The sequence below is a fragment of the Sminthopsis crassicaudata genome, chromosome 3, assembly GCF_048593235.1.
Source record: "Sminthopsis crassicaudata isolate SCR6 chromosome 3, ASM4859323v1, whole genome shotgun sequence".
Classification (NCBI taxonomy): Eukaryota; Metazoa; Chordata; class Mammalia; order Dasyuromorphia; family Dasyuridae; genus Sminthopsis; species Sminthopsis crassicaudata.
In genome coordinates, this window is record NC_133619.1 from 502,947,856 (window position 1) to 503,092,034 (window position 144,179).

The 144,179-nt window shown below is 32.4% G+C and overlaps 3 protein-coding genes and 3 pseudogenes across 3 annotated transcripts; 5 read left to right on the forward strand and 1 right to left on the reverse strand.

Moving 5' to 3' along the window:
• Positions 1-229: 229 nt before the first annotated feature.
• On the reverse strand, positions 230-86,342 carry LOC141562253 (olfactory receptor 8B3-like; annotated as a pseudogene).
• On the forward strand, positions 954-12,208 carry LOC141559697 (olfactory receptor 8B3-like; annotated as a pseudogene).
• Positions 44,311-45,282, forward strand: LOC141563197 (olfactory receptor 8B3-like). Its single transcript, XM_074303948.1, has one exon. The coding sequence runs from the start codon at positions 44,326-44,328 to the stop codon at positions 45,280-45,282; it is 957 nt and encodes a 318-aa protein (XP_074160049.1). The 5' UTR covers positions 44,311-44,325.
• On the forward strand, positions 69,404-70,360 carry LOC141563195 (olfactory receptor 8B8-like). The gene has a single exon (XM_074303947.1). The coding sequence runs from the start codon at positions 69,404-69,406 to the stop codon at positions 70,358-70,360; it is 957 nt and encodes a 318-aa protein (XP_074160048.1).
• Positions 86,343-120,804: 34,462 nt separating the features above from the next.
• LOC141559745 (olfactory receptor 8B3-like) lies at positions 120,805-121,752 on the forward strand. The gene has a single exon (XM_074297455.1). The coding sequence runs from the start codon at positions 120,805-120,807 to the stop codon at positions 121,750-121,752; it is 948 nt and encodes a 315-aa protein (XP_074153556.1).
• A 4,188-nt stretch (positions 121,753-125,940) lies between these two features.
• Positions 125,941-131,762, forward strand: LOC141562256 (olfactory receptor 8B3-like; annotated as a pseudogene).
• Positions 131,763-144,179: the final 12,417 nt, after the last annotated feature.

Genomic DNA, 144,179 nt, shown 5'->3' on the forward strand with positions numbered 1-144,179 from the left:
GTTTGGGGGGGCTCCTGCAAAGAGTGGACTTCCAGGGTTCCTCTTTTTATAATCTAGAAGCTGGGTGAAATCACAGGTTCCTGGCTGGTTTCAGCTAGGGTTAGCATTGAATAGAATTCAATGGGTTTTTAGATAAGGAAGAAGATGTTTGTGGGGGTTGGGGAAACCTGAGCAGATAGTGAGAGACTGGGAAAGCCCAAGCTAGCTTTGTACCCTTGAATTCAAAATTTCAACATGAAATCCCTGCTCCTATTCTGGAAAACATTCTTCTTAAGGTTTTCCTCATGGCAACTTGAACATCTTTATTCCTCAGACTATAAATGAGGGGATTTAGCATAGGTCCCACATTTGTGTAAAACACTGAAGATACTTTGCTGTGATCTATTGGACCCTATTGAGGATGGCTTGAAATACATGAATGAAGCTGACCCAAAGAAAAGAGCAACAGCAATTATGTGGGAGCTGCAGGTGCTAAAGGCTTTGGATCTGCCTTCAGGGGAGCTCATGCTCATGATACTTAACAGAATAAGAGCATAAGATGTAAGGATGGTGACACTAGGTACTATAATGTTAATGCCCACAACAATGAAAACTACCAGCTCATTGACATGGATGCTGGTGAAGGAGAGGTGGAGGAGGGGGAGGATGTCACACATGTAATGGTTTATGATGTGAGCATCACAGAAGACTGAAAATATTTGAACAGCAACAATCACCTCTGGATTGGACAGGACTTGTTTCTGGCACTTGGACCAGGGAAAGAAAAGGCCCTTGTTCAGGTCATCTCCTAACTCCACTCCAATAAATAAGGCTATTTTGGATACTTGCTGTTTTAGCATCAAGGAAGGTCACAAACAGGGCAGAAGTTACAATACCAATAGGGTCAGAGAGAAGAATTATAGAAAAAGTGGAGTTGCTTTTGTTTTTTCAGCTACTCACAAATTAGTAGTGCAATGGAAAGTATGCTGGATTTGGAGTAAGAGGATTAGTGTTTTAATCATGGATTTTCAATCTGTGTAACCAAGGCAAGTCATTCAACTTGTCTGACCCCATTTTCTCATTTATAAAAACATGAGATGTTTGGACTTGAGAACTGCTAATATCCCTAACAGTTATAAATTTATGATCTATGCTCCCTCTGTGAAAATGCAAGTATCTTATAAAATTATATGAAAAGTCATGTAAAAAGTTAAGTGCAATGACTCATTCAACTTCTACCCACTGTCACTGATCAGCAATTCAGGAAAACAATGAATATAGAGGAGATTGTCTGGAAAATGGTAATAAATATCCTGATAATGTAACTTCCCTTCCACTCTGCTGGGCAAAATAACATATACTTTTCTGATGTTTATTTTTTCCCCACATAGATATTGTGCCTAGATAAAAATAGGTAAAAGGCACAAAGTATCATGTTCTTTTATTCCTATTCCTATTCCTATCAAAACTTCCTTATTTGTGGGATTAGCTGCTTTTATTGGAAGGTAATATAGATGTTTGCTGGCTCCCAAAATAGACATTCCAGGACTGGTCTGGCTTTTATAATGACAATTAAACATTTCTAGTGTATTATAAAGTGAAGTCATTTGCAATTGGAAAATGATGAGAATGGACAACTAAGAGACTCCAATTTTGAAGAAACATTTTCATTTTCTAAAAAAAAATTGCTTTTAGGAACAGTTTTTTTGTACTTGCTATACTATATTTGAGAGATTGAGACAAATTGATTTGCTGAGGGAAATTTCCATTCCTTTGTCTAATTAGCTGAATAATCAGAATGGATGAGACATTTTTATTGTGCTGTATTGTCTCATAAAAGAACTGTAGCACTATATTACTTGTTATCAGAAGTTAATTGGAAGGGAAGGAAGAGATTGAGATATAAAGAGATGTTTGTTTGGCATTTAAAGCTTTTCACATCATTATTTCTTTCTACTTTTTCATCCTACTTACTTTCCTTCACTCACCTTGCACTTAACCATAATGGCTTACTTGCTCCAATTTTGATGCATTTGTACTAACTGCCTTTGATGACTGGAATAAACTTCCTCCTTACTTGAGACTGTTGGTACCCTCAGTTTGCCTTAATTTAGTTTTAATATCAGTCTATATGAATCCTTTCCTGATTCTCCTTGCTGTTGATGTCTTTCCTTCTCAAACTCCTTATATACACACATACATACATACATATATGGTTTTCTCCTCACATATCTATGCAAATGTATTTTGTTTCCCACATTAGAACACAAATTTTGAGAAGGCAAGGACTCTTTACCTTTTATGTTGGTATTCGCATTATTAAATATAATGTCTGATATATGCCCTTAATAAATACTTATTGATTGATAATTAGTCTCCTTCATGTACATACCTATTGCCTGAACTAATGTTCATTTTGTTAAACAATGATTATTGACTTGTCTCTAAATATGCTTAATTTAACCAATTTGTCTTGTTTCTATTCTATAATTTTATACTTTTTGTTATCAAAGATAGATTTATGAAAATGTTGATTGTTGAATAAAGTGAGTGAAGACATGAGACACCGCCTAAATTAAATGACCTTGAATTAATGAAACTTTAGGAATCTGTACAAAATAAGTATTTATTCATGTGTTTTTCTAGTGGTCAGTATAGTTAATGTATTATGTATAATGTAATGTACTAAGTATTAACTTACAACAAAGTTTATATAAACTGATGTTTTATTTGAAATTTTCAACCATCATTTGATCTTATGCCCTTTTTTGATTTTGTTATAGGATATGTGTGAAAACTAGACTTCTTTGCAACAGAAAAGTATTGATGAGAATAATAATCATTTGAACTCAGTTACTGAGAGTTAGATAAATCTTAGAGTATAAATTGCCTAGAAAAGAACCTGATTTGATAATTATTAGTAGGAAATATGGATATTTGTCTATTAGAAATTGGGTTTAAACTAACATCTTATGCCATATCATATATTTTCATATCATAGAAGTTCATAAGTTCTTATAACATATCTTAATAAGTCCAAATTGGATACACGACCTGAATAGTAAAAATCATAACATTTGGAAAAAGCAAGCCAGAAGGCAATCAGATAAAGTACTTTTAAAAATTATTATTAGAGGCAGAATTATTTACCAAACGTAAAGAAAATTACAAGAGATAAAATAGATAATTTCAATTCTATAAAATTTAAAAACTTTTCCTTGAATAAAAAGTAATACATATAGAATAAAACCTAAAGTGGCCAACTGAGAAAAAAAAAACAACTTTTCTCTCAAATATATTTGATAAGACTTTGATATCCAAGATATGTAGACATACAACATATGTACATATATATATGTATATATATATTATCTGGGAAAAAAGAACTTTGGGATTATACATATCACATACATGTATATATGTATATACCTTCTTTTCTCAGCATATATATGTTCAGAAAATATGAACAGTTTGTATCTTATTCTTGTTCTCCCCTTTTTCCCCACCACCTCACTTGAGGGCTACAATTGAATGCAGATATGTTTATATGACATATATATATATCGATAGATATCTATAATCATACAAATATGCATTCATATACATGTACACCTATATGTTTGTATTATGCTTGTTTATCTTCTGTTTCTCTGAAGGTGGATAATCATTTCCTATGTTAGAGAAATAGTCTAACCTTATACTATCTAGTTAAATATTCTAAAATAATATTTATTAATATTGTTGACCTAGAATGTCTCTTTTGATTAATTCTGCCTGACATCATTAATTACTACCCCTGCTTTTTTCTAGTAAATTCTATTTCTGATCATCATTATTATTATGTTTGTGTATATCTTATTTCCTATCCCTACTCCTTTACTTTACTCCTATCCTCTACTTTGCCTGGTTATTATTTAACCTACTCACCTCCAAGGATTCCTCCCTCCTTTTCTCCTTTTTACTCACTCTTTATCTGATTTCTATTAATCTATACATCTATACACTGGAGTCCAGCTCCATTGAATACTGAGAGTATGAATGAATATCCATGGCCGGGGAGGAAGATATGCTCTACAATCTCCATTTATTAATCTGAGTACTAGGATTTATATACTCTTTAACCTAGCGTTACATTATCAACTACTTCCAAGTGATGTTATATACCTCCTAGGATTAATGCATAGACTATACTTTGACATTTCAATTCACTTTAACTAGCAATAACAAGATATCTATTGTAACAGAGTGGTCGATTACAGAAATTATGAGTAGCAAAGGTATTTGTTAAAACAGAGTTGTAAATAACAGAAATTATCAATAGCAAAAGTATTTGTCAAAATCAAGTTGTAAATAACATAGTTGTGATGCCTTGTTCCTGTTACATTAGACACAATAAGTTCCTTCTCTGGATATGGACAGGATTTTTCATTGTGAGTCCTTCAGTAGGCATGGGTCATTGTATTGCTGAGAATAACAAAGTTACTTATAGCTGACTATTCCAGAATATTGCTATTACTTTGTATACAGTACATTGCATTTTGCTTTAGTTTATGGAAGACTTTACAAGTTTTTCTGAGTAAATCCTGCTCATCATTTCTCTTAGGACAATAATATTCTATCATAAACATACAGCACAATTTATTGAGCCATTCCCCAATTGATGGGCATCCCCTCAATTTCCATTTTTTTTTGCCTTAAATTTTTTTTTGTAATCTAGGTCATTTTCTTTTTTGCCCTGAATATCTTTTGGTATTCATGCCAAGCAGTGGTATTTTTAATTCAAAGGATATGCATGAATTTATAGCCTTCTGGGCACAGATCACATTTTTTGATCATTTATCATTTGGGACATGGCTCTTAATTTTTTAAAATTTGACTTAGTCCTCTCTGAGAAATGAGGCCTTATCAGAGAAACTTGCTTCAAAATTCTTTTTACAATCACTATTGCTAAATGAATTTCCCCCATAATTCTATTCTTTTTCTCCTTTTACTCTATTCTTCTTCAAAAATGATTTGCTACTGACCACTCCCTCCTACTCCCTCTCTATTTTTTTCACTTTCTTCTCTTCCTGTATCTTATTTTCTCTGACTTTCTTTCAAGGCAAGAGGGATTTCTATGCCCATATTGAGTATTTATATTATTTCTTTTTGAGCTAATTCTGATGAGAGTAAGTTTCATTCATTAAGTCCCTTGTTAGGGGAAAACAAATGTCAAAAGCAACAGAGGAGACAATGAATTGATTGGGCTGGATGTAATTTAATAAAGGTTTATAAGAAGAGACATATCTCCAGAGTAGATGTGTATAGGTAGTGTACAAAAAAATTCTAAGAGACTGCTAGTGATAGTACTCTCTGTGTATATGTACCAGAATAGCACTATACAATCCCCAGAACAAATAGGCTTAATGTTGCAATTGATGTGCCTTATTAGTCCATTGTATTTAGTTCTGATCAGTCTGAGATTTGGAAGAACAATTCATTTTGTTCTATTTTAAATTTAATTATATCTGTCAGTCTTTGTGAAATGTCAAGCAACTACATGCTAGGGTTCCATATATAATATTTAACCCTTTGGAACTCCTTTTTTTGATGATAATTTATAGTCTTATACAGAGTATTCAAATCTTCTCAAGAGCCATATTGACTAGCAATTATACAATTCTTGGGTATTTGTATAATCAAAATGTTTAGAATGGCACTATAACCAACAAAATTGATAGTAGTACGAATCAGAAAATTTTAGAACAGATTTGTTTTCAGGGAGTATGCTTTAAACAATGTATTTCCCTAAAAACACAATGCAATTCAAATGCTGTATAATACTAAGGGCTTATACAAACACATGTGTGCAGCATTCTTTTAATTAACATTTACTCAATGAGTTTCTTATCTGTTGTCTTTGATTTAGCCATCTGCTTCACGATATTCTAGAAAATATTTTCACTTGGAAATTCTTTATCAAAAAGATCTATCCTTGATCTCTGTCCATAAATTGTCTAGTTTGTTTGACTATAACTATGATTATATATATATATATATATATATATATATATATATATATATATATATATATATATATATATATGTATGTATGTATATATGTATTCCTAAATCAGCATCTTGGTATATAGAGGTGCCAGTTGATACTAGTATCTGGGCAGATATTAAAAGGTTTCTTCCAATTGATTCATTTTTTTCATATTCCAAAACACTTTAATGATGCTTAAATCTGTTAGTGCTATAATTTAATATGATTTTGTAGGGCCTTACAAAACTTACAGTGATCTTCCAAATAATTAGTTCATGGGATGAGAATCAGTTCAATTATGGAGTTAATCTTATAAACATTAAAGCTATAGAAAGAACAAATTAAGCCACTTGAATTCAGCTGAAAATGGAATCTTAAGTATCCATATATGACTTGTTCTTTTTAATATTTATTTGAACCTTGTACTTGGTATGGATTATGCTACTGATAGACTAGAGGAAGAATCTTAAAACAAGAATCCCTGAGGATTTGATTTTGCAAAATAATTCCTATATTTTTGACTTGTTCTTCCAGATGAATTTTGGTATTTTTTTTGTTTTATACTGTAATATTTTGGCAATTTGATTGGTATGTCATTAAATAAGTAAATTAATTTAGGTAATTTAAAAAAAAATTGTGTACACAATTGATTAAACTTCTCTTTTTTCTTTTGTTGACAAAGTATTACCCAGAGATAAATATTTTCCCTCACGGAATACTTTGTCTCCCCCAAAAGTTGGTATGTGGTCTCATTGTTATCATTATCTTTGATGAAATGACCATTTCTATAATTTATTTTCTGACCCCACCAATTCTTTACTATTAAGTTATTTAGTTTCCATTTGTTTTTAATCTTTTCTCCAATGGTACTTTATTTAATATAATTTTTATTACATTTTGGTCATAAATGATGTGACTTATTACTCCATTCTGGGATTGAGAACAAGGGTTCTAATTCACTGTAATAATTGAAATGCATGGACAGATTAAGAAAAAAGCAAGTAATAACATATTCCTCACAAGAAGCAGAAATTAACTGTATACTTCAAAGAGAGGGAGACAACATAATGATACTATGTGAACTATATCTGTCTATATTCTGGTCTGCAAAGTACACCTTAATCTTGAAGAATTTTGCTATTTATGATATGTTTTAATATTATTTAAGTCTGTATAAGATTCTATTGCAATATTTCTAACGTGCAATATGCCTAAATTCACAGATGGCTTTATGCATTCTAACACCCTTGTTTAACAGGTGAGAGAACTGATGCACAGAAGGACTATGTGAAAATCATAGAGATAACTGGTGGAAGAATTGGAACCATAATCCCAAGTCTTTTGCTTCTGGGGGCACTGATATTTTTATTGTACCATTAACTCTCTTATGAGAAAGGAACAAGATGAATTTGGGCTTCTTTCAAAGTCCTTCAATACTTGAGTTTGCATGTTCTCAGGAAAGAATTATGAGTCCTTCAGGAAGCCCTATGTAAGATAACCCCTAGGAAATATGAGAACATACAGTGATATAAGGGAGAGCCAGTGGGCCATACTCTGTGTCAGGATAGAGCATAAAAGTGATAATTTTCTTTTCCTGTTCCTTTCACTAATTTTCAATTTACTTTTTCTTTTCTATTGCTAAGACAAGTATCTAAGGAGTAATGGTGGATAATAGACATCCTTGCTTTACCCCTAGTCTTATTGTAAAAGTCTCTATTCTAGTTTATATAAGATTAGATAAAGTTGGCTTTAGATAGTGATTACTTTCCATATTAAGGAAAAGTTTATTATTTTGTATTATGGTGCTTTGTAAACAAAAAGTATTACATTTTATCAAAAGTGCTTTCATCATTGACTGCTAGTATATAATTTTGTAGTTTTCATTAATAATGATATTTTATGTCCATATTTTTTCTTAGTGTTTGAACCAACTTTCATTTCTGATATAAATTCCATATATATATTTAATATATAAATTCCAGGTGGTAATAACACATAATCTTTTTTATATGCTACTATAGATTTCCTTTCCTTTTTCATATTATACATTAAAGATATTGGTCTATTATTTTTCTTTTGTTTTATCTTTCTGATTTGAATATGATCATATTTTCATTGTAGGGACTGTTAGGTTCTTACTAAGTACTAATGAGATAATGAGATATTAGGTTCTTACTAAGTGCTAAATTGGTACTTAACACTTCTCTAGTTCTGGTCTTTACTAAGAGTTTAACCCCCTTTGAACTCCTGGGGAGGAGCTTGCATGCTCAGGAGGGGCAAGTTCATTGGTTGAAGTAATTTTTCCCAGAAGCCCTTGCGTTATCCCACGCCCATTCTCTGGGAGGATATAAGAGGATGGCGCTCCAGAGATAGAGAGTCTCTTGTCTGGGCCAGACTTGAGGCGGCTCTCCGGAGGAAGAAGAAGTCACTACTCTGGACCAGAGTTGGCGGCAACTGTCTGGAGACAAGGGCTCCCTACAGGAAGAAGAATCTGTCTGAGAGATTTGAGTTAACACAGCAGATCTCCTCCCAGAGAGCAATCGGCAGTCTCTGGAGATAACAGAACTTTACAAGGGACAATTTAGATTCTTTCCTCCCTATTTTCTAAAATATTTGTATAATGTTAGAATTAATTATTTTTTGAATTTGTGAGGTAATTCAACTATAGACCTAGTTCTGAAGCTTTTCTTTCAGAATTAATTTATGTCACCTTCAATTTATTTTTCTGATTCTGGGTTATTTAAATTCTTCATTATTTCATTGATTTGAGCATTTTATATTTTAAAAGCTTTTATCCATGTCATTTAAATTTTCAGTTTTCTTGGCATATAGTTAGACTCAATAATTTCTAATTCCCTTAATTCATTTTTAATTTGTTTTGATTTCCCTCTTCTTATTTTCGATACTGATAATTGGATTTTCTTTCTTTTTTTAAAAAAATAGACACTGGTTTATTTTTTTTTTCTTCTGGAGTTCTTAGTCACTTATTAATTCCATTTTTAACTTAGTTTTTGATAATCTTTTATTCCCCTTCCCCCTCCCCTGCCCCAAGATTTTTTTATTTATTTATTTAATTGGGATCAAATAAGTGTTTTAAAAGTGTTCTTTAGAAACCATTATGGAGTGTATAGTAGGATAAATAGCTTCACAATATGAGAATAATTGCCATCCTACTCTTACCAAAAAGCACAATTAACTAGTATCTCAAATTTTAACTCCTTCCTTTATTCAAAAAGCAAAACAAGATTAATTTTCAAGGAATTTAAAATTTGGGTGGATCTATGCAATATATATATATATATATATATATATATATATATATATATATATATATATATATATATATATATATATATATATATATATATATATATACCAAGAGAAGCAATTCCAATGTGTGTGTGTGTGTGTGTGTGTGTGTGTGTGTGTATGTGTGTAGCTAACATAAACTCTCATGAATTCAATTGGTGCACAAGGGTAGACTTTATAACTTTTGAAAAACTTTAATGAGCCTGGCTTTAGAATTGCACATGGTGGAGAGAATATTTTCCTCTGAACAAAAGTAGAACAAGTTTATTTTAAGTACCCTGATTTCATGCTGACAGGAACATATAGATTCCTCAAGCTTCCATGTATGCTCTTAAGAGCTCAGTTAGGATTCTTTATCCTTTGATTGTATACTCTTCCTTCATTCTTTGAGTCATGAAGAAGAGTCTGAGAGGTGACGTTTGCTTAAGATATTGTTAGAGAAAGAAATTCTCAGAACTAAGGGTAGGAAAAAATGGGGAAGGAAACAGAGAAGTCTGGAAATCAACAGTCCCTTGTGTGAATAGAAGATTAAATCCCTGAAGAGAAAAAAAATAAGCTCTATGGTATAGTCAAGTGTGTAAAGATGGACTTTGTAATTCCTTCTTTGTGAGGAGTCTCCTCAGGGAGAATACTCACTAGTTCCTTTCCCAATTGGGTCCATGAGATTTTCATATCTAGAATAAAACCTACAGTGTACTGTTACCTGTTGTCTCTGGTAATATCTGTAAGTGTTATTTCCTCCCCTGTAGTTAGAGCAGATTCTCCAGATGAAGTCAGAGTAACATTTGTAATCTTTATAGCTCAAAATATCTCTTAGTCAGTTCAGAGGCTAAGATGTCTTATTTTGATTGCCTTAGTAGAAAAATCAATATCAGTGTCTCAGATAGAGAATTTCTGATCATCCTTATCAGAGACATTTCTCCTTCAGGAAGGAAAACCATTAAGTACCAACAGTGAAGTGTCTAGGCAGGAGAAGAGTGAGTATATAGCATATTTTGATTTTAATGCTATTTTATCCTCTCTCTTGCCTACCAGGTGATGCCAAGATTCCATAAAATCATGTCCCTAATCTGTGTCACTGACCCATATGTGATTTTTTTGGTATAGACTAAGTGAGAAAAGAGAATATATAAGAAAAGGGGCCCTTGTTACTATTAGTCCCTTACCTCCTTAAAGGGACCCTATAATCAGGAAGAGAGATGCTGGATTCAATCTGTAGAAAGTTGGGGGACACAGTAAATAGAACACTGGGATTTGAGTCAGAACCAGAGTTTAGATCCAGTTTAGGCATTTATTAGCTGTGTGGCCATGAGTAATGTCATTTAATATCTATTTATCTAAATTTCCTCAACTATAATAATATCTACTTTCAAGTGTTGTGAGGATCAAATTATTAAATATTTGGAAAAGATTTGGGACAATGTCTGATACATAATTAGTGCTGTGTCAATGCTAGTATTATTTTTATTAGTAATAACATTAGAAATGATATTTCTAATGATTAACATAACTAAGAAAATAATAATATAGGCATTTGTTGACCATAAGTATTTGTGGAACCTCTTTGAAGTATTATTTCAACTATTAAATGAGCATAGTAGTTAAAGTTTTTACGTGAAGTGACAAGCAAAGGGAATGTTGTTCAGGATGGAAGAACCAAATGGCATTTTCCTGATTTCTTTTTTCTTTGGAGTATGAGAAATTTCAACTGTTCATATGCAGGGAACGTTAGCAACGGTTTTCTTAGTCCAGTCAAAATTCTTAGTTATCTTGGAGATGACAGAGACAGAGCCCAGAGGAAATCATGATGATGATTTCCAGACACTTCTAAAATTGCTTCTTTTTCATAGTTGAGGAGAAGGTTCATTGAGTTTGTTTGTTTGTTTGTTTGTTTTTTGTTTCTGGTATAATTTTTCTCTTCTCATAGATCTCTCAAGAGGAAAGTGGTTTTGGAAAATGCCTCTTCAGTCACTGAGTTCATCCTTGCAGGCTTAACAAATCAACCAGAGCTCCAGTTACCCCTATTTTTCCTGTTTTGGTGAATCTATGTAATCACGATAATGGGAAGTTTGGTATTGATCATATAATCACAATGAATTCTTAGCTTCACACTCCTATGTACTATTTCCTCTTAACTTATCTTTCATAGATCTCTGCTACTCCTCTGTCTTTACTCTCAAAATGTTGATGAATTTTGTCCTAAAGAAAAACACCATCTCTTATTCAGGATGTATGGCTCAGCTCTATTTCTACTCTTTTTTTGTTATTTCTGAATGCTATGTATTGACAATAATGGCTTATGATTGCTATATTGCTATCTGTAATTCACTGCTGTATAATGCCACTATGTCCAATCAGATCTGCTCTTAGCTATTGGGTGGAGCATATGCTATGGGGTTTACTGGTGCCATGGCCCACACTGGATGCATACTGAGACTGTCCTTATGTGATGCTCACATCAAAAACCATTACATGTGTGATGTGCTCCCTCTTCTCCAGCTCTCCTGCACCAGCACCTATGTCAATGAGCTGGTAGTTTTCGTTGTTGTGGGCACTAACATTATAGTGCCTAGTATCACTATCTTTACATCTTATGCTATTACTCTGTCCAGTATCCTGATCATGAGCTCCACTGAAGGCAGGTCCAAAGCCTTCAGCACCTGCAGCTCCCACATAATTGCAATTACTCTTTTCTTTGGGTCAGCTTCATTTATGTATCTCCAACCCTCTTCATCAGGGTCTGTGGACCAGGGCAATTCAATCTTTTACACAAATGCGGGGCCCATGCTAAATCCTCTCATTTATAGTTTGAGGAATAAAGATGTTCATGCTGCCATGAGGAAAACCTTGAGGAAAAGAAAGTTTTCCAGAACAGGAGCAATATTTTCATAATATGATTTAAATTCAATGGCATTTTTTTGCTTTAATTAATTGCAATTATCTAAGGAAGGAATCTTTACCCAAATTCTTTTTTCACTGTCCTCTATTGCTCAACCTTCTACCAGTAGGATTTACTTCCTTGGGATTAAAGATGAAGTGGAAAGAGTAACAGTTTAGAGTAAGAAGATTAAATTTTTAATCCTGGATATTCTTTCTCCATGATCTTGGTCAAGGCTATTAACATTTGTGTACTTTAGATTTTTCATTTGTAAACATAGAGGCAACACATGAAATTAGGATTCCAGGAAAATAGTAATAAAATGTCCAAATGATGTAGATATTATACATCTCTCTCTTTCTCTCTTCCTTAGCAAATCAAGTAGGAAAAAAATACGAAAAGTTCTTATAAAAATTATAATATGTAAGAGATTGAAGAAAGTTGATTTGACTTATTTACCTTTTCTGAAGGAGATATCCTTTCCTTGTCAAAATGACAGAACTCCCAGAATAGAAAAGACATTTAATTAATAGTATGAGAAGCTAATTGGAAGGTTGGAAGGCACAAAGTTTTGAAAATATATTTGTCATTTAAGACTCCTTCCACTCTGGTCCCTTTTTTGGTTTCCAGTTTATTTAAATGTTGCACCTCTTTCCACACTATGAATTAATCAAAATGACCACTTGCCTTTCATAAATGGCATTTCATTTTCATCTTGATGATTTGCATTACCTAGTTAAGCTTACTGGAATGCATTCTATGTTCATCCCAAACTCTCGTAATCCTTGGTTTCCTTCAACTCATTTTGAGTGTCACTTTCTACATGAATCCTTTCCTAATTTTCCTAGTAATTTGTGGCTTCCCTCACAAAAGCATCCTCTATTCATTTTGTACATGTGCTGTATATGAACATCTCTCTCTACATATATTTATTTATGTGGATATGCAATTTGTTTCTTTCATTTTTGTAGAAGTTTTTCACCTAAACTTCCTTTTTAGATGATTTCTTTAGTCTTGTCAGATAACTTATTCTGATCATAAATGACTTATTTTAATTCCTTTTTCTGTATGATAAATGTGATAGAGTAAATTTCCATTTCTTAGAAAGTAAATAATTTTACTTTTTCTCTGTTCTCTTCAGCCATCATAGGTAATGGAAATTTGGATGAGAAACATTTCTACAGAAATGAAAGAAAAAAATGCATATATATAAAATTTTATATGTACATATTCATATACAACATACATACAAAATGAATATAGAATGCTTTTGTGAGGAATGTACAAAATTTTAGGAAAATTAGGAAAGGATCCATTTATAGGGTAGTACAACTAGGTGGCATAAACAGATTCTCCAGGCCTGGAGTTAATAAGACTAAAGTTGAAATCTAGCCTCAGACACTTCCTAGCTATGTGATCCTGGTCAAATCACTTAGTTTTACTGCTTCCTGATTTGTAAAATGAGCTGGAGAAGGAAATGGCAAACCACTCCAGTATTTTGCGAACAAAATTCCAAATGGGGTCAAGAAGAGTTGACATGACTGAACAATAGCATATGTAATTAAACAACATATTGGAAATGTAAATTCAAAAGTTTTTACTGTTATCAAGGTTCAAGAACAAAAAGTTGGAGACGATACTTTTTAAAAATGAGATCATAAATTTGGAAATAGAAGGAACTTTAGATTTCATTTAGATCAACATTTTCATTTTATTGAGAAGTTAAGTATTTGCCCAAAGTAATATAGATAGTATGAAGAAGAATCAATTTTTGAAGAGTTAAATGTTATTTGAGGAATAGTTTAGTTTTTAAGGTTTTTGTTGTTTAAAAGGAGCATAATATAATAGAAAGAGTGCTGGTATTTCATCACAAATCCTATCTCTGATATCTAGTAACTAATCAACATTGGCAAACAACTTTTCATAGCCTAAGTTTCTTTATCAGCAAAATAAGAAAAAATAAAAGATTCAAAAGATTGTCTGGGGATCAACTGATGAAACACATGAAAACATATTGACAAACTTTAAATCTCACTATAAATACCAGTAATGTTATTTGGCTATTCGTTTATTAATTTCCTGTCCAATTTTTTGTCTTTTGGACTCCATACAACAGTATTGGAACAAGTTGTTGTACTGCTGTATTTTGATCTTTAATGTTTTATATACTCAAGCTCCGGTGGCTAAAATTATTTCTTTTCAAAGAATGTAAGCTCATTCTCTGCAGGAATGCTGAAAGTATGCTCAATACAACTTCAATAACAGAGAAAACAATTGTGATATTATGAACTTCTTTTTTAGTCTCATCAGAGATCTGTGTTTTTAAGACTTTCTTTTCATATAGTTTGGTGATTATGTGAGTCTAATGGAGCAACACATATTATAAAAGCAACATATATTGAGCTTTTTTTTGTCTGTGCAGCAGTAAAAATTCAATCTATGAAATGATTCAGTTCTGATACAGTTTATAGGTTATTGATATTTTGAGATCTTTATTCATAGCATGGGAATGCCATTTTTCAATTATAGCCACCAAATCATGTGTTGGTAGATATTTTATAAATGCTAAACTTTTATATCTTGCAATGGTGTTTTCACAGATTTTATCATTTATTTTCTTTCTTTGAAAATTTTTATATTTTTAATTACGTGTGAAAACATGGTTTAAATTCATTAAAAAATGAGTTCCAAATTCTCTCTGTCCCTCCTTTGTCATTACCTTTTTCAAGAAAGCAAGCAATTTGATATAGATCATACATTTACAATCATGGAAATGTATTTCTAAATTTGCCACATTGCAAAAGAAAACAGGGAAGACTCAACAAGAAAAATAAAGAAAATAAAGAAAAATATCCTTCCATCTATATTCAGGGCCCATCAGTTCTTTTTCTGAAGATTCTAAAATCTTCTTCATAAATTTCTTGGAACTATCTTGGATCATTGTTACTAAAAATAGCTAGGTCACTCACTGTTGGTCATTACACAGCATTGCTGTTACTGTGTACATTGTTGTTTTGATTCTATTTATTCCACTTAGCATTAGCTTATACAGGTTTGCCTAGGTTTTTCTGAAAGCATCCTGTTAATCATTTCTTATAGCACAGAAGTATTTCATCACAATCATATGCCACAACTCATTTAACCATTCTCAACTGATGGAAATCTTCTCAATTTCCAACTCTTTACCATCACAAAAAGAACTATTATAAATATTTTTGTACACATAAATTTCTTCTTTATTTTTAAAAATCTCCTTGTGATAAAGACCTAGTAGTGGTATTTCAAGTCAAAAGTTTGTTGTACACTGTTGGGCACAGTTCTATCTAATCGCTCTCCAGATTGGTTGGATCAGTTAACAGCTCTCATTATTGTTACAATTTTCTGACATCCCTTCCAACTTCTGTCTTTTTCCTTTTTTGTAATATTAATGGCTGAAATGATTTTTTGGAGTGTGGCCTTTGTGCATGCTACAACTTCTTGGAGCAATCCACAAGTAAGAGTTAGGTGGATTAGGTGGACACCAAACGTGAAAAGAAGCCCTGGAAAGGGTTGGATAGTGTTTACCCCAGAGGTTCTAGTTTTTCCTGAAGACACCTTCCACTCCAATGTGGCTTCAGAAGGACCAAGGAGCAGTGAATGTAGTATGAACTGCCTGATAACTCCTGGAGAAATGCCAGGAGCAGAAGAGAGGTCTGTCCATAGCATTTGTAGATTTTACCAAGGCCCTTCAAACTGTCAGTCATGAGGGCTTGTGCAAAATTGTGTCAAAATTTGGTTGCCTGGAGAAGTTCATCAATATAGTACGGTCATTTCATGATGGCACACTTGCTCCAGTTCTGAACAATGGTCAGTGCTCTTGAACTTTCTCCATCACCAGTGTGGTGAAACAATCTCTGTCCTTGCTCCTATGCTTTTTAGCATCATGTTTTCACCATGTTGTCAAACACCTTCAGTGAAGACCAACATGCCATCCAAGTCAGTTGTGGCATGATTGTAAATTTTCCCACTAAAGTGAAAGAAGTGTTGGTGCATGATTTTTTGTTTGCAGATGACGGTGCACTCGATGCAGCCTCTGATGTTGAGATGCAACAAAGCATGGATCACTTCTCTGATACTTGTGCTAATTTTGGCCCAAAAATTAGCATCAAGAAAACACAGGTGCTCCATCAGCCAGCACACCATACATATGTGGAATCATCAGTTACAGTGTATGGAGAAATTTTGAATGCTGTGGATAGGTTCACTTACTTTGGTAGTACACTTTCTAGGAATGTCCATATTGATAATGAGCAGGCTCAGTGTTTGGGAAGCTCTGGAGGAAAGTGTGGGAGAGGAGAGAGATTAGACTGACTATCAAACTGAAGGTCTACAGAGCCATTGGGCTGATCTCATACCTGTGAAACCTGGGCAGTATACCAGTGCCATGTCAGGATACTGAACTGCTTCCATTTGAATTGTCTTAGCAAGATTCTGAAGATCACCTGGAAGAAGGTACCAGACACTAAGCTCCTTTCTCGAACTAAATTGCAAAACAGTCCAACTCTCCTGCAGAGAGTGCAACTCCATTGGACTGTCCATGGTTAGAATGCCAAATGTACTATTTTGTGGAGAACTCACAGAGGGCAAGTGCTCATAACGTGGTTAGAAAAAGCAATACAAGGACACTGTCCAGGTCTCTCTTAAAAACTTTGGAATTGATATTATGATATGGAGGACACTGAGAAAGGACTGCCCAGTATAGTGTGCCCTTTCCAGAGAAGTTGCTATGCTGTAGGAGCAAAGTATAACTGAATTAGCTCAGAAGAAATCAATATGTGTAAAGTTAGAAAACCCACACCTAATATTCATAAGAACTATTTGTCTCTAACTTGTAGCAGAGCTTTCTGAGCTTGTATTAGCCACAGAGGGACACACTAACTTGACTTTAACATAGTAATGCCATTTTGGTTTTCTTCCAGAACAAAGGACAACATAGTAACTAATCTCATAAGTATGAAGTGGTATCTCACACTGGGTTTAATTTACATTTCTGTAATCAATAATGATTCAGAGCATTTTTTCTTTGGATGAAAACTGTTTATATCTTCTTGCTTTTTTTAAATTGGAGAATGACTTGTATTTTTATAAATTTGACTCATTTCTCTAAATATTTGAGAAATTAGACCTTTATTAGAAAAATGAATTGTAAAATTTCGTGCTTTTCCTCTAATCTTATATACATTGCTTTTGTTCATTATTTTTTAACTTAATATAATCAAAACTATCCCTTTTCTAGTCCATAATGCTCTCTGTCTTTTCTCTGGTTATAAATTTTTATGTTAAATCTGATACATAAAATATTCAATCTCTAATGTCATTATGATAACATCTTTTATGTCTAAATCATTTATCCATTTTTCCTTATTTTATTGTGAGATCTTTGTATCTAGTTTTGGCCAACTCCTTTTGATTTTTCACAAAAATATTGGTCAACTGATGAGTTTTTGTTTGGAAGTTTGGATTTCTGTGTATGTTACTATGGCCATTTACATCTATCATTCTATTTCTTAATCATTACCAGATTGTTATTACCACTTTATAATATAGTTTGAGATCTGGTAATGCTAGGCCATCTTCCTTCACTTTTAAAAATTGAATCCCTTAATATTCTTGACCTTTTTTTCTTCCAGATGAATTTTATTATTTTTAGGTCAACAAAATATATATTTTAATAGTTTAGTTGTGATAGAACTTAATAAGTAAATTAGTTTAGGTAGAATTGTCATTTGTATTATGCTGACTTGGCCTACCCATGAGTAACTAATATTTCTTCAATTGTTTAGATCTAACTTTTTTTATGTAAAAAGTGTTTTGGAATTGGGTTACTAGGTTTTTATTGGCAGATGGACTCCAAAGCATGTTATATTGTCAAAAATTATTTCAAATGGAATTTCTCTTTATACCACTTCCTGCTGCACTTAGTTGGTAATGTATAGAAGTACTGATGATTTGTGTGGGTTTATTTTATATCATATAAATTTGCTGAATTTAATGATTTCAAATAGCTTTTTAACTGATTCTCTAAGATTCTCTAAATATACTAATGAGATTTAGATTTGGGGTACCCAAATAAAATTAGGGTTTCTGGTGGTCAGGGAGTTAAATGAGGTCTCAGTGGCAGGATTGGGGTTCAGGGAGTCAAATGGAACTCCCTGCAATGGATTTGGCACAAAGAGTAGAGAGTTTTGGGGAATTCCTTTCTGGCAGTGCAAGATCCTCGGTAAAGAAATTTACAGACCCGAAAACCTAGATTGAAAAAGAGGTTTATTATGGGGATTGGAAGTAAGGTTAAAGTCTAGTTAAAGAAATAGATGAGGGTAAAGAGAAGAGGGCACTGGAAAGAGTATTCCAGTGGGCAGAAGCTCCTTGGGGTACCAAGCATGGGGCTAGCATGTTTGGAACCTCTGCAAAGAGAGGATTTTAGTTTGGCTCTTTTTATAAGGAGAGATTTAGCTAAGGGGGCCCTTGGGTGAAGTCCCAAGTTGGCTCAGATCTGATGGGGGCTGTGAGAGCCCAAGTTGGCTCAGATCTGGTTGGGACTGGGACAAGCCCGGATCTCCATTTGTAATTCAAAGGGATGCTTTTGGCCAGGATTTGTGAATCAAAGGTTCAGGCTTCCTGAACTGATAATGCATCGGCTAGGAGGGGTTGGGAATCAGAAGGAATAATCACAAATGTAGTTTCTTAAAGGGATCACAACCTGCTTCAATACCACCATATCATCTATAAAGAATGACAGTTTTGTTTAAACATATAAATGTACCTGATTAATAGAAGAGAAAAATATAATACCTAAATAATTCTATCTTAGAAAAAAAATTGAACAAGTTCCAAATATCTCCATTAGGAAATATTTCCCAAAGCAGAAGCATTCACCAATGAATTCTATCAAACAGTTAAAGAATAATTAATTACAATATTAAAGCATATAAACTTTTTGGAAAAAAAAGTCAAAGAAGTCCTATCAAATTACTTTCATTACACAAATATAGTTCTGTTACTGAAACAAGAAAGCAAAAACAAAAAAAGCAAACTATAGACTAATTTTCAGCATCTTAAATAAAATAAAAATGCTAGCTATGTACCACAAAAGTCATACACTATGACTAGGTGGAATTCTTATCAGAAATGAAGGGCTGACTCAGTATTAGGAAGATTATCAACATAATTGGCCATATCAATAACAAGAAAAACCATATGATTATATCACTAGATATAGAAAAAGGTTTTGACAATATACAGCAGTCAATCCTATTTTTTTATTATAGCTTTTTCTTTACAAGATATATGCATGGGTAATTTTACAGCATTGGCAATTGCCAAGCCTTTTGTTCCAATTTTTCCCCTCCTTCTCTCCATCCCCTCCCTCAGATAGCAGGTTGATCAAAACATGTTAAATATGTTAAAGTATAAATTAAATACAATATATGTATATGTGTCCAAATAGTTATTTTGCTGTACAAAAAGAATCGGGCTTTGAAATAGTGTACAATTAACCTGTGAAGGAAATAAAACATGTAGGCTGACAAAAATAAGGGGATTGGGAATTCTATGTAGTGGTTCATAGTCATCTTCCAGAGTTCTTTTGCTGGGTGTAGCTGGTTCAATTTATTACTGCTCTATTGGAACTGATTTGGTTCATCTCATTGTTGAAGATGGCCACGTCCATCAGAATTGATCATCATATAGTATTGTTGTTGAAGTATATAATGATCTCCTGGTCCTGCTCATTTCACCCAGCATCAGTTCATGTAAGTCTCTCCAGAGCTTTCTGAAATCATCCTGTTGGTCATTTCTTACAAGTCAATCCTATTGTTTAAAAAATGAAAACATAGGAATAACTGTAACTTTTCTTAAAACAATACATTTGTTTAAAATCATCAGCAAGCATCATAATTAAAATGGACAAGATAGAAGTCTTTCCAATAAGAGCAGGGGTCAAGCAATGAAGGCCCAAGACAGGAGTCTGTTGAGACTAATTTGGCTCAAGATGTTATATATACATCTATCTATACAGATATGTGTGTATTTCTATAATTATATTATATCAGGTATAGCTTTCTAATTTTCATAAGCATAAAATAATAATCACATAAATAACTTCTACAGTATAAACAGAGTTTTAAAATCTAATCTCCCTCACTCTTTGTTTTATAAGGACAGAAGAGGGGGGTCATATATTCATAAAAACATTTCATAAAAATCATTTTTATATGCAGAAAATTCTTTCACAGGGCTGATAAAATGCTATGATCTTGCTCAAACAGATGGTATCAAGAAACTTGACAAGTTTACAAATAAGAGGATTTTTTAAAAGATCTTTTTCTCTTTCTTTTTTATAAAGTAAAAATTTGTTATCCTTCCCTTTCAAAATATATCTAGTTTATATACATGATAGATTTTAACATCATGACTATAACATCTAAATAATTCCATAATATCTGAATCAGAAGGAATGAAATTTTGCAATTGGTTCTAAGTTATATATATATATTTCAATTGTATTTGACTATCACAATTATATTTACTTCAATAAATTCTTAAAAATTTTAAAATACATTATTATTAAGCAAAACAAATGACTTACTAAAGACCTTTATTCTTAAGTTATATGTATCTAATGATGCCCACAAAGCTATAAAACTTTGCATACTTTTGGACCCAGAAATAGGAAAGGGACCTATATATGTGTATACAAATATTAATAACATTCTTTTAGTGATGGCAAAGAATTGGAAATTGAGGTAATGTCCATCAACCAGTGAATGGCTGAACAAGTTGTGCTATATGATTGTAAAATAATGTTGTTTGTTGTACTCGAATATTCTCAGAAAAACTTGGACTTATGTGAACTGATGTAAAGGGAAAATGAACAGAACCAGGAGGACATAGTAACAGCAGTATTGTATAATGATAAACTGTGAATGACATAGCTATTCTCAGCAATACAATAATTCAAGATAATTCTGAAGAAGATAACATGATAAATGCTATCCATCTCCAGAGAAAAAAAATTTAGGCAGTCTGAATGCAGACTGAATGCCTTTTAAAATTTTATTTTTCTTTTTGGTCTGTGTTTTCTTCACAACATGACTAATATAATAATATTTTTGCACATGTATCGGCTATATCGAATTGCTTGTCTTCTCAAAGACAGGATAGAGGAATTAAAATTTTTTTTTCTATTAATTTTGGCATCCAAAATCACTAATTTTTTGTTCCGATTCTCCAGTAAATCAAGAATCTCATTTAAAATCACTCACTACATTGAGCTTTACATTCACATGGTATCAATACAAATGGTCTCCAACTCTCTTTAACTTTTGTGGATGTTTTTTCCTCTTATCATAGTTTATTCACACTTTCTTTTTCTCCCCCTGTCCAATGTGACTAAAGTCCGGAGAACTTCAAAACTGCATCTCTCTTTCCACACTCCAATGGTCCTTTATTTAATATAATTTTTATTACATTTATTACATTTGGTCACAAATTATGAGTTTATTATTGCTCCTTTTCTGGGACTGAAAATAGAGATTACAATTCATTGTAATAACTGTGGAACATATGGATAGATAAAGAAAAAATCATTCAAAAGCTCATTGCAGAGTAGCAATATATTCCTACAAGAAGCAGAACTTAACTGTGTGCAACAAAAAGAGTCAAACCACTTAATGATACTGTGTGGACTATATCCATCTGGATTCTGGCTTGTAAAGTACATAGTGACTTTGAAGAATTTGTTCAATATGAGATGTTTTAATATTATTAAAGTCTGTGAAATATATTGTTGCAATATTTCCAATTTGTATAATATGCTTAAATTCACAGATAGCCATATATGTGTATATATATCATAGCCTAAGTAGTCAAATACTCATATTTAACTTGATACCTAAAAGGACAAGATGAAGGTTATACAGATATCTGGTGGAAAAATTGGAGCCATAGCCCCAGGTCTTTTGCTTCTGAGGGCATTGCTCTTTTTATTGTACTATCTTATGAGAAAGGAATAAGATGGGCTTCTTTTAAAATTTCTTAGATATATGAGTTTGTATGGTCCTCGGAAAGAATTATGAACTCTATCTGGCAGCCCCATGGGAAATAGTCCTTTTCCTTTAGGCTATGAGTTCTTTGAGAATAGGAATTGTTTCAAAAATAGGAATTGTTTTTTGCTTTTCTTTATTCCTCAGGATTTGGCACAGTGCCTGGTATTTAATAGAGTATAAATGTTAGTTGATTGACTAATAAGTGGGCTGTTATTTAAAATAACTCCCCGGATATAGTTATATGATATATGATGGTTCAATAAGAACAATATATATGGTTCGCTGCTTATGGTGCTGAAATTGTGTTATGGTGTTATTTAATGGCTGACAGATGCAGAGATGTTCAAAGATGTGAGAAAGATCATAATTACATAGTGAGAGCTTGGAGTCATTCTGTTGTTTGAGTTGTATTAGTAGTTGTTTAATATTTAAGATCCTTTTAAATCTAACTCCAACTTGTCTTTCTATGACTAGTTCTTGAGATAGAGTCTGTGAGATTTTTTTGGACAATTTTATTTTAAAATAATTTTTATTCTTTGTAATTTTATGCAATTAAAATGTTATTTCAAGATAGGGACCACTGGCATCACAACGATGCCAAACCATGACCTCCTGCCATGACTCAAAAAAGAAATCCTGTCTAAACTACTTTCCATAATTCCATTTCATTCAGCTTGTTTGCTCTGCTTTATAGGTGACATTCCATCTGCCATTTCTGAGCCCTTTGTATGGACCATATACCATGCTTATACTACTTTTCATTTTATTTTCCACTTTATGAAACCTCTAGCTCTTTTTAAGATTCAGCTCAAAAAGTAGATAACAGAAGATAATGATTTATAGATCAAAGAACAGATGGCAAAGGAAAGTTTTTTTTTTTTTTTTTTTTGGCAAAAAAAGAAATTAGCTGGTTAACCCAGATCTGTGATTGCTATCTCAAGCTTGAATGTACAGATTCTATATAACTGTATGAAATGCTTATCTTAAATAAATAGTGGAAGAAAGTTGTCAGAAATTTTCTTATCATTATGTATATATCCATATGGATTCCTCTCAGAATTATATCTTCCTTGACATTTCAGACTTGGATAACTGTTGTATAGAAAATGTACATGCTCTATCGAATAGGCAAGTATTAGTGACACATAACTAAAATGAGAAAATGTTGAAATAAGATTAGTTATATTAATGGATACCACACAACAGTATGATTATAGATATATGATAGAATACAATTTCTCCTCATCAAATTCAGCAAGCTATTTACCATTCCTGAAAGAGAAGTGGAAAAAGAAATGGAAGATATTATGGGCTAGACCTCTGTACTTAAAACAAGGATTCTTATAAAGTATTAAGTCAGTGGAATTGAGAGACAAGGGTTATCTAGTTTAACATGGTGATTAATAATTCTCTAAATTCAGTATGATTGATTTAATCTTACAACAAATAATGGTTACCTAGTGATATAATGATTGGCTTATACTCAGTATGATGAATGGATTTAACTTTAATAGAGCATATAAACTGGGGCAAGCTCAGCCAGGGTGGGACGCAGAGATACATTCATTCCACTGTCCACCTTTGTGATGGCTGGAGGCTGAAGCACAAGCCCTCCCACTCCGAGAGATTCATTCACTTCATCTCACACCTTCTGGCCTTCTACACTTACCCCGCTGAGACCAAGGTGGATTTGAAGGGCTCTCCAGAAAGCTTCTCAGCTTTCTGGAGGCAATAAAGAATTTGGACTTTAGACTTTAACACCTGGCTATTCTTGTGGTTCTTACTGAACTGAAAGGAAGACTGGTTCAGAGACTTCCAGAAAACCAACAAGAACATTACAGGAAAAGGAGGAGAGGAGAAGAGCAAGTTAAGAAAAAGGAGAAAGAATAAAGGAAAAGGAGAAGGGAAAGCAAGGTATGGGAGAAAATGAGGGAGAAGGAAATAGAGAATGGAAGGAAGAAATAAAGAGAAAAAGATGGGGGGAGATAAAGAAAGGGACTAAGGAACCAAAGGAAAAGAAGAAAATGGAAGAACACTTTGAGGTGAAATTTATTTTTTCTATAATAGCCACAAATTTGTTAGTTTGTTAAATGTTTACTCAGATTTTTAAAATAATCATATATTTACATATATATGTAAATAAATATACATATATTATATGTATTGTGTCACATTCTAATGCTACCTATATATGCTTTCATATATTGTATGAAATTATAATTGCACAAGAACAAAATTACTTTTGAAATCATATGTCTTGCTAACTTAATCATTGTTTGGATGTAACTGTTTTCATTTCATAATAGTACCCAAGAGGGTACTGAGAGTTTTCATGTGACAATCACTTTTCTGAAGGAACACCCTAGAGGGTTCAGATAGATATCTACTGAGTGACTTTCTTCACGGAGAATCACCCCACATCCTCATGAACTTCATCCAGACTGAGACCTCAGAGGAGATAAAAAGACATCAAAACAAGTCTTCTATATGAGATCATTTTATTGATCTTCCTAGTTTTCTCTAGAATTATTTTTTTTTTTTTTGATGAGGCATTTGGGGTTAAGTGACTTGCCCAAGGTCACACAGCTAGGAAGTGTTAAGTATCTGAGACCAGCTGTGAACTGAGGTTCTCCTGAATCAGGCGGGTGCTCTATCTACTGCACCACCTAGCTACCCCCTCACACTACTTTCACATATATTTATCTGTGGACATATTTCCACATAATAGAATGCAAGCTCCTCAAAGAAAGGGAATATTTCATTTTTCTTTTTGAATCCTTAACATCTATCTAGCCCAGTTATGATATGTAGCTGATGATCACTAAATGCTTGAATTGAATCAAGAGAATATATGGTTGAGTAATGGATTTGAAAACAGCTTCCTAGGAATTTGGGAATTTACATTGTGGGCAATGTAAAATCAGTGTGAGAAGACACAAAAGTGACCATCTCCATTTGTGATCCAAGAAGTTCAGAAAAGAAGCAGATCCTTCCAGTCACATGAAAATTTTTGACAGTGTTTCTCTCCTTGATGAAGTTATTTAGCAGTTAGGGGTGATTTAAATAAATTTTTTAAATGAAGTTTTTAAAAATAATCATGGGATTAGAATACCATAAATGATTTTCTGTCCCATTCATCTAACTGATGAAGGACTTCAAATAAGCCTTTTTAAATTCAGGAGAGCTTCTTAGACAAGATAAAAGAAATAAACTAAAAAGGAACGTTAGATGAAAATTTCTGAGGAAATGTAGAAATTCAAAACTGGTGTCATGAAGTTGGTGAATTAAAGGATATGAGAAAGGAAAGGAATATAAGAGAATGTTAGTCCTAGAAGAAGAGAATATAAAGATCAATTAGTTCATTCAACAGTTGCAAAAACTGAGGAAGATGGAGTTGTGACTTATACAAAGTCAGAAAATTACTAGTGACGGTCATTATTCTTGTGTTATTTTTTAATGTTAGCATTACAGTTTATGATAATTCTTTCAAACCAAAGATAGAACAAGGACTACTTACTCCACTCATGTGGTCTCTGCTATAATATAAACAGAGTGCTTGATCATTCAAGGAACCTCTATAGCAACTTACAAATGCTGATTCTACAAAATTTTTTTTGAAAATAGATTTTTCTTGCTATCTTTTGTTTTTATGTTATGTTTTTACCTGTTCATCTCCCAACCCCATTTAGAGTCATTCCTTATGAGAAAATGATACTAACTGGCTTTATTTTTTTATTATTAGACATCTTTTATTGAAATAAAAAATGAACACATATTCATTTTCTCTTGCTCTATTTCCAATTAAGGAAGAAAAAAAACCAAACCCTTGGCAACAAATATTCATAGCAAAGCAAAACAAATTTCACTTTGGTTATGTTCAAATTGTATGTCTAATTATGCATCATGAGTCATTTAATTCTCTGTCATGGAGTGGGTAGAATTTTTTTTTTTATTATTATTTGCCTCCTGAAATTATGGTTAATTGTGGTAAGGACCAGAGTTCTTAAGTTTTTGAAAATTCTTTATTTTTCCACATAGTTTCAAATTGTTCTCCATCTTCTGCTCATTCCACTAATCAGTTGATACAAATAATTCCCAGTTTTTGGCATTGTCATTTTTTATAGCACAGCATTTTTCCATTATATTTTAATACTATATTTTGTTCAATTAGTCAACTGTTGGAAATTTCCTCGGTTTTCATTACTTGGCTATCACAAAAAGGTTGTTCTAAATTTATATTTATAGATCATTTTGTTCTTTCTTTGATCTCTTTTTAGGGTATGCCTAGTACAAATATTTCTGGGTTAAAAAGTACTAACAGTTTAGTAATATTTGGAAATTATTTCACATTGTTTCCCAGAATGGTTAGTTCAGTTACAACCTTATCATTAATGCATAAGTGTGTCTGCTGTTTCACAGTCCCTTCAGTATTTGTCATTTTCTCATTTTGTCAATTTAGCCAATCTGATAGTCTGATTAGTACTGTTTTAAACTGTATTTTCCCAATTTTTTGAAACTTTTGGCTATTGATTGTAAGAATTACAGAAACATCACATTCCTATCTTTTGGTTTTATCAATTGTGGGTTGTCTATTATTCTTACAAATTTTAATTAGTTTTTTACATATCTTGGAAATTTAGATCTCTATCAGATCTATTAAGTGCAATTTTTTTTTCCCAGTTTACTATCTGCATTGGTTTTATCTTAGGTGCATTGGTTTTATTTGTGCAATATCTTTTGAATTTTATGTAATTAAATTGCCCATTTTATCTTCTTAGATCTTCTCTATCCTTTAATCACAAATTCTTCTTCTATCCAGACATGCAAAATATTAATTTCTCTTTGATCCTGTAACTTTCTGATGAAATGATCTTTTTAAAGTCACATCCATTTGGAGTTTATCTATTTTAGAACAAGAGCTATTGGATTCAAGCTTATTTCTGTCAAATTGTTTTCCAGCTTTCCTGCAAATTTTGTTGTAAATCCTTACCTATTTAGTTGAGGTCTTTGGATTTATCAAAAAAAAATACATTATTTATTATAGTATTTGTTTTCTTCTGCATGCTGAATAACTAATCTGTTCCACTGATCAGCCAGTTCAAAACCATATTGATAATTACTGCTTTTGACTGAGATCTGGTTTAGCCCAATCTTTTTTTTATACCTCCCTTTAATGATTTCTTCATTATTATAGAATGGCTATAATTTGGCATAATTTGTTCATGAATAGTTGCTTGGATTATTATTTATTTCTGTCAAGAGTGTTTCTTGTTGCTTTTATATCTTGTGCATAGAGGAGGGAGAAAGTAGACTCAATTATTTTATAAATTCTATATTGATTTTAAATGGAATTTTTCTTTTTATCCCTTCCTGATGAAATTTTTTTGTAATACAAAATTTTTGATAATTTATTTTGTATTTTTGCACTTTGTTAAAATTATTGCTATGCTTAATTTTTTAGTTGACTCTAAATAATTCATTATATTATCTATAAAAATGATATTTTTCCTCTGCCTTCTGCTAATCCTATTTTTTTCTTTTTCTAAGCTTTTTTCCCCCTAAGGCTAATATTTCTGTATTAAAGAGTAGTGGTGAATACTTAACATTTTTGCTTTATGCTGATTTTATTGTAAAAGTCTCTAGCTTATTCCTGTGTTATATGCAATTATATATCTTGATGTTAGATAGAAATTATTTACCATATTAAAGAAAAGTCCTTTCATGTGCTTTTAAAAATAGAAATGGGGAGTTGCATTTTGTTAAAAATGTTTTCTTCATTCAACGATAGAATGTAATTTTTTTTGTTATTGTGATCTTTTATAGTTATTGTTTTCCAAATGTTGAATCAGCCTTCACTTTTGGTATAAAGTCCAGTTTATGATCTTTCATATATTGCTATAGTTCTCGTCACTAATATTTTCTTTAAATTTTTATATCAATGTTCATTAAAGATATTGGTTTATTAAATCCTCTTTTTGTTTTAAGTATCCCTGATTTAGCTACCATGACCATATTTGATCCATAGGAGCAGCTAAATTCTTTTTAGGACTAAGTGCCTTTCTTCTTACTCTAATTCTGGTTTATCTGCTAAACTCCTATATGGATTTAACCTGACAACTAGTGGCTAAATCACCTTACAAAATATTTCCTTACTTCTGGTGTTGAGTTCCTCTGGGGATCTTGTCTTTTTCCTTGCTGATTATATGCTTTCCCAACTTTATTTTGTATTTGCTATTTCTGGTGCCTATTTTTACCTGTTATAGTTTGCCTTTAACCTTTTCCCCTCAATAAACCTGCCTTATTAAAAAAAAGAATCATAGGGGCAATTAGGTAGAATCTTATTTTTCCTATTTTGTAAACAGTTTGTAGTAAATTTGAATAATTTATTATTTAAATGATTAATAGAATTGAATTGTAAATCCATCTTGTCCTAGAGTTTTTTCTCCTTGTGTTCATTCATGACTCATTCAATTTCTATTTTTGTTATCAGATTATTTACATTTTCCATCATTTCATTGATTTGAGCATCTTATATTTTAAAATTATCCATCCATTTTAAGTTTAAGTTTTCAGTTTCATTGGCAAATAGTTAGACCCAATAATTTCTAATAATTTCATTTCTTTCTTTATATTTTCCTTTTTGATACTAGTAATTGAGTTTTCTTGCTTTTAAATATATCGCTTTATCTCTTTATTTTTCATCACACTTAGTCATTTATTAATTAAATGAGCTTTTTTTGTCTTATTTTTGGTACTTTCTTCTTTGATTTTTCAGAATTTGCTTTTATTCTTTAATTGTGATTAAATAGTTTTAAAAGTTTTCTTTAGGGGCCAAGATGGAATGTATATAAGACAAAGTAGCATCAAAACATGGGGAGCATTCCCATTCTATTCTTTAACTCCTTCCTTCATTTTATGTTTTCCTTTATTTATTAAAAAAGCAATACAAGAGATATTATGAAGGAATTTGCAATTTGTTGAGGTTTGGTGGTGGATGGATGCAATTTATACTTGGAGATTTAAGTGTGTGTGTGTGTGTGTGTGTGTGTGTGTGTGTGTGTGTGTGTGTGTGTGCATATGCATTCCCACATATGCAAAACTATATCAGGATAGAATGCCTAACTTGAAAACTTCAGTGAGCCTGGCTTCTGTATCATGGTGGAGAGAACATGTTCCTTGGGATAAAAGCAGAACATTTTTCTCTAACTTTATTCTATGTTGATAGAAACTTACAGACTGTTCTTGAGAGCTTTGATTTCATGTCTTCCCACTATTCTCTGGATCATGTAAAAAAGCCTTAGATATGAAAACTGCATAATGTAATGTTCTCGGTTTGTTTTCTTGAGGTCTTAGGAGCAGCCTTCGTTTCAGTTCAGTAATCACTACGAGAATAGTCACGTGTTAAAGTCCAAATCCTTTATTATCTCCTTCACAATTTATTTTCTTTGCCTTGGGCCTGGACTAGCTTTCTTAGAGGCTTTCTGGAGTGCTGGTTTCAGTGGAGAAGCTAAGGAGGAGAGCCTGCCACCAAGGTGGTGTGAAATGAGATGAATGAATCTGAGTCCAAGGACTTGTGCTTCAGCCTCCAGCCACCACAAAGGTGGATGAAGGAATGGATCTGTCTCTCTTTGTCTTTAGGAGCTTGAGCTCCCGTCTCCATCCACTTGTCTTTTCTGCATCTGAGACTCTGGCTGAGTTTATCGTAGCTTTATATGCTTTCTTATAATTACATCATTGAAGGTGTGAATCTTGTACAACTATATTAAATACTAAGTACATGTACTGAATTAGAGAACTATTAATCACCACGCTAAACTAACCATTGTCTTTATCAATTCCACTGACTTAACTCCTTGTAAGAATCCTTATTTCAGAGTTCTGACCCAAAACAGCATAAGATATTGTTCAAAAGAGAAATTTTCTTATAGAACCAAGATTAGAAAAAAAATTGGAAAGTAAAAAAGACTAGAATAAATAATCCCTTGCGTAAAGTTAAGGGTTGAGTAGAGGATTGAATCCCTTGAGAGAAAAAATAATCTCCTTTATTGAGTGTGTAAACATGGGCCCTTTAATTCTTTCAGTTCTTTCTGAAATGACTATTCACACAGGGAGAGAACTTGCTGTTCCCTCCCTATTTCAAATTGGATCCATGAAAATTTCATACCTACAATAAAACCTTCAGTTTCCTATCATCTGTTGACTCTGGAGACATTTCTAGGCGCTGTTTTACTTTCCTATAGGTGGAGCAGACTTTCCAGGTCAGGTCACAGCAAGAACCTACAATTTTTCTGTCTCAAAACACACACCACATAATTTCAGATGCTGAGGTGTGTACTCTAATTGCCTCATGGAAAAGGGAGCCTTACTGTCTCAGAGATTGAATTTCTGATCATCCTTATCAGAATTATCTCTATTCAGGAGAAATTAGTAAGGACAAACACTCAAGTGCTCGGGCAGAAGAAGGGTTAGTATAAAACACAACTTTTAAAAAAAGTTTTGCTAGATCCAGAAGATCATTATACACTTCAACAATGATACTGTATGAGGATGTATGCTGATGGAAGTGGATATCTTCAACATAGAGAAGAGCTAATCCAATTCCAATGGATTAATGATGGACAGAATCAGCTACATCCAGAAAAGGAACACTGGGAAATGAGTGTAAACTGTTATTTTTACCTTCTGAATCCAATTCTTCCTGTGCAACAAAAAATTCGGTTCTACACACATATATTGTATCTAGAATATATTGTAATATATTTAACATGTATAAGACTGCCTGCCATCTGGGGGAGGGGGTTGGGAGAGGAAGGGAAAAAATCTGAATAGAAGTAAGTGCAAGGGATAATGTTGTAAAAAATGACCCATGCATATGTACTGTCAAAAAAAGTTATAATTATAAAATAAAATAAAAATTAAATTATTAAAAAAAGAAATTATTCTATAAAAAAAGTTTTGCTACTATTTTCTCTTCCTTATCTTGCCAACCTGGAGATATAAGAGCCTATAAAATACCTGAAGTCTGTCACTCTCTCATACACAAGTCTTTTGGTATAGTCTTGGTATAGATAACAATGAAAGGTAGGTGATATCATAGAGTTAAGAATATCATGATTGGTTACATAGATGAGATTGGAAGTTAGAAATGAAGGACTAGTAATAGCAACCCCTCTTTCCCTCTTGTGACTAAGAAAAGTTTTTTCCAACTCTACCTGCAAGGTTGAAAGAGAGTGAATAGTGGATCAGACTTTTTGTATAGCAAACTAGACATCCCTGAAAGATAGTTTGATGGTGTAAAAATACTAGACTAGCCTCTTTTGTATTTCCCCCATTATCCTATGAGGTAAGAAGAGAGCATTGATAAGAAAGAGAACTGGATTTCTAAGGTAAAGCCATTAAAGATCAGCTGAATTTCTGCCCTAAATTCAGAGACCAAAAAACCCAAAACAAAACAAAATAAAAAAAACCAAAAAATATCATTTATGCCATTATAGGACAAAATCCATTAATTGTAAATAGGATCAATAAAAACATACAGAATCAATATAATCTTACCTTTTGTGGAATGTAATTTTTATTTCATTATGATTTGAAAAAAAATCATTGAATATTTCTGATTCTTTGCATTTAGTTGTGAAGTTTCTGCCTATTATATATTTTTGTAGATATTATATACAACTGTGAAGATATATATTCCTTCCTATTTCCATTCAGCTTTTTCTAGAGGTCTATCATTTAATTTTTAAAAAATTTCTATTTATTTCCTTAACTCCTTTCCTGTTCACTTTTGTTTTGTTAGATTAATCAAGTTTGCAGAGGGGAAAGTTGACATGCCACCCCCAGTACAATTTTACCACCTATTTACCCTTCTAACTACTTTTATTTTTTCTTCAAGAATTTGATGCTATATATTCAGTGCATTTATATTTAGTATTGATATTACTTTATTGCCTATGATACCTTTGATCAAAATGTAGTTTCTTTTAATATTTCCTTTAATTATATCTATTTTTGCTTTTGCTTTGTCTGAGAACATGATGCTATCCCTGGATTTTTAAAAATTTTTGCTGCAGTATAATAGATTCTGCTGTAGGCCCATCCTCTTCCTCCTCCTCCTCCTCCTCTTTCTTCTTCTTCTTCTTCTCTTCTCTTCTTCTTCTTCTTCTTCTTCTTCTTCTTCTTCTTCTTCTTCTTCTTCTTCTTCTCTTCTCTTCTTCTTCTTCTTCTTCTTCTTCTTCTTCTTCTTCTTCTTCTTCTTCTTCTTCTTCTTCTTCTTCTTCTTCTTCTCTTCTCTTCTTCTTCTTCTTCTTCTTTTGACTATGTTTCTGCTTCAAGTATGTTTCTTGTAGTCACTATATTATCAGAGTCTGTTTTTTAATCCACTCTGCTATCTGCTTCCATTTTGGGGTGAGTTCATCACATTCACACTCACAACTTTAATTGTGAACTGTTTTTTCCCCTCCATCCTACTTCATCCTGTTTCTTTCTTCTACTTTGTCCCTCCTAAAAAGTGTATTTTTCTTTTGACTATTACTTCTCCCAATCTATCTTCTTTTATATCAGTCCCTGCATTCTCTTATTTAGCATTGTCTCCTAATTTCTTCTAGGGCCAGACAATATCTATACCCAACTTTTTTTGGCCAATTCCAATTACAGAAAAAGTCAAATGTTGTCATTGTCTCCTGCCTTATATTCCTTTACACCGTAAAAGTTCTTCCTTTCATGTCTCTCCCTTTTTCCTTTGTCTTAATGAATCCTCTTTCATGCCCCTTAATTTTATTTTTGAATTCATCCCATCATACTCAACTCACACACCTCTGCTCTTCTATGTATAATCATAACTCCTCTAGTAATATTTATGTAGGAATGAAAATAGTTTTACTTTATTGAATCCCTTATTGATTACTCTTTCTTGTATAATTTTAAAAGTTTCTTTAAAGTCCTGAAATTATGTGAAAGTCAAGTTTTTTATACTACCCTGTCTTTTCATTAGAAATGTGTGAAAGTCCTCTATTTCACCAAATATCTATTTCCTCCCTGCATGATTATATTCAGTTTTTCTGGATACTTTATTATTGGGTGTAATTCTAACTCTTTTGCCCTCCAGATATAGTTGGATATCCTTTTTTATGAATGACTTATCCAAGTCTAATTTTTAAGGAATTATTTTCTGCGGTGAATTTTTGATTGTCTTTTTCATTTGACCAGTTCTACTTTTTAATATGTTCTTTTCTTCTTCTTCTTTCTGTGATTCTCTTATTATTTGGCCAATTTTGTTTTTAGATGTGTTATTTTCTTTATTTTTTGTGCTCTTTTTTCAAGCAATTGATTCTATTTTCATAATATTCTCACACTATTGTTTTTGAACGCTTCCAAACTTTATTTTTGGGCCTATGACAAATTTATATTTTTCTTTGATTTTTTTGCATGTAACTGTTTTGATTTTGTTATCTTTTTCTGTTTTTATGTATTGATCTTTTGTTATGATATTTAACTTTCTATGGTCATCCTCTTTTTTGTTGTTGTTTGCTTCCCTTTTCCTCAGCTAATTTCTTGACTTTTAACTTTATGTTTAAGAAAGACATGAATTCCTTACAAACCTCTTACACTTATTAATTGGCACTAACTGCCACTATCTGTGTGACTTTGGATAAGTCACTTAACTTTGTTTTGTTTAGCTTCTTCATCTGCAAAATTAGCTGGAAATGGAAATGTATCCAGTATCTTTGCCATGAAAGCTCCAAATGAAATCACGAAGAATTAGACACAATCTTTCTTGTAGACTTTAGATATAGGAGCCTTGATGTCTTTTGCTCTTCCTTGTCACCATATTAACTTTTTGTGATCATAATCTTTTTCTGTCGTTTGTTCATTTCCCCAGTCTTTAATTTTTAACTCTTTGTTAAAGTAGGGCTTTGTCCCAGGCTCCAGAGTTTTTGTGTAGCTGTTTTCTAAGATCCTTTTAGGGACCTATACGTTTTCAGTTCTTCCAAGATGGAATAATTCAAGTAGAATTGTGTTTACTATCATTCTAGTTTGTTCTCTTGTCTGTGAGCAAATACAAGTTCTCTCTTCTGCTATAGAAATCTAAGTTGGGTCCTGCTCCATTTTGACTTTAAGTTCTAATGCACCAGTGCTCCTCCTTGTTCTTGGACTGTGAGTCAGGACTGTATCCTGACGGTCCTCATAATCTAGGACAAAGTGAAAGAATCCTGCCACAGTGCTAGCAGAGAGATCTCCTTCTGACCAGCTGGTCAACCTCTTTTCCATCTGTGGAGTGAGACTCTGGAAGCCATGGCTGTTGCTACTACTGTTACTGTCACTGCTTGCTGCAAATTCAGTGGCTCTTAAGGCCTATTCCTGGTTTATAATGACTGTGCTACTCTCTTATAAATCTTTCCGGCCAACTTTCTAAATCATGTTTTGTGTCTGTGTACTGTGAGGTCTGAATGCCAGCACTACTGTCACTGATTCAGAGGTCTCCAAAGACTTATCCTGATTTGATGGGCTAAGAGTCTGGCTGGCATGGCCTGCACCAGTATTATTTTCATCTATATGAAATAGACCCTTCCTGCGGACCTTCTAAGTTGTCTTCCACTAGAAAATTGTTTTTAATCTATCTTTCTTTTGTGAATTCTCATGCTCTAGAATTTGTTTACTGTCATTATTTATAGGGACATGGGGGAGAGCTCAGGTGAGTCCTTACCTTTAATATGCCTCTTGCTTTTGTCTATGTTTTATACATTTTCAAACTAACCTAAATAGTCATCTCTTTTTCAGAATATATTTACAGGTAAAATTGTGAATTAAAAGTGTTTTTCTTAAAACAGTATAGGAATAATTCAAAGATGTATTTGTAGTGCAAAGTATGATAAGATGTAATTTTGAAGAACTTTAGGATGAGAATTGAACATTTGTAAATCACTAGAACAGAGTCAGTATCTTGCTATATTCTCAGAACTAACAGCATATAGAACAGCTTTATTATTTTTTTTACTACCTATGTTAGCACATATGCAATGTAGTTTATTCTATATTTTGTAATCGAGTTTCTTAGCTATAATATTTTATAGTAAATATAACATAGTTTATGTATTTTATTTTATAGTGTAATTTCTAATAAAACTATAAATTTGAAAGGTCAGCTTTATTCTTTTTATTGCACTTCTCTAATTTTGATATTAATCTCTTCTTAGGATACATAACATTCCCTTACAGTCATGTATCATAATTTGTTCAAGTACTTTCTACTTTTACAAATTAATCGACAATCACTTAATAACATATAGAGTAATTATTTCTTAGTTGACCTACCAAAAATGTCAAAATACTTGCATAGAAATTTAAAAAAAAGTTATTTAAAACTTACATACAAAATAAAAAAAACAACAACCGTGTCACATGTACAACAGAGAAGACATGTGAGACATTAAATTTCCATTTCAAGAACGACTATGTAATAAAAAGTATACTTTGTGTTGAGAGCTGTATAACTTTGCTTCTTGTATTTTTTCTTCTGTTCTTTCTTTTGTACATCTTATTCTATTCTTTTTTTCCTCTTTCCTATCTCTTCAAATGCTCCAAGAAGTCTATAGTTAAAACTTAGATATATTTATATACACATATATACATATGTACAATGCATAAACACATATGAATAGACATCTATATTCATACACCTATATACATAACGTATAACATGCTATATTTATATATATGAGGGTGCACTACATTTGTTTGTCTCTTTCTCTTAAGATGAATAATACTTATAAGTCTATATGTGAAAAAGTGAGGAAACTTCTGCTGATAAGGAATGCCAGCCCCAACAATATTGTCTAAATGTAGCTCTAGGCAAGAAGAAAGCAGCACACTCCTGGTGAGTGAGCAATCAATGGGGGCAGGAACACTGCTGCCTACAGGCTCTTGAAGAAGGATGGAATTCTTGATTTCAAGTTCCAGTATAGAGTGGAGAAGTGAGGGAGAGGACTTGAACCCAGAGGCATCATTATCCTACCCCAGAGGAAGAGGTAATTAAAATAGCAAACATTTATTATAAAAAATGAGAATGAGGCAAAGAAGAAAGAAAGCAATAATAAAAAGGAAATAGTGAAGAATGGGGTTCATTTCAGAGAAGGATAATAAAACAAAAACCTCACCTACCCTGAACAGAAATATCAAATAGTCACCTGCCCAAAGAGAATTCATGGAGCTCAAAAGTCTCTAAAACTCAAATAAGAGATATTGAGGAAAAAATTTAAAAATAAGAATAATCCAAGGAAAAGAAGAATATTGAGAAAAGAAAGTCAATTAGAAAAGCAAATATTAAGGAAGAAAATGATTCTTTATAAATTAGAATTGGAAACCAGCAGAGTTATGAGAATAAAAAAGCAAAGCAAAATAAAGAGAATGAAAACTTAGAAGAAAATGTGAAACAACTCATAAAAAAACTGATCTGGAGAACAAATCAAAAGGAGAAAAAATAAGAGTAATTGAACTACTTGAAAGTTACAAGCAAAAAAAGAATCTTGAAGCAGTATTACAAAAATAATTAAAGAATATTGCCCTGAAGTGTCAGAACAAGAGAGAAAAATTGAAATACCAAAAAATCCAGTGATAATCACCTGAAAGAGATCCTATTAGGGAAACTATAAGAAAAAAAATCAAAGCCAACTTCCAAAATCCCCAGGTAAAGGAGAAACATTATAAACAATAAAAAGAGGGAAACTCAAATATAGTAGTGCCATAATTAGAATCATACAAGACATAGCAGAGCCTACACTAAAATACCACAATTCTTGGAACACTATATAATAAAGAATGAAAGCACTGGGATTGTAACAAAATAGCCTACTCTTCAAAGTTAAGCATAATTCAGAATGATAAGAATGGATATTCAATGAATTGTCAGACTTTCAGGATTTTATTGCAAAAAATAGAAATTTTGACATATAAGATACAAGAAACATAGGATGTAAACACCAAAAACTCATTACAGGGGGACATAATAACGACAAATTCTTTGTGTTTTATTTGTGGAAATGTAATCCATATATCTAAGATAGTTATTAGTAATTGGATAGTTTGAGAGAAAGGGTTAGAGCTGAATATGATGTAATTTCTAAAAAGCAAAACTGTGGAAGGAAAGCCATAAAGAATGATTATCCTATATAAATGAGGTACAAGAGGAAGAACTGACACAGAGGAATTAGAACGGGAAGGAGGGCATTAATTCTGGAACCCTACATTTCTAGAAGTGTATAAAATAATTCTAAATTCAGAAAGAAATAAAATAAGGGGATATGGAGAGGAAGGAGGAAAAGGAAGGTATTTTTAGGGGGAATATTCCATATCAGATATGGGTTAAAGAGAAAAGAATGTATACATTTAGAAGGGAAACAAAATTATACATTTAGAAAGAAACAAAGAAACAAAGGTATGGGAATGATACAAAAGGGCTCCTATAGAAGGTTGGGTGGGGTGTATAGATTAATGAAAATAGGATAAAGTGGGAACAACACAAATATTTGGAAGACTAAAAAGGTCTTCTAAATGCCAATAGAAACATTAGGGCAGGGGTATTGGGTGGAGGGACACTATAAGGGAAGTATTCCTGGAGAGCAAAGGTTAAGTAACAAGAGGGCAAAATAGTGGGCGGAAATAAAACAGAGGAGGCAGGAGGGAAAGCAAATGAGATATACACAAACATGTTAATAAAAATAAGGAGTAGAATGTATTAGGTTAAAAAGGGTAGTGGTATTGGGATTTCAAAATTAAAATTAAAATAGATTTAATTAAAAGAGAAAATGTTGGGAAAGTTATATTAGCCATATTAATCCATGTTGTTTTAGAGTATTTAAAATAACTAGACAGTGTAAGGTTGGAACAGTCCTGTGATGTGGGAAATGGAGAGTTGGTAGATATAGAAAAATATGGAAAGACTTGGACTTATGGAAGACGTTTTGTACCTTCAGAGGACACAAGTATAGTATGGTCTTACATACATATATATATATATATAGATATATATATCTATATATATATATATGTATATATGTGTGTGTGTATAATTGTAACTATCTGTTTATATGTCTTTGTATGTATCTACATATGTATCTATCTACTTCTATACATCTCTATATAAACATATCTGCCCTTAATTATAGCTGAATGCTTGTTGAACTGAACCAAGACAATAAAGATAGCTGTGAAGAGAGCTGAGAGTTGGACTTGAAAACAGCTTCCCAGGAGTCTGGGAGTAACTTGGAACCTAGAATCAATACTTTAAGAAGGTGTGGTTCATTCATGGTGGCAGTGGGAAACAGCAATTAGCCCAAGAAAACAAAAATGAGAATGTCTCTACTTCTTATCCAGGAAGTTCAGAAAACAAGAAGATCCTTCCAGTGACACAAACATTTTTGGTGATTTTTCTCTTGATTAAGTCACTTAGAAGCTAGGGATGAGCCAATTTTTTTTTTTGAGAAATGAGATGAAATTATGGTGGTATTAGAGTACCACAGGACAATTTTCTGTTCCCATTCATTTATATGATAAAGGATTTCATATAAGCTTTTATATTCTTTGTAGAGGTTCCTAAACAAAATAAAAGAAATAAACCAAAAAGGAACTTTAGATGAAAAACATTTCTGAGGAAATATAGGAAAATCAAAATTGCTGCCAATAGATTCATGAGAAAGGGAAGGAACACTATAGCATATTAGTCTTTGAAGTGGTTTTGGAGAAAATATAGATCAATGAATTCATTTAATAGTGCAGAAAACTGAGGAAGATGGTTTTGTGACTTACACAAAGCTAGATGATTACTAGTGGCAATCATTATTCTTGGGTTATTTTTCCATGTTACCATTTCAGAGAATAATAATTTTTCCATTTAAAGACAGACCAAGCATTACCCATTCCACTTACATGGTTTCTATTGCAGTATAAACAAAGCATTTGAACATTTGAGGAACCTCTGTAGCAACCTACAAGTGCAGATTCATTTGTAGTTTTTTGAAAATAGATTTTTCTTGTTTTTTTTTTTGTCATCAGTTTTTTCCTTTGTCCTGCCAAGCTGATTCAGGGTTATTCCTTATGAGAGAACAGATATAAAATGACTTCATTTTTTCATCACTAAGCTTTCATTAAAATTTTTTTAAAATGAAAAACCATTAATTTCCCTTTTCTCTTTCATTGCTCCATCTTCAAATCAGAAAAAAAAAAAGAAAACAAAGTTTTGTTAACAAATATACATAGCCAAGCAAAACAAATTTCACATTGGCTATATCCAAAATGCATGTCTAATTAGGCTACATGAGTCAGTCATTTCTCTTTCAAGTATTAGGTAGTGTTATTTTTATTGTCAGTCACCTAAACTTATTATTAATCATTGCAAGGATCAGAGTTGTTAAATCTTTGAAAGGTGTTTATTTTCAAATTGTTATCCTTGTACAAATTGTACTCTAGGTATTGCTCATTCCACACATCAATTGATACAAATCATTTCCAGTTTCTTTGACATCATCCCTCTCATAATTTCTTATAGTACTATATTATTCCATTGCATTTTAAAATTTTATTTTGTTTAATCATTAGTCAGCCAATGGGAAAACCTTCAGTTTTCATTATTTTACTGTCTCACAAATGGCTACTTAAATACTTTTATACTTATGGATCATATTTTTCTTTCTTTGATCTCTTTTCAGGAAATGTCTGGTGCAGGGATTGCTGGATCAAAAATATTCACAGTTTAATAATATTTGGAAATTATTTCAAATTATTTCTCAGAATTGTTAGTCTAATTCACAACTCTACAATTAGTGCTTAAGCATGTCAGGTCTTTCACAGTTCTTTTATATTAGTCATTTTCCCATTTTGTCAATTTATACAATCTGATAGATTGGTTAGAGATATTTTAATTGGAATTTCCCTAATTCTTAGTGTTTTGAAGCATTTGGACATTGGTAAGCATGAATTTTTGAAATACCTATGCTTTGCTTTTATCAATTGTAGATTGTTTCTCATTCTTACAAATCTGAATCAAATCTTTACATATCTTGGAAATTTAGATCTCTATCAGAACTCATTCCTGTAATTTTTTCCCATTTAACTATTTATATTTCCATATTTGCTTCATTGGTTTTATTTGAATGAGTCTTTTGAAATTTCATGTAATTAAATTGTCCATTTAATCTTCTTAGATCCTCTCTATCCTTTGATCACAAATTCTTCCTTTATCCACAGATCCAAAATACTAATTTCTTCTTTCATCCTGTAATTTTCTGAGGAAGTTATCTTTTCTAAGATACATTCATTTGGAGTTTATCTATTTTGCAACATGAGGTATTGGATTCATTTTTTTTCAACTTGCTTTCCTGCTTTCCAGGAATTTTTGTGGTAAATTCTTACTCCTTTGATCTTTGGATTTATCAATAACTATGCTGCTCTTTATTATACATTTTGTTTCCTTCTATATGCTGAATAACTAACGTGTTCCACTGTTCAACTAGTCTAAAACCATGATAATCATTACTGTTGTTTAGATTGAGATCTGGTTGGGCCAAATTATTTTTTATATTCTCCTTTTATGATTACCTTTGAAATTATTTATTTTTTTCTTTCCCTAATGAATTTTGTTACTAAAGTAATCCTTTGGTAGTTTCATTGATATGACTCAATAAAAGAAAGGGAATAATATAGCATAATGTACTCATAAATAATTACTACTTCTTCAGTTCTTTGTACCACTATTTTTTTTTATCAAGAGAATTATTGTATTTATATAGTTTTTGTATATAGAGCAGATGGAAAAAAGATCCCCAAATATTTTTTAAATTCCGTATTCATTTTAATTGGAATTTTCCCTTCTAGCTCTTCCATTTGGCAATTCAAACATTTTAATCATTTAGTTTGTCTTGTACTTTACTGAAATAATTGCTATAATTAATTTTTAATTGACTCTCAGTGATTCTCTAAATAAAACATTATATCATCTATAACTTACACTTTTTATGCCTTTGCTAATCACCATTTTTTTTTCATTTTCTAGGGCTAAGGTTAATATTTGTTTATTAAAAATAGTGGTAAATAATGGACATCTTTATACTGATCTTATTGTAAAAGTAACTACTTTATTTCAATTTTATATATAATTGTACCTCTTAATGTTAACTAGAAATTACTTATTATATTAAGGAAAAGTCCTTTTATTATTGTATTTCATAGTGCTTAAAAACAGTTGTTGTATTTTGTCAAAAGTGTTTTCTTTATTAAACAAAATAATTTTGTCCTTATTATTATGATCTTTTATATTTATAGTTTTTTAAATGTTGAAATAACCTTCATTTTTGGTATAAATCCCAGTTTCTTTTTTTATAAATCCCAGATCTTTCCCATGTTGTTGTAGCCTTCCTTGTCACTAACCATTTTATTCAGATTTTTATATCAATGTTCATTAATGCTAATATTGGTTTATTAAATTCACTTTTTGTTTTGAGTCTCCCTGATTTAGGTACCATGACCATGACACAGGCAATTAGATAGGATACTATTTTTCCTATTTTGTAAACAGTTTGTAGAAAATTTGAATTAATTATTTTTTAAATGATTAATAGAGTTAAGTTGCAAATCCATCTTGTCCTGGAGCTTTTTCTCCTGGTGTTAATTTGTGGCTCATTCAATTCCCATTTTTGTTATTGGATTATTTAAATTTTTTTTTATCATTTAATTGATTTGAACATTTTATAGTTTAAAATTATTCATTCATTTTGTTTAAGTTTTCAGTTTGATTGGCAGTTAGACCCAATAATTTCTAATGATTTCCTTTCTTTCCTTTTCATTTGCTTTGTTATCTTCCTTCTTTTTGATGCTGGTAACTGAGTTTTCTTTGTTTTAAATATATTGATTAATCTCTTTATCTTTCAACACATCTTATTCCTTTATTAATTTATTAAGTTTTGTTTTACTTTTGATAATCTTTTTTGATTTCTCAGGATTTTCTTTTGGTCTTTAATTGGTATTAAATAAGTAGTTTTTAAAAGTTTTGTTTAGGGACCATGATGGAATGTACATAAGAAAAAATAGCATTACCACATGGGGAGTACTGCCATCCTACTCTTATCAAAGAGCCCAATTCTTTCATTCATGTATTTTTTATTTATTAAAAAAACAAAACACGACACATCATCAAGGAAGTTACTATTTTTTGGCTTTGCTGGTGGATGGATACAATAAATACTTGGAGATTTAAGTAGTGTGTGCATGTGTGTGTGTGTGTGTGTGTGTGTGTGTGTGTGTGTGTGTGTAGGGATAATTAATATTATCTCCTATTATAATTAATTATCTCCTATATATCCAAAATGGGCCTCTTGAAAATCTTAATGAATCTGGCTTTTGTATTATACATCGTAGAGGGTATAGTTTCCCCTGGATAGTACTCGAACAATTTTCTCTAACTATCCTGATTCCATGTTGACAGAAGCTTATAAATAGATATTGATAGTTAAGTTCCATTCTGTAAGTCATGTAAAAAAAGCCTTAGATGTAACAACTGAATAAGACATTGTTCAAGAGAGAGATTCTAAGATGGAACTAAGTTAGAAAAAAATTTGGGAAGAGAGTGAAAAAAGTCTGGCAATCAACAATCCCTTGTGTGAAGTTAAGGATTAAGTTGTGGATTAATCCCTTGAGAGACAAAAATAAGCTGTATGATAACAGTGTGTAAACTTTGGCTTTATAATTTCTTCTCCCTAAAGTATCTGTTCCCAGGGTGAGAACTTGTTGGTTGCTCCTTGTTTACAATTGGGTCTTGGAATTTTCATACTTTGAATAAAACCTTCAGTTTCTTATCACCTGTTCACTTTGGAGACACCTCTAGGCACTATTTTCTCCCTTGTGAATGGAGCAGATTTTGCAGGTGAAATCACAGTAAGATTCTGCAATTTTTATATCTCATTTAGTGCTTGCTCTGATTACCTCAGAAAAGGGAACATCACTGTCTCAGAAGGTGAATTTCTGTTCATCCTTATCAGAATTATTTCTCCTTCATGAGAACTCAAATGTCCAGATGGAGTCAGGGTGAATGTGAAACATCACCTTTTTCAAAAATTTTTACTACTATTTTCTCCTCCCTGTCTTACCAACTTGAATATATGAGATTCTATAAAATACCATATTCCTGAACTCTTTCACTGGCTCATATATAGGTCTTCTGGTAAAATGTAAGTAAGAGTATGGAAGAGAACATTCAAAAATAATAGGCTAGTCCCCTACCTCCCTAGGACTCCATACTCAGAAAAAAAAGGAACTCGTTACCCAGATTTCAGAGAAGTAGATGGTTCAATGGATGGAATTGGAGTTAGAAACTTGAATTCAAATCTAAGTTACTGTGTGACCGTGACCTTGGGCATTGAATTCCCTTAATTTGTTTTTCTCAATTTCCTCAAGTATAAATTGAGGATAATAATAGCATCTGTTTCTTGGGATTGTGAAATTCAAATGATATATTTGGAAGGGGTTTAGGGCAATACCTGACACATAATATGTGCTATGTAAATACTTGCCATTATTATTTTTATTACTAATAATATTATTGTTAAGATTGTTAATAATAAATATAACTAATGTTAGCTATAATACTTTGACTATAGTATTTTGCAGAACTCTTTGAGATACTACTTCATCACCTCTCAAATGAGGACAGTAGTTAAAATATTTATTCAAGGTGACTAGCACAGGAAGAGCTGTGGAGGAGAGTGAAAAATCATTGTCATTTTCCTGATTTCTTTTTGCTTTGGAATGTGAGGAATATTAGCTGTTACTCTACAGAGTTACCTAGGAAAAACTTCTATGTTCATCAAGTACATGGAGACTGTTACTCAGCCAGTCAAAATCCCTTAATATTTTGGGGTTGATAGCATGGCATTGTGATGATTCTTTACAAAAAATTTCAAAATTGCTTTTTTTTCATAACTGGGGAAAGGGTTCATTTAATTTTTTTCCATTAGCAGTACAATTTTTCTCTTCTCCTCATAGATACCTCAAAAAAAAGCATGGCTTTGGAAAATGCCTCTTCAGTCACTGAGTTCATCCTTGCAGGCTTAACAGATCAACCAGAGCTCCAGCTACCCCTATTCTTCCTATTTATGGGGATGTATGTGATCACTATAATGGGAAACTTTGGATTGATCATTTTAATCAGGATGAATTCTCAGCTTCACACTCCTATGTACTATTTCCTCTTTAACTTATCTTTCATAGATCTCTGCTACTCCTCTGTCTTTACGCCCAAAATGTTGATGAATTTTTTCCTAAAGAAAAACATTATCTCTTATTCAGGATGTATGGCTCAGCTCTATTTCTTCTGTTTTTTTGTTATTTCTGAATGCTATGTGTTGACAATAATGGCTTATGATCGTTATGTTGCCATCTGTAATCCATTGCTGTATAATGTCACTATGTCTGATCAAGTCTGTTCTTGGCTATTGGTTGGAGCATATGTAATGGGGTTTGCTGGTGCCATGGCTCACACTGGATGCATGCTGAGACTTGTCTTCTGTGATGCTCACATCATAAACCACTACATGTGTGACATCCTCCCCCTCCTCCAGCTCTCCTGCACCAGCACCCATGTCAATGAGCTGGTAGTTTTCATTGTTGTGGGCATTAATATTATAGTACCTAGTGTCACCATCTTTACTTCTTATGCTCTTATACTGTCCAGTATCCTGAGCATGAGCTCCACTGAGGGAAGGTCCAAAGCCTTCAGCACCTGTAGCTCCCACATAATTGCTGTTGCTCTTTTCTTTGGGTCAGCTTCATTCATGTACCTCCAACCGTCCTCCTCAGGATCTGTGGATCAGGGCAAAATATCTTCAATCTTTTACACAAATGTGGGACCTATGCTAAATCCTCTCATTTATAGTCTGAGGAATAAAGATGTTCAGTTTGCCATGAAGAAAACTTTGAAGAGTAGAAGGTTTACAAGAACCACAACAGGACTTTCATAATGTGATTTGAACCTAATTGCCAAGATTTTTTTTGCATTGATTAATTACAATTAACTCCAGAAGGAATCCTTATCCTTATCCAAATTATTTTCTCCCTGTTCTTGATTACTAACTTTCTCAGTAGGACTTACTTCCTTTGTTATAATATTGAAGTGGAAAGAAAAAGAGGATTATAGCATTAGTCTTGGAAGTTGCTTCTCCATGATCTTAATTAAGGCTCTTAGCCTTTTGGATTTCATCTTTTTAATTTGTAAACTTGTAGACATTTGGATTATGTGGCTTTTAAAATTTTTTATCTTCATAAATTTTTGATCTATGTCTCTCTAGGAAAATGCAATTTCCTTATTATATCTTTGAATAAATTATAGCTTAATCTTTTTTTCTTTATTCATTTTTACTGATTTGTAATTCAGGAAGAAAACACCTGAAAGCAGTATTTTGGGTAAATATTAATAATTTGTCCAAATTAGGGAGATATAAAACAACCTTCTCTCCCTTCTAGCAAATCTATCATAATTAATCTTACTGCCCTTTTTTGTATTGTATTTTTATTATTTTTCCTCTCAAAATTGTTATAAAAATTGGATAGGTATGGAAAATAGAATTTGTTCCTAACATCAAAATTCAAATTATTGTCCTTTCATATACCCTGACCCAATCCCTTGTGATATATAGAGATAGCTGCCTATTGGATTTTGAAACAGATGTTTTCTAACTCACACAATAAACATATAATAGGACTCATCTGGCTCAGAACAATAATTCAACATCTTAGTGTTTTGTAAATGGAATCTATTTACAACTAGACAATGCTGAGAAATGGATAACTAAAGCAACTTTAAGGAAAAATGTTTTCATTTTCTGAAAAAATTGGTAATAGTAAATATTCTTAGAATAGGCATAACATGTGAGAGATTAGAACAAGTTGATATAACTTATACATCTCTCTTGAGGTAAATTTCTGTTCCCTGGTCAAGTTGAGTGAACCTCTACTCTAGGATGAAAAAGGAATTTTTATTTTTGTTTCCTAACAGTTATTATCAGAAGCTAAGTGGAAGTTTGGGAAGACACCAAATTGTGAAAATATGTTTGCCATATAGTCCAACATTTTCATTTTATAGAGAGCTAAATACTCGCCCAAGTTGACATAGGTAGTGAGAAGAGTCTATATATGAAGAATTGAACATTTTTTGAGGAACAGTGTAGAGGTCACAGTTCTTGTAGTAGAAATGAAGTACAGTAAAATATAAAGAGTGCTGAGATATTATTTCAGATTCTCTCTAGTGTATCTAGTAACTAATTGACATTGACCAACTACTTTAAGCAACAGCTTATGCTTTTCCATATCAACAAAACAGAAATAACAACACTAGTTCAAAAAGTTGTCTTGAAAATCATTTGATAAAATACAGGAAAAATTTTGGGCAAATCTGAATAAGAATAGTTTCTAAATGCCAGTTATTTTTGCTATGTATCATTTTCTATTCTCATGTGTTTTTAATTTCCTGTCTTAAGCAGCAATATTTTAAAGTTTTTCATTCAATGTACATTGGAGATTATATGGATTTGATAGAGTAACATATTAATTTTTTTGTTTCTATGGCTCAAAAATCATATCTGAGCAGTTCTAACATTTCAGTCTCTGATAGTCATCCAGATCTGAAACAATTTGTTAGTCATATTTTTCTGATTATTTGAGATATTTATTTGTAGTATGGGCATCTGTCATTTTCCTTTTTTTCCTTTTTATTTTTTTTAATTATAGCTTTTTATTTACAAGATATATGCATGGGTAATTTTTCAGCACTGATCCTTGCAAAACCTTCTGTTTCAACTTTTCCCCTCTTCCCTCCCCCGTTCCCTCAGTGGCAGGTAGACCAATACATGTTGAATATGTTAAAGTATATGTTAAATACAATATATGTACACATATCCATACAGTTATTTACCTGCACAAGAAGAATCGGACTTTGTAATAAGGTAAAATTAACCTGAGAAGGAAAGAAAAAATGCAAGTGGACAAAAAGAGAGGGATTGGAAATGCTATGTAATGGTTCACACTCATTTCCCAGCATTCTTTCGCTGGGTGTAGCTAGTTCTATTCATTATTGAACAAATGGAACTGATTTGGTTCATCTCATTGTTAAAGAGAGCTACGTCCTTCAGAATTGATCATCATATTGTATTGTTGTTGAAGTGTATAATGATCTCCTGGTCCTGTTCATTTCACTCAGCATCAGTTCATGTAAGTCTCTCCAGGTCTTTTTGAAACCTTCCTGCTGTTTATGTCTTACAGAACAATAATATTCCATAACATTCATATACCACAATTTATTCAGCCATTTTCCAATTGATGGGCATCCATTCAATTTTCAGTTTCTGGACACTACAGATGGCTGCTGCAAACATTTTTGCACATACAAATCCCTTTCCCTTCTTTAAGATCTTTTTGGGATGTAAGCCCAATAGTAACACTACTGTATGCAAAATTTGATAACTTTTTGAGCATAGTTCCAAATTGCTCTCCAAAATGGCTGGATGTATTCACAATTCCACCAACAATGTATCAGTGTCCCAGTTTTGCCACATCCTCTCCAACATTCAGAATTATCTTTTCCTGTCATCCTAGCCAATCTGAGAAGTGAATAGTGGTATCTCAGAGTTGTTTTAATTTGCATTTCTCTGATTAATAATGACTTGCAGTGTTAGGATTCTTACAAGGTATATATACACTTAGTTCACATCTTTAAAGGAGTTCAAACCTTTAAAGGAGTTTACATCTTTAAAGGAGTTCGCTCATTGGTCTACACATGAAATTCACAGCTTTAAGAGAGCATAATTTTAAGGAACTCCCACAAGTCCATTCCCTGGGAGCATATAAGGATTCAGGATTCAGTGGGGAGAGTCAGAGTCTGGATGGAGTCAAGAAGAGGACTTCCCAGGAGAACTTCAGGGAAGCTCAAGGAGATTCAGAGAGCCAAGATTTCAGTGGAGAGATTCACAAGTCCAGGAGATTCACAAGTCTAAAAGAAAAGTCTGCTCATGGACTTCCAAGAGATTCAAGGCCAAAGAGGACTTTGGGAGATTCACAATTAGGATTGAATTCTGGGAAACCCACAATCCCACATTCTTGGAGGCAGAGTCTGATTCATTCCCACATCTACCTTCATGCTGGCTGGAGGCTTTGGATTCAGAGGGAGCTAAAGACTGAAGCTGGCTGGAGACATTCTGACAAGAGGTCATGGGCGAACCAAGGAGAGAGATAGGCCTCACTAAAGCCAACCAGGCCCCAGGAAAAGATTTAGGATTTTGAAGGACACAATAGAGGATCTGGACTTTAACTCCTGGGTGCATTTTGGGATTATTGAACTGGAACTAAAGCCAAGGCTACCTCCAGAAGCTCCCCAAGGGACCTGCTCCCAAGACAACGATTGCAACTTAGAGAAAAAGAACATTACATTGGAGCATCTTTTCATATGGTTATAAATAAAATTTTTAATCGCTAAAATGTAATGCTTCTCATGTCTAATTATAGTCATCAGGTCATATCTTCTTGGTATTCCATAGATGCTAAATTTTTAAATCTTTTAATAATGCATTTTACAGATTTCTAATTTTCTTTCTTTTTTCAAAAAATTATATTTTATTTTTATTTAATTTTATATTTAATTTTTTCCAATTGCAGGTAAAAAATATTCTCTTTAAAAATTCTCTTTCCCTCTGTTCTCTCCTTTCTTGAGAAGACAAGCAGTTTTCTCAAGAAAATTTTCTTCTAACAATATAATAGTTTATTATCAGATCATAAACCTATTGGTAAAGGGATCAATGGCTTGTCTCAATTTTTGCCAAAACTCCCAAGATGAATTTTTAAAGTTTATAACAGACAGCAGAGCAAGGTAGGTGATATCATAGGGTTAAGGATATTATGATTGGTCACAAAAATGAGACTGGAAGTTAGAAAATGAAGAACTAACAATAGCAACCCCTCTTTCCTTCTTGTGACTTAGAAAAGGTTTTTTCAACTCTACCTGCAAGGCTGAAAGAGAGTGAATAGTGGATCAGACTTTTTGTATATCAAACCAGACATCTTTGAAGGATATTGTTATTTCTCCCAGTATCCTTTAAAGAGAATATGATTCTGTGAGACAAGAAGAGAAATTGATAAGCAAGAGAACTGGATTTTTACATTAAAGTCATTATAGATCAACTGAATGTCTGCCTAAATTCAGAGACAAACAACCATGACTTGTGCTATTTCAGCACAAAATCAATTAATTGTCAATATGATCAATAAAAAGATATAAAACCAAAATTAATGCAATCTTATCTTTTGTGGAATGTAATTTTATTTCATTATGATTTGAAAAATAATTTAATATTTCTGCTCTTTTTGCATTTGTCTAATACATTTTTTTTGTAGATGGTATATACAACTGTGAAAATGCATATTCTTGTATATTCCCATTCAGCTTTCTCTAGAGGTCTAGAATCTAATTTAAAAATTCTATTTATCTCCTTAACTTTTTTCTTATTCATTTTTTGTAAGCTTGATTAAGTTTACAGAGGGTAAAGTTGAGATCCCACCCCCCAGTATAGTTTTACTGCCTATTTACCTTTCTAACAACTTTTATTTTTTCTTTAAGAATTTAATGCTAGGGGAGGGGGGTGGGGGGAAGGAGGGGAAAAATTGGAACTAAAGGCTTGACAATTGTCAGTTTTGTAAAATTATCCATGCATATTTCTTGTAAATAAAAAGCTATAATTTAAAAAAAAAAGAGCTAAATACTGGAGTTGGAGTATCTGGCAGTCAGTATGAAATCAATATCAATCAATTGGAGCTTGCGTATAATGTTTTCATCTGTTATACAAAAAGTAGAAGTAGGAAATAGCTCCAACCATCTTAACTAGAAATAAGATCAATGACAACAAAAAAGGGATACTCTGTCAATGTCTATGAATATTTTCAATGAGTTCAAGAGAGAGTGAAAATTGTGAGGCAGAATTTTGTTTCACATTCTTTGATAATAAATGACATCTAATAAAAAATAAATTCTGAAGATGAAATGGCAAAAAAAAAAGAATTTTATGCTATGAATTCAGTGCATTTATATTTAGTATTGATATTCCTTCATTGCCTATGGAATCTTAGATCAAATTTTTTATTTTCTCCTTTAATTAAACTTATTTTTGCTTTTGCTTTGTCTGAGAACATCATGCTATCCCTGTTTTTTTTCCCCCCCAATTTCTGCTGCAGCATAATAGATTCTGCTATAGGTCCATTTTCTTCTTTTGATTGTCTCTGCTTCAAGTATGTTTCTTTTAAGAAATATATTATTAGAATCTTTTTAAAAATCTACTCTTCTATCTGCTTCCATTTTATGGGTGAATTCATCATTCACCATTGACATTCACCATTGTACTTATGAACTGTGTTTTTTTTTTCCCTTTTCATCCTATTTTATCCTGTTTATCTCTTCTTCCACTCTGTCTCTTCTAAAAAGTGTATTTTTCTTTTAACCATTACCTCCTTTAATCTATCTTTTCTTCTACCAGTCCTTGCCTTCTCTTATTTCGCCTTGTCTCCTAATTTCTTGTAGGGCAAGACAATATCTGTAGCCAACGTTTTAGCTTATTCCAACTAGAGAAAATATCAAATGGTATTGTCACTGTCTCCTGCCTTATATTCCTTTCTACTGTAAAAGTTCTTCCTTTTATGTCTCACCCTTCCTTCTTTGTCTTAATGAATCCCTCTTTCACACCCCTTAATTTTATTTTTGAAATCATAACATCATACTTTACCCATATACTTTTGCTCTTCTATGTATAATCCTGACTCCCCTAGCTATATTCTTATATAGAAATCAAAATAGTTTTAATTTATTGAATCCCTTATTGATTACTCTTTCTTGTGTACTTTTAAAAGATTCTGTAGAGCCCTGAAATTTTGTGAAAGTCAAATATTCTGTTCTGCTTTGGTCTTTTTAATAAGAATATTTGAAAGTCCTCTATTTCATCATATATACATTTCCCCCCCTGTAGGGTTATATTCGATTTTTGTGGGTCACTTATTATTGTGTGTAAATCTAAATCCTTTGCTCTCCAGGTACAATCAGTTGGATATTCTTTTTTTTTTTTAATGAATGACTTACGCAAGTCTAATTTTTAAGGATTTATTTTCTGCAGTGGATTTTTGTCTTTTCCATTTGGTCAGTTCTACTTTTTAACATGTTCTTTTCTTCTGTTTTTTTTTGTGATTCTCTTGTGATTTAGCCAATTTTGTTATTTTCCTTAATTTTTGTGCCTCCTTTTTCAAGCTGTTGATTCTATTTTCATAATTTTCTCACATCATTCTCATTTTTCTTAATTTTTCTACATCTATTATTTGATATTTAAAATTGTTTTTGCATCCTTCTAAGCTTTATTTTTCAGCCTATGACCAATTTAAATTCTTCTTTGATTTTTTTGCATGTAACTGTTTTGCTTTTGTTGTCTTTTGTTGTTTTTATGAATTGATCTTTCTTGTTATATATTCTATGATCATGTTCTTTTTTGTTGTTGTTTGCATCCCTTTTCCTCAGCCAACTTCTTGACTTTTAATTTTATGCTCAAGTTTGACTCTTAGTAGTAAGATTGTATACTGCATAGAGGTCCATGCCTAAAATTAGGAAGACATGAATTCCTTTCAAACCTCTTGACACTTATTAGTTGTCACTAGCTGACAAGTCACTTAACTCTGTTTCCTTTAGTTTCCTCATCTGCAAAATAAGCTGGAAATGGAAATGACAAACTGTTCCAGTATTTTTGTCAAGAAATCCCATAATGAAGCCATGAAGAATTAGATTAGGGGACTTTGGATATAGGAGCTTTGACTTTTAAAAAATTATCTTCTGACTATGTCTTTTGCTCTTCCTTTTCACCATATTAACTTTCTGTGGTCATAATCTTTTTCTGTTGTTTGCTTTCTCCAGTCCTTTTTTTTTTTTTTTTTTTTTTAAATTTTTAACTCTGTTAAAGTAGGGCTGTTTCCAGGATTGAGAATGCAATGTCCTAAGCTTCAGAACATTTGTAGCTGTTTTCTAAGATCCTTCAAGGGACCTGTAAATTTTCAGTTCTTTCAAGATGGAATAATCCAAGTAGAAGTGAGTTTACTATCATTCTAGCTTGTTCTCTTGTCTGTGAACAAACAAAGCACTCTCTTCTGTTCTGGAACTGTGAGGAGAGTCCTGCTCCATTGTTTTAAGTTCTAGTGTACCAGTGCTCCTTCTTGTTCTCGGACTGTGAGTCAGGACTGTATTCTGGAGGTCCTCATAATCTCGGACAAAGTGAAAGAGTCCTGCCACAGTACTAGCAAAGAGACCTCCTTCTGACCAGCGAGCCAACCTCTTTTCCATCTGTGGATTGATACTCTGGAAGCCATGGCTACTGCTGCTTCTGTTACTATCACTGCTTGCTGCTAATTCAGTGGCTCCTAAGACCTGCTCCTAGTATACTGTGACTGTGCTCCTCTCTTAAATCTTTTCTGCCAGACTTCTAAGTCTGTGTCTGTGGACTGTGAGATCTGAATACCAGTCACTGATTCAGAGGTCTCCAAGGACTTCTCCTGGTTTGGTGGGCCAAGAATCTTGCTGGCATGGCCTGTATCAGTACTATTTTCACCTAGATGAAATAGACATTTCCTGCTGACCTAAGTTGTGTTTCACTAGAAATTGTTTTAATCTATCTTTTCTTTGTGAGTTCTCATACTCTAGAATTTGTTTATTGTCATTATTTAAAGGTTTTTGGAGAGGCTTAGGGGAGAACTCAGGTGAGTCCATACCTTTAATTTGCCCTCTTGATTCTGTCTATGTTTTATACATTTTCAAATAACTTAAATAGTCAGTTCTGTTTCAGAATTTAATTACCTGCAAAGTTGTGAAACAAAACAAATTGTTTTTCTTAAAAATATAATTTGTAATATAAATTATAATTTGTACAAATTTTGTTATGTAATGTAAAGAATGATAAGACATAACATGATTTTAAGGACTTTAGGATGAGAATTGAACATTTGTAAATCACTAAAACAGAGTCAGTATCTTTCTGCATTCTCAACCAAAAGTGTACAGAACAGCTTTGTTATTTTCTCTATTACCTATGTGGCACATATGGAATGTAGTTTAATCTATATTTTGTAATCTAGTTTCTTAGCTATAATATTTCATAGTAAATATAACAGTTTATGTATTTTATTTTATAGTGTAATTTCTAATAAAACTATAAATTTGAAAGGCCAGTTTTATTCTTTTCATTACATTTTTCTAATTTTGATATTAATATCTTCTTAGAGTATCATAACATTCCCTTACAGTCATGTACAGTCATAATTTGTTCAAGTACTCTCTATTTTGGAAAATTACAGATCCCTTCATAATATGATTATTCTTAGTTGACTTGCCAAAATATATCAAAATATTATCAGAGAAATTTTTTTAAAAATTTATTTAAAACTTACATACAAAATAGAAGAAACCATGTGCACAACAAAACATAAGAGAAGACATGTGAGACATTAAATTTCCATTTCTAGAAAGCCTATATAATGAAAACTACAATTTGTGTTGAGAACTGTATGTCTTTGTTTCTTGTATGTTTTCTTTTGTTCTTTTCTCCTCTTTCCTACTCCCCACATGCTCCAAGAAGGATATAATTATTCTCAAATCTATTTATACATAGACACAAATGTAAATAGATATCTATAATCATATACCTATACATATAACATATATGTTATATTTACATATGTGTGAGGGTGCAGTACATTTGTTTGTTATCTTTCTCTGAAGATGTATAACATTTATAAGTATGATGTAGGGAAAAGTGAGGAAATTTCTGCTCATAAGGAATGCCAGTTCCAACAACACTGCCCAAATGTGGCCCTAAGCAAGAAGAAACCAGCACACTCCTGGTGAGTGTGGAATCAATGGGGCAGGAACACAGCTGGCTATAGGCTGTTTTAGAAGGATGGGATTCTTGATTTCAGGTTCCAAGAACTGAAGGAGGGGCTGAACCCAGAGGCATCATTACATCATCCCAGAAGAAGAGATAATTACACTAGACAGCTGTTATTAAAAAACTAGAATGAGGAAAAGAAGAAAGAATCCAATAATAGAAAGCTACTAAGTGAATAGAGAAAACTGGGATTCATCTTCAGAGAAGGATAATAAAACAAAACCGCCTCACCTACCCTGAACAGAAACATCAACTAGTCACCTGCCCAAAGAAAATTCATAGAACTCAAAAAAATCTCTGAAAATCAAATGAGATATTGAGAAAAAATTTTAAAATAAGAATAATCTAAGAAAAAAGTATTGAGAAAAGAAAGACAACCAATTAGAAAAGCAGATCAAAATCTTAAGAAAATGATACTTTATAAATTAGAATTGGGCAAGGGGAACCCAGAAAAGTTATGGGAACAAGAAATAGCAAAGGAAAATAAAGAGAATGAAAACTTAGGAGAAAATGTGAAACAACTCATAAAAAACTGATCTGGAGATCATCTCACATTATTTTTGTTAGTTTGGTTATTGATATAGTCAATTATGCTAATAGTTTTCTTAACATTGAACCAGCCCTTCATTCCTCCTATAAATCCTACTTGATCATAGTATATTATCCTGGGGATGACTTTCTGTAATCTCTTTGCTAATATTTTATGTAAGATTTGGGAACATATCAAAAAAAAGAAAAAAAGTAAGAATAATTGAACTACCTAAAAGCTATAAACAAAAAAGAATCTTGAAACAAAAATACAATAAAAAATAATACAAAAAAGTTAGAACAAGAGAGAAAAATTGAAATAGAAAACCCACTGATCACCAACTGAAAGAGATCCTAGTAGAGAAAATGACAAAATATAAAGCCAACTTCCAAACTTCCCAGATTTAGGAGAAAACATTATAAACAACAAAAAAGGAGCAACTCAGGATGATGGTACCACAATTAGAATCCTAAAAGACTTAGCAGAGACCACACTAAAAACTACAGGTCTTGGAATAGTATATAACAAAGAGTAAAAGAACTGAGATTGTGACTGAAAATATCGTACCAGCAAAGTTAAGCATAATTCTGAATGAAAAAAGGATATTCAATGAATTGTCAGAATTTCAGGATTTTATTGCAAAAAAGTAGGAAATTTGACATATAGGAAACAGGATGTAAACACAAAAAACTCATTATTAGGGACCCAATAAGGACAAATTGTTTATGTTTTATATAAAAAACTATATGTCTAAGATTGTTATTACTCAATGGTTTGAAAGAAAGACTGGGTTAGAGATGAGTATGATCAAATTCTAGAAAGCAAAGCTGTGTAAGGAAAGGTGTAAAGAATGACTATGTTATTTAAATAAGGTGCAAGAGGAAGAACTGACAGACAATTAGAATAGGAAGGAGGGCAAGTTGTTCTGGAACCTTACATATTTAGAAGGGCATAAAATTGTTCTAAATTCAGAAAAAAACATAAGAAGATAAGGGGATATGGAGGGGAGAGAGGATAAGGAAGGAATTTAAAAGAGAGAACACTACTCATCAGATATGGGTTAAAGATAGAAGAATGTATACATTTAGAAGGGAATAAAAGTCTAAATTTATAAAGAAATAAGAGATTAAGGAGATGAGTTAAGGGGGGGTGTAGAGATGGTTATGTAAATTAATGAGAGTGGTATAAAATGGTAACAACACATATTTTAGGAAAAGTAAAAATGTCTTCTAAATGTAGATAGAAACAGGTGAATGGTTGTGGCTGGGGAAGAGTATAAGGGAAGGATCCTTGTAGAGAGAAAGTTAAGTAATAGGAAGGCAAATTAGTGGAGAGAAATAAAACAGAAAAGGAAGGAGGGAAAAGAAATGACATATATACAAATACATTAAATATCAGGTGTAGAATTTATTAGGTTAAAAAGAATTAGAAGTATTCAACATCATTTCAAAATTAAAACTAAAATAGATTAATCAAAAGAGAAAAATTTGGGAAAGTACACTTTATGTCAGCCATATTAATTAATATTGTTTTAGACTATTTAAAATACCTAGAAAGTATAAGGTTAGAATATTGCTATTATGTGGGAAATGAAGTGTTGGTAGATTTTAAAATTAATTTTATAATTATAACATTTTTTGACAGTACATATGTATAGGTACTTTTTTTTTTTACAACATTATCCCTTGAACTCCCTTCTGTTCTGAATTTTCCAGTCCTTCCCTCCACCCGCTCCCCTAGATGGCAGGCATTCCCACACATATTAAATATGTTATAGTATATCCTCGATAAAATATATGTGTGCAGAACCGAAATTTTCTTTATCTTTTTCTTTCTTTCTTTCTTTTTTGTTGTTGCAAAGAAGAATTGGATTCAGCAGGTAAAAATAAGTTGGGAAGAAAAATGAAAAATGCAAACACTTTACACTCATTTCCCAGTGTTCCTTCTCTGGGTGTAGCTGATTCTTTCCATCATTGATCAATTGGAACTGAATTAGATCTTCTCTATGTTGCAGATATCCACTTGTATCAGAATACATCCTCATACAGTATTGCTGTTGAAGTGTACAAAGATCTCCTAGTTCTGCTCATCTCACTCAGCAGTTGATGCAAGTCTCTCCACGCCTGTCTGTATTCATCCTGCTGGTCATTTCTTAGAGAACAATAATACTCCATAACATTCATGTACCACAACTTACCCAACCATTCTCCAAACGATGGCATCTATTCATTTTCCAATCACTACAAAAAGGGCTGCCACAAACATTTTGGCACATACAGGTCCCTTTCCCTTCTTTAGAATTTCCTTGGGATATAAGCCCAGTAGTAGCACTACTGGATCAAATGGTATGCACAGTTTGATAACTTTTGGGGCATAATTCCAGATTGCTCTCCAGAATGGTTGGAATGAATGGACACAACTCCACCAACAATACATCAGTGTCCCAGTTTTCCCACATCCTCTCCAACATTCATCATTATTTTTTCCTGTCATCTTAGCTAATCTGACAGGTGTGTAGTGGTATCTCAGAGTTGTATTAATTTGCATTTCTCTGATCAATAGTGATTTGGAACACTCATATGAATGGAAATAGTTTCAATTTCATCATTTGAAAATTGTCTGTTCATATCCTTTGACCATTTATCAATTGGAGAATGGCTTGATTTCTTATAAATTAGAATCAATTTTCTATATATTTTGGAAATGAGGCCTCTATCAGAACCTTTAACTGTAAAATGTTTTCCCAATTTGTTACTTCCTTTCTAATCTTGTTTGCATTACTTTTTTTGTGCTTAAAAAAGCTCTTTAATTTGATGTAATCAAAATTTTCTATTTTGTGATCAATAATGATATTTAGTTCTCCTTTGGTCACAAATTTCTTTCTCCTCCACAAGTCTGAGAAGTAAACTATCCTGTGTTCCTCTAATTTATTTATGATCTCATTCTTTATGCCTAAATCATGGACCCATTTTGATCTTATCTTAGTATGTGGTGTTAAGTGTGGGTCCATGCCTAGTTTCTGCCATACTAATTTCTAGTTTTCCCACCAGTTTTTGTTAAATAATGAATTCTTATCTGAAAAGTTGGGATCTTTGGGTTTGTCAAAGACTAGATTGGTATATTTGTTCACTATCTTGTCTTGTGAACCTAACCTATTCCACTGATCAACTAGTCTATTTCTTAGCCAATACCAAATGGTTTTGGTGACTGCTGCTTTATAATATAGTTTTAGATCAAGTACAGCTAGGCCACCTTCATTTGATTTTTATTTTCATTAATTCCCTTGAAATTCTCGACCTTTTGTTCTTCCATATGAATTTTGTTGTTATTTTTTTCTAGGTCATTAAAATGGTTTCTTGGGAGTCTGATTGGTATAGCACTAAATAAATAGATTAGTTTAGGGAGTATTGTCATCTTTATTATATTTGCTTGGCCTATCCAAGAGCACTTAATATTTTCCCAAATATTTAAATCTTACTTTATTTTTGTGGCAAGTGTTTTGTAATTTTGCTCATATAATTCCTGACTTTCCTTTGGTAGATAAATTCCCAAATAATTTATACTATTGACAGTTATTTTGAATGGAATTTTTCTTTGTATCTCTTGCTGTTGGATTTCGCTGGTAATGTCTAAAAATGCTGAGCATTTATGTGGATTTATTATGTATTCTGCAACTTTGCTAAAGTTATGAATTATTTCTAATATCTTTTTAGCAGAATCTTTGGGGTTCTCTAAGTATACCATCATATCATCTGCAAAGAGTGATAGTTTGATTTCCTCATTACCTATTCTAATTCCTTTAATCTCTTTCTTGCCTCTTATTGTCGAGGATAGCATTTCTAATACAACATTGAATAGTAATGGTGATAGTGGACAACCTTGTTTCACTCCTGATCTTACTGAGAAAGTATCCAGTTGATCCCAATTACATATGATGTTTACTGACAGTTTTAAATATATGCTCCTAATTATTTTAAGGAATAGTCCATTTATTCCTATACTCTCAAGTGAGTGTTTTTAGTAGGAATGGATGTTGGCTTTAGTCAAATGCTTTTTCTGCCTCTATTGAGATGATCATATGGTTTTTGTCAATTTAGTTTGATATAGTCGATTATACTAATAGTTTTCCTAATATTGAACCAGCCCTGCATTCCTGTTATAAATTCCACTTGGTCATAGTATATTATCCTGGGACTGATTTTCTGTAGTCTTTTTGCTAATATTTTATTTAAGATTTTAGCATCATTATTCTTTAGGGAGATTGGTCTATAATTTTCTTTCTCTGTTTTCAATCTACCTGGATATAGGTATCAGTACCATGTCTGTGTCAGAAAAGGAATTTGGTAGGGCTCCTTCAATCCCTATTTTTTCAAATAGTTTATATAGCATTGGAGTTAATTGTTCTTTAAATGTTTGGTAGAATCCACATGTAATTCCATCTGGTCCTGGGGATTTTTTCTTAGGGAGTTGGTTAATAGCTTGTTCTATTTCTTTTTCTGAAATGGGACTACTTAGACTATTTACTTCTTCCTCTGTTATTCTGGGCAAGCTATATTTTTGAAGGTATTCTTCCATTTCATTTAAGTTATCGAATTTATTGTCATAAAATTGGGCAAAAATTTCCTCTTCTTTAGTGGCGATTTCTCCCTTTTCATTTTTAAGACTAACAATTTGCTCTTCTTCTTTTTAAAATCAGATTTACTAAGGGTTTGTCTATTTTGTTGTTTTTTCATAGAACCAACTCTTAGTTTTATTAATTAATAAATTAAAAATCAATAATTTTTTTACTTTCAATTTTATTAATCTCTCCTTTTATTTTTAGAATTTCAAGTTTTGTTGGTCTGGGAGTTTTTAATTTGTTCCTTTTCTAGCATTTTTAGTTGTAAGCCCAATTCATTGACCTCTTTCTCTATTTTATGCAAGTATGCCTCTAGACATAGAAAGTTTCCTTTTATTACTTCTTTGGCTGTATCCCACACATTTTGGTATGATATCTCATTATTGTTATTTTCTTGGGTGAAGTTATTAATTATGTCTATGATTTGCTGTTTAACCCAATCATTTTTTAGTATGAGGTTATTTAGTTTCCATTTTTTTTGGGTCTATTTTCCCCTGGCTTTTTATTGAATGTAACTTTCATTGCAATGTGGTCTGAAAAGGATGTATTTACTATTTCTGCCTTACTGCATTTGATTTTGAGGGTTTTATGTCCTAATACATGGTCAATTTTTGTATAGCTTCCATGAACTGCTGAGAAGACAGTTTACTCCTTTCTGTCTCCATTTAGCTTTCTCCAAAGATCTGTTATATCAAACTTTTCTAATATTCTATTTACTTCTTTGACTTTTTTCTTATTTTTTTTGTGATTTGATTTATCTAATTCTGAGAGTGCAAGCTTGAGATCTCCCACATTATATTTTGCTGTCTATTTCTTCTTGCAGCTTTCTTAATTTCTCTTTTAAGAATTTAGATGCTGCACCACTTGGTGAGTATATGTTTAATATTGACACTGCTTCATTATCTATGCTATCCTTTAGCAAGGTATAGTGCCCTTCCTTATATCTTTTAATTAGATCAATTTTTGCTTTTTCTTGATCTGAGCTGAGGATGGTTACCCCTGGTCTTTTGGCTTCACCTGAAGCATAGTAGATTCTGCTCCAATCTTTTACCTTTATTCTGTATGTATCATCCTGTTTCAGGTGTGTTGCCTGTAAAAACATATTGTAGGATTCTGGCTTTTAATCCAGTCTGCTAACTGCTTCCTCTTTATGGGGGAGTTTACCCTATTCACATTTATAGTTAAAATGACTAATTCTATATTGCTTGACATTCTGTTAACCCCTGCTTATGTTTTTCTCCTTTCCTTCCTCCTTACCCCCTCCCCAGTATTAAACTTGTGAGCACCACTTGCTTTTTACAACCCTCCCTTTTTAATATCCTTCCCTCACCTTAAAGTTCCTCCTCCTATTTTACCTCTTTTCCTCAAAATTTCTATATTCCCTTCCCCTTAGCTTACTCCTTCCCTTTTTACTTTTCCCCTCCCACTTTTCAATGAAGTGGAAGGAGTTTCACCATAAATCGAATATGTCTATTGATACATACTATTTTCATCCCCCTCCTTTCTTTCTCTCAGATTTAATAGGTTACCTTTGCCTCTTTGTGAGATGTACTACCAACACTTTACCCTTTTTTATGATATAATTTCCTTTCCACCTCTAGTTTCTAGAACAAATTATACGTGTGTTCTTTATATATCTTTACGGCAGAAATATAGTTCTCAGTATTTCTTTTTGCCTATTTAGAAATCTCTTTGAGTTTTGTATTTGGAGATCAAACTTTTTGTCTAGATCTGTTTTTTTCATCAAGAATAGATGGAATTCATGTATTTTGTTAAATGTCTATCTTCTTCCCTGGAAAAAGATGCTCATTTTTGCTGGGTAAGTTATTCTAGGTGGCATATCAAGTTCCTTAGCCTTTCAGAATATCATATTACAGGCCCTTTAATGTGGATGCTGCTAGATCCTGGGTTATCCTTATCGTGGCTCCTCCATATCTGAATTGATTTTTTTCCAGCAGCTTGCAATATTTTTTCCTTCGTCTGATGGTTCTTGAGCTTGGCCACTATATTTCTTGACATTCTGATTTTCAGTAGGTGATGAATTTTTTCAATGTCTATTTTATCCTCTGTTTCTAAAATGTTTGGGCAGTTCTCTTTGATAATTTCCTGGAAGATAGTGTCCAGGCTCTTTTTGTCCTCATATTTTTCAGGGAGTCCAATTTTCTCAGATTGTCCTTCCTGGATCTATTTTCCAGGTCTGTTGTCTTCCCAATAAGGTACTTGACATTCTTTTCCATTGTTTCATTTTTCTGGTTTTGCTTGACTGCTTTTTGGTTTCTCCTTGAGTCATTCAATTCTACTTGTTTGATTCTGATTTTCATTGATGTATTTTCTTCACTCACTTTTTTATATCTTTTTGTAATTGTCCAATTGATTTTTAAAGTGAGTTTTTTTTTCTTCATTTCATCAATTTTATTTTTAGAGAGTTATTTTCTTTTTCCAACTTACTAATCCTGTTTTCCTTGGTGTTGTTTACCTTTTCCAATTCACTAATTTTGTTTCTCAATGATTTGATTTCTTTATCCACTCTATCTTTAAGTGAGTGGGATGACTTCTCCATACTTTCTTCCCAAGCATCCCTTTCCTTTTCCCATTTCTCTTCTACCTCTCCTGTGAGAGCCTTTTTGATTTCTTCTATGACTGTTTTGTGTATTGAGGCGCAGATCATATCTTCCTTAGGGGATTCCTCTGGACACAGTCTATTTTTAGTCTCCTCAGTGTTTGAAGTCCATATAAAAGCTATCAATGATTAGAGCCTTTTTAAATTTTTTGTTCGTTTTGTCAGAGCAGAATCAAAGAGAATAAACTGACAAGAAAAACAATTGGTCTGCTTTTGGGAGGGATGGGGCTGGATGGTCTTACAGGGCTTACTCTATATGCTGCAGGAGACAGCAGAGAGGCCCTAACAGAAAAGTAATGGCTGTGCTGCATCTGCGCTCTGAGGCTCTGAGGCCCTAAAAACACTCTGAGTCACTCCAGGTTGGGGTGGGGGTGGCCAGGTCTGGAGAAATGCTAGTTTTTCGGGGTTTTATTCTTTAACTCCCATGTTTACAGCTTCTCTGCTGATCCTGGCTTGCTGCAAAGATTGACTATCCACACTATGGTAAAGGTCATTCCACAAAAATGGCAGAGATCACACCCCTCCCCGCTCAGGTCTGAGCAGTGTGAGCTGCCTTGCTCTTGCTACTTGCCCTCTGCCTGTGCCCAGTCTGTTCTTCCCTCCCTGGAGGATAAACAGACCTTTTCTGGCAAATTTCAAGGATGTCTTCTCTTGGTAATTATTTGTGGGTTTTTTTTCTGGTCAAGCATTAATTCTGAGGCTTGTCATGAAATAAATTCTGAGAGAAAACATGGAGCTCAAGCAGCTATGTGCCTCCTCTCCTCCATCTTGGCTGGAAATCCCCCAAGTATTGGTAGATTTTAAAAAATATGAAAAGATGTGGATTTATAGTAGGTGTTTTCCATTTTCAAAGTAACAGAGGACACAAGCACAGTATAGTTTTCCATAGATGTATATGTGTATGATTGTAGATATCTATTTAAATGTTTTTGTATATACATATACATATATATCTCCTCTTAATTAAAGGTGAATACTAGTTGAATTGAACCAAGATAATAAAGATAGCTGTGAAGATAGTTGAAAGATGGACTTGAAAATAAATAGCTTCTCAGGAGTCGGGAAGTAACTTGGAACCTCGAATCAATACTTTAATAAGGTGTGGTTCATTCATGGTGGCAGTGGGAAATATACATTAGTCCAAGAAAACACAAATGAGAATATCTTTATTTCTTATCCAGGAAGTTCAGAAAACAAGAAGATTCTTCCAGTGACATGAATGTTTTTGGTGATTTTTCTCCTGCTGAAGTTGCTTAGAAGCTAGGTATGAGCCAAATTTTTTTTTTTTTGCAAAAAGAGATGAAAATATTGTGGTATTAGAATATCATAGGATAATTTTCTGTCCCATTCATTTAAATGATAAAATACTTCATATAAGCCTTTATATTCTCTAGGAGAGTTTCCTAAACAGGATAAAAGAAATAAAGTAAAAAGGAACTTTAGATGAAAAACATTTCTGAGGAAATGTAGGAAAATCAAAATTGATGTCAATGGATTCATGAGAAACACTATAGCATGTTAGTCTTTGAAGTGGTTTTGGAGAAGATATAGGCCAATTAATTCATTTTATAGTGCAGACAACTGAGGAAGATGGTGTTGTGACTTACACAAAGATAAATAATAATTACTGATGTCAATCATTATTCTTGTGGTATTTTTTCATGTTAGCATTTCACAGAATAATAATTTTCCAACCAAAAATAATCCAAGCAGAACCCATTCCTCTCACACAGTCTCTACTGCATTAAAGACAAAATATTTGAACATTTGAGGAACCTTTGTAACAATCTGCAAGTGCAGATTTACTTGTAGTTTTTTGAAAATAGATTTTTCTTGTTTTTTTTTATGTCATCAGTTTTGCCCTTTGTCCTGAGAAGGTGATTTAGAGTTATTCCTTATGAAAAAAATATGAAATGGTTTTATTTTTTACTCACTGTTGAAGCTTTCCTTAATTTAAAAAAATGAACAAGCATTAATTTTTCTTTCTCTTACATTTATCTATTTCCCATTCAGAAAGAGAAAAAAAAGAAAACAAAGCCTTGGTAACAAATATTCATAGCCAAGCAAAACCAATTTCATATTGGCTATATCCAAAATGCATGTCTAATTATGCTGCATGAGTCAATTATTTCTCTTTAACAGATTGGATAGTGTTATTTTATTATCAGTCACCTAAAATTATTATTAATCATCGCAAAGATCAAGTAGTTAAGTCTTTGAAAGGTGTTTATTCTTTCCAGTTATCTTTGTATGAATTGCTCTCCACATTCTGCTCATTCTACTCATCAGTTGATACAAATCATTCCCAGTGCTTTGACATTGTCCCTCTCATAATTCCTTATAGAACAATATTATTCTATTACATTTTAAAACTTTATTTTGTTCAATCATTAGTCAACCTATGGGAAAGCCTTCAGTTTTCATTATTTTGTTATCTCAGAAAGGGCTACTTATATACTTATGGATCATATTCTTCTTTCTTTATTGGCTTTTTAGGGAATGCCTGGCATAGGTATTGCTGAGTCAAAAATATTCACAGTTTAGTAATATTTGGAAATTATTTCAAATTGTTTCCCAGAATTGTTGATCTAATTTATAACTCTACAATTAATGCATAAGTATGTCAGCTCTTTCACAGTGCTTTCATATTAATCATTTTCCCATTTTGTCAAATTTATCCAATCTGATAGATCTGATAGATAGATATTTTAATTGGAATTTCCCTAATTCTTAGTGTTTTGAAGCATTTGACCATTGGTAGCTTGAATTTTTCAAATACCAATCCTTTGCTTTTATCAATTGTGGATTGTTTTTCATTCTTACAAACTTGAACCTCTTCTTTACATATCTTGGAAATTTAGATCTCTATCAGAACTCCTTCTTGTAATTTTTTCCTATTTAACTATTTATATTCCCATATTTGCTTCATTGGTTTTATTTGCATGAATCTTTTGAATTTTCATGTAATTAAATTGCCCACTTAATCTTCTTATATCCTCTCTATCCTTTGATCACAAATTCTTCCTTTATCCACAGATCGAAAATACTAATTTCTTCTTTCATCCTCTAATTTTTTAAGGAAATTATCTTTTCTAAGTCACATTCATTTGGAGTTTATCTATATTGCAACATGAGGTATTGGATTAATTTTTTTCAACTTGCTTTCCTGCTTTCCAGGAAGTTCTGCATTAAATCCTCACTGCTTTGGTTAGTGTCTTTGGATTTATCAATAACTATGCTTCTCTTTATTATACTGTTTCCTTCTATATACTGAATAACTAACCTGTTCCATTGCCCAACTAGTCTAAAAACATGTTGATAATCATTGCTGTTGTTTAGATTAAGATCTGGTTTGGTCAAATTATTTTTTATATTCTCCTTTTATAATTTCCTCTGAAATTATTTTTTTCTTTCCCTAATGAATTTTGTTACTGAAGTAATCATTTGATAGTTTCATGTCTATGATTCAATAATAGAGAGAGAATAATATAGCATAACTTACTCATAAAGAATTACTGTTTTTTCAGTTGTTTGGACCCCTATTTATTTCTGTCAAAAGTATTATTGTATTTATATAGTTCTTGTGTATAGAGCAGATGGAAAAAAGATTCCCAAATATTTTATCAATTTTGTATTCATTTTAATCATAATTTTCCCTTTCTATCTCTTCCTGTTGAAATTTTTGGTAATTTAAACATTTTGATCATTTAGTTTATATTTTTGTACTTTACTGAAATTATTTCTATAATTAATTTTAATTGACTCTCAGTGATTCTCTAAATAAATCATTATATCATCTAAAAGTTACAATTTTTTATGCCTTTTGCTAATCAAGAGGTTTTTTTTTACTTTCTAAGGCTAAGGATAATATTTGTTTATTAAAGAATAGTGGTGAATAATGGACATCTTTACTTTCTGCTGATCTTATTGTAAAAGTAACTAGTTTACTTCAATTTTATATATAATTGTACCTCTTGATGTTAAGTAGAAATTACTTATCATATTAAGGAAAAGTCTTTTTTTATTATTATATTTCATAAGGCTTAAAAACAGTTATTGTATTTTGTCAAAAGTGTTTTCTTTATTAAACAAAATAATTTTGTCCTTGTTATTATTATGATCTTTTATGTTTATAATTTTACTAATGTTGAAATAACCTTCATTTCTAGTATAAATCCCAGTTTATGATTTTTCCCATACTGCTGTAGTCTTTCTTGTCACTAACATTTTATTTAAATTTTTATATCAATGTTCATTAAAGATATTGGTTTATTAAACTCACTTTTTGTTTTGAGTCTCCCTGAGTTAGGTACCACGACCATGACACAGGCAATTAGGCAGAATACTATTTTTCCTATTTTGTAAACAGTTTGTAGAAAATTTGAATTAATTATTCTTTAAATGATTAATAGAGTTCAATTGTAAATCCATCTTGTCCTGGAGCTTTTTCTCCTGGTGTTAATTTGTGGCTCGTTCAATTCCTATTTTTGTTATTGGATTATTTAAATTTTTTTATCATTTGAACATTTTATATTTTAGAATTATTCATTCATTTTATTTCAGTTTTCAGTTTGATTGATAGTTAGACCAATAATTTCTAATGATTTCCTTTCTTTCCTTCTCATTTGCTTTGTTATCTTGATGAGATCTGGAATTGGGGTACCTAAATGAAATTAAGTTTAATTGAGGTCTAGTGGTAGGTATGGGGTACAGGGAGTCAAGTAGAGCTCCCCTGCAAGCCCTTTGGATTCAGCACAAGGATACAGAGTTAAATGAGATCTAGTAGTGGCGCAAGAGTCCCCTGTAAAGGAATTTAGAGACCCAAAAATCTAAATTGATAAAAGAGCTTAGACACCAGACCTAAGGTTCTAGTAGACAGAGATCCTTTGGCCTGCCAAGTGTGGCATAGCTGCCATGTTTGCGACCTCTACAAAGAGAGGACTCCAGCTTGGCTCTTTTATAATAGGGGGTTTGGCTACAAGCTGAAAGGGGCTTGTAGAGTCCCAGGTTGACTCTTGGCTGGGTTTCAGCCAAGGTTGGAATTTGAATTTAATTCAATGGGTTTCAGGACTGAGCCAGATAACAAAGATGAAACTGTTTGTGCTTAGAGTGGAGTCCCCTCCCTGAGGCAGAGTCCAAGGAGGTTTTCTCCTTTAAGGATTTTTCAGCGTTTTGGGTTTTCCTCTTCAATCTTCCTTCTTTTTGATGCTGGTAATTAAGTTTTCTTTGTTTTATATATTGATTAATCTCTATGTCTTTCAACACATCTTATTTATTTATTAATTTAGTAAGTTTTTGTTTCACTTTTGATAATCTTTTTTGATTTCTCAGGATTTTCTTTTGGTCTTTAATTGGTATTAAATAAGTAGTTTTTAAAAGTTTTGTTTAGTGACCATGATAGAATGTACATAAGAAAAAATAGCATTACCATGTGGGGAGTACTGCCATTTTACTCTTATCAAAGAGCCCAATTCTTTCATTCATGTATTCTTTTATTTATTAAAAAAACATAACAAGACACATTATCAAGGAAGTTACTATTTTTTTGGCTTTGCTGGTGGATGGATGCAATAAATACTTGGAGATTTAAGTAGTGTGTGTATATGTGTGTGTGTGTGTGTGTGTGTGTGTGTGTGTGTGTGTGTGTGTAGGGATAATTAATATTACCTCCTATTATAATTAATTATCTCCTATATATCCAAAAAGGGCTTCTTGAAAATCTCAATGAGTCTGACTTTTGTATTATGCATTGTAGAGTATTATACATGTTCCCCTGGATAGAAATAGAACAATTTTCTCTAGCTATCCTGATTTCATGTTGAGAGAAGCTTCTAAACAGATATTGACAGTCAAGTGATATTCTTTAAGTCATGTAAAAGTCTTAGATGTAACAACTGCATAAGACATTGTTCAAGAGAGAGATTCTAAGATGGAACTAAGTTAGAAAAAAAATTGGGAAGAGAGTAAAAGAAGTCTCATAATCAACAATCCCTTGTGTGAAGTTGAAGATTGAGTTGTGGATTGAATCCCTTGAGAGACAAAAATAAGCTCTGTGATAACAGTGTGTAAATACTGGTTTTATAATTCTTTCTCCCTAAAGTATCTGTTCCCAGGGTGAGAACTTGTTGGTTGCTACTTGTTTATAATTGGGTCCTTGGAATTTTCACATCTTGAATAAAACCTTCAGTTTACTATCACCTGTTGACTTTAGAGACAACTCTAGGCACTATTTTCTCCCTTATAAATGGTGCAGACTTTGCATTTGAAATAACATTAAGATTCTGTAATTTTTTAAAATCTCATTTAGAGGCTGAGGTGATTGCTCTGATTGCCTCAGAAAATGGAACATCACTGTCTCAGAAGGTGAATTTCTATTCATCCTTATCAGAATTATTTCTCCTTCATGAGAACTCAAATGTCCAGACAGAGGGAGGGTGAATGTGAAACAACACCATTTTCAAAAATTTTTACTACTATTTTCTCCTCCCTGTCTCTCCAACTTGGAGATATGAGATTCTATAAAATACTACATTCCTGAACTCTTTCACTGGCTCATATGGTCTTCTGGTAAAATGTAAGTAAGAGTATGGAAAAGAACATTCAAAGATAATAAGCTAGTCCCCTACCTCCTTAGGACTCCATACTCAGAAAAAAAGGAACTCGTTAACCAAGATTTCAGAAAAGTAGGTGGTTCAATGCATGGGACCTATGGAACTGGAGTTAGAAACTTGAATTCAAATCTACTTCAGCACTGTGTGACTGTGTGTGACCTTGGGCATTGTCCCTTAATTTGTTTTCCCTTAGTTTCCTCAAGTATAAATTGAGGATAATAATAGCGTCTACTTCTTTGGGTTGTGAAATTCAAATGATATATTTGGAACGGGTTTAGGGCAATACCTGACACATAATAGGTGCTATGTAAATACTTGCCATTATTATTTTTATTACTAAAATAATATTAGTAAGATTGTTAATAATAAATATAACTAATGCTAGCTATAATACTTTTGCAGAACTTTGAGATACTACTTCATCACCTCTGAAATGAGGTTGGTAGTTCAATGTGACTAGCACAGGGGGAACTGTGGAGGAGGGTGAAAAATCATTGTCATTTTCCTGATTTCTTTTTGCCTTGGAATGTGAGGAATATTAGCTGTTGCTTTACAGGGGAACCTAGGAAAAACTTTCTGTGTTCATCAAGTCCAAGGAGACTGTTACTCAGCCAGTCTCCCTCACTATTTTGGTTTTGATATCAAAATTCAGAATTGCTTTGTTTTTAATAACTGGGGGGAAAGGGTTCATTTAGTTTTTTCTCTTTTAGCAGTGCACTTTTTCTCTTCTCCTCATAGATCCCTTAAAAAAAAGCATGGCTTTGGAAAATTCCTCTTCAGTCACTGAGTTCATCCTTGCAGGCTTAACAGATCAACCAGAGCTCCAGCTACCCCTATTCTTCCTATTTATGGGGATGTATGTGATCACTATAACGGGAAACTTTGGATTGACCATTTTAATCATAATGAATTCTCAGCTTCACACTCCTATGTACTATTTCCTCTTTAATTTATCTTTCATAGATCTCTGCTACTCCTCTCTTTTTACTCCCAAAATGTTGATGAATTTTGTCGTAAAGCAAAACACCATCTCTTATTCAGGATGTATGACTCAGCTCTATTTCTTCTGTTTTTTTGTTATCTCTGAAATCTATATGTTGACAATAATGGCTTATGATCGTTATGTTGCCATCTGTAATCCATTGCTGTATAATGTCACTATGTCCAATCAGGTCTGCTCTTGGCTATTGGGTGGGGTATATGCAATGGCATTTGCTGGTGCGATGGCTCACACTGGATGCATGCTGAGACTTGTCTTCTGTGATGCTCACATCATAAACCATTATATGTGTGACATCCTCCCCCTCCTCCAGCTCTCCTGCACTAGCACCTATGTCAATGAGCTGGTAGTTTTCATTATTGTGGGCACTAACATTATAGTACCTAGTATAACCATCCTTACATCTTATGCTCTTATTCTGTCCAGTATCCTGAGCATGAGCTCCACTGAGAGCAGGTCCAAAGCCTTCAGCACCTGTAGCTCCCACATAATTGCTGTTGCTCTTTTCTTTGGATCAGGTTCATTCATGTATCTCCAACCGTCCTCCTCTGGATCTGTGAACCAGGGCAAAGTTGCTTCAGTGTTTTACACAAATGTGGGACCTATGCTAAATCCCCTCATTTATAGTCTGAGGAATAAAGATGTTCAGTTTGCCATGAAGAAAACCTTGAAGAGTAGAATGTTTACAAGAACAGCAACAGGACTTTCATAATTTGAGTTGAACGTAATGGCCAAGATTTTTTCTTGCATTGATTAATTGCAATTAACTCTGGAAGGAATCCTTATCCAAATTCTTTTTTCCCTGTTCTTTATTATCAACTTTCTCATTAGGACTTACTTCCTTTGTTATAATGTTTAAGTAGAAAGAAGAAGATGATTAGAGTTTTAGTCTTGGAAGTTGTTTCTCCATGATCTTAATTAAGGCTCTTAGCCTTTTGGGTTTCATATTTTTAATTTGTAAACTTGTAGACATTTGGACTATGAGGCTTTTAAAATTTTTTATCTTCATTAATGATCCTTGACCCTCTGGAGCCATAATTGGTCATAATGAAAATGACCTTATTATATCACTGAATAAATTATATCTTAATCTTTTTTTCTTTGTTCATTGTTACTGATTTGTAAATCAGGAAAAACAAACATCCGAAAGGACTATTTTGGGTAAATATTAATAATTTGTCCAAATTAGGGAGATGTGAAATAACCTTCTCTCCCTTCTAGCAAATCTATCATAATTGATCTTACTGCCCTTTTTTATATTGTATTTTTGTTATTTTTCCTCTCAAAATTGTTATAAAAATTGGATAGATGTGGAAAAATATAATTTGTTCCTAACATCAAAATTCAAAGTAACTGCCTATCATATTCCCTGACCCAATCCCTTAAACTTCAAGGGACAGCTACCTATTGGATGTTGATACAGATGTTTTCCAACTCCCATAATAAACATACAATAGAACTTGTCTGGCTCAGAACAATAATTAAACATCTCAGTGTGGTGTAAATGGAATCTACTTATGACTAGAAAATGATCAGAAATGGGTAACTATTGGATTCCAGCTTTAAGGAAAAAAGTTTTCATTTTCTGAAAAAATTGGTAATAGAAAATATTCTTAGACAGTTATAGCATGTGAGAAATTAGAACAAGTTGATATAACTTATACATCCCTCTTGAGGGAAATTTCTGTTCCCTGGTCAAATTAAGTGAACCTCTAGAATGGAAAAAGGCATTTTTATTTTTGTTCTCCAACAGTTATTATCAGAAGCTAACTGGAATTGTGAAAATATGTTTGCCATATAATCCAACATTTTCATTTTATAGAGAGCTAAATACTTACCCAAGTAGACATAGGTAGTAAGAATAGTCTATATATAAAGGATTGAACATTTTTTGAGGAACAATGAGGAACAATGTACTACTTGTTGAAGTACATGTACAGTTCTTGTAGTCAAAACAGACTACAGTAAAATATAAAGAGTGCTGAGATATTATTTCATATTCTCTTTAGTAAATCTAGTAACTAATTGACATTGACCAACTTCTCACATCTTATGTTTTCCATATCAACAAAACAGAAATAACAACATTAGTTCAAAAAGTTGTCCTGAAAATCATTTGATAAAATATAGGAAAAAAAGTTTGGGAATCTTAATAAGAATAGTCTCTAAATGCCAGTTATTTTTTGTTATATATTATTTTCTATTCTCACATGTTTTTAATTTCCTTTTTTAAACAGGCTTGTCTCAATTTTTGCCAAAGCTCCCACGATGAATTTTTAAACTTTAGAACAGATAGCAGAGCAAGGTAGGTGATATCTAAGAGTTAAGAATATTATAATTGGTTATATTGATAAGATTGGAAGTTAGAAGTAAAGGACTAGCAATAGCAATCCCTCTTTTCCTCTTGTGATTAAGAAATTTTTTAACTCTACCTGCAATGTTGAAAGAGAGAGTGGATCAAACTTTTTGTATAGCAAACTAGACATCTTTGAAGGATATCTTGATGGAGTAAAAATACTATACTAGTCTTTTTTTTTTTTTTTTTTTTTTGTATTTCCCTCAGTATCCTTTAAGGAAAATATGATTCTGTGAGTCAAGAATAGAACATTGATAAGCAAGAGAACTGTATTTCTACATTGATGTCATTACAGATCAGCTGAATGTCTGCCTAAATTCAGAGACAAACAACCATGACATGCTATTTCAGCACAAAATCAATTAATTGTTAATATGATCAATAAAAAGATATAGAATCAGAATTAATGTAATCTTACCTTTTGTGGAATGTAATTTTTATTTCATTATGATTTGAAAAAAAATCATTTAATATCTCTGCTTTTTTGCATTTCGGTTGCAGTTTATGCCTAACACATTTTTTGGGGGTAGATGGTATATACAGCTGTGAAAATGTGTATTATTTTCTATTCCCATTCAGCTTTCTCTAGAGGTCTATCATCTAATTAAAAAGTTCTATTTATCTTCTTAACTTTTTTCCTACTTATTTTTTGTTAGCTTGATCAAGTTTGCAGAGAGGAAAGTTGAGATCCCACCCCCAGTATGGTTTTACTGCTTATTTACTCTTCTAATTACTTTCATTTTTTCTTTAAGAATTTTATACTATGCATTCAGTGCATTTATATTTAGTATATTCCTTCATTGCCTATGGAATCTTTTTATCAAAATGTAGTTTCCTTTATTATCTCCTTTAATTAGATCTAATTTTGCTTTTGTTTTGTCTGAGAACCTGATGCTATTCCTGTTTTTGTTTTTTTCAATTTCTGCTGCAGCATAATAGATTCTACTGTTAAGTCTATCCTCTTTTTTGACTGCCTCTACTTCAAGTATGTTTTTTTAAGCAATATATTACTAGAATCTTTTTTTAAAATCCACTCTTCTATCTGCTTCCATTTTATAGGTGAATTCATCACATTCACATTCACCATTATACTTATGAACTGTTTTTTTTTCCTTTTTGTCCCACTTCATCCTGTTTATCTCTTTTTCCACTTTGTCCCTTCTAAAAAGTGTATTTTCTTTTAACCATTACATCCTTTAATCTATCTTTTCTTTTATCAGTTCTCTGCCTTCTCTTATTTTACCTTGTCTCTTAATTTCTTGTAGGGCAAGACAATATCTATAGCCAACGTTTTAGCCTATTCCAACTAGAGAAAATATCAAGTGGTATTATCACTGTCTCCTGCCTTATATTCATTTCTAAAGTAAAAGTTCTTCCTTTCATGTCTCTCCTGAGAGAACTGAGATTGTGACTGAAAATATCGTACCAGCAAAGTTAAGCATAATTCTGAATGAAAAAAGGATATTCAATGAATTGTCAGAATTTCAGGATTTTATTGCAAAAAAATAGGAAATTTGACATATAGGAAACATAGGATGTAAACACAAAAGACTCATTACTAGGGACCCAATAAGGACAAATTGTTTATGTTTTATACACAAAAATGTAAACCATATGTCTAAGATGATTATTACTCAATTGTTTGAAAGAAAGAGTGGGTTAGAGATGAGTATGATCAAATTCTAGAAAGCAAAACTGTGTAAGAAAAGGCATAAAGAATGGTTATGTTATTTAAATGAGGTGCAAGAGGAAGAACTGACAGAGATGAATTGGAATGGGAAGGAGGGCAAGTAGTTCTGGAAACCTACATATTTTAGAAGGGCATAAAATTGTTCTAAATTCAGAAAAACATAAGACGATAAGGGGATATGGAGGGGAGAGGAAGAAATTTTAAAGAGGAAACACTACTCATCAGATATGGGTTAAAGATAGAAGAATGTATACATTTAGAAGGGAATAAAAGTCTAAATTTATAAAGAAATAAGAGATTAAGGAGATGAGTTAAGGGGGAGTGTAGAGATGGTTATATAAATTAATGAGAGTGGGATAAAATGGTAACAACACATATTTTTGGAAAAGTAAAAATGTCTTCTAAATGTAGATAGAAACATTAGGCGAATGGGTGTGGGTGGGGGAGAGTATAAGGGAAGGATCCTTGTAGAGGGAAGGTTAAGTAATAGGAAGGCAAAGTAGTGGGGAGAAATAAAACAGAAGAGGAAGGAGAGAAAAGAAATGAGATATATACAAATACATTAAATATCAGGTGTAGACTTTATTAGGTTAAAAAGAATTAGGGGTATTCAACACCATTTCAAAATTAAAACTAAAATAGATAAATCAAAAGAGAAAAATTTGGGAAAGTACACTTTATGTCAGCCATATTAATTAATATTGTTTTAGACTATTTAAAATACTTAGAAAGTATAAGGTTAGAATATTGCTATGATGTGGAAATGAATCATTGGTAGATTTAAAAAAAATATGGAAAGATGTGAACTTATAGAAGGTGTTTTCCACCTTCAAAGCAACAGAGGACACAAGCATAGTATGGTCTTCCGTAGATGTATATGTGTATGATTGTAGATATCTATTTAAATGTTTTTGTATATACATATTTGTATCTATCTATATCTATCTATCTATCTATCTATCTATCTATCTATCTATCTATCTATCTATCTATCTATATCTGCCCTTAATTGTAGCTGAATACTAGTTGAATTGAACCAAGAAAATAAAGAGCTGTGAAGATAGTTGAGAGATGGACTTGAAAATAGCTTCCCAGGAGTCTGGAAGTAACTTGGAACCTAGAATCAATACTTTAATAAGGTGTGGTACATTCATGGTGACAGTGGGAAATATACATTAGTCCAAGAAAACACAAATGAGAATATCTCTATTTCTTATCCAGGAAGTTCAGAAAACAAGATCCTTCCAGTGACATGAATGTTTTTGGTGATTTTTCTCTTCATGAAGTTACTTAGAAGCTAGGCATGAGCCAATTTTTTTTTTTTTGCAAAAAGAGATGAAAATATTATATTAGAATATCATAGGATAATTTTCTGTCCCACTTATTTAAATGATAAAAGATTTCATATGAGCCTTTATATTCTCTAGGAGAGTTTCCTAAACAAGATAAAAGAAATAAAGTAAAAAGGAACTTTAGATGAAAAACATTTCTGAGGAAATGTAGGAAAATCAAAATTGATGTCAATGGATTCATGAGAAATGGAAGGAATACTTCAGCATGTTAGTCTTTGAAGTGGTTTTGGAGAACATATAGGTCAATTAATTCATTTAACAGTGCAGAAAACTGAGGAAGATGGTTTTGTGACTTACACAAAGTTAGGTAATTACTAGTGGCAATAATTATTCTTGGAGTATTCTTCCATGTTAGCATTTCAGAGAATAATAATTTTTCCAACCAAAAACAGACCAAGGACAACCCACTCTTCTCACATGGTCTCAATTGTACTAAAAACAAAATATTTGAACATTTGAGGAACCTCCATAGCAACCTGCAAATGCAGATTCACTTGTGGTTTTTTGAAAATAGATTTTTCTTGTTTTTTTAATATCATCAGTTTTCCCCTTTGTCCTGCCAAGCTGCTTCAGGGTTATTCCTTATGAGAAAAAAGATGCAAAATAGTTTTATTTTTTTCCTCGCTAATTCAAAGCTTTCATTAAATTTTAAAAAATGAACAAGCATTAATTTTTTCTTTTTCTTACATTGCTCTATCTCCGATTCAGAAAAAGAAAAAAAAAGAAAAGAAAACCAGTAAGAAATATACATAGCCAAGCATAACAACTTTCACATTGGCTATATCCAAAATGTATTCTAATTACGCAGCAGGAGTCAGTTATTTCTCTTTAAAGGATTGGGTAGTGTTGTTTTATTATCAGTCATCTAAAATTATTATTAATCATTGCAAGGATCAAGTAGTTAAGTCTTTGAAAGGCGTTTATTCTTTCCAGGTGTTATCTTTGTTTTTTATATTAATTTTATAATTATAACATTTTTTTGGACTGTACATATACATGGGTCATTTTTTACAACATTATCCCTTGCACTCCCTTCTGTTCCGAGTTTTCCTCTCCTTCTCTCCACCCCCTCCTCTACATGGCAGGCATTCCCATACATATTAAATATGTTGTAGTATATCCTAGTTACAATATATGTGTGCAGAACCGAATTTTTTTTTTTTGTTGTTGTTGCAAAGGAAGAATTGGATTCAGAAGGTAAAAATAACCTGGGACAAAAAACAAAAATGCAAACAGTTTACACTCAATTCCCAGTGTTCCTCCTCTGGGTGTAGCTGATTCTGTCCATCATTGATCAATTGGATCTGAGTTAGATCTTCTCTTTATTGAAAATATACACTTCCATTAGAATACAACCTCATACAGTATTGTTGTTGAAGTATATAATGATCTCCTGGTTCCGCTCATTTCACTCAGCTTCAGTTCATGTAAGTCTCTCCAAACCTCTCTGTATTTATCCTGCTGGTCATATCTTACAGAACAATAATATTCCATAATATTCATATACCATAATTTACCCACCATTCTCCAATTGATGGGCATCCATTCATTTTCCAGTTTCTAGCCACTACAAAAAGGGCTGCCACAAACATTTTGGCACATACAGGTCCCTTTCCCTTCCTTAGTATTTCTTTGGGTTATAAGCCCAGTAGTAGTTCTGCTGGATCAGAGGGTATGCACAGTTTGATAACTTTTTAGGCATAATTCCAGATTGCTCTCCAGAATGGTTGGATTCTTTCACAACTCCACCAACCATGATCAGTGTCCCAGTTTTCCCACATCCCCTCCAACATTCATCATTATTTTTTTCCTGTCATCTTAGTCAATCTGACAGGTCTGTAGTGGTATCTTATAGTTGTCTTAATTGATGAATAGTGTTCTGGAACACTCTTTCATATGAGTGGAAATAGTTTTAATTTCACCATCTGAAAATTGTTTGTTTATATCCTTTGACATTTATCAATTGGATAATGGCTTGATTTCTTATGAATTAGAGTCAATTCTCTCTCTATATATCAGAACCTTGAACTGTAAAATCTAATCTTGTTTGCATTAGTTTTGTTTGTACAAAAGTTTTTTAATTTGATATAAATAAAATTTTCTATTTTGTGATCAAAAATAATCTCTAGTTCTCCTTTGATCACAAATTCCTTCCTCCTCCACAACTCTGAGAGGAAAACTATCCTATGTTCTTCTAATTTATTTATGATCTCGTTCTTTATGCCTAAATCATGGACCCATTTTGATCTTATCTTAGTATGTGGTGTTAAGTGTGGGTCCATGCCTAGTTTTTGCCATATTAATTTCCAGTTTTCCCAGCAGTTTTTGTCAAATAATGAATTCTTATACCAAAAGTTGGGATCTTTGGGTTTGTCAAAGACTAGATTGGTATATTTGTTCACTATCTTGTCTTGTGAACTTAACCTATTCCACTGATCAACTAGTCTATTTCTTAGCCAATACCAAATGGTTTTGGTAACTGCTGCTTTATAATATAGTTTTAGATCAGGTACAGCTAGACCACCTTCATTTGATTTTTAATTTCATTAATTCCCTTGAAATTCTGGACCTTTTTTTGTTCCATATGAATTTTGTTGTTATTTTTTCTAGGTCATTAAAATAGTTTCTTGGGAGTCTGATTGGTATAGCACTAAATAAATAGATTAGTTTAGGGAGTATTATCATCTTTATTATATTTGCTTGGCCTATCCAAGAGCACTTAGTATTTTTCCAAATATTTAAATCTGACTTTATTTTTGTGGCAAGTGTTTTATAATTTTGCATATTTTATAATATCAACTGTTATTTTTAATGGGATTTCTCTTTGTATCTCTTGCTGTTGGATTTCGTTGGTAATGTATAAAAATGCTAAGGATTTATGTGGATTTATTTTGTATCCTGCAACTTTGCTAAAGTTATGAATTATTTCTAATATCTTTTTAGCAGAATCTTTGGAGTTGTCTAAGTATACCACTATATCATCTGCAAAGAGTGATATTTTGATTTCCTCATTACCTACTCTAATTCCTTTAATCTCTTTCTCACCTCTTATTGTCGAGGATAGAATTTCTAATACAACATTGAATAGTAATGGTGATAGTGGGCAACCTTGTTTCACTGCTGATCTTACTGAGAAAGTTTCCAGTTTATCCCCATTACATATGATGTTTACTGACAGTTTTAAATATATGCTCCTAATTATTTTAAGGAATAGTCCATTTATTCCTATACTCTCAAGTGAGTGTTTTTAGTAGGAATGGATGTTGGTTGTTATGAAATGCTTTTTCTGCCTCTATTGAAATGATCATATGGTTTTTGTTAATTTGGTTTGATATAATCGACTATACTAATAGTTTTCCTAATATTAAACTATCACTGAATTCCTGTTATAAATCCCACTTGGTCATAGTGTATTATCCTGGGGATAATTTTCTGTAGTCTTTTTGCTAATATATTATTTAAGATTTTAGCATCATTATTAATTAGGTAGATTTGTCTATAATTTTCTTTCTTTGTTTTCAATCTACCTGGATTTAGGTATCAGTACCATGTCTGTGTCAGAAAGGAATTTGGTAGGACTCCTTCAATCCCTATTTTTTCAAATAGTTTATATAGCATTGGAGTTAATTGTTCTTTAAATGTTTGGTAGAATCCACATGTAAATCCATCTGGTCCTGGGGATTTTTTCTTAGGGAGTTGGCTAATAGCTTGTTCTATTTCTTTTTCTGAAATAGAATTACTTAGAATATTTACTTCTTCCTCTGTTAATCTGGGCAAGCTATATTTTTGAAGGTATTCTCCCATTTCATTTAAGTTATTGAATTTATTGGCATAAAGTTGGGCAAAGTAACTCCTAACTATTGTTCTAATTTCCTCTTCATTAGTGGCGATTTCTCCCTTTTCATTTTTCAGACTAATAATTTGCTTTTCCTCTTACCTTTTTAAAATCAGATTTACTAAGGGTTTGTCTATTTTGTTGTTTTTTCATAGAACCAACTCTTAGTTTTATTAATTAATAAATTAAAAATCAATAATTTTTTTTACTTTCAATTTTATTAATCTCTCCTTTTATTTTTAGAATTTCAAGTTTTGTTGGTCTGGGAATTTTTAATTTGTTCCTTTTCTAGCATTTTTAGTTGTAAGCCCAATCCATTGACTTTCTCTTTCTCTATTTTATGCAAATATGCCTTTAGAGATATAAAATTCCCCTTATTACTGCTTTGGCTGTATCCCACACATTTTGGTATGATGTCTCATTATTGTCATTTTCTTGGGTGAAGTTATTAATTATGTCTAATTAATGATTTGCTGTTATACCCAATCATTCTTTAGTATGAGATTATTTAGTTTCCTAATTTTTTTGGTCTATTTCCCCTGGCTTTTTATTGAATGTAATTTTCATTGCATTGTGGTCTGAAAAGGATGCATTTACCATTTCTCCCTTACTGCATTTGATTTTGAAGTTTTTATGTCCTAATATATGGTCAATTTTTGTATAGCTTCCATGAACTACTAAGAAGAAAGTGTACTCCTTCTCTCTCCATTTTGTTTTCTCCAAAGATCTATCATATCAAACTTTTCTACTATTCTATTTACCTCTTTGACTTCTTTCTTATTTATTTTGTGGTTTAATTTATCTAATTCTGAGAGTGCAAGGTTGAGATCTCCCACTTTTATAGTTTTGCTGTCTATTTCTTCTTGCAGCTCTCTTAATTTCTCTTTTAAGAATTTAGATGCTACACCACTTGGTGAGTATATGTTTAATATTGACACTACTTCATTATCTATGCTACCCTTTAGCAAGATATAGTGCTCTTCCTTATCTCTTTTAATTACATCAATTTTTGCTTTTTCTTGATCTGAGATGAGGTTGGCTACCCCTGATTTTTTGGCTTCACCTGAAGCATAGTAGATTCTGCTCCAATCTTTTACCTTTATTCTGTATGTATCACCCTGTTTCAGGTGTGTTGCCTGTAAAAACATATTGTAGGATTCTGGCTTTTAATCCAGTCTGCTAACTGCTTCCTCTTTATGGGGGAGTTTACCCCATTCACATTTATTGTTAAAATGACTAATTGTGTATTGCTTGCCATCCATTTAACCCCTGCTTATGTTTTTCTCCTTTCCTTCCTCCTTACCCCCTCCCCAGTATTAAACTTGGGAGCACCACTTGCTTTTCACAGCCCTCCCTTTTTAGTATCCCTCCCCCACTTTATAGTTCCTCCCTCTATTTTACCCCCTTTCCTCATAATTTCTGTATTCACTTATGAATAGACAACTCTCAGATGATGAAATTGAAATTATATCCACTCATATGAAAGAGTGTTCCAAATCACTACTGATCAGAGAAATGCAAATTAAGACAACTCTGAGATACCACTACACACCTGTCAGATTGGCTAAGATGACAGGAACAAATAATGATGAATGTTGGAGGGGATGTGGGAAAACTGGGACACTAATACATGAGTGGTGAAAGAATCCAGACATTCTGGAGAGCAATTTGGAACTATTCCCCAAAAGTTATCAAACTGTGCATACCCTTTGATCCAGCATTGCTGCTATTGGGCTTATATCCCAAAGAAATACTGAGGAGGGGAAAGGGACCTGTATGTGCCAAAATGTTTGTGGCAGCCCTTTTAGCAGTGGCTAGAAACTGGAAGATGAATGGATGTCCATCAATTGGAGAATGGTTGGGTAAATTATGGTATGTGAAGGTTATGGAATATTATTGCTCTGTAAGAAATGACCAGTAGGAAGAATACAGAGAGGCTTGGAGAGACTTACATCAACTGATGCTGAGTGAAATGAATACAACCAGAAGATCCCTGTACACTTCAATGTTGTATGAAGATGTATTCTGATGGAAGTGGATATCTTCAACATAAAGAAGATCCAACTCACTTCCAGTTGATCAATGATGGACAGAAACAACTACACCCAGAGAATGAACACTGGGAAGTGAATGTAAATTGTTAGCACTACTGTCTATCTACCCAGGTTACGTATACCTTCGGAATCTAATACTTAATGTGCATCAAGAAAATGGTATTTACACACATATATTGTATCTAGGTTATATTGTAACACATGTAAAGTGTATGGGATTGCCTGTCATGAAGGGGAGGGAGTAAAGGGAGGGAGGGGATAATTTGGAAAAATGAATACAAGGCATAATATTATAAAAAAATTACTCATGCATATATACTGTGAAAAAAATTATGAGTAAATAAAATAAAAAAAAATCCTTTCAAAAAAAATTTCTGTATTCCCTTCCCCTTAGTTTACTCCTTCCCTTTTCACTTTTCCCCTCCCACTTTTCAATGAAGTGGAAGGAGTTTCACCATTAATCTAATATAACTATATTTTTCTTTTTAGCCAATTCTAATGAGAATATGATACATACTATGTTCATCCCCCTCCATTCTTTCTCTCAGATATAACAGGTTACCTTTGCCTCTTCATGATAGGTAGTACCACCATTTTACCCTTTTTTCTGATATAATTTCCTTTCCACCTCTAGTTTCTAAAACAAATTATAGGTTCTTTATATATCTTTATGGCAGAAGTATAGTTCTGAAGATTTCTTTTTACTTTTTAAAAAATCTCTTGAGTTCTGTATTTGGAGATCAAACTTTTTATTTAGATCCAGTTTTTTCATCAAGAATAGATGGAATTCATTTATTTTGTTAAATGTCAATCTTCTTTCCTGCAAAAAGATGCTCATTTTTGCTGGGTAAGTTATTCTTGGCTGCATACCAAGTTCCTTAACCTTTTGGAATATCATATTCCAGGCCCTTTGCTCCTTTAATGTGGACGCTGCTACATCCTGGGTTATCCTTATTGTGGCTCCTTCATATCTGAATTGATTTTTTTCTAGCAGCTTGCAATATTTTTTCCTTTGTCTGATGGTTCTTGAACTTGGCCATTATATTTCTTTAGTGTTCCTTTCAGTAGGTGATTGATGAATTTTTTCAATGTTTATTTTATCCTCTGTTTCTAAAATGTTTGGGCAGTTCTCTTTGATAATTTCCTGGAAAATAGTGTCCAAGCTCTTTTTGTACTCATATTTTTCAGGGAGTCCAATTATTCTCAGATTGTCTCTCCTGGATCTATTTTCCAGGTCTGTTGTCTTCCCAAGAAGGTACTTGACATTCTTTTCCATTGTTTCATTTTTCTGGTTTTGCTTTACTGATTCTTGGTGTTTCTTCAAGTCACTCACTTCTATTTGTTCGATTCTGATTTTCAATGATGTATTTTCTTCTCTCACTTTTTAAATATCTTTTTGTAATTGTCCAATTGAGTTTTTAAGTGAGGTTTTCTGTTCTATGGAATTTTTTTCCATTTTGCTAATTATATTTTTTAGAGAGCTGTTTTCTTTTTCCAACTCATTAATTTTGTTTTTCAAGGATTTGATTTCTTTATTCACTCTATCTTTAAATGTGTGGGATAAATGCTCCAGACTCTCTTTCCAAGCTTCCCTTTCCTTTTTCATTGGCCTTCTCTTTCTCTATTTTTATGCAAGTAGGCCTCTAGAGATATAAAATTTCCCATTATTACTGCTTTGGCTGCATCCCAGACATTTTGGTAAGGAAAAGATCCCTTTTCATATTAACATGTTCCCATTTTGTCAATGTATACAATCTGATAGATTGATTAGAGCTATTTTAATTGGAATTTCCCTAATTCTTAGTGTTTTGAAGCGTTTGGCCATTGGTAAGCATGAATTTTTGAAATATCAATCCTTTGCTTTTATCAATTGTGGATTGTTTCTCATTCTTACAAATCTGATCCAGTTCTTTACATATCTTGGAAATTTAGATCTCTATCAGAAGTCCTTTCTGCAATTTTTTCCCATTTAACTATTTATATTCCCATATTTGCTTCATTGGTTTTATTTGCATGAATCTTTTGAATTTTATGTAATTAAATTGCCCATTTTATCTTAGATCCTCTCTATCCTTTGAGATCTCAATCCTCTATCCACAGATCCAAAATATTAATTTGTTTTTTCATCCCGTAATTTTCTGAGGAAGTTATCTTTTCTAAGTCACATTCATTTGGAATTTATCTATTTTGCAAGAAGAGGTATTGGATTATTTTTTTTTCAATTTGTTTTCCTGCTTTCCTGGGAAGTTTTGTCGTAAATCCTTCCTCCTTTGGTTGGTGTGTTTGGATTTATCAATATCTGCTGCTCTTTATTATACTATTTGTTTCTTTCTATATACTTAATAACTATCTGTTCCACTGCTCAGCTAGTCTAAAAATATGTTGATAATCATTGCTGTTGTTTAGATTGAGATCTGGTTTGGCTAAAATATTGTTTATATCCCTCTTTTATGACTTCCTTTGATATAATTTATCTTTTTATTCTCTTGATGAAATTTGTTATTGAAGTAATTCTTTTGTAGTTTCATTGATCTGATTCAATAAAAGTGAGGGAATAATATGGCATAACTTACTCATAAAGAATTACTATTTCTTCAATTGTTTGGACTCCTATTTATTTCTGTGAAGATTATTATTGTATTTATAAAGTATAGACAAGGGAGAAAAAAGATTTCCAAATCTTTTATAAATTCTGTATTCATTTTAAATGAAAATTTTCCTTCTATCTTTCCTGTTTTTATCATTTAAATTTTATATTAGTATTTATTAAAGATATTAGTCTATTAAATTTACTTTTTGTTTTGTGTCTCTCTGATTTATGGCACCATGACCATATTTGAATCATAGGGGCAATTAGGTAGGATACAATTTTTCCTATTTTGTAAACAGTTTGTAGAAAATTTGAATTAATTATTTTTTAAAAGTTTAGTAGAATTCAACTGTAAATTCATTTTGTCTCAGAGCCTTTTTTCCCTGGTATTAATTCATAGCTCATTCAATTTCTATTTTTGTTATTGATTATTTACATTTCCATCACCTCATTGATCTGAGCTTTTTATATTTTAAAAGTATTAATTCTTTGTTTTTTAGGTTTTCAGTTTTATTGACATTTAGACTCAACAATTTCTAATAATTTCCTTCTTTTCCTTTCCTTTGCTTTGATATCTTCCTTATTTTTGATGCTTGTAATTGAGTTTTCTTCTTTTTAAATATATTGATTTATCTATTTTTAATCCCTCTTAGTCATTTATTAATTTAGTAAGGTTTTCAGTGAAAGAACACTGGGAAATGGGTGTGGACCACAATACAGCATTTACATTCTTTCTATTGTTTGTTTACATTTTTGCTTTTCTTCCCAGGTTATTTTTACCTTTCCAAATCTGATTTTTCTTGTGCAACAGGAACTGTAATGTAATATATGTACACATATATTGCATTTAAGATATAGTTCAACATGTTTAATATGTATGAGACTGCCTGCCATCAAGGGGAGGAGGTGCAGGGAAGGAAGGGAAAAATTGGAACAGAAGTGTTTACAAGGGACAATGATGAACATTTACCTATGTATGTGTTCTGTTATAATAATAAAAATGATAAAAATTTTAAAATTAGTAAGATTTTTTTCATTTTTGATAATCTCTTTTTTGATTTTTCAGGATTTATTTTTGGTCTTTAATTGGTATTAAATAAGTAGTTTTTAAAAGTTTTCTTCAGGGACTATGATGGAATGTACATAAGAAAAAGTAGCATTATAACATGGGGAGTACTGCCATCCTACTCTTATCAAAGAGCCCCATTCTTTCATTCATGTATTTTTTTATTTATTAAAAAACCAAAACTAGACACATAATCAAGGAATTTACTAATTTTTTTGCGTATGCTGATGGATGGATGCAATAAATACTTGGAGATGTAAGTAAAGTGTGTGTGTGTGTGTGTGTGTGTGTGTGTGTGTGTGTGTGTGTCTGTAGGGTAATTAACATTAACTCCCCTATATTCAAAATGAGCATAAGTAAAGAAAGTCTAACTTCTTGAAAATCTCAATGATTCTGACTTTTTTTTTTAATTATATGTGGTAAAGAATATATGTTCCCTTGCATAGAAATAGAACAATTTTCTCTTAGTATTCTGATTCCCTATTGATATAAAATTACAGACTGCTACTGAGAGTTAAAGTCTTAGAGATAACAAGTGCATAAAACATTGTTTAAGAGGGCAATTCTCTTAGATAGAACGAATATTAAAAAGAATTTGGGAAGGGAATGAAAAAGTCTGGAAATCAACAATTCCTTGTGTGTTGTTAAAGACTGAGTTGAGGATTGAATCATTTGAGAGACAAAAAAAGGCTCTGTAATAGTGTTTTAACATGGGCTTTGTAATTCCTTCTCCCTGAAATGTCTGTACCCAGAGTGACAACTTGCTATTTCCTTCCTGTTTCCAATTGGGTCCTTGTAATTTTCATATCTCGAATAAAACCTTCAGTTTCCTATCACCTGTTGACTTTGGAGACACCTCTAGGCACTATTTGGAGCAGACTTTCCAGGTGAAGTCATAGTAAGATCCTGCAATTTTTATATTTCATTCAGAGGCCGAGGTGGTTGCTCTGGATGCCTCAGAAAAGGCAGCATCACTGTCTCAGAAAGTTAATTTCTGATCACCCTTATCAGAATTATTTCTTCTTCAGGAGAACTCAAGTATTCAGACAGAGTGAGGGTGTTGAATATGAAACACTCTTTAAAATTTTGTTTTTACTACTATTTTCTCCTCCCTGCCTTGCCAGCTTGGAGATGTGAGATTCTATAAAATGCCACATTCCTGAACATTGTCACTGACTCATATATAGGTCTTTTGTTATAGTCCTGGTAAGAAAGGCAAAGAAAACATTAAAGTTTATTGATCCTTTCTACTTGTAATTCCAAAATAAAATATACCATTCATGATCTCTGTCACTGGCTCAGTATGCATCCAGTGTGAGCCCCCATAGCATATGCTGCACCAAATAGCCAAGAGCAGATCTGATGAGACATAGTGACATTATAGAGCAATAGATTGCAGATGGCAATGTAATGATCATAAGCCATTATTGTCAACACATAGCATTCAGAAATAACAACAACAACAAAAACAGAAGAAATACAGCCGAGTCATACATCCTGAATGAGAAATGATGTTTTTCTTTGAGATAAAATTCATCAACATTTTGGGTAGTATCAGAGCTCTGTGAAGATGAGATAAAGTGGAAATAGTACATGGGAGCTTGAAGCTGAGACTTCATCCTTATTAAAATGGTCAATATCAAGTTTCTCAATATAGTGATCAAACACATTCCCATAAATAGGAAGAACAGGAATAGCTGAAGCTTTGGTTGACCTGTTAAGTGTGCAAAGATAGACTCAGTGACTGAAGAGGTATTTTAGTACCCACTGTCACCATCTTTGCATCTTATGCTTTTATTCTGTCCAGTTTCTTGAACATCAGCTCCACTGAATATAGGTCCAAAACCTTTAGCCCCTGCAGCTCCCACATAATTGCTGTTTCTCTTTCTTTTGGGTCAGGTTCATTCATATATCTCAAGCCATCCTCATCAGGGTTTGTGGACCAGGGCAAAGTAGCTTCAGTCTTTTACACAAAAATGGTAGCCATGCTAAACTCCCTCATTTATAGTTTGAGGAATAAAGATGTTCAGGCTGCCATGAGGAAAACCTTGAAAAGAATGTTTACAAGGATAGCAACAGGAGTTTCATAATTTGTTTTGAACTCAAGGACCAAGATTTCCTTTTTTGCCTTGATTAATTACAATTACCTCATGAAATAATCCTTTTCCAAATTCTTTTTTCCTCTTCTCTATTGCCCAACCTTTTACCAGTAAGATTTACTTCTTTCAGTTTAAAGATGAAGTGGAAAGAGTAAGAATTTGGAGTTATCCATGACCTTTGTGGGTTTCATCTTTTTAATTTGTAAGTGAACTATGTAGCTTCTAAGATCCTTTATACTTATAAATCTTTGATCTGTGATCCTCTGGGAAAATGAAAAAAAAAATGGGATCATTCAAAAAATCATATCTTAATCTTTCATACCTTGCTGATTGCTGATTAATAATTCAGGAAGGAAATACATGAAGGTAAGCTTCTAGGAAAATAATATGTCCAAATTATGGAGATACAAAACAACCCTATCATCCTTCTAGCAAATCTATAATAATTGATGTTACAGGCCCTTTTGTACTGATTTTTATTTTTTTCCTCTCAAAATTATTATAAAAATTTAATAGGTATATTAATGTATAATTTTCCCTAGCATAAAGAAAGACCAAAGTAATTTCCTTTCACATATCTCTTATGCATAGCTGGAAGTTGGAAGTTGATATAGATGTTTTCTAACTCCTACAATAGATATACAATAGCCCTGGTCTGGCTCAGAATAATAATTAAATATTCTCAGTATAATATATATGGAATCTACTTATAATTAGAAAATTATGAGAAATGGACAAATGATTGATTTTAGTTTTGAAGGAAACATTTTTATTTTTTGATAAAAATTGCTAGGTACAAAGATTCTTATAATAGTTATAGCATGTGAATGATTAGAGCAAGTTTATTTGACTTATATACCCATCCTGAAGGAAGTTTTTGTTCCCTGGTCAATTTAAGTGAACTCTAGAATAGAAAAGACATTTTAATTTTTCTGCCTTCTAACAGTTATTATCAGAAGCTAATTGGAAGCGTGAGAAGACACCAAGGTTTGAAAATATTTTTGACATCTAGTCCAACATTTTCATTTTATAGAGAGATTTGTGGCATTGGTAATAAGAGTCTATGTATGAAAACCAGAGCATTATTTGAGGAGCTATCTTGTAATATTTATTAACTATTTGACAATGACTACATTCTCACAGCTTAAGTTTCTATATCAAGAAAACAGGAATAACAAGTCCAATTCCAACAGTTGGCCTGGAAATCATCTGATAAAATATAGGAAAAAATATTTGGCAGATCTTAAAATACTCTAAATGCCACTTATTTTTTGTCTATTTGCATGTATTAATTTTCTTCCTATCATTTGCAATGAGCATCCAATAAAAACAGTATTGAGGCAAATCATCATTCCACTATATTTTCATATTTAATGTTCTACATAATACATTCTACATAGGTCAGGGAGCTAAAATGATTGCTTTCTATAGTTAAGACAAAGGATGTAAACTAACCTCAGTATGATGAAAGTAACCTCAGTACAGCTCTAGTAGCAGAGAGAACAACTGGGTTGTAATATATACTTATTTTTATTTTCATGTGTTTTAAAATTTCTCTCAGACACATTAAAATTTTCATTCAATGTATCTTGGAATTTATGTGGCCTTGTTAGAGCAATATACTTTAAAATATATTTTTTTAATTTTTTGCCTCAAGAGCCATAGGCAGTTGTAACAGTTAAATCTGTGGTAATCATCCAGATCTAGTACAATTCATTAGTTATAGTCTCATTAATATTTTGATGTATTTATTTGTAGTATGGGCATTTTCATTTTACAATCCCTAAAATGTAATGACTCTTTTATATCTAATTGTAACCACCAGGTGATTTCTTGCTAGGCATTATATGAATGTCAAAATTGAAAATCTTTCAATAATGCATTTCTGTGAAATGCATTTCCTTTATTTTTCAAAAGTTTTTATATTTCATTTTTTTCCAATTACCTACTAAGATAATTAACATTTACTTAAAATTTTTAGCTTCAAATTTTCTCTTTATTTCTGTTCTCTCTCCTTTCTTGAGAAGACATCGTGATAGGGATTATACATGTGCAGTCATTCAAAGTGTATTTCCATATTAACTAGATTATAAAAAACAGACAAAAATCCCCAAGAAACATGGAATAACAAAAAGTATACATTCAGACTCCACTAGTTCTTTATCTAAAGATGGATAACATTTTTCAGCATAAGTGTCTTGGTGGTATCTTGAATTATTGTATTACTGAGAATAGTAAATCATTCATAATCTATCATCATACAGTATTGTTACTTTGTATAATGTTCTCTTAGTTTTGATCACCTTACTTTGCATTAGTTCATATAAGTCTCCCAAGACTTTTCTGAAATCATCCTGCTTGTCTTTTTTTACAGTAAAATAATACTGTATCAGAATCATATAGCATAACTTGTTTAGCTATTCCCAGTCGATGGGCAACTCCCCAATTTCTAACTCTTTGTTATCACAGAGAGGATTACTAAAAACATTTTTGTATGTATGAATTCTTTTCCTTTTTTTGAATATCTTTAAGTTATAGGAATAGTAGAGGTAGCTTTTGGTCAAAGTGTATTTAGAGTTTTATAGTCCTTTGGGTATAGGTTGGATCAGATCACAACCCCACAAACATTAGTGTCCCAATTTTTTCACTTATCTCCAACAATCATTTTTCTTTTCTTCCATATAAATTAATTGATAGGTGTAAGGAATCCCTCAGAGTTGTTTTAATTTGCATTTCACTAATAATAATTTAGAATTTTTTTGTTATGACTATAGATAACTTTGACATTTTTCTTCTGAAAATTGCTTGTTCATATATTCTGACTATTTAGCAATAGGGCAATGGCATCTTCTTATAAATCTGACTTGGTTATATATATATTTGAAAAATGAGACTTTCATAAGAAATTTGCTCTGAAATATTTCCCACAAATTTTTTGCTTTCCTTTATTTTTATGAGCTTTTTTGGGGTGCAAAAACTTTTCAGTTCTCCCATTTTACATCACATAGTTCTCTCTCTTTCTCTCTTTTTTTTTTTCTCTCTCCCTCCTTTTGTTCATAAATTCTTTCCATATCCATACATCTACCAGGTAAAATATCGCATACTCCTCTAAATTACTTATGATATCACTTTTTATGTACCAGTTTATGTCTGTTTCCTCCCTCCTCACCATTTATGTATCTTTTTTCTCTTTTCACTTCATGTCTCCTCAAAAGTTTTTTTTTTTTTTTTTTGACCTCTGTTTCCCTAATTCTACCTTCCCTTCTTTTGGTTCCCTATCCTAATTGCAACTTTCAATACAAATGATCAACACATGACAAAAACAAATAAAGTCATTCCTATTTTATCACTTTGAGCACAAATACCCATCTGTCTCGTCCCGCGAGACTCAGTCATTCGTGGGGAATAGAGGAGGATCCAGCCTGGAAGAAAATGGGCGAGAAAGAAGAGGGAGACCAAGCAGATCTTGTCAAGGTCTCATATATTGTTGGAAACAGCTCAAGTTATATAGGGTAGAGCTAGTTGCAATACGTGAGGACAAAATTGGGAGGGGAAAAGGGGGCAGGGGAGAGTAAAGGTATGTGCTACCTGCGAGAAAGGGTATGGGGGGGGGGAACTGCAGGAAGGAGCAGACATTCCAGGAGGAGGAGGGGAAAGAGCATCCTGTGGTTACAATTCTTATCTGAGTCTCTAGGGTCGTTAAGCCCTGAGACATCTCTGTGGTTAATACAATACCATGGCTATGTGTTTACAAGTGTGGGGGTCACTCGCTTCTCTGGCCACCTGGTCTCCATCTATTGGTAGATGCAAAGTTTATGGTCTTGTAATTTTCCATGACTATAGTTCCCGTCACTGACACCCATCCAAACAGAAATAATCAAAAAGAGGCAACTATTCTAAACAAAGGATTCTTACTTTAATCTCAAGAATCAGAACTAGGAGACAGTCAGATCTCTGCTTACAGGTCTCCAAGAGAAGTTACAGCTTCTTACTAATGAAAAATCTTACTGGAAAGTATTGAGGAAAAAGGGAGGGTTCCCCAGAAAATTTTAAGGGGAAGGGTCAGCCTTTCCCCCAATACTAATGCTGCAGCAAAAACTTTTGAGAGCAAAATTTAACAAATGTAGATTGAGGCACATTCTCTCCTAACAATATAATAGATTATTAAGAAATCACAAACCTGTTGATAAAAGGATCAATGGCTTGTTTCAATTTTTTTGTCAAAACTTCTATGATGAAGACTTTACTCATTTTTAAAGATTAGAACAAACAACAGAACAATGTAGGTTATAGGATTAAGAATAGTATGATTGATTTATAGATAAGATTGAAAGTTAGAAATGAAGGGCCAGCAATACCAACTCCTCCTTTCTTGTTGTGACTAAGAGATTTTTAAAATTAATTTTATAATTATAACATTTTTTGACAGTACACATGCATAGGTAATTTTTTTTACAACATTATCTCTCGTACTTCCTTCTGTTCCAAATTTTTCCCCTCCTTCCCTCCACACCCTCCCCTAGATGGAAGGCATTAACATAAATATTAAATATCTTACAGTATATCCTAGGTACAATATATATGTGCAGAACCAAATTTTGTTGTTGTTGCAAAGGAAGAATTGTATTCGGAAGGTAAAAATAATCTGGGAAGAAAAACAAACAAAAGAAAATGCTCACAGTTTACACTCATTTCCCAGTGTTCCTTTTCTGGGTGTAGCTGATTCTGTCCATCATTGATCAATTGGAATTTGATTAGCTCTTCTCTATGTTGAAGATATCCACTTCTATCAGAATACATCCTCATACAGTATCATTGTTGAAGTGTATAATGATCTCCTAGTTCTGCTCGTTTCACTCAGCATCAGTTGATGTAAGTCTCTCCAAGCCTCTCTGTATTCATCCTGTTGGTCATTTCTTACAGAACAATAATATTCCATAACATTCATATACAATAATTTACCCAACCATTCTCCAATTGATGGGCATCCATTCATTTTCCAGTTTCTAGCCACTACAAAAAGGGCTGCCACAAACATTTTGGCACATACAGGTCCCTTTCCCTTCCTTAGTATTTCTTTGGGTTATAAGCCCAGTAGTAGCTCTGCTGGATCAGAGGGTATGCACAGTTTGATAACTTTTTAGGCATAATTCCAGATTGCTCTCCAGAATGGTTGGATTCTTTCACAACTCCACCAACCATGATCAGTGTCCCAGTTTTCCCACATCCCCTCCAACATTCATCATTATTTGTTCCTGTCATCTTAGCCAATCTGACAGGTGTGTAGTGGTATGTCAGAGTTGTTTTAATTTGCATTTCTCTGATCAATAGTGATTTGGAACACTCTTTCATATGAGTGGAAACAGTTTTAATTTCATCATCTGAAAATTGTCTGTTCATATCCTTTGACCATTTATCAACTGGAGAATGGCTTGATTTCTCATAAATTAAAGTCAATTCTCTGTATATTTTGGAGATGAGGCCTTTTCTAAGCTGTTGATTCTTTTCAAAAATTTCTAGCATCACTCATTCCTTTTGTTAATTTTTTTTCTGCCTCTCTTATTTGATTTTTAAACTTGTTTTTGATCAATTCATAATTTTCTTTAACATTTTTTGTATGTAGCTTTTTTGTTTTTGTTGACTTTTTATTTTTATGAATTGATCTTTCCTTTAAGACAATAACTTTCTAGTCATGTCTGTAATGTTCGGGCTAGCTTTCTGGAGGTCCTCTGGAAGATCCTTGTTCTCAGCAGGATAGACACCAAAAGAATGGACAAGAATAGAGTCCAAAGTCTTTATTGTCTCTTACACAGTCTGTGTGTATCATAGTCTGACTCAATCTCCTCCAGATGTCTTCCAGTCTGCCAGTCTGACTTTGGTCTGTTTCCAGTTCTTATATACCCTATTACAATTACATCATTATAGCTTACTGGATATGTGTGAACTAGAGAATTATTACATCACCATGCCAAGTACTAAATATATGTAAACTAGATTACTATTGTTTCATCAATTCCTCTGAGTTAACATCTTGTTTCAAGTATATTTCTTTCAAGTATACTTCTTTAGAGTTCTGGCTGTCTACACATGTCCTTTGCTATTTGCTTCATTTTTCCTCAGTGAGTTTTTTGAATTTTAATTTTGTGTTAAAGTTAGTCTCTGAGTAGTAAGGTGGTATAGTGGATAGAGCTCCAGGTCTGGAATTAGGAAGACCTGAATTCCAGTCCAACCTCTGACATTTACTATGACCCTGATCAAGTTACTTAACTCCATTTACTTTAGTTTTCGCATCTGTAAAATAAACTGGAAAGGGAAATGGCAAACTACTCCAATATTTTTGCCAAGAAAACACCAAATGGGATCATAAAGATTAAGACCCATTTAAACAACCATAACATAGAAAATTGGGCTTTATTATGTGGTTGCAGTTGGTTCTGTCCAAAACATCATTTTTTAAAAAAATCTGGCTATTTTCAGAGCTAATTCTGTGTATCTTTATGTTTTTATTTCTTTCAAGATACTGTGATGTATGAAGAGGTATGGTTACTGCTCTCAAGATAACCCATACTTTGGTCTGTGAATGACCATAAGCACCTTTTTTTGAGCTGGAATTGTGACCAGGACTCCTGCTTCAATGTAGCCTCATATGCTTTCTCACTTTATAATCTTGGAATTGTGACTTGAGCTTCTGATGTCCTGTTGTTGCAAGCATTTCTGCTTTGAATTCAAGATTAGGGACCTGCTTCCCTGTAAATAACCACAATCACTCTTCTACACCTGGGACTTTGACTACAGTCTTAGTGTCCCTGATGCCATAAATATTAGTGCTCCTTTTAATTTTGAAACTGTGATTCAGAACTACTTATGGGCAGGTTCCTGCACTCAATGCCCTCAAAGGGTTTCTTGTAAGCTTTCTTTCTAACTAGTTGTCTAACTGACCCCTTAGAGTCTATGTGCTGAGAGCTCCTAAAATTCCCAAGATCCACTGTTGGATTGCCTAAAAATGTCTTATGTTATGGCCTGATCACCATTTATGTACCATGGAACTTTCCTGTTGAGCACTTAAGTTGAACTGGAAAGGAGAATTATTGTACTCCGACTGTTGGTTCTGACACTTCAAAATGTAATTTAGGACCTTATTTTGAAATTGTTTGAAGGAGAATCTGAGAGGTCAGGTGAATCTCTGTTATTATACCACTATCCTTGCTTCACTCTCATCAATTCTTTCCTTTCATAATTAACATTTTTACTTGAGGATAATCCTTATGTAATTTCTGATAGAAATAATGTGGGTCTGAATTTCCTTCTTTTCCCAAACAGATTTAATGCTTATTTGTGTTTATCACATCATTGGATATGATTGGATGAATTATATATATATATATATATATATATATATATTTTTTTTTTTTTATGGAGGACTTTTGGTTCTATCACTAGAGAACTTTTGGAATTAACTCTTTCACAGGTTCTATATAAAGATGACGCATTTTTAGTTTAGTTTAGTTTTAGATTCAATAAATCTATTGGAATCTATCTATTGTTATTCTTGACATTATTTGGTTAAGTAATATCTAGTACTTTGAAGATTATTTGTGTATGTATTTATTCTCTTTATCATGTGCTTTATGAATGTCTGTGAATCATCCTTTTTGGCATGGGAATCTTAATCTTCTATATATACTTTAGAATAATGACTCTTGTTTTTAATTAAAATTTTATGAATTTTTGTGATAACTTGAAAAATATTTTATAGTATGTTTTAAAATTCAGAAAACATATATTAAGTTTAGTATTTCAAAGATATTAATTGCTTTGAATATATGCTTCCCATTTAGCTTTGATTTTAATGCACCACTATGTCTTCTAAAATATTGAGTTGTCGCTTTCTCCTTCATATCTTCATACTCAGTATGTCTTGTTGGAGGACACTATAACCTTATCAGTTGATGATGTTCTGGCTCCTTTTTGATCATGATTTTCAGGTAGATCAATAATTCTAAAATTATCTTTCCAAAATTATCTTTCCTGGACCCATTTTCCAGTTTAGTTGTTTTTCCAGTGAGATATTTTACATTGTTTTCTATTTTTTCATTCTTTTGGTTTTATTTTATTGTTCATTGATTTATCATAAAATCATTAGCTTTCATTTGCTGAAATCAAATTTTAAGGTGTTATTTTCCTTAGCAAGCTTTTATAACTCCTTTCCTGTTTGGCCAATTTTGCTTTTTAAAGCATTCTTCTTCTTATTGGCCTTTTGTACTTCTTCTTTCATCACTCTCATTTTTCTTCCCAATTTCCCTATCTTACTTGATATCTCTCTTACTAGATTTCCAAAATCCCCTTTGAAAGCTTCCATGGCCTGAGAGTAATACTTATTTTTCTTAGAGGCTTTGGATGTAGGAGCTTTGACTTTGTTACATTCTTCTGATTGTGTGTTTTGATCTTTTTTGTCTCAATGGTAATTTTCTGTGGTCAAAAACTTTTTCTGTTGTTTGCTCATTTTCACTCTTTGTTAAAGTATAGATCTGTTTCCAAAGTGGAGGGTGCACTATCCTAAGCTTCAGGGATTTTGTGCAGCTATTTTCAGAGATCCTCCTAAGACTCTATAAGTTTTCAATTCTTTCAAGATTGTATGATCCAAGGAAAAGTGTGTTTACTACTATCCTGTCCTATGTTCTGGTCTATGAATAACCACAAGCTCTCTTTTCTGCTCTCAAATTGTGAATAAGATCCTGATCCACTGTGTCTATAAATTGTAGTATCCTAGGACTTCTCCTTACCCTAGGACTGTGAGTGAGGATTGCATCCTGGATATGGGTATGGACAATATAGCAGAGTACTGCCTCAGTGTTAGCAAAAAGATTTCCTGTTCAAACCTCTTACCATCTGTGGACTTAGACCTCTTCTACTGCTGTTGTCTCTACCTGCTTCTGCTGCTGCTCATTCAGTAGCTTTCAAGGCCCCCTCTTTGTTTGTTGGAGCTCAGACTATGCTCTCTTTTTATCCTAGTATGACAAATCTTTCTTGCTAACCTTTTAAGCATTTTTTGTGGCTGTGGCCTGAGAAGTAAGGAAACTGTAATTATTGCCAGTAATTCAAAGGCTCTCAAAGACTTTTGGTTTGGTAGGTCTAGAACTATGCTGGCACAGGCTAACTAAACCATACATGTGACAGACATTTCCTACTAATTTTCTAAGTTGTCTTTGGCTGGAAAAGTGATTTATTTGTAGTGTAAAGCATGATAAGACATTACATACATTTACATAACACTAGATCAAACAGAGTCCCTATCTTGCTACATTGTCAGAACCAATAGCTTTTAGAACATTTTTGTTACTTTCTCTACCTCCCATGAAACTAATCATGCAATGTGGTTTATGTTTTGTGATCTAGTTTCTTAGTTATAATTTTGAATATATATATATAATTCACTTTATAATAGAATTTCTGCTAAAACTATAAATTTGAAATATTAATTTTATTTTTCTTTGTTATATTTCCTTACTTTTGCCATATTAATCTTTTCTTAGAGTATCATAATATTCTACATATTGTTTAAGTGCTCTATTGGTAAATTAGTTAACACATCACTCAATAGCAGGTAGAGTGATTGTATTCATTTATCCAAAAAAAAAAGTCATTATTTACAAATAAATTAAAAAAATATTTTAAACTTAAGTAGAAAAAGAAAAAAAATGTTTACACTGAAATGAGTCAAAATATGACATTAAATTTCTATATCAAGAAAAGATAGATAATAATGCACATTTTGTTCAGATCTATTTATCTTTGCTTCCTTGTAGGTTTTCTTTTTTGTTTTTTCCTATGCACATTTTACTTTATTCTTTCTCCCCTTTCCTTTCCCTACATACCATAAGAAGGCTTTATTTAAGTTCAGATATATTTACATACATACACATATAGACACATATACATATATACATAAATATGTACAGATGCATATACATACATATACATAGAAATCTATAGTCAAATCACATATATACACATGTACATCCATTCCTATCTATGTGTGTCTATACTACATATGTTTATTCTATGTTTCTCTGAAGATAGGTAACATCATCCTTCATAAACCTAAATATTTTCATTACTTTTCTAAATCCACCTCAATCTTATACTTTCTAATTATTTTAAATAATCTAAAACAATATCGATTAATGTGCATGACAGAGTAGTTTCCCTGTTTTTCTCCTTTGATTAAATCTTTAGCTTTAGTTTTGTCTGAGATCAATGATTCCTACTTCTACTTTTTTCTATTAAATTCTGTGATTGATCATAATTAGTATTATGTCTGTGTTTATCTCTTATTGCTTATCCTTCCAGACTCCTCTGCTTTACTTCTACTTCCTACCTTGTTTTATTACTTAGCTTACTCTATCTCCAAGAATTCCCCTCTACCTGCCCTCTTTATCTCATTTCCTTTAATCTACATACTCTATTCCATTCCTATTAATCTTCAAGCCCTTCTAACCCTCTCTTATCTTTTCCCTTACCCTCATTTCTTTATAAATTTAGAAGGCTTTTATATATACATATGTATATATCTATATCAGTTCTTGCTCTCACACCTCATTTGAATAAGACAATTCCTTTTTTTAACCTTTTCTTATATAGTTTCCCTTTTTAGAAGCACATTATGCTGAACTCTATTTCATTCTTTCTTTCAAAGTACCCAATTACTAATGACAATCTTAGAACATGGCTTACCTTTATTTTTATTGAGTCCCTTGAAATGAGTCTTTGATGTTTACCTTCTATTTCTTCTAGATCTTATATGTCAAATTTTCTATGTCTTTTTTCAACAGAAAATCTAGGAAATCATTGAATTTTAATTTCTTTTCTCTTTCTGGGTTATTATGAAATTTGCTGGGTATGATAATTTCAGCCACAATCATAGTTCTTTTGCTCTTCTGTATATAGTTCTAAGATCTGTGGTCTTTTAATGTAGTGGTTGCTAGTTTTTGTGTGATTTGAATTGTGGCTCCATTATATTCCCAGAAAAAAATTTTTTTTTTAAATCCTCAAATAGCACAAGCTTTGGAGATACCTTTTGCCTCCCTCAGGCAGAGGTAGGGAAAAGAAGGAGACACTAAAATTCAGAGCTCACAACATTTTCTCAAATGGAAAATCAGTCTTCTCTCATATTGCCTCTGAAGTGGAGACAGGATTAGATAAGGTCACATGTAGTAGTTTTAGAAGCTATTTAGCTTATATCTCCACATTTAGCTCCCTAATATTGATTCTCCTGGCCCAGTTACTGTTACATCCATCTCTTTCTAGCAAATAACATACACAGACTGCCAAATCCAACATCTTCTCATGCTGCTATAAACAATCCTGCATTTACCATATTCTCACTTGTATTAGCCAATGTTTGGATTAAAACTCTTGGTAATCTTTGTGCCTCTGAACGTGGCAAGACAAACATTGTCTACATATATTAAAAACTACACAAATTCTATCCACTACTCCCTTTCTGTTAGGTCCCCCTTTGAGAAGAATTAATAAATTTTGTTATATATTGTTGCAGGATCATAAGAATAGTTATTAAAACATTTTGCTATATTCTTCTCCATTTAAAGTTATAATTGTGAAGTGTGTCTTTTTTTCCCCCACTTAATATTTTTATGTGCATTACTCCATATAGTGTAGGAGACAGGTTTGACTGTGGATCAAGAGATCTGGATCCAAGATATGGTTTTACTTTTACCTAGCTGTGTAAATTTGGACAAATAATTTCCCTTTTGGGGCTATGATTTCTTCAGCTGTAAAGTAAAACTGATTAGCTATCTTTAACTTTCTCTGAATGCCTCATATTCTCTATATAATTTACTTTGTGAAACTGGATAATTGAAGTAAACATTTCTTTTCCAAGGAGATATCTTTCTGCTAATTTCATCAATCTTCTCCCTTTTATGGAGCATCAGGCAAACTGCCTTACCATGCTGACTTTTTGTATTAGCAAAAACAGGAAAAGTCAAGTCATGGTTAACTTGCAAAAGTTTACAACTCCTTAATTCTAGACATAATTCTCCCTAAAACAGCTGCAAATTAGACTTACTTTTACTACCTATATTTAATGGCAGAATAATATCTGATGTTTGTCTAGTTTTTGTCTAACTTTAGTCTAGCTTTCTATTATCTTACTTTAAAAATTTTTAATTTAAATAATTTATTTCTATAATGTCTAGATTTTTCCATAAGCTATTCTCTTTTCCTTCCAGAAATCCAATTTTTATAACAAAGATTTTTTTTTAAGCTCTGTTGTCTTCAAGCTAAAAACCTGGTATGTTACATTAGAATGCTTGCTGCACAATTTGGAAGAGAAGGCATTTTCTTCAATTCTCACTAATTCTCAGAAGTTCCAAATGAAAAGTATCATATGCCAAAAGAAGAGTAATTATAGCTATCAGTGCAAGCCTAAACAAGAAGCCTAACAACAGAACAGTCTTGTAAATTAACAGTGTATCCTCAAGATTATTCATTACTTAGATTTGCAAATCTGACCTCAGACACTGAACTAGCTATGTGACCTTAAATGAGTGACTTAATTATATTTGCCTTAATTCCTCATCTGTCAAATGAGTTGGAGAAGGAAATAGTGAACCACTCCAATATTTTTATCAAGATCCCAAAAGGAATCACAAAATGTCAGAAATGATTGAACAACTGAACTGATTGGGGGGAGGTCCTTTGGATTAATGAAAAGCTCTGCTGATTTATTCTATAGTGTTTTTTTAGTCTTGAATGTTGTATAATATATTTATTTCACTAATCAACTTTGTTGTTTAACTAGTCCCAAATCTTATTGATTCATTCTTTGTGGTATAGTTTATCCATTTTTCTACATCCTTTTCTTTAACTTCTTTTCATTATTTACTTTCCTTCTTTACTTCTCCAGATGAATTCTGCCATTGGAGTAATCCATTGGTAGTTTGATGACATTAAATAATTAAGAGATACAATTCACTCATGAACAATTAATACTTTCTAATTCTTTACACCCCTGTATATTTCTGTTAGGAGTGCTTTGTAGTTCCTGTTTATAGAGAAGGAATAAGGTAAACTCAGAATTATTTTTATAAATTTTATAATTTTAAATGAAGTTTTCTTTTTGTCTCTGTCCTAAAATTTTTCATAATTTAGAGTAAGGTTGATCATTTATGGGATTTGTTTTACACCATGGTATATTACTGGAATTATTATTATAACTACTTCTTAGATGACTTTTGTTCATTCTTTAAATTTACCACTACATTATCTGCAAAATAATAATTGTATTTCTTTTGTTTTTTGCTAAATATCAATTTTATTTTTCCTTCCTTATTGCTAAGGCTAGAATTTCCAACACTCCATTAAAGAATAGTGATACATAATGGACATCCTTGCTTTACCCCGATCTTATTGTAAAAGTCTCTAATTTATTTCCATTTTATATATAATTGTACTTCTTGGTGTTAAGTAGTGGCTACTTACCATGTTAAATAAAAGTATATTTATTTGTTTTCTAGCTGTTTAAATAACCATTGTGATTTGTTAAAAATATTTTATTCACTGATTAATATAATCTTATAACATTATCTTTTATATTTATAGTTTTTCTAATGTTAAACCAACCTTTATTTCTGGTATGGTAATAGTATATAATTTTTTATATGTCACTGAAGCCTTCCTTTGTTGCTAACATTTTGTTTAATTTTTAGTTTTAATGTTAACTAAAGCTATTCATCTATTCAATTTGCTTTTTTCTGTTTTGACTCTTCCTGATTTGACTCATAGGAGTAATTTAATAAGATCTATTCTTTCTCTATTAAAAAAACCCATTTAGTATGACATTAGAATTGTTCTTTTAATGTCTCATAGAATTCAATGGTAAATCTACCTAGTCCTTGAGCTTTTTTCATCAAAAATATTCACTTATAGCTCATTTATTTTCTTTTTCTGATATTGGATTACTTAAATTCTCTATTTGTCATTGATATGAGCATGCTATATTTTAAAGATATTTATCATTTCATTTCAATTTTCATTTTTAAGAAATATAGAACTAAAAAAATCTCCCTCATTTCTTTTTGTTTTAGACTATTCTAACTTTTTAATTTGATGACTTAGTTTTCCTCTTTCTTTTTAAAAATTAAATTAAATATTGTTATTGATTTGACTACTCTTTATTCAGTGAGGTTTTTTTGTTTTTGTTTTTAATAATATCTTATTTGACTTTTTTAGATTTATAATAGAGGTTAAATAAGTGGCTTAAAAAGTTTTCTTTAGGAACTATGATGGAATACATAGTAGAAGAGGTTGCATTATCATTATACTTTAATCAAAAAATTGACTGTTATGTGATATTTTAATTCCATCCTTCATTTATGCATTCCTTTATCAAAAACTAAAATGAGTCATCCTAAAGGAATTTATAATTTATAAGGGCTTGAAGGTGAATGGATAAAATATATGCTTAAAGAAGTATGGTGTAGTGTGTGTGTGTGTGTGTGTGTGTGTGTGTGTGTGTGTGTGTATGTGTAGTGCTCTAGGATAGAGGGTCTAACTTCTTTAAAATCTTAACAATCTTGGCTTTAGTATTATTCTATTGAGTAGACTATTGTACTAGTGAGCAGAATATTTTCCTCTGAATAGCAATAGGATATCTCAGTCTAATTGTCTTGATTCCATATTGATAGGAGTTTATAGACTTTTTATTTTCCTATATATCTTTGTAGAGCTCTCATACTTTGCTTTATTTTATGAATTATGTAGAAAATCCTAGAGAGGTTAGACACAAAGCATTGCTCAGTAAAGAAATTCTCAGAGTCAAGGTTAGAAGAAAATAGGGAAAGTCCCTTGTGTGAATTTATAGGCTGAATAGAAGATTTCTGAATCTCTTAGGAGAAAAAAAAAAGTTTTGTGATACTGTTGTGTAAACATGGACATTGTAATTTCTGCTCCCTGGCGTCTGATCCCAGAGAGAGAATCTGCTGGATCTTCTCTGTGTTTCTAATATATTCCATGAGAATATCATACCTAGAATGAATCCTTCATTTTCCTATCATCTGTTGATTATGCTAATATCTCTAGGCATTATTTTCTCCCACAAAGTTGAAACATTCCCCAGATGAAATCATAGTCATAACCTGTGATCTTCTTAGCTCAAAACATCTGTCAATTTAATCCAGATTTGGGGTTTTGGGTTCTGATTTCCTCAGTAGAAACAGGAGCAGAAGACACTGAATTTCTAACCACACTTATTAGAGAAATTTCTCCTTCAGGACTTGGGAGCTCAAAACCAGTAAGACTAAACACTGAAGTGTCTAGGAGGAGAAGGATGAGTATGTGACAATTAATTTTATTCCTATTCATTTTAGTTCTATTTTGTCCTTCCTGCTTTGCCAAACAGGAGATTTGAGGATTCTACAAAATACCATGTTCCTAATTTTCATCACTGACTCATGTACTGGCCTTTTATTATAATCTAAGTGAGAACAGAGAAGAGAACTTGCAAAGATAATGGACATCTTGGGACCATCAGTCACTTACCTCCTTAAAATTCCATATTCAGTGAACTCTGGACTCTTTGGTAGGATAGAGGATAGAATCCTGGGTTTTGAGTCAGAAAGACCTGAATTCAAATCCAGCTTCAAACACTGACAAGTTTACATAATCTTGAGCAATGTCACTTAGTCTCTCTTTGTCTCAGTTTTTTTTTTCAGCTAGAAGCCTGAGATAATAGTAACACCTACACCCCAGGGTTATTATGAGATTCAAATGACTTATTTGTAAAGGATTCAGTACAAGACCTGACATGTAATAGGTGCTATGTAAATATTTGCCATTATTATTTTTACTACTGAGAACATTATTAGTAATATTTTAATAATGAATATAATTAACTTTAATAATAATTATTTGTCCATAGGCATTTGCATAACTCTTTGAGATTTATCTCTGAAATGAGGATAATAGCTAACATATTTTCTTGAAGTGACTAGAATAGGGAGTGTTGTGGAGGATGGTAGAACTTATTGACATTTTTCTGATTTCTTTTTGCTTTGGGATCTGAGAAACTTCAACTATTAATCTGTAGGAGAAACCAGGAATAGTTTTCTGCAATTGTTTAGCTCATGGAGACTGTAACTCAGTCAATGAAAATCCCTGGATATCTTGGTGATGATAAGAACAAAACCTGCATGGCATGGCAGTAATGCTTTCTAGAATTATATCATTTTCAAAATTGGGGAAGAAGGTTTATTAAACTTATTTTATTTCTAGTACAAGTTTTTTCTCTCCTCATAGATCCCTCAAGAGGAAAATGGTTTTGGAAAATGCCTCTTCAATCAGTGAATTCATCCTTGCAGGCTTGACAGATCAACCAGAACTCCATCTACTCCTATTCTTCCTGTTTATGGGGTCGTATGTGATAACTATAATGGGAAACTTGGGATTGATCATTTTAATTAGGATGAATTCTCAGCTTCACACTCCTATGTACTATTTCCTCTTTAACTTATCTTTCATACATCCAGGACCAGCATTCTATCCATTGCATAATTCTAACTATTACATATATATATATATATATATATATATATATATATATATATATATCACAGAATAAAAGACAAAAAACATAAAATGCCTTTTTGCATTATGAGGGTTCAGTCAATTTGACAATAGAAAAGAAACTTCCCTCAGGAAAAGTTTATAAGTCAAATGAACTTGCTAAAATTTCTCACATATTGGACCTGTTATAAGAACATATCCTACTAACATTTTTTTCCAGGAACTAAAAATGTTTTCCTCAAGATTGGTATTTCTTAGTTGTCCATTTGTCTTCCATTTACACGACACTAGGAATACTTAATTATTGTTCTGAGCTCTATAGTTCCTTTTATGCAACATATTCATTTGGCTCCTAATGATATATAACAATATCTGTAGTTTCTGTGGGAAAACTTAGAGATAATAATGTATTAATATGCTAGTATATATGTGTGTATATATGTATATAATGAATATTTGGTGATGCATGCTCAAAATATTTTTATTGCAGTCATGCAAGAACAAAAAGTTTGGAGAGAACTATATCCTAAAACATGGGACCATAGTTTTAGAACTGAAATGTATCTTAGATTCCATCTATTCCAACATTGTTATTTTACAGCAAGGTTAAGTACTTTCCCAGGGTGATATAGGTAATAATAAGAAGAGTCTTATTTGAAGAGTTGAATATTGTGAGAGGAGTAATATAGACTTCAAGTTTTGTTGTTGTTGTTGTTGAATTCAAAGGAGCATGATATAACAAGTTGATATTTCATCTCAAATCCTATCTGAGATATCTTGTTACTAATTGATGGCAACTTTTCATACCCAAAGTTTCCTTATCAATAAAATAGGGATAATGACACTATTTTAAAACATTTTATGAGAATCAACTAATGAAATGTAAGAAAAATATTTGACAAACATTAAATCTCTATGAATACCAATTATTCTTTGTTGGTTTGTACATTAAATTTCTTTCCATCTTTTTCAATAGGAATCAAATAAAAATAGCATTGAGACAAGTCATTATTCTGCTTTATCTTTATATTTAATGTTTACTTACTTTGGCACTATATTATCCAATGATGTCCACATTGATAATGAGGTTGATACACTGCCAGAGCTGGCTCAATGTTTGGGAGCCTCTGAAGGAAAGTGTGGGAGAGCAGAGGGATTAGACTGATTATCAATGAAGGTCTACAGAACCACTATATTGAGCTTATTGTTGTATGTCTGTGAAACCTAGACAATCTATCAGAGACATGCCTAGAAACTGAATTGCTTCCTTTGAATTGTTTTAGCAAGATTCTGAAGATCCCCTGGAAGAAGAAGGTACCAGACACTGAGCTCCTTTCTGGAACTAAACTGCAAAACATTCCAACTCTCTTGCAGAGAGTGCAACTCCATTGGATTGGCCATGGTTAAGATGCCAAATATATGCTTGCCAAAAAGAATATTTTATGAAGAACTCACAAATGACAAGTGCTCATAAGGTGGTCAGAAAAAGCAATACAAGGACATTGTCCTGGTCTCTTAAAAACTTTGGAATTGATACTACGATATAGAGGACACTGATCAAGGATTGGCCAGCATAGTGTGTTCTTTCCAGAGAAGGTGCTATGCTGTAGGAGCAAAGTGTAATTGAATTAGCTCAGAAGAAATCCAATATGTGTAAAGTTAGAAAACCCACCCCAAATATTCATAAGAACTATTTGTCTCTAACTTGTAGCAGAGCTTTCTGAGCTTGTATTAGCCACAGAGGGACACACTAATTTGACTCTAATATAGCGATGTCATTTTGTTCTTCTTCCAGAACAAAGGACAACATAGTAACTAATCTCATAAGTGTGAAGTGGTACCTCACACTGGATTTAGTTTGCATTTCTCTAATCAATAATGATTTAGACTCAAACTACGTAGGCCAGATGCGGCCCACTGAGGATGTTTATGTGGCCTCCAGATTATGGCAAATGGGCCGAGGGGCGGAGACAAAGTGTGAGGTTTTGTTTTTTACTATAGTCGGGCCCTCCAACAGTCTGAGGGACAGTGAACTGGCCCCCTATTTAAAAAGTTGAGGAACTGATTTAGAGTATTTTTTCCTTCAGATGAAAAAATTGTTTGTTCAAATGCTCTTGCCTTTTATTAATTGAGAAATAACTTGTATTCTTATAAATTTGACTCCTTTCTCTAAATGTTTTGGAAAATAGACCTTTATTAGAAAAATGAGTTGTAAAATTTTGTGCTTTTCCTCTAATTTTATATGCATTACTTTTGTTTGTGCTTTTTAAATTTAATATGATCAAAATTATCCAGTTTCTATTCCATAATGCTCTCTGTCTTTTCTCTGGTTATAAATTTTTATATATTAAATATGACATAAAATATTCAATTTTCCCTTAATTTCATTATATCATCTTTTATGTTTAAATCATTTATTGGGGCAGCTAGTGGCGCAGTGGATAGAGCACCAGCCTTGAATTCAGGAGGACCCGAATTCAAATCTGGTCTCAGACACTTAACATTTCCTAGCTGTGTGACCCTGGGCAGGTCACTTAACCCCAGCCTCAGGGGGGAAAAAAAAGAAATTAAATCATTTATCCATTTTTCTTTATTTAGTCTGAGATCTTTGTATCTTGTTTTTGCCAAACTCCTTTTGATTTTTCACAACAATATTGGTCAACTGATGAGTCTTTGTCTGGAAGCTTGGATTTCTGTGTTTAGTATATTATGCTGCTATGGCCATTTACATCTACCATTCTATTTCTTAGTCATTACTAGGTTGTTTTGATAATGGTCACTTTGTAATGTAGATTGAGATCTGGTACTGCTAGGCCCTCTTCCTTCACTTTTAAAAATTGAATCCCTTGATATTCTTGATCTTTTGTTTCTTCTAGAAAATAATTTTTGATAGTTTGATTATTATAGAACATAAGTTAATTAGTTTAGGTAGAATTATCATTTGTCTTATACTGACTTGGCCTACCCATGAGTAATTAATATTTCTGCAAGTGTTTAGTGTAAAAATGTTTTGTAATTGGGTTCATATGGTTACTAGGTTTTTCTTGGAAGATGGTCTCCAAAGAATTTTATATTGTCAAAAGTTATTTCAAATGGAATTTCTCTTTATAGCTACTGGACTTCGTTGGTAATGTATAGAAGTACTAATGATTTGTATGGGTTTATTTTATATCCTACAACTTTGTTAAATTTAATTATTTCAAATAGTTTTTAAGCGGATTCCCTAAGATTCTCTAAATAATACCACCATATCATCTGTAAAGAGTGATAGTTTTGTTTCAACATATAAATGGACCAGATTAATAGAATAGGAAATATAATACCTAAATTACTCTATCTTAAAAAAAGAAATTGAACAAGTTATAAATGCCTTAGGAAATATTTCCCAGAGCAGAAGCATTCACCAATGAATTCTATCAAGCATTTAAGGAACAATTAATTACAATATTGAAGTATAATAACTGTTTGGAAAAACAGGCAAAAAAGGAGTCCTATCAAATTACTTTCATTATACAAATATAGTGCTGTTGCCTAAACAAGAAAGAGCAAAAGCATAGAAGCAAATTATTGACTAATTTCCCTAATATAAGAATCTTAAATAAAATAAAAATGCTGGCAATGTATTATAAAGATCATACAATGTGAACAGGTGGGATTTTTATTAGGAATAAAAGGCTGGTTCAATATTAGGAATACTATCAACATAATTGGCCATATCAATAATGAAAAAAAAATTTATTATCTCACCAGATGTATAAAAAGTTTTTTGACAGTATAGTACACTCAGTCCCATTATTTAAAAAAAAAAATGAAAACATAGGAATAAATGGAGCTTTACTTAAAACAATAAATTTATTTAAAATCATCAGCAAGCATTATAACTAAAATGGATAAGATAGAACTCTTTCCAATAAGAACAGGGGTCAAGCAATGAAGCCTCAAGACAGGAGTCTGTTGAGACTAAGTTGGCCCAAGATGTTATACATATTCATACACATGCATCTATTTCTATAGATGTATATATGTTTCTATATGCATATTATCAGGTATAACTTTCTAATTTTAATAATCATAAAATAACATAATTACATAAATAACTTCAACAGTATAAGCAGACTTTAAAAACTTCCTTCACTCTTTGTTTTATCAGTAGCAGAAGAGGGGGACTCATTCATAAAATATATTTAATATTTCATAAAATCATTTTTATGTTCAGCAAATTCTTTCACAGGACTGATAAAATGTTACAATCTTGCTCAAACAGATAATACCAAGAAAACTGACAAGTTTACAAATAAGAGGATTTTTTCAAGGTCTTTTTATCTTTCTTCTTTTCTTTCTTTTTTTATAAAGTAAAAAATTATTATCCTTCCCTTTCAAAATATATCCAGTTAAATACATAATACATTTTAACATCATGACTCTAATAATTCAGTTAATAATAATTCCATAATGTCTGAATCAGAAGGAATTACAATTTTACAATTGGTTTGATTTCTAAATTATCTATATTTCAATTATATTCCAGACTATCATAATAATCTTTACTTCACTAAATTCTTCCTTTTCAATTTTAAAATACATTGCTGTTAAACAAAACAAATGACTTTCTAAAGACCTTTATTCCTAAATTACATATATCTAATGATGCCTACAAGACTATAAAATTTTGCATACTCTTTGACTCAGAAATAGGAAAAGGACCTCTATATTTGTATACAAATATTTATAACACTCTTTCAGTGATCTCAGAAAAACCTGGAAAGACTTTTATGAACTGATGTAAAGAGGAAATGAACAGAACCAGGAGGACATAGTAATAGCAATATTGCATGATGATAAAATGAGGATGACATAGCTATTCTCAGCAATACAATACTTCTAGATAATTCTGAAGAACTTTACATGATAAATGCTATCCATTTCCAGAGAAAGAACTTATGAAGTCTGAATGCAGATTGAAGCATGCCCTTTAAAACTTTATTTTTCTTTTTTGGTTTGTGTTTTCTTTCACAACATGACTAATATAGAACTACATTTTGCATGATTGCACATGTATGACCTATTCCTTGTCTTCTCAAAAAAAAAGGATAGGGGAATTAAAAATAAAAAAAATCTTATTTTTTTACATATAATTGGGAAAAATAAAATATTTTGAAAGTTTAATATCCTAGACAAAATATTTATCACAGGCAAAGAATAATCATCTAGTTGGAGGATTTCTAAATTATTTTAAAAAGAAAAATAATTCCATTTTCTCTTAATTTTGGCTATAAAAAACCACTTGTTTTTATTCTTATTCTCCAGAAAATTAAGAATCTCATTTCATATCACTCACTAAATTGAGCTTCACATTCACAAAATACCAATTCAAGTGGTCTCCAACTTTCTTTAACTTTTGGGAATGCTCTTTTCCTCTTATCACAGTTTATTCAGACTTTCTTTTTCTCCTCCTGTCCAATGTGACTAAAGTCCTGAGAAGTTCAAAACTCCATCTCTCTTTCAAACTCTAATTCAACACTTCACTTACTATCACTGTTTTCTCAGTCACTTGTGTGTTTATTTCTTGATCCTATTCTGTTCTGTCTAAAGAACTAGTTTTCTTCCCGCTACTGAATCTTCCATTTGCCAATTGACACATTTTCTTATATAATATCAATTAATTGCAAATCTTTTATTTTTCTGGTTTTTAAGCTTAGTTTATTGAAGTTGCATAGTCTCTTTCCATTTTCTTTTGGATATTGCTTCTAATTTCCCTAATCAATTAAATTCTGTGAAATCATTTATGGAAAAATACAGTGGTAAAGTAAACAATAGGCTAAATTTTGTTTGAAGTTTACTTCACACTCTCATATTGGCTAACATGACAGAAAAGAAAAATTACAAATGGTGGAAGGAATAAGGAAAAACAAGGACATTGATAGAGTTATAAACTGGTCCAACTGTTTTAGAGAACAATTTGGAACCTTGAGATCTGGTACTGCTAGGCCCTTTTCTTTTCCCCTCTCCCCAGTTAATTTCCTAAATATTCTTGACCTTTTTGTTCCTTTAGATGAATTTTGTTATTCTTTTTCTTCTTCTACTTTGGTAATTTAATTGACATGTCTCTGAATAAGTAAGTAATTCATAAGGTATTTTTAAATTCTATTATATTAATTTGATTTATCTATGAGCAATGAACATTTAGATCTATTTTATTTGTAAAGAGGATTTTGTAATTGTGTTCATATGGATACTACATGTATCTTAGTGAATAAATTGCCAAGGATTTTATAGTTGTTATTTCAACTATTTAATTATTAAATATATAAATATCTCCTATTTTTTGGTAATATGTAAAAATGCTGATGATTTTTATGAATTTACTTTCTATTTTCAATTTTACTAAAGTTGTTAATTGTTTAAATTTGTCCTTTAGTTGACTACCTTGGATTAACTAAGAAACCGTATCTATAAAAGTAATGATTTAATTTCTTCCTTAAATTTTTTGAAATGTGAAGTTTTAAATTTTTTCTTAAATTATAAATTTAATAAAAACTCAAAATCATAAAAATTAAACAGACTGTGGAATAAAATAGGCCAGAAAAGCCAAACTATTAATTTTTGTATTTAGAGATAATATGTGAGTATATATACATAAGCATACACACACATAAATACTAAAAACACAACTAATACAGTTAATTCTCTCTGTCCCTTTTTTGGCTTCTGTTCTTTCTTTGCATAGTTAGACTTTTTGCTGCTTTCCTTTTTTTAATTAATTTTTTTGTTCGACATGTACACCTTGGCTATATCCACCATTTCCAGTTTTATTACATATTACATTATTATTACTATTATATTACCTCCATTCACTTTTTGGTTCAGTGATATTGACTTCTTTAAAAGTTCCTTCACATGAGAGTTCACCTCTTATCTTCTTTGGCTGCTCCCCAATGTTAGGAATTCCACAAATTTGAATCCCCTATTTCCTTCAAAATTTAGATTGAGCTACCATTTATACAAAACCTTCATCTTCCTATTGGTATAGTATTACTATAAACTTTCTCTTCTGGGAAAGCAACCCTATTAATAATGAGTTCTAGATCTAATGGTTTATATTTTATTGTTTTTTCTTCAAAAAGACTGATTTTTATTATAAATTTTCTTTTTGTTTTAATTTTATTAATCTCCTCCCTGATTTTTAAATTTCTATGATTAATTGAGATTTTTTTTTGTTTTTTGTTTTTTTAAATTGTATATACCCTATTGATGGATGAAAGTGTTGTTCAGAGATGATAATTTTCCTCCAAGGAAGTACTCTGTATCCATCATATATTGATATGTTTTCTCATTGTCATTATTATCCTTAATGAGATTATCATTTTTGTGATTTGTTTTTTGACCTCACCAATTCTTTGCAATTATGTTATTTAGTCTCCATTTGATTTTTAATTCTTTTTCCAATGATTCTTTATTTAATATAATTTTCATTATATTTTGGTCACAAATTATGTGTTTATTATTGCTCCTTTTCTGGGACTGAAAACAGCCATTACAATTCATTGTCATAACTTTGGAACATATGAATAGATGAAGAAAAAAATCTTTCAAAAGATCATTGTAGAACAGCAATATATTTCTCACAAGAAGCAGAACTTAATTGTGTGCAACAAAAAGAATCAAACAACTTAATGGTACTGTGTGGACTAAATCCATCTGGATTCTGGTTATAAAGTACAGTGACCTTGAAGAATTTTGTTCAATATATTATATTATCTTTTTTTTAAATAAAGTTTTTTATTTTCAAAACACATGCATGGATAATTTGACACTGACCCTTGCATAGCCTTGTGTTTCAGATTTCCTCCTTCTTCCCCTCACACTCTCCCTTATATGGCAAGCAACCCAAAATATGTTACATATGTTAAATCCAATATGTATAAATATATTTATGTAATTCTCAAGAAAAATCATATCAAAAAAAGAAAGTAAATGAGTATGAAAACTAAATGCAAGTGAACCACAACAAAAAGAGTGAAAATGTTATGTTGTGATCCACACTCCATTCCTACAGTCCTCTCTTTGGGTGTAGATGTCTCTCTTTGTCACAAGATAATTGGAACTGGCATCATTCATCTCACTGTTGGAAAGTGTCACCTTCATCAGAATTGATCATTGTATAATATTGCTGTTGCCATGTACATCTCCTGTTCTGCTCATTTCATTCAGCATCAGTTCATGTAAGTCTCTCCAGGCCTCTCTGAAATCATTCTGGTGTTTGGTTCTTATAGAACAAAAATATTCCATAACATTCATATACCATTACTTATTTAGCCCTTCTCCAATTGATGGGCAGCCACTCAATTTCCAGTTTCTTGCCACTACTAAGAGGGCTGCCACAAACATTTTTGCACATGTGGGTCCCTTTCTTTCCTTTAAGATCTCTTTGGGATATAGGTCCAGTAGAAACACTGCTGGGTCAAAGGGTATGCACAGTTTGATAACTTTTTGAGCACAGTTCCAAATTGCTCTCCAGAAAGGCTGGATTCATTCACAACTTCACTAACAATGTATCACTGTCGCCGTTTTCCCACAATTCCCTCCAACATTGGTGATTATCTTTTCCTGTCATCTCAGCCAATCTGAGAGCTGTGTAGTAGTATCTCAGGATTGTCTTAATTTTCATTTGTCTGAACAATAGTGAGTTAGAACACCTTCTCATATGATTAGAAATAGTTGCAATTTCTTCATCTGAAAATTGTCAGTTCCTCTCCTTTGACCATTTATAAATTGAAGAATGCTTGAATTCTTATACATTTGAGTCTCTATATATTTTAGAAAGGAAGCCTTTACCAAAACCCTTAAATGTAAAAATTATTTCCCAATTTATTGCTTCCCTTCTGATCTTGTCTGCATTAGTTTTGTTTTTGTACAAAAACCTTGTTAACTTAATATAATCAAAACTATCTATCTGGTGTTCAGTTATGAGTTCTAGTTCATCTTTGGACAAAAATTCCTTCCTTCTCCACAGATCCGAGAGGCAAATTGTTCTATGTTCCTCTAATTTGTTTATATTACTCTTTATATCTAAATCGTGAACCCATTTAAATCTTTTCTTCATATGTGGAGTTAGGTGTGGGTCAAGCCCTATTTCCATACTAGTTTCCAATTTTTCCAGCAGTTTTTGTCAAATAGTAAGTTGTTATCCCAAAAGCTGGGGTATTTGGGTATGTCAAACACTAGATTTTTGTAGTTATTGATTATTTTGTCCTGTGAGTCTAACCTATCCCCCTGATTGACTGTATTTCTTAACTAGCACCAAATGGTTTTGATGATTGCTGCTTTATAATATAGTTTTAGTTCTGGCACAGTTAGGCTTCCTTCATTAACATCTTTTCATTAATTCCCTTGAAATTCTTGACCTTTTGTTCTTCCAGATGAACTACTATTTTTTTTCTGTTTCTGTAAAATAATTTCCTGGGAGTTTGACTGGTGTGGCATAGATTAGGTAGTATTGTCATTTTTATTATATTCACTCTGCCTACCCATGAGCACTTGATATTTTTCCGACTGATTAGATCTAACTTTACTTTTATGGAAGTGTTTTGTAGTTATGTTCATATAATTCCTGACTTTCCCTTGGCAGATAGATTCCCAAATATTTTATACTATCAACAGTTATTTTGAATGGAATTTTTTTTTGTATCACTTGCTGCTGGAGTTTGTTGGTAATATATACAAATACTGATGATTTATGTGCATTTATTTTGTATCCTGCAACTTTGCTAAAGTTGTGAATTGTTTTTAATAGGTTTTTAGTTGATTCTCTAGGTTCTCTAAGTATACCATCATATCATCTTCAAAGAGTGATAAGTTGGATTCCTCATGACCTACTCAAATTCCTTTAGTCTCTTTTCTTCTCATATTACCAAAGCCAACATATACTATCTTTTAATATTAAAATATGAGTAAGATACTATTGCAATATTTCCAATTTGTACAACATGGTTAAATTCACAGGAAGCTTTGTATCATACCCTATGTAGTCTAACACACCTATTAGAAGAGAGAACTAGTGCCCAGAAGGACTATGTGAAGGGTATATAGGTAACTGGTAAAAAAAAAAAAAAAGGAACCATAGATCCAGGTCTCTTGCTTCTGAAGGCACTTCTCTTTTTATTGTACATTAACTGTCTTATGAGGAAGGAATAATATGAATTTGGGTTTCTTTTAAAATCCCTCAGATATTTGAGTTTGCATGTTCTGAAGAAAGAATTATGAACCCTATCTGGCAGCCTCATGGGAGATAATCCTTAAGAAATATGAGGACGTATATTGATGCATGTGAAAGCCAGTGGACCAGTGTTCTACTTCAGGATAGACAAATGAAATTGAAGTGACACTACTGAATATTAAAAATGGACTCTCCCCATCCCCCAGACTATGAACTCCTTGAGAACAGGGATTGCTTTTTGCTTTTCTTTATTCCTCAGGATTTGGCACAGTGCCTGGTATTTAATAGAAAATAATTGTTAGTTGACTGACTTATAAATTGGCTAAGTTATTTAAAAGAACTTTCTGTACATAGTTATATGATATATAAAAATATATATCAATAAAAATAATATTTATTGTTCTCTGGTTATGGTGCTGAAATTGTGTTATGGTGCTATCTAATGAGTGACAAATATTAGCAATGTTCAAGGATGTAAGAAAAATCATTATTACATAATGGGAGCTAGTAGTCATTTGTACTTGAATAATAGCTACAGAGAATTATTTCTATTTTTAAGGGAGGCTTGGAGTTTAGTCTTGGAAACCGTGATATACAACATAAGAAACTCTAGATGAATGCTATGTGATAATATTCTGGTCAGGACCTAACAGACATTTTTTAAGATAGAATTAATGTTTCATAACTGACTGCTGTTCTTACTGTACAGCTTACTGCTGCATGGAGAGCCTTTAACTCACATGTGTTTGTGAAATCCTGCGATGGTCTGGTCTAGCTCCTCTGAAGGGCTCAGAATAAATCTTTGTCAGGATAAGCAAGAGTCCTTGCCCCACGTTGGGCGCCAATTTGTAACGTGCTGTTGTCTCCAGAAGCTGCTGATTGCTCTCTGGGAAGAGACCTGCTGTGTCAACTCAGATCTCTCAGACAGATTCTTCTTCCTGTAGCGAACAGTTGCCGTCAATTCTTGTCCAGAGTAGTGACTTCCCTCTTTTATCCTCCCAGAGAATGGGTGTGGGATAATGCAAGGGCTTCTGGTATAAGTTACTTTAACCAATGAACTTGTTCCTCCTAAGCATGCAAGCTCTTCCCCAGGAATTCAAAGGGGCTGAACTCCTAGTAAAGACCAGAACTAGAGAATTGTTAAGTACTGACTTAGCACTTAGTAAGAACCTAATATCTCATTATCTCATTAGCACTTAGTAAGAATCTAATAAAATCCTTAGAAGTTCCCCCTAATTTTCCCAAATTTGTTTGCTTCTTTCCTTCCTCTCAGTAAATGATTTTCCAGTACGTTTTGATTTCTTCTAAACCTCTTCTTCTACCCTAAAATACTATGAAAGTTTTCTCAAAATTACTCCCACTATCTTAACATTTTATTCTTCCTAAGAGTAACCTATTTATTAATGCCCTTGATAGCTTCCCTTCTTCTCTGAGGTTTTTTTGATATTCCCTCTCTTTTTAGTCTTCAGACTAATTGCTCTTTCCCTGCTAGTTACAAATATTCAGAGATCTATTTTATATATTAAAAGCCTTCATTTGACTCTACAATTCTTTCAGCATATTGTCCTGTGTTCATTCTCCTTTTTCCTTGTGAAACTCTTGCAAAAAAAGTATATATATATTTTTCCATTGCCTTGTGAGCCACTTGAAATCTGGCTCCAGAGCTGTTCACTTTGTTGAAATAATGTCCACCATTATCAATAACAATATCTTAATTGTAAACTCCAATGTTTTTTCCTTGATCCTTATTTTTCTTGACTTTTTTGTAGTATTTGAAACTTGATCACCTGCTCCACCTAATTGTTGTCTCCTTGGGTTTTTGTGATTTTTGCTCTATAGGTGACATTTTATCTGCCATCTCTGAACTCTTTGCTGGATACCATGCTTATAATACTTTGCATTTTATTATCCATCTTATGAAACCTCTAGCTCTTTTTAAGATTTGCCTCAAAAAGTAGATAACAGCAGATAATGATTTATGGATCAAAGAACAGATGGCAAAGGAAAATTTTTTTTTGTGGTAAAACAAGAATTTAGCTGGTTAATCCAGATCTGTGATTGCTATCTCAAGCTTGAATGTGCAGATTCTAGATAACTGTATGCTATGCTTATCTTAAATAAATAATGGAAGAAATCTGTCAGAAATTATCTTATCATTATGTATATATCCATGTGGATTCTATTCAGAATTATATCTTATTTGACATTTCAGACTTGGATAATTGTTGAATAGAAAATATTCATGCTATATCAAACAGTCATGCATCCCTGACATATACCTAAAATGAGAAAATGCTGAAATAAGGAGATTAGCTATGTTAATGTATACCACACAAAAGTATGATTATAGATATATAATAGAGTACTCAATCTAGCAAACTATGTTACCATTCCTGAAAGAGGAACGGAAAATAGAAAGAGAAGATATACAGGAGGAGAGGAGAAGAGCAAGATGTAAGAGTTAAGAAGAAAAAGGAGGAAGAATAAAGTAAAAGGGGAAGGGAAGGGAAATCAATGTATGAGAGGACTTCAAAAGAAGAATAGAAAGAAGAAATAAAGAGAAAAATGTGGGGAGAGAGAAGAAAAGGGACTAGAGGAACAAAAGGAAGAGAAGGAAACAGAAGAACACTTTGATATGAAATTTATTTTTCTATAATAGCCATAAATTTGTTAGTTTGTTAAATGTTTACTCAGATTTTTTTTTGGCTGAGGCAATTGGGGTTAAGTAATTTTCCAGGGTCACACAGCCAGGATGTGTTATAGTGTCTTGAGGTCAAATTTGAACTCAGGTCCTCCTAACTTCAAGGCTGGTGCTCTATCCACTATACCAACTAGCTACCCCTGTTTACTCAGACTTAAAAAAATACGTCTCCAAAGATGGAGACATAAATGAGATAAATAAATTGCAATTAGCTATATTTAGAATTAGCATAATAGCCAGAATTAGAAAGAAGTTATTTTCTAATATCAATTTTATAGGAAGTTTTATAGGAAGATAAAAGCTCAGTTCAATGCTATTAAACATGATTTTCAGATGAAGGCATTATTAGCATGCTTATCAAATTTTCAGATGGTGCAAAGGGCTGAATACACTATATATATATATAGTACACTATATGACAAGGCATATTAAAAGCTTAAAGTAAAAAGATTAAAAAGGTTTACTTCAAGATAATTCAATACAATAAAAAATTATAAAAAATCTCCTATATGTTAGGTATTGCACAATTAGGGATAAAAAGGAAAAACATTCATGACAAAAATAAAAACAAACAAAAACCAGTTCTTTTTTTCAATGATGTCACATTCTAATGCTACCTGTATATGTTTACATATATTGTATGAAATTATAATTGCACAAGAACAAAATTATTTTTTTAATCGTATGTCTTGCTGACTCTAATCATTGTTTGGATGTAACTATTTTCATTTCATAGTGGAGCTACCCAAAAGGACATTGAGATCATGTGACGATCATTTTTCTGAAGGAACACCCTAGAGAGTTCAGAAAGATATCTACTGAATGATTTTCTTCATGTAGAATTACCCCACATCATCATGAACTTCATCCAGTCTGAGATCTTTGAGGAGATAAAAAGGCATCAAAACAAATTGTCTATATGAGGCCTTTTTATTGATCTGTCTAGTTTTCTCTCACATTACTTTCACATATCTGTGGACATGTTTCCCACCTAATAGAATGTAAGCTTCTCAAAGGGAATGTTTAATTTTTCTTTTTGAATCCTCAACATCTAGCCCAGTTATGATATGTAGTAGGGGATTAGTAAAAGTTCATTGAATTGAATCAAGAGAATAAATGTAGTTGAGAAATGGACTTGAAAGCAGCTTCCTAGGAGTATGGGAATAACTTGGAATCTAGAACTAATACTCCAAAAAGAAATGGCTCATCCATGGTATCAATGAGCAATGTAAATCAGTGTGAAAAGACACAAAAGACAACATATACATTTGTGATCCAATAAGTTCAGAAAACAAGTAGATTCTTCCAGTCACATGAAAATTTTTGACAATGTTTCTCTCCTTGAGGAAATCACTTATAATTTAGGAATGATTCAAATGAATTTTTAAATGAAATTTAAAAAATATCATTGGATTAGAATACCATAGATGATTTTCTATCCCATTCATTTAGTTGTTGAAGGACTTCAAATAAGCCTTTTCATTCTCAGGAGAGTTTCTTAGACAAGAAAAAATAAATAAACTAAAAAGGAATGTTAGATGAAAATTTCTGAGGGAATGTAGGAAAATCAAAACTGGTATCCCTAACTTAGGTATCATGACTATATTTAATCTATAGGAGCAGCTAAGTTTTTTTTTTAAATGACTAAGTGCCTTCCTCTTTACTCTATCTAATTCTGGTTAAGCTGCTAAACTTCTTTATGGATTTAATCTGCCAGCCAGTGGCTCAATCCAACCTCACAAAATATTTCCTTACTTCTGGTGTTGTTTCCCTGGGCATCTTGCCTTTTTTCCTTGCTGACTATATGCTTTCCCAACTTTATTTCATATTTGCCACTTCTGGCACCTATTTTACCCTTTATAGTTTGTTTTAGCCTTTCCCCATCAAAATATCTTCCTTATTCAAAAAAAAAAAGAATCATGGGGATAATTAGATAGAATCCTAATTTTTTTCTTATTTTGCAAACAGTTTGTAGAAAATTTGAATTAATTATTCTTTTTATATTTAATAGAATTGAGTTGTAAATCCATCTTGTCCTAGAGCTTTTTCTCCTGGTGTTCATTCATGGATCATTCAATTTCTATTTTTGTTATTTGATTATTTATGTTTTCCATCATTTCATTGATCTAAGCATTTTATATTTTAAAATTATTTATCCATTTTTGATTAAGTTTTCAGTTTCATTGGTAGATAGTTATACCCAATAGTTTCTAATAATTTCATTTCTTTATTTTTCATTTATTTTAATATTTTCTTTTTGATACTAGTAATTGAGTTTTCTTGTTTTAAAATATACTGCTTTATCTCTATTTTCACCACATTTTAGTCATTTATTAATTGAGTGAGCTTTTGTCTCATTTTTGGTACTCTCCTTTGATTTTTCAGGATGTGCTTTTGGTCTTTAATTGTGATTAAATAAATAGTTTTAAAAGATTTCTTGAGGGACCAAAATGGCATGTATATAAGAAAAAGTAGCATCACAACAGGGGGAGTATTGCCATTCTACTCTTTAACCCTTTCCTTCACTCGTGTATTCCTTCAGTTATTAAAAAAAATACGAGATATATCATGAAGGAATTCACAATTTGTTGTGGTTTGGTGGTGGATGGATGCAATTTCTACTTGGAGAATTAAATGTGTGTATGTGTGTGTGTGTGTGTGTGTGTGTGTGTGTGTGTGTGTGTGTGTGTAGAGGCACAATTAACAAACTTCCTCATATCCAAAAGCTATATAATGTAGAAGGTCTAACTTCTTGAAAACCTCAATGAGTCTGGCTTTTTGTATTATACATGGTGGAGAGAATATGCTCCTTTGGATAGAAGTAGAACAATTTTCTCTAACTTTATTCTATGTTAACAGAAATTTATAGACTGCTCTTGAGAACTGTGTTCTTTACTCTCTGATTTCATGCTTTCTCTTTATTTTTTGTATCAAGTAAAAATGTCTTAGAGATGGCAACTGCATATGGCATTGTTCAAAAGAGAAATTCTCTGATAAAACCAAAGTTAGAAAATAAATTTGGAAAGTCTGGAAACAATAATCCCTTGTGTGAAGTTGAGGGTTGAGTAGGGGATTGAATCCCTTGAGAGAAAAAATAATCTTCCTTGTATAGTGTGTAAACATGGGTTCTGCAATTTTTTCTCCCTGAAATGTCTATTCCCAGAGAGAGAATTTGCTGTTTCTTCACTGTTTCCAATTGGGACCATGAAATTTTCATACCTAGAATAAAACCATCAGTTTCCTATCACCTGTTGATTCTGGAGACATCTCTAGGCACTATTTTACTCCCTGTAGGTGGAGCAGACTTTCTAGGTCTGTTCACAGTAAGAACTTGTAGTTTTTATATCTCAAATACCCTACGTTATTTCAGATGCTGAGATGTGTACTCCAATTCCCTCCTAGAAAAAAGAGCCTCACTGTCTCAGAGAATAAATTTTTGATCATCCTTATCAGAATTATTTCTCTTTTAGGAGAAATTAATAAGGACAAACACTCAAGTGTCCGGGTAGAGGAAAGGTGAGTGTAAAACACAACCTTTTAAAATTTTTGCAACTATTTTCTCCTCCCTACCTTGCCAACCTGTAGATAGAGGATCCTACAAAATACCACATCCCTGAACTCTGTCACTATCTCATATATGTCTTTTGGTCTTGGCAAGAGTGGGGAAGAAAGCATTAAAGATAATTGGAGACTTTCTACCCTTAATTCCAAAATAAAATATCTCATCCCTAACCTATGTCACTGGCTCATCTATAGGTCTTCTGGTAAAATGTAGGTAAGGATGTGGAAGAGAGCATTCAAAGATAATGGGATAGTTCCCTAGCTCTTTAGAACTCTATACTAAGAGGAACAGTGACTCTGGATCAAGGTTTCAGAAAAATTAGATGGTTCAATGGATAGGATCATGAGATTGGAATTAGAAACTTGAATTCAAATCTAGTTCAGTCACCTACTCCCTGTATGAACTTGGGAAATGTCACTTAATTTGTTTGTTTCAGTTTTTTTCAAGTAGAAACTGAAGATAATAGCATCTACTTCCCATTTGTAAAATTTAAATGATATATCTGTAAGGGATTTAGGGCAGTACCTGACCCAAAAGAGGTGCTATGTAAATGCTTGTCATTATTATTTTTATTACTAATAATATTATTGATAATATTAATAATAAACATAGTTAATGTTAATGATAATATGTTGACTATAGGCTTTTGCAGAACTCTTTGAGGTACTACTTCACCACTTCTGAAATAAGGATAGTAGCTAAAATATTTATCCAATGTGTCCAGCATAGGAGGCTGCGGAGAATGGTGGGGTGACTACTATCATTTTCCTGATTTTTTTTTTGTTTTAGAATCTGAGGAACATTAACTATTACTCCACAGGAGATCTCAGGAACAATTTTTTGCATTAATCAAGTTCCTGGAGACCGTGGCTCAGCCAATCAAATTACCTAGATAGTTTTGGAATGATAGAATGGAATAGTATTGATGCTTTCCAGAAATTTCCAGAATTACTCCTTTTCTTAAATGGGGAAGAGGTTCATTTAGTTTCACCCTCCCCATTAATAGTACAATTTTTCTCTTCTCCTCATAGATCCTTCAAGATGAAAGAAAATGACTTTGGAAAATGCCTCTTCAGTCACTGAGTTCATCCTTGCAGGCTTAACAGATCAACCAGAGCTCCAGCTACCCTTATTCTTCCTGTTTATGGGGATATATATGATCACTATAATGGGAAACTTGGGATTGACCATTTTAATCAGGATGAATTCTCAGCTTCACACTCCTATGTACTATTTCCTCTTTAACTTATCTTTCATAGATCTCTGCTACTCTTCTGTCTTTACTCCCAAAATGTTGATGAATTTTGTCCTAAAGAAAAACATTATTTCTTATTCAGGATGTATGGCTCAGCTCTATTTCTTCTGTTTTTTTGTTATTTGTGAATGTTATGTGTTGACAATAATGGCTTATGATCGTTATGTTGCCATCTGTAATCCATTGCTGTATAATGTCACTATGTCCAATCAGGTATGCTCTTGGCTATTGGGTGGGGCATATGCAATGGGGTTTGCTGGTGCCATGGCCCACACTGGATGTATGCTGAGACTTGTCTTCTGTGATGCTCACATCATAAACCACTACATGTGTGACATCCTCCCCCTCCTCCAGCTCTCCTGCACCAGCACCCATATCAATGAGCTGGTAGTTTTCATTGTTGTGGGCATTAACATTATAGTACCTAGTGTCACCATTTTTGCATCTTATGCTCTTATTCTGTTCAGTATCATGAGCATGAGCTCCACTGAAGGCAGGTCCAAAGCCTTCAGCACCTGCAGCTCCCATATAATTGCTGTTGCTCTTTTCTTTGGGTCAGGTTTATTCATGTATTTCAAGCCATCTTCATCAGGGTCTGTGGACCAGGGCAAAGTAGCTTCAGTCTTTTATACAAATGTGGTGCCCATGCTAAACCCCCTTATTTACAGTTTGAGGAATAAGGATGTTCAGACTGCCATGAAGAAAACCTTGAGAAGAATGTTTACAGCAACAGGACTTTCATAATTTGTTTTGAACTCAAGGAACAAGATTTCTTTTTTTTTTTTTTTTGCCTTGATTAATTGCAATTAACTCAGGAAGGAATTCTTATCCAAATTATTTTCTTCCTGTTCTCTGTTGCCCAACTTTCTACCAGTAGGAATTCTTTCAGTTTAAAGATGAAGTGGAAAGTGTAAGAGTCTAGAGTAAGAGGGTTAGGATTTTATCCTAATGTTCTTTCTCTATTTCCTTTTTAGGCTCGTCTTTTTAATTTGTAAATGGACTATGTGGCTTCTAATATCCTCATAAATCTTTGATCTGTAACCTTTTAGGAAAATGGAAAAACTACCATGTAATCAATCATCAAATCATATCTTAATCTTTCCTCCTTTGTCCATTGCTTATTAGTAACTTAGGAAGGTAATACATGAAGATATGCTTCTGGATAAATATTGAAGTGTCCAATTTATAGAGATATAAAACAACCCCTTCAATCTTCTAGCAAATCTATCATAATTGGTCTTACAGACTCTTTTAATATTGTATTTTTGTTATTTTTTCCTGTCAAAATTGTTTAAAAAATAGGGTAGGTGTCAAAAAGTATAATTTGTTCCTAATATCAAAATTCAAAGTAATTTCCTGTCATATTCCCTGACCCAATCCCTTATGCTTTAAGGCACAGCTCTTTATTTATTTTACTACAGATGTTTTCTAACTCTCACAATAAACATACAATAGGACTGACTTCTCTGGCTCAGAACAATAATTAAACATCCTCAGTATGGTGAAAATGGAAGCTATTTAGAACTAGGAAATGATGAGAAATGGATAACTAATGGATTTCAGTTTTAAGAGAAAAAGTTTTTATTTTCTGAAAAAAATGCTAGTAGTAAATATTCTTATAATAGTTATAGCATGTGAGAGATTAGAACAAGTTGATATAACTTATATACCTCTCCTGAAGGAAATTTCTGTTCCCTGGTCAAATTGAGTGAACCCCTAGAATGGAAAATGAATTTTTATTTTTGTTTCCCAACAGTTTTTATCAGAAGCTAATTGGAAGAATGGGAAGACACTAAGTTGTGAAAATATGTTTGCCATCTTGTTCAACATTTTCATGTTGGGCATGAAAGCTAAATACATGCCCATGAGAAGATGTGTCTATATATGAAGAATTGAACATTTTTTGAGGAACAGTTTAGAATTTAGAGTTCTTGTAGTTGAAAGTGAGTATAGCGAATTATAAAAGAATGCTGAGATTTTATTTCAAATTCTCTCTAGTCTATCTAGTAATTAATTGACATTAACTGAGTTCTCACAGCTTAAGTTTTCTACATCAAAACAGAAATAACAACACTAGTTCAAAAAGTTGTCCTGAAAACCATTTGATAAAATATAGGAAAAATGTTTGGCAAATCTTAAAGTGGTCTCTAAATGCCAGTTATTATTTGTTATGTACCACTTTCCATTCTCCTATGATTTTAATTTCCTGTCTGAAACACTATGTTTTTAAGATTTTAATTCAATGTACCTTGGATGTGGATTTGATAGGGTAAAATATATTAATTTTTTTTATGACTCAAAAACACATCTGAGTAGTTCTAACAGTTCAGTCTCTGATAGTCATCCAGATCTGGAACAATTTGTTAGTTATATTTTCCTGATTATTTGTATTGTGAGCATTTGTCATTTTTCAATCCTCAAAATGTAATATGTTTCTCATGTCTAATTATAATCACCAGGTCATATCTTCTAGGTATTCTTTGTGTGGTAAAATTTTAAATCTTTCAATAATGCAGTTTAAAGATTTCTTTTTTCTTTTCTTTTTTCAAAAGTTTTTTATATATATTTTTATGATTACCTATAAAGACAAACAACATTCACTTAAAAATTTATCTCCAAATTCTCTTTTTCCCTCTGTTCTCTCCCTCTTTCTTGAGAAGACAAGCAGTTTGATAGAGATATAAATGTGCAGTCATGCAAAATATATTTCAATATTAGCCTCATTTTAAAAGAAAACACAGACAAAAAATCCCAAAGAAAAATAAAGAACCAAAAAGTATACTCCAGTGTGCATTCAGACTCCATTAGTTCTTTCTATAAAAATGGATAACATTTTTAATCATAAATGTCTTGGTAGTGTTTTGGATAATTATATTGCTGAGAATAGCTGTCATTCATAATAGAATTATAAATTCTTTCCATACACATAGATCTAAGAGGTAAATTATTCTGTGATCCTCTAAATTAGTTATGGTATCACTAATTATATCTCAATTCCCCTCTCCCCATTTATCTTTCTATTTATTTTTACTCTTTCCTTCCTCAAAAGTCTCTTTTGCTTCCGATCTCTGCCTCTTTAAATTTACCCTCCCTTTTACTGATCCCTTAGCCAATTAAATTTTTTAATAAAATAATAAACACAAAGCAAAAACTCATAAAATTCTCCTTAATAATCATACTGAACACAAATAGCTCTGCAAACATATATAGACATACAAGTTGCAACTTTTCTAAACAAAGAGTACTAACATTAAGCTTAGAACTACGCATTTTGAGATCTAGCAGAGAGTTAGATCTCCACTTGCATTCCTCCAGGAAAAGCTACTCCTGTTCGAAAGTCCTCCATTTCATTAAATATCCTTTTCTCTGCTGCAGTGTTATATTTGGGTTTTCTGTGTAGCTTATTCTTGGTTGTAATTCTAACTCCTTGGCCCTCCATATACAGTTAGCTGGATATAATATTTTATGAATGACTTACCTTATCTCTTACTTACTTATCTATTTTTTAAGGAATTATTTTCTGCAGCTATTTTTTGTATGTCTTTTCTATTTGACCAGTTCTAGTTTTTAAGGCATACTTTTCTTTTGTGTTTTTTTGTGCCTCTCTTATCATTTGGTCAATTCCTGATTTTAGAGGTGTTATTTTCTTTATTTTTTGTGCCTCCTTTTTCAAGCTGATTTTCAAGTTGATTCTATTTTCATATTTTTCTCACATCATTCTCATTTTTTCTTAATTATTATACCACTCTTATTTGATTTTTAAAATTGTTTTTGAACTCTTCCAAACTTTATTTTTGGGCCTTATGACCAATTTATATTTTTCTTTGATTCTTTTTTAATTTAACTGTTTTGACTTTGTTGTTTTCTTCTATTTTTATGAATTGGTCTTTCCTCTTATGATATCTAATTTTTTATGGTCATGTTCTTTTTTGTTATTGTTTGTTCCTCTTTTCCTCAGTCAATTTCTTGACTTATAAATTTATGTTCGTTTGACTCTAAGTAGTAAGATTGTATACTGCATAGCTTCATGCTTAAAAGTAGGAAGACATGAATTCCTTTCAAACTTCTGATACTTACTAGTTGTCACTAGCTGACACTTACTAGGTGTGTGATCCTAGGTAAGTCACTTAACTCTGTTTCCTATAGTTTCCTCACATGTAAAATTAGCTGGAATTGGAAATGACAATCTACTCCAGTACCTTTGCCAAGATTAATTAATTTGCCCCAAATTAAGTCATGAAGAATTAGACACACTTTTTCTTGTAGTCTTTGGATGTGAGAGGTTTGATATTTTCACCTTCTACTGACTGTGTTTTGATCATCCTTGTCACCATATTAACTTTCTATGATAATAATCTTTTTTTTGTTATTTGCTCATTTCCCCAGTCTCTTATTTTATTTTCAAATCTTTCTTAAATAGAGCTCTGTTTCCAGGATAGAGGATGCAATGTTCTAAGCTTCAGGGCTTTTGTGTACCTATTTTCTAAGAATCTTCTAAGTTATCAGTTTTTCCAAAGTGGAATAATCCAAGGAGAAGTGTGTTTACCACTGTTATGGCCTATTCTCTAGTCTGGGAGTAAACATAAACTCTCTCTTCTGCTCTGGTACTCCGAGCAGGGTCCTGTTCAATTGTGGCTATAAGTTCTAATGTCCTCCTTGCTCTGGGACTGCTTCTGTGTGCTCAGGACTATATCCTGGAGATCCTTATGACCGAGGACAAAATAATAGAGTCCTGCTGCAGTGCTAGCAAAGACACCTCCTTCTGACCATGATCAACCCCCTTACCATCTGTGGAGTGAGACTCTGTAAGCCATTGCTGCTGCTATTGTTACTGTCACTGATTGATGCTGATTCAGTGGCTTCAAAGGCCTGCTCCTGTTCGCTGTGACTGTGCTCCTTGCCTATAAATCTTTTCTGCCAGCCTTATAAGTCATGTTTTGTATCTGTGGGCGAGAGGTCTGGAAACCAGCTCTGCTGTCACTTATTCAAAGGTCTCCAAGGACATCTCCTGGTTGGGGAGGCAAGGCTTCCAGGCATGGCCTGCACCGTACTATGTTCTATTCTCACCTTGTAATAGACCTTTCCTGTTGACCTTCCAAGTTGTCTTCCATTGGAAAATTGTTATATATATATAGTGAATTCTCATGCTTTAAAAGAATTTGTTTGTGAAATTATTTAAAAGTATTTGGAGGGACTTGGGGAAGAGCTCAGGTGAGTCCTTACCTTTAAGCTTCCATCTTGGTATTGTATAAGTTTTATACATTTTCAAAACCAATCTAAATAGTCATCTCTGATTGAGAATCTATTTACAAAGTTGTGAATCAAAAATAAGTGTTTTTCTTAAAAAAAAAACATAGAAACAACTCAAAGATATATTTGTAGTGTAAAGCATGATAAGATATAACACAATTTTTAAGGATTTTAGAATTAGAATTACACATTTTCAAATCACTACAACAGAGTCAGTATCTTGCTACATTCTCAGAACCAACATTGCTCCTTTGATCACAAATTTTATACCCCAAATTTTAATTTCTTCTTTGATCCTGTAATTTTCTGAAGAGGTTATCTTTCTATGTTATTCATTTGGAGTTTATAAATTTTTTAACATGAGATATTGGATTCCTTTTTTCCCAACTTGCTTTCCAGCTTTCCTAGAAGTTTTGTGGTAAATCCTTACTCCTTTGATTGGTGTCTTTGGATTTATCAATAACTCTGCTGCTCTTTATTATACTACTTGTTTCCTTTTATATACTGAATAACTAACCTGTCTGAAAACATATTGATAATCATTGCTGTTGTTTAGATTGAGATCTGGTTTGGCCATATTATTTTTATATTCCCATTTATGATTTCCTTTGAAATTATTTATCTTTTTCTTCCCCTGATGAATTTTGTTATTGAAATAATCCTTTGGTAGATTCATTGCTATGATTCAATAAAAGAGGGAATAATATGTCATAACTTACTAATGAACAATTACTACTTCTTCAGTTGTTTAGACCCTTATGTAAAAGGCTAGAACTGAGCAGATGCACTTAACCTAGCATTTAAGGCTAATTACCAATTGGACAATTCTCTATTAACATGTTTGGAGAATGTCCCTACTCAACTCTATGCTGGTTCGATCTGTTGGTGTGGTGAGAGAAGGGAGGAGAGATCAGCAGGTGGAATAGGAGAAAGAGGATCATTCTTTGGTGGTGGAGAAGAAGGAGGTGTGGAGATTGCTATATTTGATCCCCTGACAGTGACCCCAAAAGACCAAGAATAAAGACTTTTGCTTATCTTGACTCCGGCTTATTTTAAAGATCCAGGGTCTCAACATCCTTATTTATTTATGTCAGGAGTATTATTGTATTTATATAGTTCTTATGTATAGAAGAGAGAAAAAAAGATTCCCAATTATTTTATAAATTCTGTATTCATTTTAATTGTAATTTTTCCTTTCTATCTCTTCCTGTTTAAATTTTTGATAAGTCAAACATTTTGATCATTTATTTTATATTTTTGTACTTTAGTGAAATTTTTACTATGATTAATTTTTAATTGACTCTCAGTGATTCTCTAAATAAACTATTATATCATCTGCAAGTTATAATTTTTATACTTTTTGCTAATCACCATTTTATTTTCATTTTCTAGGGAGAAGGCTAATATTTCCATAATGAAGAGTAGTGGTGAATAATGGACATCTTTATACTAATTTTATTGTAAAAATATCTAGTTTATTTTGGTTTTATATATAATTGTACCTCTTGATGTTAGGTAAAAGTTACTTATATTAAGGAAAAGTCCGTTTATTACTATTTTATTGTGGTTTAAAAACAAAAAGCTGTTGCATTTTGTGAAAAGTTTTTTTCTTAATTAAACAATATAATTTGTTGTTATTATTATGATCTTTTATGTTTATAGTTTTTCTAATGTTGAAATAACCTTCATTTCTGGCATAAATCCCAGTTAGTGATCTTTCCCATGCTGTTATAGCCTTCCTTGTCACTAACCATTTTATTCAGATTTTTATATCAATGTTCATTAACACTGATATTGGTCTATTAAATTCACTTTTTGTTTTGAGTCTTCCTGATTTAGGTACCATGACCATATTTGAATCATAGGGGCAATTACGTAGGATTCTATTTTTCCTATTTTGTAAACAGTTTGTAGAAAATTTGAATTAATTATTCTTTAAATGTTTAATAGAATTCAATTCTAAATCCATTTGGAACTTTTTTCCTGATGTCAATTCATGGCTCATTCAATTTCTATTTTTGTTATTGAATCATTTAAATTTTCATCATTTATTGATCTGAATATTTTATAGTTTAATTATTCATTCATTTTTAAGTTTTCAGTTTCATTGACCGATAGAACCAACAATTTCTAATAATTTCCTTTTTTTCCCTTTCCTTTGCTTTGATATCTTCTTCTTTTTGATGCTGGTAATTGAGTTTTCTTCTTTTAAAATATATTGATTTATCTACTTTTCAACATCTCTTAGTCATTTATTAATTTAGTAAAGTTTGTTTCACTTTTGATAATATCTCTTTTGATTTTGTAGAATATATTTTTGTCTTTAATTGGTATTAAAGAAGTAGTTTTTAAAAGTTTTGTTTACAGACCATGATGGAATATACATAAGAAAAAATAGCATTACCACATAGGGAGTACTGCCATCCTACTCTTATCAAAGCCCCATTCTTTCATTCATGTATTCTTTTACTTTTTAAAAAAAGCAAAACAAGACACATCATCAAGGAAGTTACTAATTTGTTGCCATTTGCTGATGGATGGAAGGATGCAATAAATAGTTGGAGCTGTAAATAAAGGGAGAAGGAGAGGGAGCGGGAGAGGGAGAGGGAGAAGAGGGAAAGGAGAGGGAGAGAAAGAGGGAGAGGGAGAGGAAAGAGAGGGAAAGGGAAAAGGAAAGGGAGAGGAAGAGAGAGGAGAGGGAAAGGAAGAAGAAGAGGGAGAGGGAAAGGGAGAGGAAGAGGGAGATGTGGTGCACTGGTGGGCCTGTGTGTGTGTGTGTGTGTGTGTGTAATTAACATTAACTCCTATCTATCCAAAATGGGAATAAGAAAAAAAAAGTCTAGCTTTTTGAAAACCTCAATGAGTCTGGCTTTTGTATTATATATGGTAGAGAATATATGTTCCCCTTATATAGAAATAGAACAATTTTCTTTAACTATCCTGATTCCATATTGATAGAAACTTATAGACTGCTATTGAGAGATAAGTTCTATTTTTTTAAATCATGTAAAAAAAAAGTCTTAGAGATAACCACATAAGACATTGTTTAAGAGAGAAATTCTCTGATAGAACCAAGATTAAAAAAATTTTGTGAACCAGTGTAAAAGTCTGGGAATCAATAATCCCTACTGTGAAGTTAAGAGTTGAGTTGAGGATTGCTTCCTTTGAGAGAAAAAAATAAACTCTTTGATAACAGTGAATAAACATGGGCTTTGTAATTCCTTCTCCCTGAAGAGTCTGTTCTCAGAGTGAGAACTTGTTGGTTGCTCCTTGTTTACAATTGGGTCCTTGGAATTTTCACACCGTGAATAAAACTTTCAGTTTCCTATCATTTGTTGACTTTGGAGATACCTCTAGGCATTATTTCCTCCTCTGTAGACGGAACAGACATTCCAGGTGAAGTCACAGTAAGATCCTGGAATTTTTATATCTCATTCAGAGGCTGAGGTAGTTGCTCTGATTGCCCCAGTAAAATCTGGCTTTTCTGAGCTAGTGTCTCTCATCAGTGTCTCTCAAAGTGAATTTCTGATCACTATTTTAGAATTATTTTCCTTTAGGAGAACTCATGTCCAGATGGAGGGAGGATGAGGGATTTTTTTCAAAATTTTTATTACTATTTTCTCCTCCTTGCCTTGCCAACTTGAGATATGAACTTTTATAAAATACCACATTCCAGAACTCTGTCACTGGCTCATATAAGTCTTTCAGTAAAATGTAAGTAAGAATATGGAAGAGAACATTCAAAAATAATAGGGTAGCCCTCTACCTCCTTAGGACTCCATACTTAGAAAAAAAGAACTCATTATTTCAGAAAACTAGATGTTTCAAAGTACAGGGCCTATGGAACTGGAGTTAGAAATCTGAATTCAAATCTACGTCAGGCACTGTGTGACCCTGTATGACTTTGAGCAATGTCACTTAATTTGTCTCAGTTTCCTCAAGTATAAATTGAGGATAATGATAGCATCTACTTACCAGGATTATGAAATTTAAATGATAAATTTGGAAGTTATTTAGGGAGGAAACCTGACATACAATAGTTGCTATGAAAATGTTTCCCATTATTGTTTTTATTACTAATAACATTATTGATAATATGGCTAATAATAAATATAACTAATGTTAGGTATAATACTTTGATTACAGGATTCTATAGAACTCTTTGAGGTACTATTTCATGACGTCTGAAATCAGGACAATACTTAAAGTATTTATCCAAGGTGACTAATACAAGAAGAGCTGGGGAGGAGGGGGAAACCATTGTAATTTTCCTGTCTTTTTTTTCTTTGGAATGTGAGGAAATCAATTGTTACTCTGCAGGGGAATCTAGGAACAATTTTCATCATTCATCAAATTCATGGAGATTGTTACTCAGCCAATCAAAATCCCTCAATATTTTGGGGTTGATAGCATGGCATGGTGATGCTTTACAAAATTTTTCAGAATTGCTTTGTTTTTCATAACTGGGGGAAAGGGTTTAGTTTTTTTTTTCTTTTAGCAGTGCACTTTTTCTCTTCTCATAGATCCCTCAAAAAACATAGCTTTGCAAAATGCCTCTTCAGTCACTGAGTTCATCCTTGCAGGCTTAACAGATCAACCAGAGTTCCAGCTACCCCTATTCTTCCTATTTATGGGGATGTATGATCACTATAATGGGAAACTTGGGATTGACCATTTTAATCAGGATGAATTCTCAGCTTCACACTCCTATGTACTATTTCCTCTTTAACTTATCTTTCATAGATATCTGCTACTCCTCTCTCTTTACTCCCAAAATGTTGATGAATTTTGTCCTAAAGCAAAACATCATCTCTTATTCAGGATGTTTGGCTCAGCTCAATTTCTTCTGTTTTTTTTTTTTTTTTTTTTTTTTGGTTATCTCTGAAATCTATGTGTTGACAATAATGGCTTATGATTGTTATGTTGCCATCTATAATCCATTGCTGTATAATGTCACTATGTCCAATTAGGTTTGCTCTTGGCTATTGGGTGGAGCACATACTATGGGGTTTATTGGTGCCATGGCCACACTGGATGCATGCTGAGACTGTCCTTTTGTAATGCTCACATCATAAACCATTATGTGTGATATCCTCCCCCTCCTCCAGCTCTCCTGCACCAGCACCCATATCAATGAGCTGGTAGTTTTCATTGTTGTGGGCATTAACATTATAGTACCTAGTGTCACCATTTTTGCATCTTATGCTCTTATTCTGTTCAGTATCATGAGCATGAGCTCCACTGAAGGCAGGTCCAAAACCTTCAGCACCTGCAGCTCCCACCTAATTGTTGTTGCTCTTTTCTTTGGGTCAGGTTCATTCATGTATCTCCAGCCCTCTTCATCAGGGTCTGTGGACCAGGGCAAAGTAGCTTCAGTCTTTTACACAAATGTGGTGCTCATGCTAAACCCCCTTATTTACAGTTTGAGGAATAAAGATGTTCAGGCTGCCATGAACAAAACCTTGAAAAGAATGGTTACAAAGACAGCAACAGGGGTTTCATAATTTGTTTTGAACTCAAGGATCAAGATTTATTTTTTTTGCCTTGTGTGAGGGATGTAGAAGACCCTTACCCAAAATGACTACTCAGAGATCACTAAGTAGAAAGCAGAAAGGTTGTTTATTAAAACCTCTGGTGGATGAGCCATCTCATCATGAGATAAGGGAAAGGGAAAGCTCATGGTAGGAGGGCTAAAGAAGTAGTAAAGATACATAGCTTTTATACAAGAGATTACATCACAAGTAAGAGAGCATTGAGAAGGGGAGGGAGAGGCATCTAATTGGTTGTTGCTATGCAGAGAGATTGGAATGGAAGGTTTCTGTTTCCCAAAATCAACTGATTTCTAGGAAACAGAAAATCAGGCCTTCAGGCTTTAGATAGACATGGTCAAGCTAGCTAATAGACTAAATATCGCTAAGTGTCAAATACTGATAAATGTCATCAGCTCAGGTTAAGTAAATATGTTTATAGCTGGCTAAAACCCAAGTAATTATGGGCCTGTACATAGTATACCAGTCATAGGGGAAACACAGAAATAATGAAAATAAAGTACAGAAAAAGAATTCACACAGTCCTGTAAGTTCTTCACCTTATCTCTCTTTTCCACACATTCCCCCTTGAAATATGTAAATGATTTTTATCATTTTTCTATAAAGAACTTATACACTGTTCAAAATTATTTAACATATCTATACATTGTTTATTAAGTTCATCCCTCTCTAATCATCCCTCTCTAATATATTGCATCCTTTTCTCTGAAGGATCATCATTTTAATAGCATCTTCTGTATGCAATATTTTGATAGGGACTATTGAACTATTCTGGTTACTAATGTAATTATACAAGGTAGTCATAGTGGCAACAGGATGATACTACTGATTGCAATAAGTTCATAACATAAAAACTGCTTTCACCAACTGTTTTGGAGACAGTTATCACAGAATAGATTGGCATTTGGCAGACATAAAAATACAAACATAAATTAACAAAGATGACAATCTAGAAAAACTGAGGGACAACATTAACACTCTCCTTTTGAATATTTGAATTATTGAATTATCTCCCCTAGATACCTGGGAGGTTTCAGTGCCATAATTTTGACCAACCCAATGTGAAGCAAATAAATCAAAAATAAAACTATCAAGAACTTATGGCAACGGTAAGTCTCTTCCTGACAACCCCAGAGTTATCAGCAGTACAGAGGCCCTCATTTCAGCCAGATAATCCAGTTTGAGATGGACAGTTCACTGTGTTAGGTGGTCTATAGTCATTTGCACATTTAACTAAGCCTCTGCTTATATAGGGAGTAGCAGTGGTCAAGACAGTCATGTTGCCCATGCTAGGAGGGCACCTCAAGTCTGTTAGGGATTTCAAAGGAGGGAAAGAGTGGGGCCTGGAGTAGTTCCACCTGTCCTCTCTGATAGAATAGGAGCTGCTACTAAGATCCAGAAAGGATTTCTGAGCAGAATATGCACAGTTAGACTATGGAGGCAGGCAAACCCCGAACTTTAGAGGCTTGACCGCAAAACTGCAATGTCCTTTGAAAAAGGTGAGATACCAATTAAGAAATTGGGGTTACAGGGCTGGAGACTGCCAGTCCCAAGATATGTGTCTATATCTTGGAGATTTCCTACAAACAGGCAATCAGAGAGTAGTCTACCAGAGCAATTCCAACAGAATAAGGGACTTCAAAACTAAAGCATCAAATAATCACCTCACATATAAAGTTCCGATACATCCATAACAGCAATAATTGTACAATTTAATAATTTTCATCCTAAATCTTAAACACACAGTAATACAATTGTTATTTTAGCAATAATTCATCAACTACTTTCCTACTTCTTCCATATTAGTCCAAATTATATCAGGAGCAGGGGTGATGGTCTCAATCTAAGCTGCTTCAGGCTAAGAAATGGGTGAAGGCTCTCAATCCATGCAGGGGTATGGGTGTGGCATGCTGACAGCTAGCAAAGCTTCAGATGGACTGATCCATGTCTCAGAAGAGATTCAATAATCTGTAATTTTACCAAGATCTAGAACAGCAAAAAACCCAAATCTAACAAGATTAGACCAGTCTGAGACAAAAGACTTGATTCACCAGACTGCTGCCAAATGTGAAGAGCCAGCAGCTGAGTTTGCTTCACAAGGTAGGCAAATGGCTGTCAGCTATATTCCCAATAAATAAAACAACAGTTAGATTTCACAGACCATTGTTAATTATCCTCTTATCATTTAGAAATCTTTTGAAAAACACTTAACTATCATAAACTTCTGATATTTACTAGCTGTATGACCCTGATCAAGTCACTTAATTCCATTTAGTTTAGTTTTCTCATCTGTAAAATGAGATGGCAAAGGAAATAGAAACTACTTCCAATATCTTTGCCAAGAAAACACCAAAATAGGGTCATAAAGAATTAGATCCAATATAATAACAACAGAAAATTGGACTTGATTATTGAGATTGCAGTTGGTCCAAAACATCATTTTTTTATCTTGCTATTTCCAGAGCTTGTTCTGTGTGTCTTTATGTTTTTGGTTCTTCCAAAATAGTATGATATATGAAGGGGTATGGTCGCTGCTCTCCTAACCCATGCTTTGGTCTGTGAGTGACCATAAGCACTCTTCTCTAAGATGGAATTGTGACCAGTAGCTCCAATATGGCCTCTTATGCTTTCTCATCTTATAATCCTGGAATTGTGAGTTGAGTTTCTGATATCTTGTTGCAAACATTTCTGATTTGAACCCAAGACTAGGGACCTGCTTCTATTCTTCTATATGTGGGACTTTGACTATAGTTTTTGTGTCCCTGATGCCATAAATATTAGTGCTCATTTTAATTCTGAGATTGTGATTCAAAACTGCTTATGGACAATGCAACAGGGCTTTTACTTAATGTCCTCAAGGGGTCCTTTGTAAGTTCTCTTTCTGAGCAGTTGTTTGACTGCTTGTAGTCTATGTGCTGAGAATTCCTAAAATCCCCAAGGCCCACTATTGGATTGCCTAAGTTATGTCCTATGCCATGCCTGATCACCATTTATGTGCCATGGAACTTTCCTGCTGAACTCCTAAGTTGAGCTGGAAAGGAGAATTATTTTACTCTGATTGTTGGTTCTTATACTTCAGAATGTGATTTGAGGCCTTATTTTGAACTTATTTTGGAGGAAAATCTGAGAAGTTGGGTGAATCTCTGCTTTTACACCACCATCTTTGCTTCACTTTCCTCAACTACTTCATTTCATAATTAGCACTTTTACTTGAGGATAATCTTTATATAATTTCTGATAACAATAATGTGGTTCAGAATTTCCTTCTTTTTGTGTTTATCACACCATTGGATACAATTGGATGAATTTTGTATATATTTTTTATGAAGTATTGTAGAGGGCCACAGATAGTGGGGGGGAACTCTGGATGAAGCATAAGACCCTTCAGTTCAGAGAGAACCTGTTTGCAATGTCTGGTTCAAATCCCTATTTCCTCTAAGGGCTCTTGGTCTTCCTGAGAAGTCAGGGGGCCATGCTGTAATTGAAATAGAGTGATACCAGGTGGCAAAGAGTCATCTGCACACAATAGCAAGTTATTTATATGGTCTAGCATGTGCATGATACAGTTAGCCATGTTATAGTTATGTAATGGTATTAGGGTACATAAGGCTGAGAGAATTTGGAATAAATGGACTCCATAATTGGTCATCCACGTGAGTCCCACCTCTTCATTCCTCTTCTAAGACCAACAACTTGGGCTGATACCGAGATCCTCCAGAGTGCTAGTCTGGAGATTACAGAGGACTTTTTGGTTCTATCATTAGAGAATTTTTATAATTATCTCTTTCACAGGTTCTTTCTGGAGATGACCCATTTTTGGTTATACCAATTCAATAACTCTATTGTCATATATCCATTATTACCCTTGATTTTAAGTTAAGTGATATCTATTACTTTGAAGATTATTTGTGAAAGTATGTGATATCTCTATCATGTGTTTTATGAATGTCTGTGAATCTTCTGCCTTTTAGGCATGGAAATCTTAATCTTTCTATAACTACCTTAGAATGACTCTTGTTTGTAATTGAAATTTTGTGGATTTTTGTGATACTTGAAAAATCTTTTATAATCTGTTTTAAAATTCAAAAAGCATACATTAAGTTTAGTATTTCAGACATTATTTGCTTTGAATATATGCTTCCCATTAATCTTTGATTTTGGTATACTAGTCTTTTTAAACTACTGACTCATAGCATTCTCCTTCATATCTTTATACTCAGGTTGTCTTCTTGTTGGAGAACATTCTAACTAGCGCCCTCATGGATTGTACCTATGTGACTTCTGGATTCAAGCTCAACCCTTTCAAATTAAATTTGCTTGAGTTTAAATTAAATTCTTAGACAACTGGACATATTATGCCACAACTCTTTACTGCATTTGCAATGGAGCCATGTAACTATGTCTTTCATATATACATTGAGTGAATTTATGTTATGCATTGATAATGTACATTGAAAAATTGGAAACTTTAATTAAACACATTTAGGAGAGTAAAAATGAAGTTAAAGCCAGGAAGAACCAAAATATCTTAATTAATTTTCTTGAATAAATGCTATTTTAAAGTCATTTGCTTTTGATGTTATTGTATTGAAGGCATGTTTTAAATGGAGAAAACTTTTTACAAAATATCTTTTTTATATATTTAATTTGTAAGTATGCAGTATAAAAGTCATGAGTGTAAAACTGAGTTAAAGATTTTATCTGATCATACTTTACCTGTTTTAGTAGTCAATATCATGACCAAGCAAATATTTCTATAAGATGTGCCATGGTAGTTCTGACTCAAGGCCCTTTGATTCTTTAAAGGGGAAGCTGCTAGATCCTGGGTCATCCTAATTATGGCTCCTCAGTATTTAAGTGGTTTCTTTCTGCCTGCTTGCAATATCTTTTCCTTGGTGCAATAGTTTTGAAAGTTAGCCATGATATTCCTTGGGGATTTAATTTTTGGGTCTCTTTCAGGAGGTGATCAGTGAATTGTTTCAATGGCTATTTTACTTCCTAATTCTAAAATATCAGGGTAGTTTTCCTTTATGATTTCCTGTAAGATAATGTTTAGGTTTTTTTTTTCCATCATGGCTTTCAAGAAGTCCAACAATACTTAGGTTGTCTCTCCTAGATCTATTTTCTAGGTCAGTTGTTTTTTTCTTGGAGGTTTTTCATATTTTATTCTATTTTTTTTTTCATTTTTTGACTGATTCTTGAAGTCTTATTGGGTCATTCACATCTATTTGTTCAATTCTAATTATTAATGTATTATTTTCTGTAGTTACCTTTTTTTTAACTCCTATTATATTTGGCCAATTGAATTATTTTGTGCATTGCATTTTTCCCATTTCACAAATTTTGTTTTTCAATGAATTGATATATTTTTCATATCTATTCTTAGGGCATTATATGCTTTTTCCATTATTTCTTTCGATGATCTCATCTACTTTCCCCATTTTTCTTCAATTCTCTTTTAATATCCTTTATGCAGTCTTCCAAGAAAGCCTTGTGAAATGGGGACCAGCTCATCTTTCCCTTCAAGGCTTCATCTGGATTTGTTTTGCCTTTAGGAACCTCAGGTCTGTCTGTCTCTCTCTCTCTCTCTCTCTCTCTCTCTCTCTCTCTCTCTCTCTCTCTCCATAAAGCTGTTAATGATGAAAATTCTTTTATTTTTTGTTCATCAACTTTTTTTTGAGGCTTGAGGTCTGCTCTCAATGAAAGGAGCTCAGCTGCTTTAGTTTGCCCTGGGCAGTTCTGCTTATTGACTTTCAGTGCTGGTTATTGGGTTAGGTCCCCAGTTCTTCCAAGCTCAGTGGTTTACAATTGCCTTTTATAGCAAATCTGCAAGCCACTGCTTGCAACAAGGACAGACTAGCCTAAGAAGCTCAAAGAAGATTCTCAGGTATGTGGAAACTGCAATTCTTTGATTCTTCACTCCAGCTTCTTGGACTGTTTCCTTGAGCTATGATGTGGGCTTAGCTGACTTTCCCTCTGTCCATTTGAAACAGTCTTTTCTGAAATTCTTCCAAGGTATCTTCTGAGAATGTATTCCTAATATTTGTGGGTTCTTTGACTCTAAATCTAGTTTAGAGGCTTAATATTCTATTGGTTTGAGAAAAGGTCAGAGGAGGTCACAGAAAGTCCTGTCTGCTCCCCACCATCATGACTCCATCCCTCTGTTGCTAATATTTTGCTTAATTTTTAGTTTTAATGTTAATTAAAGCTATTTGCCTATTTAATTCTCTTTTTTCTGTTTTGATTTTTATCATTTGGAATCATAGGATCAATTTAGTAGGATCCTTTCTTTCTTTATTTTAAAAACAGTTTGCATAATATAGTATTAATTGTTCCTTAATGTTTCATAGAATTAAGTTGTAAATCCACCTAGTCCTGGAACTTTATTCCCCCAAAAATATTTATTTATGGTTCATTTACTTTCTTTTTCTGATACTAGGTTACTTAAAATTTCTACCTGTCATTGATAGGAGAATTTTATATTTTAAAATTATTCATACATTTAATTTCAATTTTAAGTTTTAAGAGATATAGAACTAATCAAATCTTCCTCATTTCTAACCATTCTAACCATAAATGTGAATGGGGCAAACTGCCTCATAAAGAGGAAGCAGTTAGCAGACTGGATTAAAAGTCAGAATCCTACTATATGTTGTTTACAGGAAACACACCTGAAACAGGATGAGACATTCAAACTAAAAGTAAAAGGGTGGAGCAGAATCTATTATGCTTCAGGCAAAACCAAAAAAGCAGGAGTAGCCATCCTCATCTCAGATCAAGCAAAAACAAAAATTGAACTAATTAAAAGAGATAAGGAAGGGCATTATATCCTGCTAAAGGGAAGCATCAATAGTGAAGCAGTATCAATATTAAACATATATGCACCAAGTGGTGCAGCATCTAAATTCTTAAAAGAGAAATTAAGAGAACTGCAAGAGGAAATAGATAGCAAAACTATAATAGTGGGAGATCTCAACCTTGCACTATCAGAATTAGATAAATCAAACCACAAAATAAATAAGAAAGAAGTCAAAGAGGTAAATAGAATACTAGAAAAGTTTGATATGATAGATCTTTGGCGAAAGCTAAATGGAGACAGAAAGGAATATACTTTCTTCTCAGCAGTTCATGGAACCTATACAAAAATTGATCATATACTAGGGCATAAAAACCTCAAAATCAAATGCAGTAAGGCAGAAATAGTAAATGCATCCTTTTCAGACCATAATGCAATCAAAATAACATTTAATAAAAAGCCAGGGGAAAATAGACCAAAAAATAATTGGAAACTAAATAATCTTATACTAAAGAATGATTGGGTAAAACAGCAAATCATAGACATAATTAATAACTTCACCCAAGAAAATGACAATAATGAGACATCATACCAAAATGTGTGGGATACAGCCAAAGCAGTAATTAGGGGAAGTTTTATATCTCTACAGGCCTACCTGCATAAAATAGAGAAAGAGAGGGCCAACGAATTAGGTTTACAACTAAAATTGCTAGAAAAGGAACAAATTAAAAACCCCCAGACAAACACAAAACTTGAAATTCAAAAAATAAAAGGTGAGATTAATAAAATTGAAAGTAAAAAAACTATTGAATTAATTAATAAAACTAAGAGTTGGTTTTATGAAAAAACCAACAAAATAGACAAACCCTTAGTAAACCTGATTAAAAAAAGGAAAGAGAAAAAGCAAATTGATAGTCTTGAAAATGAAAAGGGTGAACTCACCACTAATGAAGAGGAAATTAGAACAATAGTTAGGAGCTACTTTGCTCAACTTTATGCCGATAAATTCGATAACTTAAATGAAATGGAAGAATACCTTCAAAAATATAGCTTGCCCAGATTAACAGAGGAAGAAGTAAGTAGTCTAAATAGTCCCATCTCAGAAAAAGAAATAGACCAAGCTATTAACCAACTTCCTAAGAAAAAGTCCCCAGGACCAGATGGATTTACAGGTGAATTCTACCAAACATTTAAAGAACAACTAACTCCAATGCTATGTAAACTATTTGGAAAAATAGGGATTGAAGGAGTCCTACCAAATTCCTTCTATGACACAGACATGGTACTGATACCTAAACCAGGTAGATCGAAAACTGAGAAAGAAAACTATAGACCAATTTCCTTAATGAATATTGATGCTAAAATCTTAAATAAGATATTAGCAAATAGACTTCAGAAAATCATCCCCAGGATAATACACTATGACCAAGTGGGATTTATACCAGGAATGCAGGGCTGGTTTAATATTAGGAAAACTATTAGTATAATTGACCATATTAATAATCAAATTAATAAAAACCATATGATCATCTCAATAGATGCAGAAAAGGCATTTGATAAAATCCAACATCCATTCCTACTAAAAACGCTTGAGAGTATAGGAATAAATGGACTATTCCTTAAAATAATAAGGAGCATATATTTAAAACCTTCAGTAAACATCATATGTAATGGCGATAAACTAGAACCTTTCCCTGTAAGATCAGGAGTGAAACAAGGTTGCCCACTATCACCATTACTATTTAATATAGTACTAGAAACTCTAGCCTTGGCAATAAGAGCCGAGAAAGAGATCCAAGGAATTAGAGTAGGAAATGAAGAAATCAAATTGTCAGATGACATGATGGTATACTTAGAGAACCCCAAAGACTCTGCTAAAAAGCTATTAGAAATAATTCAGAATTTTAGCAAAGTCGCAGGATACAAAATAAATCCACATAAATCCTCAGGATTTTTATACATTACCAACACAATCCAACAGCAAGAGATACAAAGAGAAATTCCATTCAAAATAACAGTCGATAGTATCAAATATTTGGGAATATATCTACCAAAGGAGAGTCAGGAATTATATGAGCAAAATTACAAAACACTTGCCACAAAAATAAAGTCAGATTTAAATAATTGGAAAGACATTCAATGTTCTTGGATAGGCCGAGCGAATATAATAAAGATGACAATACTCCCCAAACTAATCTATTTATTTAGTGCTATACCAATCAGACTCCCAAGAAACTATTTTAATGACCTAGAAAAAATAACAACAAAATTCATATGGAAGAATAAAAGGTCGAGAATTGCAAGGGAACTAATGAAAAAAAAGTCAGAGGAAGGTGGTCTAAGTGTACCTGATTTAAAGCTATATTATAAAGCAACAGTCACCAAAACCATTTGGTATTGGCTAAGAAATAGACTAGTTGATCAGTGGCATAGGTTAGGTTCACAGGGCAAGATAGTGAATAAAAATAGCAATCTAATCTTTGACAAACCCAAAGATCCCAAATTTTGGGATAAGAATTCATTATTTGACAAAAACTGCTGGGAAAACTGGAAATTAGTATGGCAGAAACTAGGCATGGACCCACATTTAACACCACATACTAAGATTAGATCAAAATGGGTCCAAGATTTAGGCATAAAGAACGAAATCATAAATAAATTGGAGGAACATGGGATGGTTTACCTCTCAGACTTGTGGAGGAGGAAGGAGTTTGTGTCCAAGGGAGAACTAGAGACCATTATTGATCACAAAATAGAACATTTTGATTACACCAAATTAAAAAGTTTCTGCACAAACAAAACTAATGCAAACAAGATTAGAAGGGAAGTAACAAATTGGGAAAAAATTTTTACAGTTAAAGGTTCTGATAAAGGCCTCATCTCCAAAATATACAGAGAATTGACTTTAATTTATAAGAAACCAAGCCATTCTCCAATTGATAAATGGTCAAAGGATATGAACAGACAATTTTCAGATGATGAAATTAAAACTATTTCCACTCATATGAAAGAGTGTTCCAAATCACTATTGATCAGAGAAATGCAAATTAAGACAACTCTGAGGTATCATTACACACCTGTCAGATTGGCTAAGATGACAGGAACAAATAACGATGAATGTTGGAGGGGCTGTGGGAAAACTGGGACACTGATGCATTGTTGGTGGAGTTGTGAAAGAATTCAACCATTCTGGAGAGCAATCTGGAATTATGCCCAAAAAGTTATCAAAATGTGCATACCCTTTGACCCAGCCATACTACTACTGGGCTTATACCCCAAGGAACTACTAGAGAAGGGAAAGGGTCCTGTATGTGCCAAAATGTTTGTGGCAGCCCTTTTCATAGTGGCTAGAAGCTGGAAGATGAATGGATGTCCATCAATTGGAGAATGGTTGGGTAAACTATGGTATATGAATGTTATGGAATATTATTGTTCTATAAGAAATGACCAACAGGAGAAATACAGAGAGGCTTGGAGAGACTTACATCAACTGATGCTGAGTGAAACGAGCAGAACCAGAAGATCATTATACACTTCAACAATGATACTGTACGAGGATGTATGCTGATGGAAGTGGATTTCTTCAACATAGAGAAGAGCTAATCCAATTCCAATTGATTAATGATGGACAGAAACAGCTACATCCAGAAAAGGAACACTGGGAAATGAATGTAAACTGTTATTTTTACCTTCTGAATCTAATTCTTCCTGTGCAACAAAAAAATTTGGTTCTACACACATATATTGTATCTAAATTATACTGTAATATATTTAACATATATAGGACTGCTTGCCATCTGGGGGAGGGGGTTGGGGGAGGAAGGGAAAAATTCTGAATAGAAGTAAGTGCAAGGGATAATGTTGTAAAAAATTACCCATGCATATGTACTGTCAAAAAATGTTATAATTATAAAATAAAATAAAAAATTAAAAAAAAAAAGAAAAAAAAATTATTCATACATTTAATTTCAATCTTAAGTTTTAAGAGATATAGAACTAATCAAATCTTCCTCATTTCTTTTTGTTTTGGATTATACTAATTTTTTCTTTTGATAACTTAATTTTATTTTTTTTTAAATTTAAATATTGGTTGGTTTGACTGCTCTTTATTTAATGAAAGTATTTTTGTTTTTATTTTGATAATCTTGTTTGATTTTTTTTTTCAGATTTATAATAGAGGTTAAATTAGTGACTTAAAAAGTTTTCTTTAGGAACTGATGAAGTACATAGTAGAAGAGATTGTCTCACAATATCTGGAGTATTGCCATTATACTTTAATCAAAAAGTAAAATTGACTGATACATGATATTTTAATTCCAACTTCATTTATGCATTCCTTTATTCAAAAATCAAAACAAGTCATCTTTAAGGAATTACAAATTGTCAGGACTTCAGGGTGAATGGATGAAATATAGACCTAAAGAAGTAAGTATAGTATGTTTGTGTGTATATATGTGTATGTATATCTGTGTGTAGTGTAGTATAATCTCTCATATATCCAAGTAGTGTACAAGGGTAGAGGATCTAACTTCTTTAAAACCTTAATGATCTTAGCTTTAATATTATGCATGGTGAGCAGAATATTTTCCTTTGAATAGTTATAGGATACCTTAATGTAACTGTCTTGATTCCATGTTGAAAGGAGCATATAGACTTCTTATTTACCTCTGTATCTTTTGTAGAACTCAGTTCAGTGTTATAACCCTCTGATCTCTTACTTTCCTTTATTTCCTGAATTAAGTAGAAAATCCTAGAGATGATGGGCATAAAACATTGTTCAGGAGAGAAATTCTCAGAATCAAAATTAGAAGAAAATAGGGAAGTCTCTTGTGTGAATTTATAAACTGAGTAGAAGACTGAATCCCTATTTAAGAGAAACAAAACCTCTGTGCTATTGTGTGTAAACATGGACATTGTAATTTCTGCTCCTTTGAGTCTAATCCCAGAGAGAGAATCTGCTGGATCTTCTCTGTGTTTCCAATATATTCCTTGGGAATATCATATCTAGAATAAATCCTTCATTTTCCTATCAAGCATTGATTATGATAATATCTCTAGGCACTATTTCCTCCTCTAAAGCTGAAGCATTCCACAGATGAACTCATGGTCATAACGTATGATCTTTATTGCTGAAAACATCTCAATTTAGTCTAGAGCCTGGGTTTTGTGTTCTGATTCCCTCACGAGAAACAGGAGTAGAAGACACTAAATTTCTAACATCCTATTAGAGAAATTTCAAAGACCCCAAAAAATCATTCAATAAATTATATATTACTCTTTCATCCTTTGCTCAGTGTTAATCATCAATAATTCTTGAAGGCAATACATGAAAGGTAGTTGAGGAAAATAAAATGTCCAAATGATGTAGATAAAATGCAACTGCCTCACCATCATTCTTTCAAGCAAATTAAGCATAATTAAATTTATAGTCTTTTTTTATACTGCAGTTTTCTTTTCTGTCTTAAAATTGTCACAAAATTAAATACAAAATTAAATACAAAAATATTTTTTCACTTAATATGAAAATCTATGCTTTTAGACATGGCTGCTTCTATTAAAAGATGATACAGATTGTT

What these genes read in the sequence shown, in the direction of transcription:
- LOC141563195 (XM_074303947.1), top strand. Translation starts at nt 69,404, where the DNA reads ATGGCTTTGGAAAATTCCTCTTCAGTCACTGAGTTCATCCTTGCAGGC.
- LOC141559745 (XM_074297455.1), top strand. Translation starts at nt 120,805, where the DNA reads ATGACTTTGGAAAATGCCTCTTCAGTCACTGAGTTCATCCTTGCAGGC.
- LOC141563197 (XM_074303948.1), top strand. Translation starts at nt 44,326, where the DNA reads ATGGCTTTGGAAAATGCCTCTTCAGTCACTGAGTTCATCCTTGCAGGC.